We start from the raw sequence: 126,898 nt of genomic DNA, 5'->3' as shown, positions 1-126,898 counted from the left end.
ATTACTATTTCATGAAAGGAAAACTATTTCACTCTTAATGTAATTATTTACAGGTCATATTTCATAGAAAGGTGGAAACACTGGAAAGTTACTTTGTAGTTAATTAAGTTATTTGCATGATGACTCCCTGTAGGACAAAATGGGGTGAATAGATCAGAAAGATGACATCGTTCAATGTAACAGAGTAGCAAGTACATACCTCTAGTAGCCAAACTTTCCCTCCCTGGCGCACTTATTTTAAAATACATAATTATAACTTTATACACCCTTGGCTTCCTCATTAACATGTTATTATCTATTCGAATTGTGTAGCTTCAGGCAAAGGTGTGTCTAGCACAATTTAACCTGAGGAAATGGAAAATCTCATGCATATAATTCAGTGGAGGCTGCTGAGGGAAGGATGGCTCATAATAATGGCTGTAACAGAGTGAATGGAATGGCATCAAAACACATGGAAACCATGTGTTTGATGATGTTGACAGGGAGCCTAAGAAGGAATGAAAATAAATTATTTTGGTTATTTCAAGACTATGGCCATCCAAGAAATACATTGTGAACAGTGGCGATATTAGCATGCAAATATTGGTGGGGCAAACGACCCCCAACATTCTTTTATGCCTACCAGCAAAGCCACTAAACAACACTAAATAATACATTAATTGCATTATAACGGTGACAAAAGGTGCCCACAAACTGTTAATGCCTACATAAAGCTGTCCCAATAGCAGTTTTATTTTCAGCACCATGGAATTAATCCTTACCACTGCTACACCTGGCTATCAGCGGAGCCTTGTCTGGCAGCAAAACAGTTCATTTGTCACGTTCTGACCTTAGATATCTCTGTTTTCTTTATATTTTGGTTAGGTCAGGGTGTAACAAGGGTGGGTATGCTAGTTTTGTATTGTCTAGGGTTTTTGTATGTCTAGGGGTTTGGTAGGTCTAGGTTATATGTATGTCTATGGTGGCCTGATATGGTTCCCAATCAGAGGCAGCTGTTTATCGTTGTCTCTGATTGGGGATCACATTTAGGTTGCCATTTTCCCTTTTGTCTTTGTGGGTTCTTGTTCTATGTTTAGTTGCCTGTCTGCACTACTCATATTAGCTTCACGGTTCGTTTTGTTATTTTGTTTGTTTGTTCAGTGTTCATTCTGACGAAAGTAGTTGTAGTTGTTCAGTGATCATTATGACGAACGTGACATCATTCAGCCTCATTTACTGCCTTTTAAAAAACATGGCTGACTTGCTTAAAATTTCTTATGGCTGCAATCCCGTTAACGGGATTGATATGACAACAGCCAGTGAAAGTGCAGGGCGCCAAATTCAAATCCCATAATTAAAATTCCTCGTTTTAAAGGTAATCTTGTTGTTAAACCCACCACAGTGTCCAATTTCGAATAGGCTTTACAGGGAAAGCACCACAAACGATTATGTTAGGTCACCACCAACTCACAGAAAAACACAGCCATTTTTCCAGCCAAAGACAGGAGTCACAAAAAGCACAAATAGAGATAAAATTAATCCCTAACCTTTGATAATCTTCATCAGATGACACTCATAGGACTTCCTGTTACACAATACATATATGTTTTGTTTGATAAAGTTCATATTTAAATAAAAAAATCTCAGTATACATTGGCACGTTACGTTCACTAGTTCCAAAAACATCCAGTGATATTGTAGAGCCACATCATTTTGCAGAAATACTCATTATAAATGTCGATGAACATTCAAGTGTTAGACATGGAAATATAGATATACAGTGCCTTGCGAAAGTATTCGGCCCCCTTGAACTTTGCGACCTTTTGCCACATTTCAGGCTTCAAACATAAAGATATAAAACTGTATTTTTTTGTGAAGAATCAACAACAAGCGGGACACAATCATGCAGTGGAACGACATTTATTGGATATTTCTAACTTTTTTAACAAATCAAAAACTGAAAAATTGGGCGTGCAAAATTATTCAGCCCTCTTAAGTTAATACTTTGTAGCGCCACCTTTTGCTGCGATTACAGCTGTAAGTCGCTTGGGGTATGTCTCTATCAGTTTTGCACATCGAGAGACTGAATTTTTTTCCCATTACTCCTTGCAAAACAGCTCGAACTCAGTGAGGTTGGATGGAGAGCATTTGTGAACAGCAGTTTTCAGTTCTTTCCACAGATTCTCGATTGGATTCAGGTCTGGACTTTGACTTGGCCAGTCTAACACCTGGATATGTTTATTTTTGAACCATTCCATTGTAGATTTTGCTTTATGTTTTGGATCATTATCTTGTTGGAAGACAAATCTCCGTCCCAGTCTCAGGTCTTTTGCAGACTCCATCAGGTTTTCTTCCAGAATGGTCCTGTATTTGGCTCCATCCATCTTCCCATCAATTTTAACCATCTTCCCTGTCCCTGCTGAAGAAAAGCAGGCCCAAACCATGATGCTGTCACCACCATGTTTGACAGTGGGGATGGTGTGTTCAGCTGTGTTGCTTTTACGCCAAACATAACGTTTTGCATTGTTAACAAAAAGTTCAATTTTGGTTTCATCTGACCAGAGCACCTTCTTCCACATGTTTGGTGTGTCTCCCAGGTGGCTTGTGGCAAACTTTAAACAACACTTTTTATGGATATCTTTAAGAAATGGCTTTCTTCTTGCCACTCTTCCATAAAGGCCAGATTTGTGCAATATACGACTGATTGTTGTCCTATGGACAGAGTCTCCCACCTCAGCTGTAGATCTCTGCAGTTCATCCAGAGTGATCATGGGCCTCTTGGCTGCATCTCTGATCAGTCTTCTCCTTTTATGAGCTGAAAGTTTAGAGGGACGGCCAGGTCTTGGTAGATTTGAAGTGGTCTGATACTCCTTCCATTTCAATATTATCGCTTGCACAGTGCTCCTTGGGATGTTTAAAGCTTGGGAAATCTTTTTGTATCCAAATCCGGCTTTAAACTTCTTCACAACAGTATCTCGGACCTGCCTGGTGTGTTCCTTGTTCTTCATGATGCTCTCTGCGCTTTTAACGGACCTCTGAGACTATCACAGTGCAGGTGCATTTATACGGAGACTTGATTACACACAGGTGGATTGTATTTATCATCATTAGTCATTTAGGTCAACATTGGATCATTCAGAGATCCTCACTGAACTTCTGGAGAGAGTTTGCTGTAAAGGGGCTGAATAATTTTGCACGCCCAATTTTTCAGTTTTTGATTTGTTAAAAAAGTTTGAAATATCCAATAAATCTCGTTCCACTTCATGATTGTGTCCCACTTGTTGTTGATTCTTCACAAACAAATACAGTTTTATATCTTTGTTTGAAGCCTGAAATGTGGCAAAAGGTCGCAAAGTTCAAGGGGGCCGAATACTTTCGCAAGGCACTGTACCTCTCCTTAATGCCACCGGTGTCAGATTTTTAAAAAGAAATACGGAAAAAGCAAACCATGTATAGGGCAGCATTCTCTAATGTGCTAATGATGGCTATTTTACAGTCTGATGGCCTTGAGATAGAAGCTGTTTTTCAGTCTCTCGGTCCCAGCTTTGATGCACCTGTACTGACCTTGCCTTGTGGATGATAGCGGGGTGAACAGGCAGTGGCTTAGGTGGTACTTGATGTTTTTGGCCTTCCTGTGATTTTGGGTGCTCTAGGTGTCCTGGAGGGCAGGTAGTTTACCCCCGATGATGCTTTTGCTCTCAATTGTGCATCTGTAAATGTTTGTGATGGTTTTAGGTGCCAAGCCAAATTTCTTCAGCCTCCTGAGGTTGAAGTGGTGCTATTCGCCGCCTTCACCACACTGTCTGTGTGGGTGGACCATTTCAGTTTGTCAGTGATGTGTACGCCAAGGAACTTGAAGCTTTCTGTAACGATCGTCTGTTGAAGAAGGTGTGGACCAAAGCGCAGCGTGGTAAGTGTCCTCGAGCTGACATAATATTTCAGAGCTGACATAATATTTCAGAGCTGACATAATATTTCAGAGCTGACATAATATTTCAGAGCTGACATAATATTTCAGAGCTGACATAATTTTTCAGAGCTGACATAATATTTCAGAGCTGACATAATATTTCAGAGCTGACATAATATTTCAGAGCTGACATAATATTTCAGAGCTGACATAATATTTCAGAACTGACATAATTTTCCAGAGCTGACATAATATTTCAGAGCTGACATAATATTTCAGAGCTGACATAATATTTCAGAGCTGACATAATATTTCAGAGCTGACATAATTTTTCAGAGCTGACATAATATTTCAGGTGCTCACCGGCGGTGCGTCAAAAGATTTTCCCCTTTCAAACAGGGACCCCGTCCACACTGAATAAAAACATTTTTACGGTAAATTAACAAAGACGTAAACAACTCATTCACTCGTGCTGTACTCAACCTTTTCAGGCCCATGGTGATGCATGTGAATGTTTATCCTTTTAAGCTTGGCAAAAAGACCCTTAAACCCAGACTTGGACCACACCCGCACTCCACTGAGTAGTAGGCTAGAGATTGCTTTGCAACGCTTGTTGTTAGCCACTGATTCCTTCCAAACCACTCATTGTTGAATTTCTGATTTCCAACTTCCAATGTTTATGTCCAATAATTTCTCTTCATATGACAAATGATTGAAAAGGACTTGCCTGTAGATTGTCGACTTGATGATGATGATGACTGCTTGACTAGTCCAATCAAAGCTATGGTAGATCTAACATGATTTGACGTCATTTTATCTGTGGCCAATGACCTCGAGACTTCTTGGATGGGCACTTCTAATATAACTCTATGGCAGCACCCAAGGGACTTGAATTTTGGAGCTTTCTCCGTAGATTTGGTAGTGACGTAGTGTCCCCATTAGTGACAAAACACAGAGCCATTCACGGCACAACTAGAGAACATACCAACCCTACGTTCAGTATTTTCAGCTTGGCTGCCCCACTACCACAGAAAAAACTAAGCTAGGCTGGAACACCTGCATTTTGGAGTTGCCTTACTCAAGAAGCAATAAAGGGAACAAGTTTTTATGTGGCTTTATTAACTCAATGTTAATTTTATTTTATTTTATTGTTTGCAAACTCATGTGACAAATTTATTAATGCCAAAATAACATGCAACAAAAATGTATACAGTACCAGTCAAAAGTTAAATCCTGGAATGAGTAGGTGTGTTTTCTTACTTTTTTACTATTTTCAAAATGTTTGAATAATAGTGAAGACATCAAAACTATGAAATAGCACATATGGAATCATGTAGTACCCAAAAAAGTGTTAAAGAAACCCAAATATATTTTAGATTTTAGACTCTTCAAAGTAGCCACCCTTTGCCTTGATGATAGCTAAGCACGCTCTTGGCATTCTCTCAACCAGCTTCATGAGGTAGTCACCTGGAATGCATTTCAATTAACAGGTGTGCCTTGTTAAAAGTTAATTTGTGGAATTTCTTTCCTTGTTAATGCTTTTGATCCAATCAGTTGTGTTGTGACAAGGTAGGGGTGGTATACAGAAGATAGCCCTATTTGGTAAAAGACAAAGTCCATATTATGGCATGAACAGCTCAAATAAGCAAAGGTGAAATGACAGTCCATCATTACTTAAAGACATGAAGGTCAGTCAATTCCGGAAAATGTCAAGAACTTTGAACGTTTTTTCAAGCGCAGTCGCAAAAACCATCAAGCGCTATGATGAAACTGGCTCTCATGAGGACCACCATAGGAAAGTAAGACCCAGATTTACCTGCAGAGGATAAGCTCAGAGTTAACTGCACCTCAGATTGCAGCCCAAATAAATGCTTCACAGAGTTCAAGTAACAGGCACATCTCAACAGCAACTGTTCAGAGGAGACAGTGGAGCAGGCCTTCATGGTCAAATTGCTGCAAAGAAACCACTACTAAAAGGACACCAATAAGAAGAAGAGACTTGCTTGGACCAAGAAACACAAGCAATGGACATAAGACCGAAATCTGTCCTTGAGATTTGACATTTCTGAAAGCATGGGAGGAGGTGTGATGGTGCTTTGCTGGTGACACTGTCTGTGATTTATTTAGAATTCAAGCCACACTTAACCAGCATGGCTACCACAGCATTCTGCAGCGATACACCATCCCATCTGGTTTGGGCTTAGTGGGACTATCATTTGTTTTTCAACGGGACAATGACCCAACACACCTCCAGGCTATGTAAGCGCTGTTTGACCAAGAAGGAGAGTGATGGAGTGATGCATCAGATGACCTGGCCTCCACAATAACCCAACCTCAACCCTCAGATGTTGGACCACAGAGTGAAAGAAAAGCAGCCAACAAGTGCTCAGCATATATGGGAACTCCTCCAAAACTGTTGGAAAAGCATTCCAGGTGAAGCTGGTGCCAAGCGTGTGCCAAGAGTGTGCAAAGTTGTCATCAAGGCAACAGGTGGCTACTTTGAAGAATCTCAAATAAAATATATATTTTGATTTGTTTAACACTTTTTTGGTTACTACATGATTCCATGTGTGTTATTTCATAGTTTTGATGTCTTCACTATTATTCTACAATGTAGAAAATAGTAAAAAAAAATAAAGAAAAATCCTTGAATGAGTAGGTGTGTCAACTTTTGACTGGTACTGTTTACATAGTACATTGTCAGTGTTGCACAAAAAGAAAGAGAAAACAACAGCAATACTATCACTCAGGGTGGGGAAAAACTTCAATGAATTTGGAGTAACTGTCATCCATTACCAACATCTCTTTTACAGGCAACCATGTGAAGAAAATCTATTTGCATATTTACCAAAGGACCCCAAGGGACTGGTAATTCCCCTATGACACATGACTCACAACATGATTCATGCGTCCGAAAAAAATACATTAAAAAAACACTCCCTGTTAAATCAAAATAAACAAATTAGAATATATCAAATCGAATTCTCTTGATAAGTTGATAATTCTCTTGATAACGAATTCTCTTGATAATAATTCTCTTGATAATAATTGTATCCCATAAGGTAATGGTAAAATACAAATGGAGACGGCTCTGTCCTTCTCGTGGTCCGAAATAAATAAGTTATAAACTTGTTCATTATATGTTTTTACATAGTCCATAAAAAAAACATATCATGTCTTCCTAGTAAGGGTGATCAGGCCTCACCAGGAAGTCAGAACAGAGGTCAGTCAGCCCTATTAAGTGAGTTTGTTTTCCTGCACCTCAGATATTATTTAAAGATATTTCAAACATTTTGTGTATCAGGTTTACATGGGTTTTTCAGTACATTTCTTCCAAACAAGCGAATTGACATGTGTGCAAACTAAACTTTGACAATATAAACTTTAATTTGTGTACACTATCTTTTCTAACCCGTGAAAACCCAATAAAAGCACATTTAAAACGACCCCACACTTCTAAATCAAACAGAGTATTAACCACTAACAAATATTAATTAACAGGTGGGTTGTGTGTGGGTGTATTCAATCTCTCCCTATCCCAGTCTGCTGTCCCAACATGCTTCAAAATGGCCAACATTTTTCCTGTACCCAAGAATGCAAAGGTAACTGAACAAAATGACTATGACTTCTGTCATCATGAAGTGCTTTGAGAGACTAGTCAAGGATCATATCACCTCCACCCTACCTGTCACCCTAGACCCACTTCAATTTGATTACCGCCCGAATAGTTCCACAGACGATGCAATCACCATCACACTGCCCTATCCTATCTGGACAAGAGGAATACCTATATAAGAATGCTGTTCATTGACTATAGCTCAGCAATCAACACCATAGTACCCTCCACGCGCATCATTAAGCTCGAGGCCCTGTGTCTGAACCCTGCCTTGTGCAATTTGGTCCTGGACTTCCTGATAGGCCTCCCACAGGAGGTGAAGGTAGGAAACACCTCCACTTTGCTGATCCTCAACACTGGGGCCCCACAAACATGAATTCTCAGCCCCGTCATGTACTCCCTGTTCACCCATGACTGCTTGGCCAAGCATGCCTCCAACTCAATAATCAAGTTTGCAGACAACACAACAGTAGTAGGCTAACCTACTAAAATAACATCTCACTCATCGTCAACAAAGGAGACTATCGTGGATTTCAGGAAACAGCAGAGGGAGCACCCCCCTATCCACATCGACTGGACAGCAGTGGAGAAGGTGGAATGTTAAGATCCTCGGCATACACGTCACTGACAGACTGAAATGGTCCACCCACACAGACAGTGTAGTGAAGGCAGCGCAATAGCACCACTTCAACCTCAGGAGGCTGAAGAAATTTGGCTTGTCACCTAAAACCCTCAACATTTTACAGACGCACCATTGAGAGCATCCTGTCAGGCTGTGTCACTGCCTGATACGGCACCAGCCACAACCGCAGGGCTCTCCAGAGGGTGGTGTGGTCTGCCCAACAAAACCAGGGGCAAAATACCTGCCCTCCAGTACACCTACAGCGCCCTATGTCACAGGAAGACCAAAAAGATCATCAATGACAACCACCCCCCGAGCCACTGCCTGTTCATCCAGAAGGCGAGGTCAGTACAGGTGCATCAAAGCTGGGACCGAGAGACTGAAAAACAGCTTCTATCTCAAGGCCATCAGACTGTTAAATAGTCAATTAGTATTGTAGCATTGCCTTTAAATTGTTTCTTGGGTCAAACATTTTGGGTAGCCTTCCACAAGCTTCCCACAATAAGTTTGAGTTAATTTTGGCCCATTCCTCCTGACAGAGCTGGTGTAACTGAGTCAGGTTTGTAGGCCTCCTTGCTCGCACACGCTTTTTCAGTTCTGACCACAAATGTTTTATAGGATTGTGGTCAGGGCTTTGTGATGGCCACTCCAATACCTTGACTTTGACATTTTGCCACAACTTTGGAAGTATCCTTGGGGTCATTGTCCATTTGGAAGACCCATTTGCTACCAAGCTTTAACATCCTGACTGATGTCTTGAGATGTTGCTTCAATATCTCCACATAATTGTCCTTCCTCATGATGTCATCTCTTTTGTGAAGTGCACCAGTCGCTCCTGCAGCAAAGTACCCCCACAACATGATGCTGCCACCCCCGTGCTTCACGGTTGGGATGGTGTTCTTCGGCTTGCAAGCCTCCCCCTTTTTCTCCAAACATAACGATGGTCATTATGGCCAAACAGTTCTATTATTTTTCATCAGACCAAAGGACATTTCTCCAAAAAGTACAATCTTTGTCCCCATGTGCAGTTGCAAACCGTAGTCTGGCTTTTCTATGGCGGTCTTGAAGCAGTGGCTTCTTCGTTGCTGAGTGGCCTTTCAGGTTATGTTGATATAGGATTCATTTTACTGTGGACATAGATACTTTTGTACCTGTTTCCTCCAGCATCTTCACAAGGTCCTTTGCTGTTGTTCTTGGATTGATTTGCACTTTTCGCTCTAAGTAAGTTCATCTCTAGGAGACAGAATGCGTCTCCTTCCTGAGCGGTATGACAGTTGCTTGGTCCCATGGTGTTTATACTTGTGTACTATTGTTTGTGCAGATGAACGTGGTACCTTCAGGCATTTGGAAATTGCATGCAAGGTTGAACCAGACTTGTCGAGGTCTACAAAAATGTTTTGAGGTCTTGGCTGATTTCTTTTGATTTTCCCATGATGTTAAGCAAAGAGGCACTGAGGTTGAAGGTAGGCCTTGAAATACATCCACAGGTACACCTCCAATTGACTCAAATTATGTAAATTAGCCTATCAGAAGCTTCTAAAGCCATGACATAATTTTCTGGAATTTTCCAAGCTGTTTAAAAGCACAGTCCACTTAGTGTATGTCAACTTCTGCCCTACTAGAATTATGATACAGTGAATTATAAGTGAAATAATCTGTCTGTAAACAATTGTTGGACACAATGACTTGTGTCATGCACAAAGTAGATGTCCTAACTGACTTGCCAAAACTATAGTTTGTTAACAACAAATTTGTGGAGCGGTTGAAAAACGAATTTTAATGACTCCAACCTAAGGGTATGTAAACTTCCGACTTCAACTGTATATACACAGACTTGAAATCATTGGCCACTTTAACAAATGGAACACTAGTCACTTTAATGTTTACATATCTTGCATTACTCATCTCATATATTCTATACTTAGTCTATGCCGCTCGGACATTGCTCGTCCACATTCCTTTACTTAGATTTGTAACTTTTAGGTGTATGTTGGGAAATTGTTAGATATTACTTGTCAGATAATGCTGCACTGTCGGGAACGAGAAGCACAAGCATTTTGCTACACCTACAATAACATCTGCTAAACACGTGTATGTGACCAAGAAAAAGTGATTTGATTTAGTTGTGTTAGGCTTTGAAACAACATCCACAACGACCATGTTCTGCACTCAGTTTCAACCTGTTGTTGAACTTGTTTCTTCAAATTGATCAATCACAGTGAGGTGAGTTTTAAAAGCACATACTGTTTTTGATGTGCTTTTCAATTGCCTTTGCATTGATGTCAGATTGGTTAGAGGGACAATAGAGCCCTGAGTACCAGGCCATTAGCGACCCGGGTACTACTAACGCATGTCCAGAGTGCATAAGAAAATATTACCCTGACTCAACGGTCACGTAGAATTTTACTGCGGTCATGACTGCCGGTGTGGCAGTAATATGGTCAACACAACGGCCCTAGTGTACACATGTTTGCACTGTCAATGTACATCAAGCATTAGCTTCAAGGCAATACCATAATAAATACTGACATCAACATGAGTGAACAATAACATGGCCTCTCACCTAGAAGGGTGCTGGATGATGTAAGACGTTGCCAGGTATCCACCCAGACTATGTTCCAGTAGGACATTGTTCAAGGCCTACTGATTGCCTCTACAGCTCCTCGGCCAGGGCAGCATCTGTGGGGAAGGGGGGGTGGAGAGCTCCGGCCAAACCCCAGGAGGTCAAACGCATAGACTTTCAGAGAGCAACTCAAAGCATCCAGGTTACAGATCCACAGACCTCCTCCTCCATCTACACACAATACCCTATAATTACAAAGCAAAAACAGGTTTTTAGAAATGTTTGCACATTAATAAAAAATGTAAAAATGTATTCAGATCCTTTACTCAGTACTTTGTTGAAGAACCTTCGGCAGCGATTACAGCATTGAGTCTTCTTGGGTACGCTACAAGCTCGGCACACCTGTATTTGGGAAGTTTCTCCCATTCTTCTCTGAAGATCTTCTTAAGCTCTGTCAGGTTAGATGGGGCGTGTCGCAGCGTAGCTATTTCCAGGTCTCTCCAGAGATGTTATAACAGGTTCGGGCTCTTGCTGGGCCCCTCAAGGACATTCAGAGACTTGTCCGGAAGCCACTCCTGCGTTGTCTTGGCTGTGTGCTTAGGGTCGTTGTCCTGTTGGAAGGTGAACCTTCACCCCAGTCTGAGGTCCTGAGCGCTCTGTACTTTGCTCCGTTCATCTTTCCCCACAGCATGCTTCCCCACAGCATCCCCACAGCATGCTTCCACCCCCACCGTGCTTCACCATAGGGATTGTGCCAGGTTTCCTCCAGAGTTGACGCTTGGCATTCAGGCCAAAGAGTTCAATCTTAGTTTCATCAGACCAGAGTATCTTGTTTCTCAAGGTCTGAGAGTCTTTTAGGTGCCTTTTGACAAACTCCAAGCGGGCTGTCATGTGCCTTTTACTGTGCAGTGGCTTCTGTCTGGCCACTCTACCATAAAGTCCTGAACGGTGGAGTGCTGCAGAGATGGTTGTCCTTCTGGAAGTTTCTCCCATCTCCACAAAGAAACTCTGGAGTTCTGTCAGAGTGAACATCGGGTTTTTGATTACCTCCCTGACCAAGGCCTTCTCCCCCGATTGCTCAGTTTGGCTGGCCGGTCAGCTATAGGAAGAGTCTTGGAGGCCACTGTGTTCTTGGGGACCTTCAATGCTGCAGACATTTTTCGGTACCCTTCCCCAGATCTGTACCTCAACACAATCCTGGTCCAGAGCTTTACGGACAATTCCTTCGACTTCATGGCTTGTTTTTTGCACTGACATGGACTGTCAACTGTGGGACCTTAAATAGACAGGTGTGTGCCTATCCATATTATGTCCAATCAATTGAATTTACCACAGGTGGACTCCAATCAAGTTGTAGAAACATCAAGGATGATCAATGGAAACAGGATGCACCTGAGCTCAATTTCGAGTGTCATAGCAAAGGGTCTGAATACTTATGTAATAAGGTATTTGTTTAAAATATATATATATATACATTTGCAAAAATGTCCATAAACCTGAGTCCAGATCCTGTCCAGGTTGAATGATGTGACAAACCTGGACCACGGGACCACGAGGAGAAACAATATGTCAGTGGAACTACTACTGTATACTGTACATAGGAGTCAATGATTTTGTTCCACTGAAAAGAGACAAATTTAAGATCTAAAGACATTAACATGGTCTTACAGGTGAGGATCTTGGCCTCTGTGCTCTTCAGGAAGGACATGGAGGGCCAGCAGCCCCAACCCAAATTTGGCTTGGGGGGGGAGAGACAGAAGATTATGTTCCTGACAGCCATATTAACACATTAACACTGTATTATGACAAACACGATGATTACTACAAAGCAGAGACAGAATAGGGTAAAGGTCTAAGCAGGCATTGTTACCAGCATACAACTGTTTGCATAAAATAAGGGCTGTGTTTCATGTAGGCTTACCCTGATGTGATGTTTTTGGACAAGGTGACTTATCAATATATACTTGCCTGTATTTACCTGCTATTGGTCCGCTAATAATAATAATAATAATAATAATAATAATAATAATAATAATAATAAAGGCTCAGTGCACTACTTTTGTGAAAAAATATTTTGGGGCTATTTTTTTTTTCAGGGGGTGCTGCAGCACAGCTACGACTCCAAATGCCATGATGACCTGGAAGAGACTGCCAAATCGAGGGCAAAGGTAAGAATCTCTGGATTAGCTATCTAATGTTAGCTAAACGTAGTAAGGAATAAACTGCCCAAAAAATTATTTGAATGAACAATTCTGTTAACTGTCTCGTGCAAGCTTTAAATGTTTACAATACCTGTTAGCAAAGGTGCCAGCTAGAGATTATGTGCATGAGCTTGCAGGGATTTGTAGTTTTGCAAGATGTCAACTTTTATGCTAATTTCTATTTTCGAATAGAATACAGCCGAAAATATTAATAAATGTTACCTTGTCCGAGAGAGATTTACATGGTTATCAAATCATCACGCCAGATATGAAAGATAAGTAACTTGTGTTTTCGAAAACTGTATAGCAAGCAATGACTTGACGTTTGTAATCATCAGTGGCGATTTTAGCACGTAAATCTAGGTAGGGCAAACTCAACAAAAAAAAAATCAATTGTAGATGCAAAAGCCACTACACAAACACTAAACAGTACATTAATTGCATTATAATGGTGACAAACAGTGCCCACAAACTGCTTTCTTTTCTGCACCATGGAGTGAATCCTTACCACTGCTACACCTGGCTAACAGCAGTTCATTCAGCCTCATTTACTGCCTTTTAAAAAACCATAGCTGATATGTCCGACTTGCTTAAATAAATGTGGTTTCTACTAACAATTGAGATGTACAAACTATGGCATAAGGGGACGACGAGCGGATAAGATGCAATCCGTAATTTCGATTAAGACATTAATGAGCGAGCTAGGACAAACGTAGTTAACATAACTATTTGTTCAGCACTTTTGAAATGTACAGCAACATGGGCTGTTCTTATAGTATTCTCCCTGTACACCAAGTCAGATGATTACATTTCTCTAAAATAGGCTATAGGCAACATGTGCACCACCAAGTCAGAACAGTAGGCTAAGTGATGAGGGGGAAAGGGACCAATAGGACTAATAATTTGGGTGAGGCACATTGTTTCAGTATGATATGTTGGATAAAGGACTAAAGACAGACACCAATGTCAAGTTCAATAGCCTTGTTCAAGCATTGTACAAATCCCTACATGCGGAGTCCAGGGAACAGTCCGGCTAGTTGATTACCTATCAACTAGACTCCGTAACATCATCCTTTTCAATAGAAAGTGCAAACATAACGGCATAACATTAAGTTCTTAACAGTCAAGTCATAACAATTGAAAAAGCATGACATTTTCTTTTTACTTCAGTTGTCATCTTCCTTTTTTTATAAACAGAGGACAAGTTAACACAGTTTCTTGCTTACAGAGTAAGCCTGTCCGGTGGCTTGCACAGCCGACCCACCCGTGAGTAAGTATTGGCTCTGACAGGGGTAGGATTAGGGCCACGAGCTGGAGAGCTTGGTAGGGTAGAAGCCTCACCTTCAGTTGGCTCATGTCTCAATTCTGCACCCCTTGCACTTAGGCCTGGACTGTGATCCAGCTCATCTAGGTGAGTGTATGGCGTGTTCTGGTTTGTCTGCTCTGCTACGCGCAGATCCACCCGATTGCGACGATAGAGGGAGCCACCAACATCCACCAGGTAAGAACGTGGTGCAACTCTCTGTAGGCACGTGCCCAGCCTCCAGAGTCATGTGTGGTCTCCCGGCAGTGGTTTCATCCTTATCGTTTCACCCACCTCCAGCTCTGGTAGGCTTCGAGCAGTCCGGTCGTAGAAGCACTTAGCGAGCTGCTTTCTGTGACGCAGGTTGTCCGTTACGCCAACCATGACGCAGGGCTCAAGTAGCTTGTTAGCCACGGGGATGGTAGTCTTCAGACGCCTGGACAGAAGGCATTGTGTTGGGCTGCTGTCCATGTTTTCGGTGGGTGTGTTCCTCCACTGTAAGATCGCTTTCCATGGGTCGTTACTGTCGCGCAAGGCCCTGCTTAACAGGTTTTTTGCAATCTTGACAGCTGATTCTGCCTTGCAATTTGCTTTTTGTCTTGGAGAGGAGGTCACGTGGTCAAACTCCCATTCTGAGGCAAAACGCTTTAACTGTGCAGTGGGCCATTGTCCGTGATTACCTTGTCAGGCTGACCTTGCCTTGCAAACTGCACCTTGCAGCACTTTATGACCGTCTCTGCAGACAAGTCAGGGAGCAGTAGTGACCAACGATGAGGAGATAGTCCTTTTGTCTGTGGCTGAATAAGTCCATGCTGACGATTTGCCAGGCCCTTGTGGGCAGTTCCTGTGACATCATGGTTTCCTTTTGCTGTTCATGAGCGTACCTGTTGCATGTGGTACAGTTGCTGACAAAGTCTTTAATTTCTGCTTGCATGTTTGGCCAGTATAATGTTTCACGAGCCTGGCGGTAGCATGCGTCACCTCCAACGTGACTGGAGTGTATGCGGGTAAGCATCTCTGGACGTAGTGATTTGGCAATAAAGACCTTCTGACCTCTGAACAAGACGCCATTTTGCACGATGATCTCATCTCGAAAGGTCCAGTATTCTCTCACTGTGAAAGGTGTCTCCTCATTCAGGTCTGGCCAACCTGCGAGAGCCATGGACTTCAGTGACTGTAGGTGTTCGTCCTTGTCAGTGTGTTGCCTGATCTGGGCTAGGCGGTGATCTGTGACGTTTAAGTAGTCTGCCTGATTGATCTGTTGAACATCTTGTTGTTCCTGCTGTAGCGAACAGATGGCCTGCCGCTGATAGGCAGTGCCTCTGCCTGTACATTGTGCTGTTGCCCTGCTCAGTGTGTCGCTGATGTACATCTCTGGTCCTGGCTTGTAAATGACCTTCAGGCTGTAGTTTTGCAGAGTCAGAAGCATGCTTTGAAGCCTCTTGGGCACGTTGAGGAGAGGTTCACTGAATATGGCAATACGTGGTTTGTGGTCAGTTTCAGCTGTGACCAGCTCTCGACCATATAAGTAGTGATGGAATCGGCGGCAGGAGAAGACGATGCTGAGGCACTCTTTCTCAATTTGTGTATAGTTTTGTTTGGTGGGGGTGAGCGCTCTCGAGGCAAACGCAACAGGCTGGCCTTCCTGCATAAGGCAGCATCCAAGCAACCGGCGCAGAGGCTCACAGACTGCTGATAGGTGTGACATGAACTTTGCAAGATAGTTTGCAAAACCAATGAGACGCTGTACTCCTTTCGCATCAAACGAGTTTGGCATGTCGAGGATCGCTCGGACCTTGTCTGGGTCCGGCTACAGAGCTTTTGCCGAGAGAATATGGCCATGGAAGTGGACGTCTTTCACCATGAACTGCAGCTTCTTCAGGCCAAGACGAAGCTTAACTGATCAGCAGTGCTCCATCAGTGCCAGGAGCTTCACATCGTGGTCGCGTTCTGCTTCTTCATCTGTGTCACCACAGCCTACGATCAGGCCATCATCGGCGATGGTTGCAATGCCCTTGAGCCTAGCCAGTAACTCGTGCTGCTTGCGTTGGTATACCTCAGGCGCCACTGAGACATAAAACGGGAGCTGCTTTCTTCGTCCAGCTTGCATTGAAGGAATGCATCTCGGGCATCCTTTCCAAATCCTGGCCTTGGGAAGCTTGTAGAGGACATCCTCTAGTGTTGGCATGATGTAGTGGGATCGTTTCAGTGCTTGGTTCAAATGCTTTGGGTCGATGCAGACCCTCAGCTTCTCTGTTTTTTTCACTATGACCATATTGTTGTAGCAGTCAGTTGGTTCAGTCACAGATGTCATGTTGCCATCGGCCTCATACTTGTCCAGCTGGGCCTTCACAGCCACTTTCATTGCAATGGGCACATTGCGAGGAGCAAACTGGACTGGAGTGATGCTCTCATCCACTTCAAAGTGTACCTCCCCAGGCACTGATTCAACTGGCCTGTTGAATACATCGTCATATCTGCTGAGTAGTTGTTCTTTGGACAGGAGTCCATGCTGTACATGATCCACCATGTGCAGGTCATTTGGTACAGTGAACTGCATCAGTCCCAGGAGTTCGCATGTAGAGCCTGAGAGAAAAGGATGTTGACTGGTTTTCACAATCTCAAACTCCAGCTTGTGTTTGCGTCCCTGAATAACATATTCGGTCTCAAAAGGTGCCCATAGAGCTCATTAGCTCTCCTGAGTACAGCTTTAGTCTAGTATCGCTGGGCAATAGATGTGTGTCAGGTGCCAGATTGATTTTGTCTTTGTAGCTCATTACGTTGCATTATGTTGCATGTAGCACCGGAATCCAGTTGACATAGGCCTACATTTTGTATGTCGCAGTAGTAGGACCAATGCAGTGTGTAGCCCACTAAAAGAAGTAGGCAAGCATTCACTCTATAATCATTCACTTGCATTACACAGTTGTTGAGTGATAGGCTAAGTGATGTGAATACTATAAAACGCCACAGCCTAATTTTTCGCCCACTCCGTGTTCTTTTGCTATAGTGTGTGCTCGTGTGTGTAAAACTCTCCCACACAGAAAATATTTCCCATTTGGAGACGTTGTGGTTTACTTACACTCATTGCATTGTGTCACAAATTCGACAGCAATCTAGTTCAAGTTATGAAGCCTGTGAGAATCTTTAATAGTCTAGTGGTGCTCATATTGTTGAGCTGATCTGTGTGTGTTGGTAGGTGCAAATTATGTGTAGGCCTTCTGCAGCTACAGATACACTTGCATGTCCCAGCAGGCACATATCTTTGTGTCACATAAAACGACAGTTGTTGATACACTACCGTTCAAAGGTTTGGGGTCACTTAGAAATGTCCTTGTTTTTGAAAGAAAAGCCATTTTTTTGTCCATTAAAACAACAAATTGATCAGAAATACAGTGGACATTGTTAATGTTGTAAATGACTATTGTAGCCGGAAACGGCTGATTTTTTATGGAATATCTACATAGGCGTACAGAAGCCCATTATCGGAAACCACTCCTGTGGCATGTTGTTATAGCTAATCCAAGTTTATCATTTTAAAAGGCTAATTGATCATTAGAAAACCCTTTTGCAATTATGTTAGCACAGCTGAAAACTGTTGTTCTGATTTAAAGAAGCAATAAACTGGTCTTCTTTAGACTCGTTGAGTATCTGGACCATCAGCATTTGTTGGTTCAATTCCAGGCTCAAAATGGCTAGAAATGAAGTACTCGTCAGTCTATTCTTGTTCTGAGAAATAAAGGCTATTCCAAGCGATAAATTGCCAAGAAACTGTAGATCTCGTACAACGCAATGTACTACTCCCTTCACAGAACAGCGCAAACTGGCCCTAACCAGAATAGAAAGAGGACTGGGAGGCCCCGGGGCACAACTGAGCAAGAGGACAAGTACATTAGAGTGTCTAGTTTGAGAAACAGAAGCCTCACAAATCCTCAACTGTCAGCTTCATTAAATAGTACCCGTGAAAACACCAGTCTCAATGTTAACAGTGAAGAGGTGACTCAGGGAGGCTGGCCTTTTAGGCAGAGTTGGAAAAAAAAGCCATGTCTCAGACTGGCCAATAAAAAGAAAAGATTAAGATGGAGGAACTACTCCCAAGCTTAATTGCACCCACCATAACCCTTCCTCTTACAGACAACTCCTGGTGCAAACCCTGGGCTAAGGCACCTCTCATGTCTCTATTAGAACTCATGATTAATAATACTTAAAGATCGGATATCCAAACCCATCACTGGCATGTCAACTGAGCCAAGATCACAGTCAAATGGATTTAGCTGATTTGGTCACTCATCTGTAGATTTATTTTTGCATTTCCCCTGCATGCTTGCGTTCAGTTCATTCAGTATCCCGAATATTTATGTTAAGTAGGCAAGGATACACATTTTCTTTTCATTACACAGAAATTCAACAAAGTTTTTTTTTTTTTACATCCATTGCGAATGACAACAGTTCCTCTCTCAATTCGAAAACTCTTTCCAACATTGCCCTCAAAAACCACCAAGCTTCGGTGTGAAATAGAATATTGTCATGCTCTGATCTCATTTCTCCACATAGTTTTGCGTGCGCTATGTAGTTCATAATCGAAGTTACCTGCTGCATATCTCCGAGTTCTGCGCTCAACTATTTTGCCGCCAGTTGCTCTCGGTGTATTCATAATAGCTCAGTGGGTGTATCATACAATGCGTTCATATGGCAGAGGGAGACACATTCATAACTAGAGTGCAGAGGCCTGTCTGCCGTCGCATGATAGATGGAGCTCCATCTGTGCAAAAGCCACCATTCAATCGCATGGAATCTGTTTTTCGTCAATATTGCCTCGCAGCACACTGAACATCCCTGAGACAGAAATATATGGCCTTGTGAATAACATCCCCCGACATGTAGCGAGCAAAAGACAATGCATGGGCATCTCGGCCGTAGCAGCGAACATCCGTTTGGAGAGTATATGGTGGGTGGGGTATGTTGAGTCATTCAGTCACCCGAGTTTCCTCCTGATTGCTAGCAATAGCATCAATTCTTAGTTTCACAGTGTTATATGACAAAGGTATTGATGTGAGTTTCTGAGCCTCTGCCTCCCCACACGTTGTTTTCACCACATCAGTGGTGGGCGGTCATATCGAAATCTCTGCAATAGTCTGTGGTTTCATAGCGTAGCGTGCCTAGCCATTCACCGTGGTAATGATTCAAGTGCAACTGTCAAGTGCGGTCTTTTCCCACGATCTAAGAACTCTCTCTGGTTGAATTTTAACTTTAAGATTTTTATCATTCTCATTGAGATTTTTAAGGTTATCCACATTACAGTGATTTTGAGAGACAAAGACGATAAAATATGCAATTTATATATATATATATATATATATATATATAGTGGGGCAAAAAAGTATTTAGTCATCCACCAATTGTGCAAGTTCTCCCACTTAAAAAGATGAGAGAGGAGATAGGTACACTTAAACTATGACAGACAAAATTTGAAAAAAAATCCAGAAAATCGCATTGTAGGATTTTTAATAAATTTATTTGCAAATTATGGTGGAAAATAAGTATTTGGTCAATAACAAAAGTTTATCTCAATACTTTGTTATATACCCTTTGTTGGCAATGACAGAGGTCAAACGTTTTCTGTAAGTCTTCACAAGGTTTTCACACACTGTTGCTGGTATTTTGGCCCATTCCTCCATGCAGATCTCCTCTAGAGCAGTGATGTTTTGGGGCTGCTGCTGGGCAACACGGACTTTCAACTCCCTCCAAAGATTTATGGGGTTGAGATCTGGAGACTGGCTAGGCCACTCCAGGACCTTGAAATGCTTCTTACGAAGCCACTCCTTCGTTGCCCGGGCGGTGTGTTTGGGATCATTGTCATGCTGAAAGACCCAGACACTTTCATCTTCAATGCCCTTGCTGATGGAAGGAGGTTTTCACTCAAAATCTCATGATACATGGCCCCATTCATTCTTTCCTTTACATGGATCAGTCGTCCTGGTCCCTTTGCAGAAAAGCAGCCCCAAAGCATGATGTTTCCACCCCCATGCTTCACAGTAGGTATGGTGTTCTTTGGATGCAACTCAGCATTCTTTGTCCTCCAAACACGACGAGTTGAGTTTTTACCAAAAAGTTATATTTTGGTTTCATCTGACCATATGACATTCTCCCAATCTTCTTCGGGATCATTCAAATGCTCTCTAGCAAACTTCAGACGGGCCTGGGCATGTACTGGCTTAAGCAGGGGGACACGTCTGGCACTGCAGGATTTGAGTCCCTGGCGGCGTAGTGTGTTACTGATGGTAGGCTTTGTTACTTTGGTCCCAGCTCTCTGCAGGTCATTCACTACGTCCCCTGTGTGGTTCTGGGATTTTTGCTCACTGTTCTTGTGATCATTTTGACCCCACGGGGTGAGATCTTGCTTGGAGCCCCAGATCGAGGGAGAATATCAGTGGTCTTGTATGTCTTCCATTTCCTAATAATTGCTCCCACAGTTGATTTCTTCAAACCAAGCTGCTTACCTATTGCAGATTCAGTCTTCCCAGCCTGGTGCAGGTCTACAATTTCATTTCTGGTGTCCTTTGACAGCTCTTTGGTCTTGGCCATAGTGGAGTTTGGAGTGTGACTGTTTGAGGTTGTGGACAGGTGTCTTTTATACTGATAACAAGTTCAAACAGGTGCCATTAATACAGGTAACGAGTGGAGGACAGAGGGGCCTCTTAAAGAAGAAGTTACAGGTCTGTGAGAGCCAGAAATCTTGCTTGTTTGTAGGTGACCAAATACTTATTTTCCACCATAATTTGCAAATAAATTCATAAAAAATCCTAGAATGTGATTTTTGGGATTTTTTTTCCTAATTTTGTCCGTCATAGTTGAAGTGTACCTATGATGAAAATTACAGGCCTCTCTCGTCTTTTTAAGTGGGAGAACTTGCACAATTGGTGGCTGACTAAATACTTTTTTGCCCCACTGTGATATATATATATACTTTTTTTTTTCTTTACTAGGATTTTGGAAATTCTCCGGCAACCACATTTTCATATCAGGGACCCCTCGTTTGAAAACAGCTGCCCTATACACACACGCACAGGAATATTTTTCTGTTGTTAAGATGCAAAAAAATCCTCTGCTGTTATGAATCACTCACACCTGGCCCAGTGTCACACATCTGAACATGGCCACCAGAGAAGTTTTGGGCTGACGAAGTAATAAAGGCCTAGTGCATCAATTTTTGTGAGAAATACTTTTTTCCCCACTTTTCTTTTGTCTGTATTATTTTTTGGGGTGATTTATCAGGGGGTGCTGTAGCCCCCTCAGCACCCCTACTTCCTGTGGCTATGGTCTGAAACATCAGCCAATTTCATTTTCAATGTGAATGTATGTGTGTGGGTAGGGGGGCAGCAATGCCATGATGATAGTAACAGGATGTGACACACACAAATAGCCCCTTACCTGTGTGGGTGGGGGGTATACAGTTCCCATAACAACATCTGGAGAAACAATAAATGTCCACCCCCTCCCCTGCCCAGACACACAGCAGGATGTTTTAAGCTTGACTGGCCAACCGCACCACGGGGATTTATCTGTTTCACTTTCAAGAGCGTAAAGATACACACTCATCTCTCTTTCTCTTTCTCTCTGACACACACACACACACACACACACACACACACACACACACACACCGTAACACCACTCAACGAGAGAACCAAGTAAAGATTAATCATGGTTTTGTTCTACATTTTATTACAAACATGTTAGAAGTTTTAAAAAAAGCATACATACATACATACATACATACCATAACAACAGTGAATGCTGGCAAAGCAAAAAATATTTACAAAACAATCTCAAGACATTAGAAAGAACTGACCAGCAGTCTTACTCTCCTTACTCTCTCTCTCACACTCACACACACACACACTCACACACTCACACACACACACACACACACACACACACACACACTCACACACTCACACACTCACACACTCACACACACACACTATTAGGCTATAGACTAATATCTTTCTTAGCTGGAGTGCAGACTAGATGACTCTGACTCTGTCGTTGTGGACGTCGTGGCGCCTGTTCGTCTACGCGGGAGAATCTTCAGGCTGGACATGCGTGTAAGTGTGAGGGCGCGGCGAGCAGAACTCTTGAAACCCACTCCCAGGAAGGCATAGAGCAGCGGGTTCAAGCAGCAATGGGCGTACGCCATTGGTTCAGACACCGCTAACCACAACCCCAGGCCTGACTCCAACGTACAGCCCCGCGGGATCAGCTCCAAGCGGAGGAGAGCATCCACTGTGATGCCAATGCAGTACGGCAGCCAGCAGAGGAAGAAACAGAGAACCAAAGCCACAGTGGTCCGCACCGCCCTCCTCTTCTGCCTCTGGCCTCCCAGAGGGCCGCGGGTCAGCCTGGACACGATCACACAGTAACACACCAGTAGAACCAGGCCCGGCACCACCAGCCCCACCAGCACCGTCTGAAGGTGAAACAGGGACACCCACAGTGGGGCGTTCTCTGGCGGATAGAGCCTTGCACACACCATCTCCCCTTCCCCTGCCTCCTGGGTCCGAGCGAACACCATGTCTGGGAAAGCGAGGAGACCAGCCGGCAGCCAGGCACCAGCGTACACATACCTGTGAGCTAGCCGCTGCCGGATGTGTGTGGTGCTGGTGTCCGTGGCTTTGACCACGGCCAGGTAGCGGTCCAGACTGATGAAGGCCAGGATCAGCACGCTGCCATACAGGTTCACCGTGTAGATGACGTGCACGCCGACACATGTGACTGCTCCAAAGCGCCAGTCCCCTAGTGCTGCGTCCACAGCCCAGAAGGGCAGCGCCAGCACGAAGAGCAGGTCGGCGGCGCAGAGGTGCAGCCGGTAGCGGTCCGTTAGGCTGAGGCGGGCCTTCCGCTGGCAGCCCAGTACAAACACCACCAGGCCATTCCCGGTGATCCCCAGGGTGAAGATGAAACCGTACACCACCGGGATGAAGACACGCTGCACGCTGGGGCTCAGCAGTTCACGGTCACATGGCTCCTCAAATCCAGCACCGAAATCGCCCAAGCCAGAACCAAAACCGGAAATTGTGTCATTGTAGTCATAATCCGATTCTGGTATCACAAAGTGCTTCAGAGAGAGGGAGAGAGAAGGATAATTGAGTACACTTAAAAAATATGATGTGCACAATTTTAAGAACCAATTCTACAATCTGATTAGTGATTAACATGATAACCAAGACAAATGCCGACAGCCATACAAAGTCCCAGAAAGGTTTTGTTAACAAGGCCTAAATGCTGAAACAATCCATACCTCGTAGTAGGACATGATGGAGACAGCTATATGTTTGTCTCTCCCTCTGTTCTCTCCTGCCACGTCTGTCTTTCTCTTCTCCAAATGGAGTAAAGTTCTGTACCCGGTGAGGTTAAATAGCTGAGCCTACCCTTCTTCCACCCTTGCTCCGCCCCCAACACACACACACACACACACACACACACACACACACACACACACACACACATCTGTGTCCCACTGAAATGCTTTTCCTGTTTTCGAGGTGTCAGGTGCTGAAAGTGTCTCTATCGCAGGATATTTGAGTGTGTGCGTGTATGTGTGTGTGTGTGTGTGTGTGTGTGTGCGCGCCTTTGTTTACAGTTTAGGCCCCTAACGTCAAATCTGTGAGAATAATATTGTTGACAATGGCATGATGATATAATGCTGTTGCTGTCTATTGACAGTCAAACCATAAAGGAGAGGGGAAACATTATAAACACATTCTCACCGCCCAGCTGTAGCGCGTCTGTATGTACGAGGGTACAGCTACTGTGTGTGTGTGAGATAAATTGAGACTGAGGGAGAGCAAGTTTGTGTTTGCACCACTTTGTCCCTTTGACACAGAGCTGAATCAGAACAGTCCTGCATGAGTGGCACCATGAAGAAGTGCACAGGTGTGTGAGAGAATTCTCTGACTTGCGTCATCTGATATGATTATTATTGTGTGTATGTGTGTGTGCTATTATTCTCAGATCAGATAGTGTCTCCTCCCGTTCTCCGTTCTGTTAAATACCATGTTCTCCCACGGGTTCTTTGACAATAAATGAACCGTGTGTGTGTGTGTGTGTGTGTTATAACCGTGTCCATACATACTCCAGGCGCACGGTGCCATTGCGCATTTTGGACTCTCAGTCTACCCACAGCCTGTGAAGGGATCAGGTAGATGTGTGTTTAGGGTTGTGGTATAGACTGGGTGTGATGTTCGTTATAGGTGAGGCATATCCTGTACAGACATAGACTCAGACCCAGACAACACTGACGAAGGTGTCACCCCGCCCTTAACCACTCTCAAACCCTTATACAGTAGGATCTTAATTTGAGCCAGTTTGCTACAGCAGGAAAATACTCCTGCAGCAACAGGAAATGTGAATTGTTATGTGGATGATCATTTATGTTTTGTATGGGTTGATACATTTTGCGTCAGGGCAAATAGACTGACATTTCAAAATGGAAATTACAAACTTCAGAAGCATTTTTAAACCTTGAATAGACGACACGTTTGAATTTCCTCCTTTGCAAGAAAATTGCCATCGACACAGTGGTCGAATTAAGATCCTAAATCTGTACCCTCCCTCCCTCCCTCCCTCCCTCCCTCCCTCCCTCCCTCCCTCCCTCCCTCCCTCCCTCCCTCCCCTCCCATCACCAACACTGTATCTCCCTCTCCTCATAGGCCTAATTAAAGACCTCCTGTACTTAGAACTCCACTTTACTTAGAACTCCCACTCTCATGTAGACTCCAAAAGACTGAAGTGAAAATACCTTTTTTGGGGATTGTTATCAGGCCTTAAGACACGAATATGAACACTACTGCAGCAGAGACTCTTGTAGGCCTACAACGCTTACAGTATATGGGCATGGACTGAATCAGAACACACACACAGGCGAGCAGGTGTTTCTGGTCTAACAGGGTTGCCATGGAGCCTGTTCCAACGACAGCGCTGGTGACCAGCTGGTTTAGCTCCATACCTTCAGCTGTTTAAAAGACCACCCGAGGGACACACACACGCGCGCACGCATGCGCACACACACCAGAACAGAGGAGCAAGAAAATGGTATTTCTGCACATACAGCGAGTGTAAAATAAAAGGTAGTAGAAAGAAACAGTAGGGAACAATAGGTTGGGAACTCACAGTATTGCTGCAGCTGCTGGCCAGCTGAGCCGTTTCAACTTAGAGCCAAGTAGGTTACATGGGAGGGTGGCTTGGTGAGTGACGAGCAGAGTCAGTTTTCCCAGGGCCTCTCAAGCACTTCCCACACACACATGGAAGCAGTAGAAACAGAAGCTGGAAGTTGACTGCCACTCCCAGCATTAGAACGGAGCTTCCTGGAGGAGAGAGGGAGGAAGAGGAGGAGGAAGAGCGAAGAAAACAGAAAGAAGAGAGGAGAAGACAAGTCAACACTCCCTAACAAGTAACCATTCCCGAATCAGTCACCCCACAGCCACATACACGGATGCACGCACGGCCACACACACACACACACACACACACACACGGATGCACAAGGCATACCCCACATCCAAATCGTACCACTTCCCAAACCCCATGCAGCTGCTAATGTGTCAGGGGTTTGGTGACACACACACACACACACACATTATTCTCCTCTAGTCATGGAGTATTCATAACAGGAAGGACTTCCTCCCTCTCTACTTGGGAAAAGCAAACAGCTGGAAAGCTCTCTCACACAGACACTCCTGTACACATGCAGACACGTACACGCACACACACCTGTAAAGATATGTATATCCAGCTTTGAAACAGACACAAATGCCCTCAATTTGAATCCCTCATTCTTCTCATCACTCGTCTCCTCTATTTTCCTCTCTCCTTCTAACCCCCAGCACCACTCTAGTGATGGTCTAAACGCTTGGGGGTGTGGGGGGGGGGGGGGGGGGGGGGGTGTACTGGTCTACTGCCTACAGAATGTTAACTCCTCCGTCAATGCAAGACAGACTTTCCTGTTGGTGAGACTCTGAACAATCCTGGGAAATTCAGACGGAGATGGGCTACATCTTAAAGGGGATAGTACACCATTTTGGTAATGAAGCCCATATTGAACGCAGAGACATAGAAAATAGTATCCACACGTTCATGTCACTCTGGGGGAGTACACTGAATAAAAGAAATATAAAAATGCAACATGCAACTAAGTTACATTTCATATAAGGAAATTAGTCAACTGAAATGAATGCATTAGGCCCTAATCTAGGGATTTCACATGACTGAGATTACAGGTATGCATATGTAGGTCACAGATCACTTTAAGAACAAGGTAGGGGTATAGATCAGAAAAACAGTCAGCATCTGGGTGAGACCATTTGCTTCATGCAGCTTCACACATCTTCTTCGCATACAGTTGATCAGCCTGTTGATTGTGCCCTGTGGAATGTTGTCCCACTCCTCTTCAATGTCTGTGAGAAGTTGTTGGTTATTGGCGGGAACTGGAACACACCGTTGTACATGTTTATCCAGAGCATCCCAAACTTGCTCAATAGGTGACATGTCTGGTGAGTGCTCAGGCCATGGAGGAACTGGGACATTTTCAGATTCCAGGAATTGTGTCCAGATCCTTGCGATATGGGGCCGTGCATTACATGCTGAAACATGGAGGTGATGGCGGCGGATGAATGGCACAACAATGGGCCTCAGGATCTTGTCACTGTATCTCTGTGCATTCAAATAGATAAAATCGATTAAATGCAATTGTGTTCGTTGTCCGTAGCTTATGCCTGTCCATACCATAACTCCACCACCACCATGGGGCACTCTGTTCGCAACATTGACATCAGGAAACCGCTTGCCCAAATGAAGCCATCCATGCTGCCTGCCATCTGCCCGGTACAGTTGAAACCGGGATTCATCCGTGAAGACCACACTTCTCCAGCGTGCCAGTGGCCATCGAAGGTGAGAATTTGCCCACTGAAGTCAGTTACGACGCCGAACTGCAGTCAGGTCAAGACCCTGGTGAGAATGACGAGCACACAGATGAGCTTCCCTTAGATGGTTTCTGACAGTTTGTACAGAATTTTTTTGGTTGTGCAAACCCACCTTTTCATCAGCTGCCTGGCTCGCTGGTCTCAGACGATCCCGCAGAAGAAGAAGCCGACTGTGGAGGTCCTGGGCTGGAAAGGTTACACGTGATCTGCGGTTGTGAGGCCGGTTGGACGTACTGCCAAATTCTCTAAAACGACGTTGGAGGCAGCTTATGGTAGACAAAATGAACATTTCATTCTCTGTCAACCTCTCTGATGGACATTCCTGCAGTCAGCATGCAAATTGCACACTCTTTCAAAACTTGAGAGATTGTGTTGTGTGACAAAACTGCACAGTTTAGTGGCCTTTTATTGTCCCCAGCACAAGGTGCAGCTGTGTAATAATCATGCTGTTTAACCAGCTTCTTGATATGCCATACATGTCAGATGGATAGATTGCCTTATCAAAGGAGAAAGGCTCACTAAGAGGGATGTAAACAAATGTGTACTCCAAGTTTGAGAGAAATAAGCTTTTTGTGAGTATGGGAAATTTCTGGGATCTTTAAATTCAGCTCATAAAACACTTTACATGTGGCTTCTTAACAGCTTCTACACCCAAACCATAAGACTAATGAACAGCTAATCAAATGGCTACCTGGACTATTTGCGCTGCTGCTACTCTCAGTTTATTATTTATGCATAGTCACTTTACCTACATGTACATATTTCTGTGGCCCGCACATTGATTCTGTACCGGTACCCCCTTGCTACTGTTATTTTATTGTTGCTATTTACAGTGCCTTGCGAAAGTATTCGGCCCCCTTGAACTTTGCGACCTTTTGCCACATTTCAGGCTTCAAACATAAAGATATAAAACTGTATTTTTTTGTGAAGAATCAACAACAAGTGGGACACAATCATGAAGTGGAACGACATTTATTGGATATTTCAAACTTTTTTAACAAATCAAAAACTGAAAAATTGGGCGTGCAAAATTATTCAGCCCCTTTACTTTCAGTGCAGCAAACTCTCTCCAGAAGTTCAGTGAGGATCTCTGAATGATCCAATGTTGACCTAAATGACTAATGATGATAAATACAATCCACCTGTGTGTAATCAAGTCTCTGTATAAATGCACCTGCACAGTGATAGTCTCAGAGGTCCGTTAAAAGCGCAGAGAGCATCATGAAGAACAAGGAACACACCAGGCAGGTCCGAGATACTGTTGTGAAGAAGTTTAAAGCCGGATTTGGATACAAAAAGATTTCCCAAGCTTTAAACATCCCAAGGAGCACTGTGCAAGCGATAATATTGAAATGGAAGGAGTATCAGACCACTGCAAATCTACCAAGACCTGGCCGTCCCTCTAAACTTTCAGCTCATACAAGGAGAAGACTGATCAGAGATGCAGCCAAGAGGCCCATGATCACTCTGGATGAACTGCAGAGATCTACAGCTAAGGTGGGAGACTCTGTCCATAGGACAACAATCAGTCGTATATTGCACAAATCTGGCCTTTATGGAAGAGTGGCAAGAAGAAAGCCATTTCTTAAAGATATCCATAAAAAGTGTTGTTTAAAGTTTGCCACAAGCCACCTGGGAGACACACCAAACATGTGGAAGAAGGTGCTCTGGTCAGATGAAACCAAAATTGAACTTTTTGGCAACAATGCAAAACGTTATGTTTGGCGTAAAAGCAACACAGCTGAACACACCATCCCCACTGTCAAACATGGTGGTGGCAGCATCATGGTTTGGGCCTGCTTTTCTTCAGCAGGGACAGAGAAGATGGTTAAAATTGATGGGAAGATGGATGGAGCCAAATACAGGACCATTCTGGAAGAAAACCTGATGGAGTCTGCAAAAGACCTGAGACTGGGATGGAGATTTGTCTTCCAACAAGACAATGATCCAAAACATAAAGCAAAATCTACAATGGAATGGTTCAAAAATAAACATATCCAGGTGTTAGAATGGCCAAGTCAAAGTCCAGACCTGAATCCAATCGAGAATCTGTGGAAAGAACTGAAAACTGCTGTTCACAAATGCTCTCCATCCAACCTCACTGAGCTCGAGCTGTTTTGGAAGGAGGAATGGGAAGAAATTTCTGTCTCTCGATGTGCAAAACTGATAGAGACATACCCCAAGCGACTTACAGCTGTAATCGCAGCAAAAGGTGGCGCTACAAAGTATTAACTTAAGGGGGCTGAATAATTTTGCACGCCCAATTTTTCTGTTTTTGATTTGTTAAAAAAGTTTGAAATATCCAATAAATGTCGTTCCACTTCATGATTGTGTCCCACTTGTTGTTGATTCTTCACAAAAAAATACAGTTTTATATCTTTATGTTTGAAGCCTGAAATGTGGCAAAAGGTCGCAAAGTTCAAGGGGGCCGAATACTTTCGCAAGGCACTGTAATTATTTAATTATTTATTTTTTACTTCAGTTTATTTTAGTAAATACTTTAACACTTATTTTTCTTTAAAGTGCATTGTTGGTTAAAGGCTTGTACGTTACCATTTCACTGTAAGGTTGTAGTCGACGCATGTGACAAATAACATTTTTATTTCATTTGATTTATTTTTGTTCTGTATAGATTACGGGCCTCATTGCCAAAATCCCATACCATCTCTTTAGCGGTATAAACGGGCTTCTTCTTCTTTATCTGCTCTGGTGTGAAAACACTGGCCATGTGAATACAGATATAAAGGACATCACGCTGCTTGTTCAACAAGTACTAATGCTCATGTTTCTTGGCCCAAGAAAGTCTCTTCTTCTTACTGCTGTCCTTTAGTAGTGGTTTCTTTGCAGCAATTCAAGCAGTCTCCTCTGAACAGTTAATGTTGAGATGTGTCTTTTACTTGGAACTCTGTGAAACATTTATTTGGCCTGCAATCTGAGGTGCAGTTAATTGCTGATTTCTGAAGCTGGTAACTCTAATGAACTTATCCTCTGCAGTAGAGGTAACTCTGGGTCTTCCTTTCTTGTGGCGGTCCTCATGAGAGCCAGTTTCATCATAGCACTGTAATTTTTCTTTGCTTATTTGAGCTGTTCTTGCCATAATATGGACTTGGTCTTTAACCAAGTAGGGCTACTGCATCCTGATTCAGCTCACACCAGGCTTGAACCCAGGACCTCTGCCTTGCTTGCACGTGACCTGGAGGATCTTTCCAGTCGACACCACACAATACACTAGCTATCTGCTGGTGCAAGTGGGGACACTTCAGTCTGAAGAGTAGGTTTCACACATCCCCATGTGCTTCACATACAAGCAAACACCTGTTAGGCATCCACCTTATTGCTTATCACCGGTCCTATGTTTCAGATGAGTCTATATAAGGGAGACAAAACAAGAGGTACATCCCAACAGTCCAAAGTGGCTCATTGTCTACTCTCCTTTCCCAGCGCTCAGTGCACCAATGTGAAAAAGCTGGACAGGTGAATGGCAGGCAGAGTATGGGAGTAACGGATTACAAAACAAAAAACGGTAACTGTAATCTGTTACGTTTACCAGCAAAAATATCTTCATCAGATTACAGATACTTTTGAAAAACTATATGATTACTTCGAGGATTACTTTTAAATTCAGAAAGGAGGTTTGCAGATTTTTTTTCGACATGTCTCTGTTTTCTCAATGATATTCAAATCAGCGTTGAAAAAAGGCGCAAATGTAAGTTTGTTCCATCCTGAGCGAGTTTTACCACAAAATCAAAGTCCACTATGACGACACACCAAATGGGTTTGATGGATCGTGGGAAAAGAGCAGGAATAGGCTTTTGTAGGATACAGTCCAAGCTATGTCTTCCAATGGTACAATTGCTGTCGTCATCCAATGATTGTCTAAGTTGAATAAACGCTTGGAGGTAAGGAAAACACAAGTGGTGTTGTCTACGGCGATACGGATATCACTTATTATTGTTATCTACAGTACATAGTGCATTGATGTGAATCACACTTGTGATCTCTAATTTCGCTATTTCGGCACTACGGATTGTGTTTGTTGTGGATGGCTGTTCACAAATCTAAAATGTGTATTTGAACCAAATAATGGTTGAATTGAAGAAGTTTAGGCTGCCTATCAATCATTGTTTTTGAAACTAGTGGACAGCCAGTGAAAAATGTGCTCTTGCAACAGTGGCTTTTATTGCTCAATCTAATTCCATAGGCCTAATGGACACATGTTCAAACTCGCACACATTTGATAGCCTTAAAGGGGCAATCTGTAGTTGCTACATCCATTTTGTTTTTTACTTATATTAAAAATATATATATATATCCATTGATTCTTGATGAATAGAACTTATAAATGCCTCATGAGCTTAGTTCAAGTGTCACACTCCATGAGAACCCAAAATATAAGCTTGTTTTTCTCCAATGTTTGTAAACATTGTAAATGTAAACAAACGCTGTATAGCCTCATAACATGGTTAAAACAATACATGTTGATATCATGGATGTTCAGTCCTTGCATCTACAGTATAGCTCTGTCTATTAATCTGAGTGATTACATTTCTCCAGGCCCATCCCTCAGCTTTTTACCAAAACAGAGGTGGGGCAACCATTTTGTTATTGTTTCATCTTTGGATTTGCCCTTTAAACAGCTGTATATTATCAAGATGTCAAAGACTGACCAACAAAAATAGAAACAACAGGCCGATAGCAAAGGCAGCATATGGCATTCATTCTTCACATGTAAACAGCACTTTTCAGTAGTGCTCAAAACATGCCTTTCCATGAGCGCAGCATTTATTTTTCAACTCGAATCAATGAGCCCAATCTGTCCTCCATGACAACAAAATCATAAACAGCAGAGTAGGGTTGGCTGTTAATCTCTTAGTTTTGGGGTTATGCTCAGGTAAAACAATTTGTCTATTCTATACTTCCATATTTCCAAGTCTTATTCTTGAAGATAAAGAGGTATAACACTGAAATTCTGATAAGACTTTGGTTTTTAATGTAAAAAATATAATTGAATTGTATTATTATATGTAGTAGAAAGAGATGGGTTAGATGAAGCCTACATAACCAACCCATAAAGTAAAATGTAACATCTATATATTGCCAGATATGTAAACTTTGGTTCGATGTGGTTCGATTGGTAACATCGACTTCTAATGCCTCTTAAGGGGAAAGTAATCTAAAAATAACTGAATGTAATCGGATTACATTACTGAGTTTGGGTAATCCAAAAATTGTTACTGATTACAATTTTGGACAGGTAACTAGTAACTTTAACGGATTACATTTAGAAAGTAATCTACCCAACCCTGATGGCAGGTGATAAGCGATCTCCATGTTGCTCTCACCTGTCAGATAAGAGTCTACTACTGTGTACTCTCTGGAGGAGAGATGAGAGAGAAAGGCACTTTGCCAGGGAGAACTGACAAGCTATGGTCCTTGTCCTTCCGCTGTGGAAGACCATGAAACCAGACAGTTTTGTTTGGATGTTACATGACGAGACAGAGGCATTGATTCGAGAAACCAGTCTTTTTCAGTACATTGCAAGACATCCGGGTATCCCAAGCACACTGGTTGCAGTAATTAACATTTACCAACAGATGGCATCACCGTGCCATCTTACACCCATGACAAGTTTTTACAAAACCAACACGCAAATATAATAACGGTGCATTTGAGAACCTGCTCTATCAGTTAAACAGCTCTCTCTAGTGGCGAAACCGCAGAACTGTACCCCACCATCACTGGAAGTAGCTACTGTAAACGCTATGGTTTTACACAATGTTACTCCTACAAGGAGAAAGGGGGTTGTTCATATTTCCATAACACATTTGATTGGCTAGAATATTTCAGGCTTTTACATGGTTTCAAGATACAACGATGGGATTGGTCAACTGTGTCGCCCCAAACGTTACATGGTCCTTGTTTTCGCGCGAAAAGTGCACTTTCTCTTCTCCAGCGTGCATGGTACGGTTCGTCAAGGGAAGACGGAAGAGATTTTAGAAACAATTTTATATTTCAGTGTTAATCCAGTGAAAAGATGGATCTTGCACAGACGACTCAGGAGAATGCGGGACAGATGGTGAAAGACGAGTTAGCAGAGAAATGCCAGAAGCTTTTCCAGGCTTTCTTAGAAGAGTGAGTGACATTATGTTATTGTTCTTCTTGGAACCTAACGTTAGCTGACTGGTAGATTTATAGCTAGCTAGATAATAGCTATTGGATATCTAGCAAAACATTAACATAGAGAGACAACAATGTTATGTTTAGATTAAACATAAATGTATTAGTACCAGTCAAAAGTTTGGACCTACTCATTCAAGGGTTTCTCTTTATATTCCACATTGTAGAATAGTAGTGATGACATCACCACTTTTAAATAACACATATGGACTCATGTAGTAACCAAAAAAGTGTTAAACAAATCAAAATATATTCTCTCATCCAGCTTCATGAGGTAGACACCTGGAATGTTTTTCGAACAGTGTTAAAGGAGTTCCCACATAGTCTGAGCACTTGTTGGCTGTTTTTCCTTCACTCTGGGGTCCAACGGAACCCAATCCATCTCAATTGGGTTGAGGTTGGGTGATTGTGGAGGCCAGGTCATCTGATGCAGCACTCCATCACTCTCCTTGGTGAAATAGCCCTTACACAGCCTGGAGGTGTGTTTTGGGTCATTGTTCTGCTGGAGAGAAAAAAATGATAGTCCCACTAAGCGCAATCCAGATGGGATGGCATATCGCTGCAGAATGCTGTGGTAGCCAAGCTGGTTAAGTGTGCCTTGAATTCTAAATAAATCACAGACAGTGTCACCAGCAAAGCACTCCCACACCATTACACCTCCTCCATGCTTCACGGTGGGAACCACACATGCGGAGATCATCCATTCACCTACTCTGCGTCTTACAAAGACACTACCGTTGGAACCAAAAATCTAACATTTGGACTCATCAGACCAAAGGACAGATTTCCACTGGTCTAATGTCCATTGCTCATGTTTCTTGGCCCAAGAAAGTCTCTTCTTCTTACTGGTGTCCTTGTAGTAGTGGTTTCTTTGCTGCAATTCAAACATAAAGGCCTGATTCATACAGTCTGCTCTGAACAGTTGATGTTGAGATATGTCTGTTACTTGAACACTGTGAAACATTTATTTGGCCTGCAATCTGAGGTGCAGGTAATTGCTGATTTCTGAAGCTGGTAACTAATGAACTTATCCTCTGCAGCAGAGGTAACTCTGGGTCTTTCTGTGGCGGTCCTCATGAGAGCCAGTTTCATCATAGCGCTTGATGGTTTTTGCGACTGCACTTGAAGAAACTTTTCAAAGTTCTTGAAATGTTCTGCATTGACTGACCTTCATGTCTTAAAGTATTGATGTACTGTATTTTCTCTTTTCTTATTTGAGTTGTTCTTGCCATAATATGGACTTTGTCTTTTACCAAGTAGGGCTATCTGTATACCACCCCTACCTTGTCACAATACAACTGATTGTCTCAATCGCATTAAGGAAAGAAATTCCACAAATGTACTTTTAACAAGGCACACCTGTTAATTGAAAAGCATTCCAGGTGACTAACTCGTGAGAAAATGCCAAGAGTGTGCAAAGCTGTCGTCAAGGCAAAAAGGGTGGCTACTTTGAATGAATCTCAAATATAAATATTTAGATTTGTTTAACACTTTTTTGGTTACTACTTGATTCCATATTTGTTATTTCATAGTTTTGATGTCTTCACTATTATTATAGAATGCAGAAAATAGTAAAAAATAAACAAAAACACCAAAAACTGTGTGTGGGGGTGTTTTTTTTAAAGTAACTTAGTCCGGCTTTAAACTTATTCTTAAAAGTTGTAGCAGTAGAAAGTACATGGATTCAATTTCGAAATTCACACAATCATTAAGTCTGCCAATGACACAACAGTGGTAGGCCTGATCACCGACAACGACGAGACAGCCTATAGGGAGGAGGTCAGAGACCTGGCCGTGTGGTGCCAGGACAACAACCTCTCCCTCAACGTGATCACGACAAAGGAGATGATTGTGGACTACAGGAAAAGGATGACCAAACACACCTCCATTCTCATCGACGGGGCTGTAGTGGAGCAGGTTGAGAGCTTCAAGTTCCTTGGCGTCCACATCACCAGCAAACTAACATGGTCCAAGCACACCAAACAGTCCAGAAGAGGGCATGACATAGCCTATTCCCCCTCAGGAGACTGAACAGATTTGGCATGGGTCCCCAGATCCTTAAAAGGTTCTACAGCTGCACCATCGAGAGCATGACTGATTGCATCACTGCCTGACTCCAGCCACCCTAGTCATAGACTGTTCTCTCTGCTACCGCACGGCAAGCTGTACCAGAGCGCCAAGTCTAGGTCCAAGAGGCTTCTTAACAGCTTCTACCCCCAAGCCATAAGACTCCTGAACATCTAAATGACTACCCAGACTATTTGCATTGCCCCTCTCTTTTACACTGCTGCTACTCTCTGTTTATTATCTATGCATAGTCACTTTAATAACTCAACCTACATATTACCTCAATTACCTCGACTAACTGGTACCCCCGCACATTGACTCTGTACCGGTGCTCCCTGTATATAACCTCGCTATTGTTATTTTACTGCTGCTCTTTAATTATTTGTTACTTTTTTTCTTATTTTTCATTACATTTTGTGTTCATTTTTTCTTAACTGCATTGTTGGTTAAGGGCTTGTAAGTAAGCATTTCACTGTAACCTGTTGTATTTGGCGCGTGTGACAAATACAATTGGATTTGAATTGGGTAGTGCATCGTCAGTTCCTCCTGTCATGTTAGTCATTTTATACCTAAGACAGCTATTTATAACTTGTCAGAAATGCCCAAATGAACTAGCCCATGTCAGTTAACGTTTTTTCATTTAGGTTTTTAGCCCATAGATATTGTTGTAATTTATTTTGTCACTCATATCATGAGTACACATTAGACATGGCAAAATGTATAGAATTGCAAGATTAGCTTTAAAACTGCAAAATTCTCTCCACCAACAAGAGGGGTGTGAACAGCTTGTGCCATGAACAGTGCTTATTCCCATAGAAATAGATGTGGGGCTTGGGTGGGGCGCGCGGGATGTTCCCCAGTGCTGGAAGTGCCCCCACCCTGTTAAAACCTAGCAAGCTAGCTCGCTAACAAGCACGTTGAAGTTGGTTAAGATGTGCACACAGTCGGTATAGCCTCATACAGTTCTCTGCTGCCAATGACTGGAGCGAACTACAAAAATCTATGAAACTGGAAACACTTATCTCCCTCACTAGCTTTAAGCACCAGCTGTCAGAGCAGCTCACAGATTACTGCACCTGTACATAGCCCATCTATAATTTAGCCCAAACAACTACCTCTTCCCCTACTGTATTTATTTATTTTGCTCCTTTGCACCCCATTATTTATATTTCTACTTTGCACATTCTTCCATTGCAAATCTACCATTCCAGTGTTTTACTTGCTATAATGTATTTACTTCGCCACCATGGCCTTTTTTTGCCTTTACCTCTTATCTCACCTCATTTGCTCACATTGTATATAGACTTATTTTTCTACTGTATTATTGACTGTATGTTTGTTTTACTCCATGTGTAACTCTGTGTTGTTGTATGTGTCGAACTGCTTTGCTTTATCTTGGCCAGGTCGCAATTGTAAATGAGAACTTGTTCTCAACTTGCCTACCTGGTTAAATAAAGGTGAAATTAAAAAAAATATGAGTCCTCTAATAGCTTTATACATCAGGTATACATGAAAATGGGATGCATACGAGTAATACAACTGTTTGTTTGTGTGTGTGTGTGTGTGTGTGTGTGTGTGTGTGTGTGTGTGTGTGTGTGTGTGTGTGTGTGTGTGTGTGTGTGTGTGTGTGTGTGTGTGTGTAGGTACCAGACATCAGACGGTGAGGTGAAGTATGTCCGTGATGCTGAGGAGCTGATCAGGCCTGAGAGAAACACTCTGTTGGTCTCCTTCACTGATCTGGAAGGATTTAACCAGGAACTGGCGACCACCATCCAGGAGGAGTTCTACAGGTAGTTACAGATCTAGGACCAGAAGAAGAGGCGAGACACTATTTAAAATTAAAATAAAAAAATTGGCATTTATTACAAATCCATTTAAAAACGGTGTGACATTTATGTCACAGGCCTTCATAAGACCTTCCCCAAACTCTGAAGCCCAGTTCAGATGCAACAGCCGAGAGGAGGCGAGACTGGTTTAATGCTGTTTTAGAACAAAGTTTGCTTGATCTGAACGGTCTAGTTTTAGAACGTTTCGTGTCCGCTGCGGAAGTGGCTGGTGTTCAACATGTCAAATCTCGAGACTTGTGACGAGATGGATCCGTTTAGCCAATCGAAAATGTACAGTGCGCTGACGTTCTGTTTTTAACCGAGCAGCTGGCTATATTATCTGACGAGTCACAAAGTAGGCCCTGTTTCTGGTGCCTGCATTGAATCATACTTGTTTGCTACAACGCCTTGCTACAGCAAGTGCCAATTTAGTTTCAAATTTGTATCGCGCCATTGTAAAGAAATACCGTAAACGGTCCCAACCACCCGTCCCTTTTTTCTTCATCTTAATGCCCCCTCTTCAGTCAGCTGTTCTACAACACACAATTCTAAAACGGGCTCGTTTTTATCTCGTCTCGCCTTTCCTTTTGAATCGGGCTTAAACAGAGCACGTAGAACAGCCACGAGAACGTTGAGTGTTATTGATGATCCAGGCTGATGTCCGGCTAACAACAAACTCTCCTTTTGTTCCTCCTTCTACCGCTCCTTCTCTCCAGAGTATATCCCTTCCTCTGTCGTGCGGTGAGGAGCTTTGCCAGGGATCACGGGAATGTCCCTGTCAATAAGGAGTTCTATTTGGCCGTCCAGGACCTGCCCACCAGACACAAGTAAGACGCATACTTGACAGAAGTACCAAGTCACACAAATAGTGTTCCGACAGGTTCTGCTCGGTAAGATGTTTTTGCGTGTGATCTAACAGTCCTTGTTTTTGTTTTTTTGCGTGACAGGATCCGTGAGCTGTCCTCCTTGCGCATTGGTTCTCTGGTGCGCATCAGTGCACAGGTGGTGAGGACACACCCTGTACACCCAGAACTGATAGTTAATGACGGCCGCGGTGCAAATATCGTTCCTGAACAAATCTTGAGCTGTGTGACATCTGTGTCTGATCCTCTTCGTTCGGTCTCCTTCAGGTGAGCGGGACGTTCCTTTGTCTGGACTGCCAGGGGGTGTGTCCGGACGTGCCCCAGCAGTTCAAGTATGCCCCGCCCACCGTCTGCAGGAACCCCGTCTGCAGCAACCGCGCTCGCTTCCACCTCGACACACACCGCTCCAAATTCATTGACTTCCAGAAGGTAGATTGTGTTTGTTGTCTGTGCTGAGGCTTGAGTGTGTGTGTGTGTGTGTGTGTGTGTGTGTGTGTGTGTGTGTGTGTGTGTCTGACACTTCTGTGTGTAGGTGCGTATCCAGGAGACCCAGGCAGAGCTGCCCAGAGGGTCCATCCCCCGCTCCCTAGAGGTGATTCTGAGGGCTGTACACGCACACGATAGACAGACACAATCACACCGCCATGACACGCACACAGTTCACCCTGACATGACCCATTTTCTCCATCTCTCTCTAGGTGTGCGAGCAGAGACGAGTTCCCGTGTAGGAGGGAGACAGGGTTATGAGAACGAGGGCCTTCGCGGTCTTAAAGCCCTGGGAGTCAGAGAGCTGTCCTACAGACTGGCCTTCCTCGCCTGCCATGTGGCTCCTACCAACCCCAGGGTACGACACCCTCACTCAAACCTTCGAGACACACACACACACACCTACACTACCTCAGGCTACTAACTAGTGGACATATCACGCATGCATGTACGACATTTGTTTGAAGGGAGTTGTAATCGTGTGTGTGTGTAGTTCGGAGGGAAGGAGCTGCGTGATGAGGATCAGACGGCAGAGAGCATCAAGAGCCAGATGTCAGTTCAGGAGTGGGAGAAGGTGTTCGAGATGAGCCAAGACAAGAACCTCTACCACAACCTCGGCACCAGCCTCTTCCCCACCATACACGGTCAGCACTACACTCTCACCGCAAACACAGCCTTTGCATGGGGTATTTCCTAGCCACCGTGCTTCTACACCTGCATTGCTTGCTGTTTGGGCTTTGAGGCTGGGTTTCTGTACAGCACTTTGAGATATCAGCTGATGTAAGAAGGCCTATATAAATACATTTGATAGTCTGTGTGTGTGTGTAATAAATGTATAACGTGTGTGTGTGTGTGTGTGTGTAGGTAATGACGAGGTGAAGCGTGGCATCCTGCTGATGTTGTTCGGGGGTGTTCCCAAAACCACCATGGAGGGAACATCTCTCAGAGGAGATGTGAACGTCTGCATCGTAGGAGATCCCTCGACCGCCAAGAGCCAGTTCCTCAAGTAAGACCCTTACACCCTACACACTCCCCTATGTCACAAATCCTTCCACCCTATAGCTTACACAACCGCATACTTGCCCACTACACCCCTATTCATTTGCACAATGCATGTCTAACTCTCACACAAAACCACCTCCACATCTCCCTATACCCACCAGTGGCAATTTTGGCATGTAAATCTCAAAACAAAGCCACTGCACAACACAACGCTAAACAATACCTTAATTGCACTATAACGGTGAGAAGTGGTGCCCACAAATGTGTTAGGGCCGACATAAAGTCTGTCCCCGACAGCTTTCTTTTCAGCACAGACCTTGTCTGGCAGGGAAACGGTTCATTCAGCCTCGTTTGCTGCCTTTTAAAACAACATGGCTGACTATGTCCCTGGCCAATGACATCGTTCATGCAGCAGCATGGCAGACGTTGTAAGACTCCCCTTGTTGTGCGCGGCGGCGGTCCTTCGTTGGCAAATGTTGTCATCAAAAAGATTTACAATTCCCGAGTTGGATGGCTGTTCAAAACAGCGACTTCCCAGTCGCAATGCTTGCGGTTAGCCACTGTCACCGATTCCTTCCAAACCACTCATTGTTGAATTTGCAATTTCCAACTTGTTGTGTAATGTTTGTCCTAATGTTTATGTCCAACGGCCGATGAGCACCAATATGTGTTATATTTTCTCTTCATTACTTCCCTTCATATGACGAGGATTAAAAAGGACTTGCCAGTAGACTTGATTCACGATGATGACTGCTAGCGAAGAAATAAGTGGAAATAGGATGTTGCCACGATCAGTCCAATCAAAGCTACTGTACATTTATGTATTTATATATCGTTTCATTTATTTTTTTGCTAGAAATGTGGGTCCCAAAACCGGTGGGGCTCTGCGCCACCTGCCCTGAATGGCAGGTCGCCACTGATACCCGCTGTATACTTACACACACTGTCCCCCCCTCTCTCAGGCATGTGGAGGAGTTCAGTCCCAGGGCTGTGTATACCAGTGGGAAGGCCAGCAGTGCAGCAGGTCTAACAGCAGCCGTGGTTCGAGACGAGGAGTCACACGAGTTCGTCATCGAGGCCGGAGCTCTCATGCTCGCTGACAACGTGAGTGTGTGTGTGAGCTGAGGATGTTGTGTGTGTGTGTGTGTGTGTGTGTGTGTTTGCATTTCTGTCTGTGTTTTGTGCTTAAAGTGGGATGGGCTTCTCTTTGTCCACAGGGTGTGTGTTGTATCGATGAGTTTGACAAGATGGAGACCAGAGACCAAGTGGCCATCCATGAGGCCATGGAGCAACAGACCATCTCCATCACTAAAGCTGGAGTCAAGGTACACACACACACACACCACCACTAAAGCTGGAGTCAAGGTGCACACACACTCTCTCCCTCTGACCTCCCTCTCCTCCAGGCCACTCTGAATGCCCGTACGTCCATCCTGGCGGCTGCTAACCCGGTCGGTGGTCGCTACGACCGCAGCAAGAGTCTGAAACAGAACGTCAACCTGTCCGCTCCCATCATGAGCCGCTTTGACCTCTTCTTCATCCTGGTGGACGACTGCAATGAGGTGTGTGTGTGTGTGTGTGTGTGTGTGTGTGTGTGACAGACTGGTGTGTGTGTAATTACTAATGGAAATGTGTGTGTGTGTGGGTGACAGACTATGCCATAGCCAGGCGTATCGTGGATCTGCACTCTCGCATTGAGAACTCAGTAGACAGACTCTACTCTCTGGATGAGATCAGAAGATACCTGCTCTTCGCCCGACAGTTCAAACCCAAGGTAAGTGGTGTGTGTGTATTAAGGATTTTCACACTGAGTATATTTACATGCACTCTAATAGTTAGATATTAAGCTGATTTATGGCATTAGTCATGTAAACACTTTACTCTGATTATCATATGATCCATTTTGCATCATCATCATCATCATCATCATCATGATGTGGCCGGTGACCGGTCATAATTGAAGTAGGCATACGGCGATTTAAAAACACCACGATTTTTAAGCAGTCTTTTGAAATATTAGGACATGAATAGGAGATTCAGCGGTGTGTTGGACCTGCGCGTGTGCTAGCACGAGCTTCTCATTCGCGCCAGTGAAGTGGGTTCGCAAAATGTAGCCTGGTTTCAGATGCGTCCATGTAACTGTTTTAATTGAAGTATTATATTAATCTGAGTATTCACAATAAATCGTACTATTAAATGCATGTAAACATATCCCATGTCTGTGTTTCTGTGTTTCTGTGCTGTGATAGGGCTTATGCCCAATTCCAATGGAGTGGGACTGATGCGGCTGAATTTGTGTTGGTGCGTAGATCTCTGGTGAGTCCGAGGAGTTCATCGTGGAGCAGTACAAACGGCTGCGTCAGCGCGACGGCTCTGGGGGCGTGGCCAAGTCGGCCTGGCGAATCACGGTGCGGCAGCTGGAGAGCATGATCCGCCTCTCTGAGGGCATGGCCCGCATGCACTGCTGCGACGAGGTTAGAGGTCACACAACCTATACCCAACGTACCAAGAACTTAGGCGCACAACGCTCTCAAAACGGTCCTGAAGGATTGATCAAGTTTGCTCTGTCAGTTTGTCATAGATTGCGTGCTAAGAAAGTGTGTAGGGTGTTCTGTCGTAAAGTGTGTGTTATTTGTTGTTCCCGGCAGGTCCAGCCTAAGCACGTGAAGGAGGCATTCCGCCTGCTGAATAAGTCCATCGTCAGAGTGGAGACGCCTGACGTCAATCTGGACCAGGACCAGGAGATGGAGGAGGAGGAGGGCGAGAACGGTACACAACCACTAGTACTACTGCCGCTTTACTCCAGATATTTACATGTACTGAAACCTCTCCGTCTCTCTGCAGGCCGTGACGTTCCCAACGGAGCGAATGGCGTAAACGGCCTGGTTAACGAGCACGCTGATAGAATGAACGGCCACTCCGACGGAACTAACCGCGGCGCCAACGGAGTCGAAGGACTCACCGACGTTGTGAGCGGCCACTCCGACGGAACTAACCGCGGCGCCAACGGAGTCGAAGGACTCACCGACGTTGTGAGCGGCCACTCTGACAGCGGCCCCAAGCCGCCGCTGCGTCTGACATTCCCAGAGTACCGCCGCATCTCCAACCTGCTGGTGCTGCATCTCCGCAGGGCCGAGGAGGGTTAGGCACCCGAAACGCACACATTCTACATGTGGACAGTGTGTTACGCAGTGGTTAACTGTTTGCCTGTGTGCGCAGCCGAGGAGGAAGAGGAGTTGAAGAAAAGTGCCCTAATCAACTGGTATCTGAAGGAGATGGAGTCAGAGATCGACTCGGAAGAGGAACTGATCCACAAGAAGAGCCTGATAGAGAAAGTCCTGCACAGACTAGTGCACTACGTGAGAACACACGAACACACCCATTGCAGCGTTGAGTCGGAGTAATAACACCTTTACAAGCCTTAATGTCCAACAGACATCTTTACTATTACTGTTCTTCTTCTCTTCTCTCCATCTCTAGGATCATATCCTGATAGAGCTGTCTCGGGGAGGGCTGAAAGGGTCAGAGGCGGAGGCACAGGAAGAGGTTCTGGTCGTCAACCCCAACTACACTCTGGAGGACTAAACTCATCCCCTCCAACTCCCTCCCTAGCACTTTCCCCCTCCTTCTCAATCGCCTCTTTCTAGAACTTTTACGTTTGGACTCCAATTCAAGACTCTGTGAAGTTGTTTTTTGTTGAATGTTGGTCAGCGTAATTACATTCTCAACATTTGTCATGTTTTAATTGTATTGCTGCTTTATAGAGTTTTTAAAAAACTCTACCCTGTTTTAAGCCTTGTATTTGTATTGGTGTAGCCAGGTGAATAATGTAAATATGTTGCTCTGATTTCTCCAGAGCGTTTACTGGCGTATGGCTGTTTGTGGGTCTCCTCAGTTAACATGATGTTAATCCTGACTAGCATGGTTTTACCTCCCATGTTAAATGTATGTGTGAAAGAACACACACAAATTAAAGTCTACCCTTTTGATGCATATGTTTTGTATAAAACGAAACAAAAAATGAAATAACTGTTGTAGCACGTGGAAATATGCTTCCCAAAAAAACTAAGAAGAATAATCAAATGTTTGATATTGTTTATGGCCTTGTCGCCAGTGATGTTTCGGGGCACACTAACGCAATATACTTCAAAATGACTAAAACCAAAACGAAACTGTAGAAATTATAATGGGCCTACATTCATGCAGTTTCTTGACTGTCCAGCTCACTAATAATCACCGAAATGAAAGCAAGACAGTCGGGGAGAACTGAAAAATCCTAAAAGGATGAATAGAGGACTCTTTAGCAAATTTTTACGGCGAGGAAATATGACACATTTTTAGTATGGCCCTCTGGAGCTCTTTGAAGACAGAATGCGGCCCCAAGTTCCAAATGAATTTGACACCCCTACAGTAAACATTTAGCAAATGTTATTAAGCTGGGTGGAGTGGGATCACATTTATACCTAGTTGGAGTTGATATGATTGTAATGAATGAGTATAGCCAAAGATAATGATTTAACGCATCTTCTGATAAATATACTAATCCAAATGACACTGGCTGGCATATCTATCGGTGAATCGTCCGCTAGGTGGCAGCAGAGTGCCGTAGAACGGATGAATGATGATTTGCGCATGCCCAAGCCGTCTCCACTTTTACATAACAAGATGGCGGCGCCCTGTAGGAAGCTTGCGAGGTCGGTGATGTTTAAAGGTATGTTTACTCTGAACAGCTTAAAACCACCTTTATTTCGACATAACTCATAAACAGAGGGAGTCAGCAGTTTTTAGGGGCAAAGCTGTTCATCTCCTTGTCTGGTGGTTTGAAAACAACACGAAGCTATGAACGATTTGAGAGACAAGGAAAGAAGGGCCTTCTACGCCGTCAAAAAGGAACATTAAATTCGACATCCCAATTAGGATGTGGCAAAAAATACTTCAGTCAGTTATAGAACCGATTGCCCTCTACCTGAGGTCAGGGCATAGAGATCTTATACAATTACTTGAGGGGATATATACCGATTGCCCTCCACCTGAGGTCTGGGCATAGAGAGCCTATACAATTACTAGAGGAGATATCATAAACCTTAACGTTTCCGTAATGGGGCCAAAATGGTAGCTATCTTGGTCAGGGAGAAAATCAAAACCAGTCTTAAATATTGTTATATAATTATAAATACAGTTTACATGGGTTCTATACCAATTGTCTGTATAGCTTTTAAAATGCTGTATATGTGAACAGACCATAAATGTCTCGGATGTGATTTTCTTGGAAAGCTGTGAGTGCTATTTTATGATACAATATCAGTACTTGGTGCATGTACAACTTGTCTAAATCCTATCATCAACTGATTTCAGCCAGTGGATTGACTGCATTGTTTGAATGGAATGTTGGCATATTGGCAGTTAATTAGAAAAAAATATAGAATGGAATCATTCCTCAAACTGTCTGGCTAGCTAGTTAATACACATACAGTGAAGATAACATCTTATCACAGCACTGACAAATTATGGTTGACCAACATGGCTGTCCTTTTGACCATCATAAGAAGGTTAATGTCCTTTCTAAATTGAGACTCTGCATGCAGAATTCTGCAAAAACATCCTCTGTGTGCAATGTAAAACACCAAATAATGCACACGTAGCAGAATTAGAACAATACCCGCTAATGATCAAAATGCAGAAAAGAGTTGTTAAATTCTACAACCACCTAAAAGGAAGTGATTCCCAAACCTTCCATAACAAAGCCATCGCATACAGAGAGATGAACCTAAAGAAGAGTCCCCTCGGCAAGCTGGTCCTGGGGCTCTGTTCACAAACACAAACAGACCCTACAGAGCCCCAGGACAGCAACACCATTAGACCCAACCAAATCATGAGAAAACAAAAAGATAATTACTTGACACATTGGAAAGAGCAAACTAAAAAAACAAAGCCAACTGGAATGCTATTTGGCCCTAAACAGAGAGTACACAGTGGCAGAATACCTGACCACTGTGACTGACCCAAAATGAAGGAAGACTTTGACTATGTACGGACTCAGGAGCTTAGCTTTGCTATTGAGAGTTCACCGTAGGCAGACCGAGAGAGAAGACAGGCATATGTGCCCATCGCGATGAGTTGTTACACAGCCTGGGATCGAGATGAAGCAGATGCAAGGATACAAGACTGTTTTGCTAGTACAGACTGGGATATGTTCCGGGCTCACCCGATAGCATTGAGGAGTTTACTACATCAGTCACAGGCTACATCAATAAGTGCATAGATGACGTCATCCCCACAGTGACTATACGAACGTATCCAAACCGAAAACCATGGATTACAGGCAATATCCCCGCCTGGCTAAAGGCTAGAGCTACCGCTTACAAGGAACAGGACACGGACGCATACAAGAAAGCCCGTTACGACCTCTGACGAGACATCAAACATGCAAAAGGACAATATAGGAAGAAGTTGGAATCCTATTACACCGGCTCCGACACTCGTCGTATGTGGCAGGGCTTGCAGATGACAACGGATTACAAAGGGAAACCTAACCATCAGATGCCCAGTGATGCAGAACTCCCAAATGAGCTAAATACTTGTTATGCTCGCTTTGAGGAATACAACACTGAGTCTTGTGTGAAAGCCCCTGTTGTTCCGGATGACTGTGTGATCTCGCTCTTCGTGACTGATGTGAGTAAAACTATTTAACAGTTTAACACTCGCAAGGCTGCCGGACCTGACAAAATACCAGGGCGCGTTCTCAAAGCAAGTGCAGACCAGCTAGCAAGTGTCTTCACTGACATTTTCAATCTCTCCTTGTTCCAGTCTGTAATCCCATAATGTTTCAAGCTGACCACCATTGTCCCTGTTCCCAAGAACTCCAAGGTAACCTGCCTAAATAACTATCGCCCTGTAGCACTGTAATTAATTAACAATTGCACTTCACACTGCCCTCTCCCACCTGGGTAAGAAGGGAAATAACTATGTGAGAATGCTGTTCATAGACTACAGCTCAGCGTTGACCGCCATACTCCCCTCAAAGCTCATCACCAAGTTGGGGACCATGGGACTGAACACCTCCTTCTGCAACTAGATCCTGGACTTTCTGACGGGCTGGCCCCAGGTGGTGAGTGTAGGCAACAACACCTCCACCACGCTGACCCTCAATATGGGGGCTCCTCTGGGGTTTGTGCTTAGTCCCCTCCTGTACTCTCTGTTCACTCTTTGACTGCGTGGCCACGCACAATTCCAACACCATCATCAAGTTTGCTGACAACACGACAGTGGTAGGCCTGATCACCAACGGAGATGAGGCAGCCTATAGGGAGGTGGTCAGAGACTTAGCATTGTGGTGCCAGGACAAGAACCTCTCCCTCAATGTCAGTAAGACCAGGAAGCTGATTGTAGACTACAGGAAAGAGGGGCGAGCATGCCCCCTATCCACATTGACAGGGCTGTAGTGGAGCGGGTCGAGAGCTTCAAGTTCCTTGGCGTCCACATCACTAAGGACTTAACAGTGCACAACAGTGTCTCTTCCCCCAGCAAGAGGCTGAAAAGATTTGCCATGGGCCCTCAAATCCTGAAAAGGTCCTACAGCTGCACCATTGAGAGCATCTTGACTGGCTCCATCACCTCTTAGTATGGCAAATGCACCGCAAATTGCTACAGAAGGTAGTGCGGACAGCCCTGTACATCACTGGGTCGAGCTCCCTGCCATGCAGGACCACTATATCAGGAGGTGTCAGAGGAAGGCCCTAAGAATTGCCAACGACTCCAGCCACCCTAAACATAGACTGTTCACTCTGCCACCTTTCGTTAAACAGTATAGAAGCATCGTCTCTCGAACCAACAGGTTCCGAGACGGCTTGGGGGAAAAAGCTATAAGACTGCTAAATATTCATAAGACTGCTAAAAATTCATGAATGCTAAGTAGATAATTAAATGGTTACCCAGACTATCTTACACTGACTCTATGCACGCTCACAAGACTCAGTGAGCTCCAAAACTATTTGGACAGTGACAAATGTTGTTTTGTCTCTGTTTCAGCACTTTGACTAGTCATTGCGTGCTATGAATATGGGACCAAATACTAAACTTTTTACTACTTTAATACACATAAATTAATTTGTCCCAATACTTTTGGTCCCCTAAATGGGGGGGCTGGCTATGTACAAAAAGTGCTGTAATTTCTAAACGGTTCACCCAATATAGATGAAAAGACATCGTCTCATTTAAAAAAAAAAAAAAAAGTATCATACTCATCGTCAACATCTCTTAACCCACAGATCCTGAGGCAGCTGACTCCGAAGGCTATAATTATTTGACCTGACCAATACTCTCACTGTTTTAGGTTTGTGTCAGATTCCAGGCCGGTCATTATGGACACAGAGGTGCCCGGTCAAGTTACAGGCTCTGAGGTGCATTCCTCCCCGGTGTCTCACCCGACTCTACCAGCCACTGACCACCACCAGGTCGACACTGATCAGCACCAAAACAGAACAGCCGAGAAGCACCGATCAGCAGAAAACGACTGACACGCAGAAAGAGCAAAAGAAAGAGACTGAGGAGGAAGAGGAGGAGCAGGGACCAGCGTACATCCCCACGAGAAAGGCCAAGAACCCCATGATGAAGATCGGATATGCCTGGTGAGAGACCCTCTGTTCTCTAACGTGGTTTATCATCAGATTTCTGTTGTAGAGAAACAGCTGACAATTTAATATTGTATTCAGGTGAATAACCCCCTTGGTAAGTTCCCATTTTCTCCCCCTCTCTTTCCCCTCTCTATAGGATGATAGGTCTCCCTGCAGGAATAATAGGGTTCATCCTGACCAAGAGAGAGGTGGATAAGAACCGCCTGAAGCAGCTGAGGATTCGCCAGCGGATGAACCGGTCCAATGAAGGAGAATACGAGGGCAGTCGCTACCGCAACCACAGACTGGACTGATCCCAACTCCATTGAGAAGATGTGTGTGTGCGTGCTTGAGTGAATGTGTGTGTGTGCTTGAGTGAATGTGTGTGCGTGTGTGTATGTGTGTGTTCACTGCCTCTTCTGCCGTTGGACTGACGAAGCCTTAAAAAGAGACTGATGTATACGGATTGGAAACAGTTGTTGAGAGACACCCATACTACTTTGCTCGGTGTTCGCACCTACAAGAATGTACATGAATCGACTGTGAACAAGTCCATGATGATCGCACAAGACTGTCTGCGTGGATCAGTATAGGATCCAGAGTTCTTCCTATGTCATGCCCTTTGTCGGGAGAAACGCTGGCCATGTCACTCTGCTACGTTCAACAGGCATTTTCTTTCCTGATTTTTCAAAACATGCATCAGTCAGTACACCCTGCAAACTGTGTTCCCATATGATTTCTCTCAACAGTCAATCGTTTTACATCAATAGTCTAAAACGTCCATTCTTCTCATGTGGTAGAATAGAAGCTTGTCTTTTAATGCTTTGAAGGTGTGAATTTGGGCCTTTTCTCAGTGTTCTGCTGTCATCGAATGTTTTGTTCTGAGGGTTCTAAACACATTTGAGCCTAGAACTGTATGTTCAAGCCAGTACATGAGAATTAGGCTAAACATTTCACAATGCTATAATAGGTACCCTGTATGTGGTATCATGTACATCAGAAACAGACATTGCATTTACGTAAAAATGAATTTACCACTAAGACGAGACCACTACCTAACAGCGTATCAAAATCACGCCAATCAGCCCAGAGCTTTCGCTCATGATTAGTGGATATTATTGCCAATCGGGCTCGTAAACATCCTGATGTTGAGCTGGAATTGTCAATTGGTAAAGCGGAAGCTAAATGGATGAATAAGAACAGTGGTTAAAAGTGGCAATAGTTGTGGAACAGGGAGAGTAAGGGAAGACACCTGTATAAGAGTTGTGGAACAGGGAGAGTAAGGGAAGACACCTGTATAAGAGTTGTGGAACAGGGAGAGTAAGGGAAGACACCTGTATAAGAGTTGTGGAACAGGGAGAGTAAGGAAAGACACCTGTATAAGAGTTGTGGAACAGGGAGAGTAAAGGAAGACACCTGTATAAGATCCAGGTGGGGGCAGGGAGGTCCTCAGGCCGAGAGAGAAGGGAGGAAAGTGTAGTCACATGGCTGAGACTGGGACATACAAGGCTAAATAGTGCATTGAAAGTGGTGGTGAACCATCCGACTGGGAGGTGTGATCATTGTCAGGAAGGAGACGGAGACAGTGCAACACGTTCTATTTCAGTGCCAGAAATATGTGAAAGGGAGCGATTGCCATTAGATTTGAGGAGTAACAGAGGGGTATAAGAGCCTTCATTGTCTCTGGTCCACACTCCAGTCCAGTTGGTGCCGGTAATGCACCTTGAAGTTGGTTGCCGGCCGCCATATAAATTCCACAGAAGAAGAAGTAAAAATAAAAACCTGTCTCTACTTTGACGTTTCCTCTTTATCCGTGTCTCAGAGCATGATTGTTATCAGGGGTGTATAAGACCCCTTTCCCAGTACAAGACACAGATGTGCGTGACTCTTGGCAGCGGTAAGAAAGCAGTTGCCATTTGCGCCCATTTTAAACATAGCCTAGATTTACTTATTATTTATTACTTCTAAACAAACGTTTTTTGGGGTTCTCATACGCTTATAATAAGGTTTTGATTCTTGCTTGAACAGTCGCTGAGATTCTATTTGGTTGTGATCTTTGCCAATTAACTTTTGAATGCAGCAGGTGTTAGCTAGAATGCTAAAGCTCATTGATATAGGCTGTAGCAAAAGCTAGCCAAAGAGCCATTGTAAAATGGCTGGAGGTGGAAGTGTTTAAGTATAGTGCAGTTGATTTGCGATGATGACATAAACATCATATTAAAAGCAGGACATTTATATAAGCCTTAAAATCCAATTGTAATCCAAAAGTAGTTTGAAATGTACTCATAAGCTAAATGTAAATAGAGGCTTTTTTTTTTTTTACACTGCAGGGTTGCCCCTAGCAGACACTTTTTTTTTCGGAAAGTACCTCACTATTCCCAGCTCATTGTTTCCAGGGGAGTCATCTGTGGGCTGCACCGATGAGCTTCAGCAGCCACAGGAATGTCTGGGCTGCATTCCAGACACATCATAAGCCCTCAAATTAAGTGGACACTTCTGATGACGTGTCAGACACGTTTACACTTGCAGGGCGAGGGAGGAAGGTATTATTTTAAAATGGACCTTTCCCGGAAATTCGTCACTCGTTCGTCCCACTACGATTGTGTTTTCGGCCACCGGTAGCTTGTGTTTGAGAATGGGGGCATGCTTGGCCCTCCTTTTCCTGTGGTCATTATATTCACTATAGAGGGCACTTTATTTTGGGGTCATGGGTCACATGTATATAGGTAACCAGGAAGGGTTAGCACAGGTGTAGGTTCTTATCATATCACAGATACAGTTTATTGAATTCTTCTCTCTCTACCCATTGAATAGGAATATGTGTTTAGGAGCTATTTCTATTTTATATGTGCAACATATGGGAACTTTACCTGAAACGAGTAACGTTTGGAAAGCTGATTCTTGACAACGCGTTACGGACGGCTTTCTCTTGTGACAGTGACTTTTTAATGGGAATCGCCATTACAATAGCAGTAATATATAAATAACGACAGTAAAACTGCTATTATAAACGGGGGGGTTCGAGCCCTGAATGCTGATTGGCTGACAGCTGTGGTATGAGACTGTATACCACGGGTATGACAATCAGTACCATCAGTACAAACCTCAACATATCAGACATATATTATACATATTGTATATGTTATAGGAACAAACACATGCTGATACAGTTTAAGTGGTTCTGTTTGTACTACATCTACCTGTGTTTTATCCTCAGTACAATAGTAACGGTAATAGAACAAAAACATGACTCGGCATCAGTGGAGGCTGGTGAGGGAGGACAGCCCATAATAATGGCTGGAATAGAGTCATTGGAATGGTATCAGACACGTGGTGTCTAAAGTGCAAGCTCACATGTGTGAAGGAGAGCACAATGACTGTGATGATGCCTGCCACCATGACAACAACCCCCAGTACACAAAATAGGCTTGTGCATGAGGTGAGGTCCACACACATACACACACACCACAAGAGGTTGGTGGCACCTTAATTGGGGGAGAACGGACTAATGGTAATGACTGGACCGGAATTGGTGGAATAGTATCTAACGCATGGTTTCTAGGTGTTTGATGACATTCCATTTGCGCCGTCCCGGCCGTCCTCTTACCTTGGTCTGGAAGTAGAATACTGTGGTGATGATGCATACGATACGATGACCGCGATGCCCAGAGCCAGAAGCACTGCTTTAGTATCATAGAAACTACACACAGAGCAGAGACGCACACACGGCGACAGACAGACGTGACTACCACACTGTGTGTGTCTGTCTCACCTGGATATGGTCCCTGTCATGTACAGTAGGACATGGCCAGTGTCTGTGCAACAGAAAACACAGATCAATATAAACCATAGCAGGCCAGCACAAACCACTAAAGTCCATCATCGACCAGTAAATACCATTGTAGACTATAGACTAGCCTGGACCAGTACAGAATATTGCTAGTTACTGACAAAGGTGGGCAGCTGGAGGACTTTCCGTGGGAATTTCCTCCTAAAGACAGGCGAGTGGCTACGTTAAGGACAGCACTTTAATACAATAAAACTCTATTGTCAACTCTATTGTAAACTATTATTAATTTTTTGGTCAACTTTGTCATCTTCTAGAGGTGATGTTCTTTAAGAAAGAGACTCACCTGGGTCCTTTACGGCAGACCGGCAGAATGTGAGTGACGATATACACAGTGCTACAAAGGCATAGGTCAACACAGCTGTCAATCAAACAGCACAGCCAAGACATAGGCCAGCACAGCTGTCAATCCAACAACACTGTAAAAACATAGGTCAGTACAAAGGGATAGTACTTACAATGACAACCAGTAGACGGCTGGGTTTCTGATCACAAACCGCTTTACAGAGTCACTGCAGAGAAGGGTAACTCAGTTCAACACACGTGTGCAGTAACACAAAATCACTAATACACAGACATACCACAGTCATAGAAACACAAGCACTGCAACGAGTGTGACAGTGATGAGTAGCTGAGATGCCAGAATCATATACACCTAAGAGAAAGAGAATATTATACTATATTATAAACTGGGTGGTTCGAGCCCTGAATGCTGATTGGCTGACAGCCGTGGTATATCAGGCCGTATACCACAGGTATGACAAAACATTTATTTTTTACTGCTCTAATTACATTTGTAACCAGTTTATAATAGCAATAAGCCACCTCAGGGGCTTGTGGTATATGGTCAATATACCACGGCTGAGGGCTGTATCCAGGCACTCCGCGTTGCATTGCGTCGTGCCTACAGTAAGAACAGCCTTGAGCTGTGGTATATTGGCCATATACAGTACCACACCCCTCGTGCCTTATTGTTTAATTATATCACCTTGTGTTTGTGTGTGCTTGCTTGTTGTGCTGTCTCACTTTTCGTATGAAGGCATGTCGCACTTTCAGACTGTTGAAACGGCCTGCCGCAAACCCCTCCCCATCGCCTGTGACATCAACAGAAACCTCATCAGAACACAAGACTGGTGATCAACTACTAAAGTATAACCTTCAGTATCAAGGATTCATATTAATCTGTGCAAAAGAGCTTATTCGGGAATAAGAGAAAGCTCAGAATAAGCCCCAGCCAGGTGAGAGAGGAGGGTTCAGGCTTACTGCACAGTGCACTGGTTGGCATTGTAGGAGTAGTGATGCGGGGCATGGGTGGTATTGTGGGCTGGGCGTGATACCCTGGTGTTGGACCACCAAGGTGAGGCTGGCCTGGGTAGGTCCCAATGGGGTACCCTGCAGGCTGACCGGGGTATGGAGGACCATGGGGACCAGAGGGGTAGGGGGCAGAAGGCTGGCCTGGTGGGGGACTTCCATAGGCCGGGAAGCCGTATGCAGGAGGAGGGGGGTAGTCACCACCTCGGGGGCCGTAGAGGTGGGTACTAGAGTCATCAAAAACCCGGGGGGAAGTCAGACCGCTGTATACTGTCTGACCCAGGAACACCCTCCTAGGAAAACCGGCAACCCAGGGATCCCCTCCCAGGAAAACCGGTGACCCAGGAACCCCCTCCTAGGAAAACCGGCAACCCAGGGATCCATTCCCAGAAAAACCGGTGACCCAGGGATCCCCCCTCCCAGGAAAACCGGTGACCCAGGGATCCCCCTCCCAGGAAAACCGGCTACCCAGGGATCCCCATCATATGTTAGAAAAACTGTATTTTTCACGTCTTGTCTTATCATCTGGTAAATGATAATGGCAAGGAGAAGTAATCTACATTAGAAAATAATAGATTTGGAAGATTGTTTTTTATGATTTTGACCTCCGCACATAGTTTGACCTCCGCACTTTGAGAAGCTCCACAGCTCATTAGTGGTGGTGAGTTAAGACAATCAGAAATACTATCAGACATCCCCAAATGGGCACATTTATAGGCCTACATTTGTGCGCAGGCCAGGTAGACTAGTCCTACCTATATGTGTCATCAGGGGCACGTCCTTTGACTCTTTAATGCATTAGTTCTTTCATCTCCTGTGTGTCAACTGAACTATTAGTGGTTTGGGCAGTAAGGCTGTTATGAAGGAAATGAGATGGGGACTTTACTAGATTATTGAGACATAAATGAGGAATTAGAGTTCATTTTCAGCTGTGTGTGGTCTCAATTGAAATTTTAATAAAACATGATTTTTTAATGAAGCAAAATGTGCTTTTGTGGTTGTCTTCATTACACTTAATACAGTTGAAGTCGGAAGTTTACATATTTATTTAATTTCACCTTTATTTAACCATGTAGGCCAGTTGAGAACAAGTTCTCATTTACAACTGCGACTTGGCCAAGATAAAGCAAAGCAGTGTGACACAAACAACACCACAGTTATACATGGAATAAACAAACATACAGTCAATAACACAATAGAAATGTCTATATACAGTGTGTGCAAATGGTGTAAGGAGGTAAGGCAATAAGTAGGCCATAGTAGTGAAGTAATTACAATTTAGAAAGTTAACACTGTAGTGATAGATGTGCAGATGATGATGTGCAAGTAGAAATACTGGAAATACTGGTGTTCAAAAGAGCAAAAAAGTTAATAAAACAATATGGGGATGAGGTAGGTAGTTGGATGGGCTATTTACAGATGGGCTGTGTACAGCTGCAGCGATCGGTAAGCTGCTCAGATAGCTGATGCTTAAAGTTGGTGAGGGAGATAAGTCTCCAACTAGAGTGATTTCAAATAAAGACGGGAAAAAAACACATTTACATGGGAGAACAACGTCTACACTGCTACACCAGCTTTGTTTAAAAAAAACATACACCGTAGCCAAATAATTAAACTCAGTTTAACAATTCCTGACATTAAATCAGAGTAAATATTCCCTGTCTTAGGTCAGTTAGGATCACCACTTTATTTTTAAAATGTGAAATATCAGAATAATAGTAGAGAGAATGACTTATTTCAGCTTTTATTTCTTTCAGATTTGATTTCTTTCATCACATTCCCAGTCGGTCAGAAGTTTACATACAACCAATTAGTAATTGGTAGCATTGCCTTTTGTTTAACTTGGGTCAAACGTTTTGGGTAGTCATCCACAAGCTTCCCACAATAAGTTGGGTGAATTTTGGCCCATTCCTCCTGACAGAGCTGGTGTAACTGAGTCAGGTTTGTAGGCCTCCTTGCTCGCACGTTTCAGTTCTGCCCACAGATTTTCTATAGGAATGAGGTCAGGGCTTTGTGATGGCCATTCCAATACCTTGACTTTGTTGTCCTTAAGCCATTTTGCCACAACTTTGGAAGTATCCTTGGGGTCATTGTCCATTTGGAAGACCCATTTGCGGCCAAGCTTTAACTTCCTGACTGAGGTCTTGAGATGTTGCGTCAAAATATCCACAATTTTCCTCCCCCATGCTGACATCTATTTTGTGAAGTGCACCAGTCCGTCCCTCCTGTAGCAAAGCACCCCCACAACATGATGCTGCCATACCTATGCTTCACGGTTGGGATGGTGTCCGTCGGCTTGCAAGCCTCCCCCTTTTTCCTCCAAACATAATGATGGTTATTATGGCCAAACAATTCTATTTTTGTTTCATCAGACCAGAGGACATTTCTCCAATTAGTATGATCTTTGTCCCCATGTGCAGTTGCAAACCATAGTCTGGCTTTCTTGTAGCAGTTTTGGAGCAGTGGCTTCTTCCTTGCTGAGTGGCCTTTCACGTTATGTCAATATAGGACACTTTTTACTGTGGATATAGATACTTTTGTACCTGTTTCCTCCAGCATCTTCACACGGTCCTTTGCTGTTGTTTTGGGATTGATTTTCACTTTTCGCATGAAAGTATCTTCATCTCTAGGAGACAGAACGCGTATCATTCCTAAGCGGTATGACGGCTGTGTGATCCCATTGTGTTTATACTTGCGTACTATTGTTTAAACAGATGAACGTGGTACCTTCAGGCGTTTGGAAATTGCTTCCAAGGATGAACCAGACTTGTGGAGGTTTACAATTTTTTATGAGGTCTTGGCTGATTTCTTTTGATTTTCCCATGATGTCAAGCAAAGAGGCACTGAGTTTGAAGGTAGGCCTTGAAATACATCCACAGGTACACCTCCAGTTGACTTAAATGATGTCAATTAGCCTATCAGAAGCTTCTAAAGCCATGACATAATTTTCTGGAATTTTCCAATCTGTTTCAAGGCACAGTCAAGTTAGTGTATGTCGACCTACTGGAATTGTGATACAGTGAATTTTAAGTGAAATAATCTGTCTGTATACAATTGTTGGAAAAAATTACTTGTGTCATGCACAAAGTAGATGTCCTAACCGACTTGCCAAAACGATAGTTTGTTAACAAGAAATGTATTGGTTGAAAAACAAGTTTTAATGACTCCAGCCTAAGTGTATGTAAACTTCCGACTTCAACTGTACATACTACACCAAAGGCCCTATAATTATCTGTCTCTGTAACCAGAAAAGGGATGACGAGATTTTTGAGCATTTTATTCAATGCGTCATCATGTTACTGTACAACCACGCCCATTGTCATGACCTACTTCCTGACTCAAATGATAAAACCGTGGAGAAGAAGTCGAACCGAAAGAAAACAGGACAGCTCGAAGAGTGCGGTGGCAGTGGTATTAAAAAAACAATTTAAAACAAGAGGTATACATTTTGCGTACAGTGTATGTTACAGTTGAGTGAATTGGCTGTTCTCTTTATTTAGTCGTGTCTTATCTCATTGGCGTCTCATTAACTGACTACGTAGTTTCGTTAGTAGAAGAAGCCGGCGGGAAATACTCGCCCAGCCGACCCAAGGTGAGTTGTGTCTGCCTTTTAAAGTTTATTTTAAGTTCCTATCCATGACAACAGTCAAGTGCTGTATTACTGTTTAATTACAAGTTGATTTTATTTAACATGGTGTAGACATTTTTTGTATAGTATTTGCAATTTCAAAAGTACAGAATAAACTATTCTGCCTGCAGCACAAATGATGACCTCACTTTTTATGCTAATCGGGGAACTTTCTAAATAAAAGCCCACATTTCAACACTGTATTTATTTGTTTTTATTTAACCTTTATTTAGCTAGGCAAGTCACTTAAGAACAAATTCTTATTTACAATGACTGCCTACCAAAAGGCCTCCTGTAGGGACAGTAGCTGATAAAAAAAGATGTAGAATTTTAACCAATGGCCAATGTTCTACCTGTCTCTGCCTAAGTGGGGTGGGAAATTCTCAGTTGGGTCTGTAGAATCTACAGATGGTGTTATTTCATGGGGGACTGTGGTCTAATGCCACGTTCACTTTATGTCAAATTAATGTAAGTTATTTGCGTAAAGCTTCCTATTGTTTGATTCTGATACTTCCCAAGTGGGGAAACTCGAGTTTCTGACATCACGTGAATGTGTCATAATTACCCAGGAGCACTATTTGTTTTTGAAAAAGTTTTATTGTCACATTTCCTTTTTAAAACTGTTCATTTATATATTTACAACCTTTAAACACATAAAAAAAACAGCATTTGAATATTACATTTAAATTGTTAAAAAGTACATGTTGTTAAAACCAGTAGAAACAACCATAAATAAAAGTACTTTTTCATGTAAAACATCCAAATCTGTGAAAGCCATTTAAAATGTGTATAAATTATTTTACAAAAGTAAAACAATTTTTAAGACATGAAAACATAACTTTGTTAAAAAGCGGTCCTTATCAAACTCGCCTGCTCCGACTCGATTTCCGTCCTGTACGTCAGGGCCAGGAGCACTTTATACTCCACCCATTCCATTGGCCACAACTAAGTTGTGGGGTGGCAGCGTAGCCTTGAGTTTAGAGCATTGGACTAGTAACCGAAAGGTTGCAAGATCGAATCCCCTAGCTGACAAGGTCTGTCGTTCTGCCCCTGAACAAGGCAGTTCACCCACTGTTCCTAGGCTGTCATTGAAAATATGAATTTGTTCTTAACTGACTTGCCTAGTTAAATAAAGATAAAATAAAATAAAGTAGGGCCTGTAAAAAAAACACAGCATAACTTTACGTAAGGCAGGGTTCCCAAACTGTCTGCCGAATTTGGCCCACAGGTGGCTTTATTTAGCCCCCAAGTTCTGATCTTTTTTTGTTGTTGAATTTTATCATTGTACATAACTATAAAAACACAAGGAAATTACCTACCAAATGATTTTAATTAGCGAAATCTGTTCTGAAGTATTTCCATGCATAACCGAGAGACACGTGGTCGTATACATTTGTAAACAAGGTTTGAAATTGTTTTAGTTAAATATTATATCTGTTTTGGGCTTCTTGCAGTCCATGAATGATTTGTAATTATGTTCCGAACAGCCCCTCAAGAAGAAAATCATCCCGCTGCTGAATCTAGTTGATGATCCCTGATGTAAGGTCTTTAAATTAATCAAATATTCTGTTTTTCAGGGGGGCTTTGTCAAACGTCTGGTTATTACGCAGTCTGTCTTGTTATAGACACTCATTTAGTTCAGCATGTTACATTCATTTCAAAACAATACAATCATATTCAATACAGCAATAGTAAATCAGCCAGAAAAACAAAACATTGTCAAATAAATGTGCTTAACCTGTTTGCTTCCAGTGTGAAACAAAATGCCATTCCATACTAGACGTTCATGTACTCTTGCCTTGCCCTAATGGATTGGTGATTGGTTGAGAACTGCTTCAAAGACAATGATGGACTGACATGAATCTGTCCTAGATGAATCTAATGGGGATGTGCTGGCTGCTCCTTTACACATTTAAATCAGCCTAAGGGCAGCTTTGACAGGTCAATCGCTTTGGCCTAACAAATAAAAAATTGTCGGTAATCCCAATAAAATCATGTTGCTGTAGGTTCACCCCAGCTATGCATAGCCTCCCAATTATTTTCTTAAACCCAGCTTGGTCACAATAAAAAGGTTTTACTTTTGGACTTTAATGGTTCATATAGCCCATGTACAGCATTGGGGGCAGTGGAAGGGGTATCTGTACTTTTTATATTTTAACCACTTTTACTTCACTACATTCCTAAAGAAAACAATGTACTTTTTACTCCATACATTTTCCCTGACACCCAAAAGAACAGGGACAGCCAACCAGCGCAAAAAATAATATTGCGATATTGTTGAAACGATACATATTGTCAAATATAATATCCAGATATGTAACTGTATAATGCCCCCCCCCCCCCCCCCCCCGATCACTAATATGCATAACACAATCCCCCTCCAAAACTACACATATTTGTTTATTAGAGACCCAACAGAGTATTTCCCACCCCACTTTAGCTGAGAAAGGTCGAATAATTGTGGAGAACAAACTGCTGCAGGACATGTACAACACAGTACCAACTTTACATGTTGACCCTACTAAGGGAGGTGAAGATTATTTGATCTTTTCCCCCCACAAACCAATAAGTATCCCATATACAGTGTATTGCATTGCAGTGGGTGGAGTAAGTTGTCACCAGCACTCTGTATTCAACCCGTTGGCCAACACAAGAGACGGATTTTTAGGACGATTGAGTAATAACAATACCATGTATTTTATTAAGTGTATTTCTGTAAATATAGTCTACACCAGTGGTTCTCAAACGTTTTATAGTCCGCTACTCCTTCAAACATTCAACCTCCAGCTGCGTACCCCCTCTAGCACCAGGGTCAGCGCACTCTCAAATGTTGTTTTTTTGCCATCATTGTAAGCCTGACACACACACACACTATATGAAAGATTTATTAAACATCAGAATGAGTGTGAGTTTTTGTCACAACCTGGCTTATGGGAAGTGACAAAGAGCTCTTATAGGACCAGGGCACAAATAATAATATATTATTAATCAGTAATTTTGCTGTTTATTTAGCCATCTTACATATAAAACGTTTTATTTGTTCATTGAAAGTTGTGAATATCTCACCACAGGTTAATGAGAAGGGTGTGCTTGAAAGGATGCACATGCAATGTTGGGTTGTATTGGAGAGTCTCAGTCTTAAATCATTTTCCACACACAGTCTGTGCCTGTTTTTAGTTTTCATGCTAGTGAGGGCTGAGAATCCACTCTCACATAGGTACATGGTTGCAAAGGGCATCAGTGTCTTTTAACAGCGCGATGTGCCAAGGCTGGATACTCTGAGCGTGCAGCCCAATCCAGAAATCTGGCAGTGGCTTCTGATTTAAATTACATTTTCACAGAACCGCTTGATGCAATTTTGATGAGGCTCTATTGTTCAGATATCTGTAAGTGGACTGGAGGAAGGGCATGAAAGAGAGAACGAATCCAGTTGTTTGTGTCATCTGAAAGTATCTGCGTAATTACGCACCCAACTCACTCCGATGCTTCGCTATATCACATTTGACATTGTCCGTAAGTTTGAGTTCATTTGTTCACTTTGGACAATAGTTTTCAACATACCAGCATTTGTGTGAACTTTCAAAAGAAATGCTGGTAGAAATAATACTTTTATTTGTAATATTTTATGTCAAATAATCCATTATTTTTTTTCAAAGGTGATGGCAATGCTGTGAAAAACAGTTGTACTGCACTAGAGTGCTAAAAATAAATATTCCCGAAGTTGAGCATTACTTTGCATAGGGGAAAAGGGGGAAAATATCTGAATCTTTACTGCTAGCATAATTTCCTGCTGCTAGCTGGAACCTTGCCACTTTGTTGCCACTCCTGTTGAGGCTGAAAGACATATGTACAAATAGTAGTAAGAATGTCTCACCTCATGTTCAAGAATGGCCTTTTTCCCGTTGTACAGATTACAACCACTCACTTTTGGTTATTTGAAAACGAAATAATCTCCAAAATAGAGGCCATAGAAAGTTGGTTGCAATTTCAGTTTAATCAAAAAAACGTTTTCAACAAAATGATAGTCTAGAAACTAAAGCTTTGGTTGTCTTCCTCTCAGGCTTCCATGTCTTCTCTATGGATCTCCTAAATGTCCACCTCTTGAACATCAGACTCTGAGGCCTCATCTTCACTGTCACTTTCCAGCCTGGTTGTGGATGGCTCGTTGTCAGGCTCAAAAAGCCGCAAATTTGCCCGGGTGGCCACCATTTTTCAACTCTTGTATTGGTCAGCCTATTGCGTGCTTTGGTGTGTGTGTTCCCAAACAAGGACCAGTTGCGCTCTGAGGCGGCTGATGTTGGTGGGATTTGGAGGATGACCGACAACGGGAAAGAGCCTCAGATACAGAAAGTACCTTCCACCAGGTGGCTGACGAGATATGTTGGCACGACTGCCATATTACAGCTCCCTCCCAATGCCCTTGCTTGGAAGTGTACTTCACAAGACTGCCAAGAGCCTTGCCCTCATCCAGGCCAAGGTGGCGAGACACGGTAGTGATGACACCATTGTTGATCTCTGTACCAGACAGGATGCTCTTGCCAGCAGACTTGGGGTTCAACATGTACGCTGTGGCGTGGATGGGCTTCAGGCAGAATTCTTTGCTTACATCTGCAACAGAGTCTGAACATCAGACAGGATGGAATTGTCTCCCTCAATCCATGCAATGGCTAATACTACTATAGTTTCAGGAGTTTCAGGCTGCTTACCACGCTCTCCCAAAATACATCACACAGGAGGATCCTCTTGATGGGGCTGTCCATATCGGCAGACTGTGATATGGCCATTTCTTGGAGAGACTCCTTCCCCTCCATGAGACTGTCAAACATGATGACAACACCACCACAACAAGTGTTTGTGATGTGAGGGTAGAACTCCTCCACTTTAGACAGCGTTCATGTTCGCAGCATTGTCTGTCACCAGTGCAAATACCTCCTGTGGTCCAAGGTCATTGATGGCTGCCTTCAGGTCATCTGCAATGTAGACACCAGTGTGTCTGTTGTCCCTTGTGTCTGTGCTCTTGTAGAATACTGGTTGAGGGGTGGGGTTGATGTAGTCAATTATTCCTTTCCTGCAAACATTCAACCTCCCATCAGAGATGATTGCAACACAGTCTGCTTTCTCTATGATTTGCTTGACCTTCACTTGAACTCTGTATCCAGCAAATGAGTAGATACAGCATGTCTGGTTGGAGGGGTGTATGCTGGGCGAAGAACATTCAGAAATCTCTTCTAATACACGTTGCCTGTGAGCATCAGAGGTGAACCAGTTGCATACACAGCTCGAGCAAGAAATTCATCAGCATTTCTCGGACTATGTTCTGCAATTGAGTCAAAAAAACTTCTGATTCCAGGAGGACCATGAGCTGTTACTATCGATAAGGTGTCTGATTCATCATTTTCACCTCGAATAGAAGTAGAGGGACTTTTGTCAGAGGTTGTGAGCGCTGAGGGAACTTTATGCACTTGGCCAGATGATTCTGCATCTTTGTTGCATTCTTCACATGATTTGGCACAGAATTTGCAAATGTACGCTGTTTTTCCTTGTACATTAGCTGCAGTGAAATGTCTCCACACATCAGGTAGTGCCCGTTGCATTTTCCTGTAGATAAGGAAAAAAATTGGTTAAAAAAAAGATATGTACAGATAAAATAGTTAAGCAGTTAGATTAAACAATTCCTTTGTAAGAAACATTTATCATGAAACATGTATGGAAACAGGTGAATTAATACTCCTCAGTTAGCAGGCTCAAGTAAGCTAAAACCCACACGGAAGCAAAAACTAACTAGCAGAAATTGTTAACAAGTTATAAATAATTTAAACACACTATTTACTAGTTAACAAAAAATAATGTATGTCATATAAAATATATTCACCCCACCCAGTATTGTAATCAAAACTGACCAGAAAGTGTGTAGTCCTTGACTCAGACAGTGTAATAGTGTGGGCTCAAAAGCATCTCAATAGTGTGTAAGATCCTGAGAATCGGCTGTACATGGGATGGAAGAGTGCATGGTCTAACATGCTCACCACACCGCATAAATTTACACATACATGTTATTCAATCATTGCACCCACACTGCTCGCGAGTGTCTGCGTAGCTGGGCGCTAAAATAGATCTTGGTTCTATTTGTGATGCTCAACGTGCTGCAAGTCCTGCCTCTCAAATCTCCTCATTGGTTTTTAGGCGCATATAGCCACGTGGGTGATTGAAAGATGGAACTGAGTAGAAGATCTTGTGCATTTCAGGTAAAATAACAATCCAATGTTTATATCCCAGGACAAATTAGCTAGCAACAGCAAGCTCACTAGCTAAATTGTCATAAATGTTTCATACTTTTCGAACTGCCCCCAAATTAATATAATTGGTTCAGACTTTATTTCAACCTGCATGTCCTGATCGCATCTGGTGCACGCAGACACGCGTGATTGGGGACATTGCCCAGTGTAGGATGCCATCTTTCGGATGGGATGTAAATGGGTGTCCTGACTATCTGTGGTAACTAATGATTCGGTGGCACTTATCGTAAGAGTAAAGGTGTTAACACCGGTGTCCTGGCCAAATTTCTAATCTGGCCCTCGTACCATCGTGGCCACCTAATCATCCCCAGCTTCCTATTGGCTCATTCATCTGTTTCTTCCCCCTGTAACTATTCCCCAGGTGGTTGCTGTAAATTACAATCTGTTATCGGTCAACTGGCCTGGTAAAATAAAAATATCTATGACCTGAGAAAAACCTAATGATGGAAAAAAAAAACACATGTTGACATCCTATCTATAAAACAATATGAGCTCACCTCTCTTTCATTCATACATCCTACACTGTTGACTGTGGCCTGTGGGTTTCTCATCCTGTCACCCAGGAGTTTATATAGAGGCTGGTCACTTCTCATAGCCCTTTAGGAAGCCTTCCTCCTGGTCATCTCCTCATACCTGACCCAGCAATAATGGACCAACATGTTGGACTTACAAACCTCCTCTACTCTCCCCCCCCCCCCCCCCCCCTCCGCTCTCTCATAGCCCTGTGCAAGTGGATGTTGCAGTGCGGTCTGGTCAGGGGATCCAGTGTGTGATGGACCTGCGCCTGCTGTCTCGTATCGATGAGGAGCTGGACTCCTCTGAGGTGGCTGCCCTGTGCTTCCTGTGCAGAGATGTGCTCAATAGGAAACGCCTGGAGACGGTGAGGGATAGGGACCACGTACAGAGGGCTAAGATCGAGATGAATGGCCAATCCTAACCTCCTTTGAAGTGATTGGATGATGTATATTAGGATTGTGGTTAGGATAGCGCATCCTAGCGCACTATGGAGTTTATGCCATATTGCTATGCAATAGTGCCAAATGGAAACTGGTGAAACCAATACCATAAATTTGAATTGAATTTGGGTATAAAAAATGTAAAAAACACAATGTACATTGTATCCCCAGAGCATGTTTTAATTAAAGCTTTAATTGTTTTCAAAGTGGTCTATGGCTATAGAGTTTCCTATCATTATATTTCCCATCAGTCCATTCCTTTTATATCAGTGAAAGCAAGTGTAGAGAATTGGAACGCAACACCGTCTAATCCTTTGTGGGCTGGCTTCAGGTGGAGGATGGGCGTGGCCTGTTCCTGAGGCTGCAGGAGAAAAGCCTGCTGGAGGACCACTACTTCCTGTCCCAACTCCTCTCTGTCATTGGTCGACTGGACCTTCACCGCCTCCTGGAGACCGACAGCAGACAGCCGGAGCAAACGGCCCACACCCAGACAGACGCATGCCCTGCCCTCTCACAGTACAGGTGAGCACAGAGGGAGGGAGGGAGGGAGGGAGGGAGGGAGGGAGGGGGGGGGGGACCACATAGCACAGCAACACTGAACAGCTGGACATTCTGGTAAATCACTGGTTTACGTCTTTCTCTTTCTTTCTCTCTCTCTCTCTCTCAGGAGGATGTTGTATAAGGTCTCAGAAGATGTAACTAAGGAGAATCTCACTAAGATGAAGTTTTTGCTGAGTGACAAACTGCCCAGAGGACGACTGGATCCCTGCACTGTGAGAACACCTACATGCACACACTCATTTGCAAATGCACACTAGAAAATTTGAGCCTGGTCTGACCTAGCCCGAGCCCTACCCGAGTCCAACATCACATACATGGAATGAATCCACGATGGCGTAGCAGTCAGACGTCTTTGTCTTGTCCCATGTACATATCTTTTTAAAAATATTTTTCTTTGCATTCTTTTTTATATTATTCCTAAACCTCTACTTCAAAATACTCTCCTGCGACCCGCCTCACCCAATGTGGAATTCCGGAACTGGAATTCCTCAACTGACTCGCTACCAGCTATCAGTCAGCTAACCACTGCTAGCGGTCATCAGATAACCTGTAGCTCGGAAAGCTCTCGCCAGTTCGTACAACGCATTTCAAACCAGAGCATACCGAACCTATTTTTCTCTCCATATCCTCGGGTTTCCTACCGCAAACTCTGAACCTTTTCATCTGGACCATCGCAGCTAGCTAACCGCAACCCGGGTTGACTACTCCTGGCTAAGGTTTCCGTCCCGGAGCAAGCACCAATTAGCCTGGAGCTAGCCCATGCTATGCCCATCTCCTGGCGAGGGCTCCTGGGCTACTCCTGAAGCCCACTCCTCGGCTGCAATATCCGGACCCCTTCTACTGCCGGTACGGGGCACGGAACCCTGCCAATCCTTCACGACTGGAATACTGACATAATCTGCCCGATGATTCCAACAGGCCCCTCAGGCACGACGTCCCCTGAAGGCCCATTCTGCTAACCGCGGCCTGCTAGCTATCTAGAGCATATTGGACTGTTAGCTGATCCATCAGCCAGTTTCTTGGACCACTATACCCATTTTGCCAATTGGACTTGGACCCCTCTGCTACTTGGAACCCGACTAATTCCACGACTGGTCTATCGACGTCACCGCACGAGGAGGTAAAAACATACTTTTCCCCCATTGCGGCATCCCTCTAAGGCCCTTCTGCTAACTTGCTAGCCCCGGCATGCTAACTGTCAATTGCCGTGTCCCCAGCCAGCCCAACCATTCACTGGACCCATCCGATTCACTTGGCTGCGCATGCCTCTCCCTAATATCAATATGCCTTATCCACTTCTGTCCTGGTTAGTGATTACTGTCTTATTTCACTGTAGAGCCTCTAGCCCTGCTCAATATGCCTTAACTAACCATGTTGTTCCACCTCCCACATATGCGATGACATCACCTGGTTTAAACGTCTAGAGACTATCTCTCTCATCATTACTCAATGCCTAGGTTTACCACCAATGTACTCTCTTCCTACCATACCTTTGTCTGTACATTGTGCCTTGAATCTATGCTATAGAGCCCAGAAACCTGCTCCTTTTACTCTCTGTTCCGAACGTGTAGGCGACCAGTTCTTATAGCCTTTAGCCATACCTTTATCGTACTTCTCCTCTGTTCCTCTGGTGATGTAGAGGTTAATCCAGGACCTGCAGTGCCTAGCTCCACTCCTACTCCCCAGGTGCTCTCATTTGTTGACTTCTGTAACTGTAAAAGCCTTGGTTTCATGCATGTTAACATTAGAAGCCTACTCCCTAAGTATGCTTTAGCACATTCTGCCAACCCAGATGTCTTAGCCGTGTCTGAATCCTGGCTTAGGAAAACCACCAAAAACCCTGAAATTTCCATGCCTAACGATAACATTTTCTGCCAAGATAGAACTGCCAAAGGGGGCGGCGTTGCACTCTACTGCAGAGATCTGTCTTACTATCCAGGTCTGTACCAAAACAATTCGAGCTTCTACTTCTAAAAATGCACCTTTCCAGAAACAAGTCTCTCACTGTTGCCGCTTGCTATAGACCACCCTCTGCCCCAGCTGTGCCCTGGACACCATATGTGAATTGATTGACCCCCCCCCCATCTATCTTCTGAGCTCGTGCTGCTAGGTGACCTAAACTGGTACATGATCAACACCCCAGCCATCCTACAATCTAAACTTGATGCCCTCAATCTCACACAAATTTTCAATGAACCTACCAGGTACAACCCCAAATCTGTAAACATGGGCACCCTCATAGATATCATCCTAACTAACTCACCCTCCAAAAAAAACCTTTAAATTTAGCACCAGGAATTGATATAGCCCTTGGTTCACTCCAGACCTGTCTGCCCTTGACCAGCAAAAACATCCTGTGGCGTTCTGCATTGGCATCGAATAGCCCCCGTGATATGCAATTTTTCAGGGAAGTTAGGAACCAATATACACACGCAGTTAGGAAAGCTTAGGCTAGCTTTTTCAAACCGAAATTTGCATCCTGTAGTACAAACTCAAAAAAAGTTCTGGGACACTAAAGTCAATGGAGAATAAGAGCACCTCCTCCCAGCTGCCCACTGCACTGAGGCTAGGAAACACTGTCACTACTGATAAATCCACAATAATTGAGAATTTCAAGAAGCATTTTTCTACGGCTCGCCATGCTGGCTACCTCTACCCCGGTCAACAGCCCTGCGATCCCCACAGCAACTCGCCCTAACCTCCCCCACTTCTCCTTCACCTAAATCCAGATAGATGATGTTCTGAAAGAGCTGCAAAATCTGGACCCCTACAAATCAGCCGGGCTAGACAATCTGGACCCTCTTTCTAAAATAATCTGCTGAAATTGTTGCAACTCCTATTACTAGCCTGTTCAACCTGTTTTGTGTCTTCTGAGATTCCCATAGATTGGAAAGCTGCCGTGGTCATCCCCCTCTTCAAATGGGGAGACACTCTAGACCCAAACTGCTACAGACCTATATCTATTCTACCCTGCCTTTCTAAGGTGTTCGAAAGCCAAGTTAACAAACAGATTACAGACCATTTAGAATCTGACTGTACCTTCTCCGCTATGCAATCTGGTTTCAGAGCTGGTCATGGGTGCACCTCAACCACGCTCAAGGTCCTAAACGTTATCATAACCGCCATCGATAAGAAACATTACTACTCTGGACAGTTCTGACTTAGAATATGTGGACAACTACAAATACCTAGGTGTCTGGTTAGACTAAACTCTCCTTCCAGTCTCATATTAAACATCTCCAATCCAAAATTAAATCTAGAATTGGCTTCTTTCGCAACAAAGCATCCTTCACTCATGCTGCCAAACATACCCTTGTAAATTTGACCATCCTACCGATCCTCGACTTTGGCAATGTCATTTACAAAATAGCCTCCAACAATCTACTCAACAAATTGGATGCAGTCTAGCACAGTGCCATCCGTTTTGTTACCAAAGCCCCATATACTACCCACCATTGCGACCTGTACGCTCTCGTTGGCTGGCCCTCGCTTCATACTCGTCGCCAAACCCACTGGCTCCATGTCATCTACAAGACCCTGCTAGGTAAAGTCCCCCCTTTTCTCAGCTCACTGGTCACCATAGCAGCACCCACCCGTAGCACACGCTCCTGCAGGTATATCTCACTTGTCACCCCCAAAGCCAGTTCTTCCTTTGGCTGCCTCTCCTTCCAGTCCTCTGCTGCCAATGACTGGAACGAACTGCAAAAATCTCTGAAGCTGGAGACTCTTACCTCCGTCACTAGCTTTAAGCACCAGCTGTCAGAGCAGCTCACAGATCACTACACCTGTACATAGCCCATCTAATCTACCTCATCCCCATACTGTATTTTTTTTTTCTCCTTTGCACCCCAGTATCTCTACTTGCACGTTCGTCTTCTGCACAACCTACCATTCTAGTGTTTAATTGCTATATTGTAATTACTTCGCCACCATAGCCTATGTATTGCCTTACCTCTCTTATCCTACCTCATTTGCACATGTTGTCAATAGATTTTTCTACTGTATTATTGATTGTATGTTTGTTTATTCCATGTGTAACTCTGTTGTATGTGTCAACTGCTTTGCTTTATCTGGACCAGGTCGCAGTTACAAATGAGAACTTGTTCTCAACTAGCCTACCTGGTTAAATAAAGGTGAAATAAATAAATACATTTATATTTTTAAACTTGATTTCTAGAAAAAATAACGTTGCCATTTCACCAGTAGGCTATATTGACTGTTGAGAACAATGTGGTTGAGGCGGCAGCAGCATGGGAAGACGAGGAAGCATCTTTTCTCAGAACTCTCCTTTGAATGCATCTTGACTTTATAAAATATCCAAACCTTAAGAAATTAGACAGATCTTGCTGCTGTTGCCCGTTTTTTGAGTGTTTGTTTACTACTGATTACAGTAATCCGATGCGATATCAATTGAGCTCCAAGCAACATGTATAAAGCAATTGCATTTTATGAATGCAACTGTTTTTAAAAGGCTTGATTTCATTAGAAAAGACTCTGGGATTTCTTAATTTCATTAGTGTTTACATTGATCTAAACGGTCAAAAGACACATTTTAAAAATAAAAAAAATCCAACACCCATTTAGCACAGAATAACCATGTGCCTCTTCCTCCTCCTTCTTGGTCTTGTATTTTTCTTCTTGGTCTATTTCTCTTACTAGAATTATTATAATAAGTGTTACTTTTATCAATATTAGGCCTTGTAGGCTAGTAGCCTTGCTTAATCTGTCCACCATCGAGCTTGTCGTGTTATAGCCGTCACTTAGGCCTCAATCAATCATTAATTAATGTCATCACACAGCATGATTCATGCCTTTTTTTTAACGATAAGGCATTTTATTTTGAAAATGAAAAAAGAGCCTAGAATATTTAAACAAACAAACAAACACCGTAAAACTTCAATTAAGCGCAGTCTCAAATAGCCCCCTGTCCCTTTTAATAGCCGGACAACGGCACACATTTCAGAAAATGAACACCTGTTTCAAATAAACGCTGGTCTAACTGAATTTCTTACGAGGTTACCATTAATTGTTTTACGAGATTTGTTTGATTTGTTAAATTTCCATAATTTGAGTCATTGCTGAATTATTTAATCCTCCGTTTTCATTGCCAGTAAGAAACTGCTAGCCGTTGGCTTCTAACAGCTGAGAACTGCTAGCTAACTGGCAAGCACAAACATAGTCAACAACTTCAGGTGTACTGTGACCCCCATAAATCGTCCAATCGCCACCTAGTGGCGAAAGTAAGAACTGACAAATGCACAGTCAAAGAAGATAATTATTCTGTCAAGGAAAATTGTTGATATTAATATACATTTTTTTTTAGGCATACTAAGACAAAAGAAACGTGACCTAGTGTGTACATGATTACACAGTGTAGGAATTGAAGAATTGTTTAAAATGCTGGAAGTGAAATCTGGAATTATACAGTTAACTAAGCAAATGAGCTAAAGCTGTATGCATTAAGGAAATGGACGCCTGGCTCAAATAGAAGTCTGTCTCTAAGTGCATGTTGTGTTCAGTGATTTAAGCAAATAAAACTGGGCTATTAACTGAAGTTTTACTGTAAAGATGTTTTCTACTGAACATCCATCATTTGAATAATTGCTCAAAAGCCCCATGTTGTGGATGCATGTTATTCTGAAATAACTGCATCAAGCCTAGGCCTAATTAGGAAAACATTTGGATCAGTTATGGGTCTCCTTTCAATAGTTTTACAAGGAAGGCCCATTAGCGGTGCAGTCACAGGGTAAATGTATGTTAGGATGTGTCGGCTTCTCCTGATTCTAAGATGCGCAGCTTGTCTAGGTCTCGTGGATCATCATTCTCCTGAATGCGCTCCAGCCTTTTCGCATCACAATTTGAAAACGTTTCAGTCATCAGAAAAATATGTTTAATCATGGCCACATGTCTCATACCCAGCCAATATTGTAATCCTGGTGCCGATAGTGGCTACTGCTGCGACGAGAGCAGTAGTAGTAAAAGGTGTGCAGCAAGCCCGAACCCCGCGCGGACCGAATCAATTCTCAGAAATTCAGACCCAGCCTGTTAAAGGGCCGTCGGGTTCGGGCTGAAAATGGGAATCTCACCGTACCTTCTATGGCTGCGTTTACACAGGCAGCCCAATTCTGATTTATTTTTTTCCACTAATTGGTATTTTGTCCAATCAGATCAGCTTTCGCCCATAAGTGGGCAAAATATCAGAATTGGGCTGCCTTTTTGTAAACGCAGCCTAACACACACACACACAATTACACCCTCTCTCGCTCTCTCTTTCTTCCCCATAGACTGCTCTGGAGGTGCTGTGTGAGATGGAGAGGCAGGACCTGCTGACAGAGGACAGACTGGATGAGCTACAGAGGATACTGGAGGAGTGTGACACACAGCTGGCCCACACAGTACAGCAGCATAGAGAAGGTACATATTGACACACAGCTGGCCCACACAGTACAGCAGCATAGAGAAGGTACATATTGACACACAGCTGGCCCACACAGTACAGCAGCATAGAGAAGGTACATATTGACACACAGCTGGCCCACACAGTACAGCAGCATAGAGAAGGTACATATTGACACACAGCTGGCCCACACAGTACAGCAGCATAGAGAAGGTACATATTGACACACAGCTGGCCCACACAGTACAGCAGCATAGAGAAGGTACATATTGACACACCTGGCTAGCCGGTACAAGTCACTCACTGTTCTCTCTTCTCTCTCACACCACTCTCTTGCGCTGATTTGATAGTTCAGTATATAAAAATATAGTTATTTGTTTCATGTGGCTGCTGTTTTTCAGCAAGGGGCAGTGTGTCACGGCAGGAGTACTCTGTTCAGCCAATCAGCAACCAGGAACAGCAACTCAGCTTCCCTCAGTCACTACAGAGCCTGTCTATATCAGAGACACGGCCCAACTGTAAGTCACACACACACAGACACACACAGACACACACACACAGGTAGTTGAAGTGTGTTCTTGTCCACAGGTGAGCGTGGGCAACGCATAAGGTTGTACTCTGATGCAATGACGGAAACTCAGCCTGGGTCTGGGCCTGACCAGGTGACCACTTCACCGACGCAATCCTGTAAGACCTCTGAGGTTAGAAAGTGGGATACACTTTAGACGCCAATCATAGATTCTAACATTTGGTTGATTTTTTAAAATGTATTTTTATTATTATTATTATTATTATTTATTTATTTATTTATTTATTTTTCCATGGTGGTAACTCCTGTGTGTGTTTGCCCAACAGATGGAGCACTATTCCATGACCTGTAATCCTCGGGGGACGTGCTTAATCATCAATAACTACCACTTCATGGGATTTTCAGGTCTGACAGACAGACCAGGAACTGAGCAGGACGAGAGTAGGCATGCTCACTCATTGGTTGATATTATGAGCCTGATCTCATTCAGTGAATTGGCCAACCTGGATGTTAAATTCTCCCATCTGTCTCTCTGTCTCTGTGTGTAGAGGCTCTGCATAATGTGTTCTCCAGGTTGGGGTTTAAAGTGGAAGTGTGTAGTGACCTGACAGAGAAGACCATGTTGGGTGCGGTAGAGGAGCTTGGAGGGCGGAGTCACATACAGGCAGACGCTCTGGTGAGTAGTGAAGTCATAATTCTCCAGTCTCTTCAGGAGGTACAGTAGCTCTACTCTTGAAGCCCAATTGGACTCCAATTAATTAAAGTAGGTTGAACTACTCTAATCCCTGTGCCTGGTCCTAGGTGGTGTGTGTGCTGTCCCATGGGGAGAAGGGTTGTGTGCTTGGGACAGATGGGGGGGAGGTGCCCATTCGCTCCCTCACACAACCCTTCACCAGCAAGCAGTGCCCTTCTCTGATGGGCAAACCCAAACTGTTCTTCATCCAGGCCTGCCAGGGGAAGGGCTTCCAGCGAGGGGCCCTATTCATCCCCTCCATAAGGCAGAGAGAGGGGCGGTATGAGGCAGACGCCGGCGCCATCGAGTCCATTCCCTGGGATGCAGACTTCCTGATCGGTATGGCAACAGTAGAGGAGTGCAAGTCATTCCGAAACACTAAGGAAGGTTCCATCTACATCCAGGAGCTCTGCAAACAGCTGGAGTGGGGAGCGGACAGGTGAATTAGAAGGGAAGCGGGTTAGGTTTGGCATTAACCATAGAGATTTATTAAGATCAATACATAGAAATAACCCGTTTTTGGGATGTTGCCATTGAGGGATTCCACCATTTTAAAGGCCCAATGCAGCTGTTTTTATATCAATATCAAATAATTTCTGGGTACCAATTAAGTACCTTACTGTAATATTTTTTCATATTTTTTGTTGTGCTTTTTAGAAAACTTTCTCAAGACAGAATTTTGCTCTGATTGTCTGGGAATGGTCTGAGTAGGGAGGGGAAAACTTAAAACTAGCTCTTATTGACAGATTTGGAACTCTTTGTTATTGGTCTATAAACCAATTTACTGCCTTGTGATGTCACCAGGGAAGCCCAAACTTAATTTTGACTACACTTTAAACAGTCAACTGGGTGGGAATTCGTACGGGTTGGGAGCGATCGGCCAATGATCAGACCCTTATTGTCTTCTTCAAATTGGTTTGTTTAGTTTGTAAATGGCTTTAAGCTATATGACCGCCATCTAGTGGTCACAAATTCATTTCACATAAGATTTGGTTCAAGACTCTAGCACTGCAGGTGGCCATACAAGCTTGCCACTTTTTTCAAACATCAAAAGAAGAAATAGTCTCAATGATGCTGCCCATGCAGTCACAGACACCATGATGGCAGATACAAGGTTGTTATCTCTGGGCTCCTGAGTGGCATGGTGGTCTAAGTCATTGCATCTCGGTGCTTGAGGCATCACCACAGAGACGCTGGTTCGAATCCAGGTTGTATCACAACCGGCCATGATTGGGAGTCCCATAGGGTGACGCACAATTGGCCTAGCGTCTTCTGGGTTTGACCATCATTGTAAATAAAAATGTATTCTTAACTGACTTGCCTAGTATGTTTTTAACCTTTATTTAACATCTCTGTAACAGGTGAGAGATGTATCGTGATGTGTATTTCCTGTTTCCTGTGTAGAGGGGAGGATATTCTGTCGGTGCTGACGCGTGTGAATCGTGAGGTCAGCAGAGGAGTGTATAGAGACTCCAAACAGATGCCCGAGCCCAAGTACACCCTCACCAAGAAACTCTTCCTCCCCTACTTCTGAAACACCTCTGGTTGGCTGACTTAAAGCGTCAAATCTTGTCCCTCCTTCTGGATCGAGACACTTCAGAATGGCTGTCATGTCTAAACAGTAAGCTGTCACTCTCAGGAACCCTACCACAGCAGCCTCTACCGTGGCCCATCTCCCATAAGACAGTGTGTTGAACATTGGTTGGCATGTCTGATTTCCTGAAAGATGTTTCAAACTCATGAGATTTTAATACATTTTTCCATTAAATGCTGGAAATTGTGTAACGTTTTCTTTATCTGTAAGAGAAGGAGATGATCAGTAAAATGGGTGTCTATTTTTCTATTAGCCATGTTTCACATTTTTAAAGTTCAACAAGATGTCTCTAATTCTGAGGAGAATGTGATTTAATAAGACTTCAGCAACCAACCTTGGATTAAAATATTTATTTCCAGGTATAAAACATGTTAAGGTGAAAGGCAGGTAAGAACATGATTGTAAAAAAATAACCCAAATTAGGAAATATCAAATCACAACATGCAATAAAGTGAAGCTTAAGCAATGTGTTGATATCGATTTACTTTGTTCTTGCTATGAGAATCCACTTGTTTACAAAGAATGGTGATCCTGAGCTCTTCACATATCAAATACATTCTTAGTTTGGTTAAATCTAGCCTAGTTTACTTGATCGAGATGCAGCAATGCCCCTGGACTTTTGGTATATCTGCTGGAGTTGCGTTCACGTGCTATCGGAAGCTCCTAGTTCCCAGTGGGAAATTTCATTTAACCAGCACTCCAAGTGGCAAACTCAGAAAATCTTGTTGCCAAATTGTGATGTATCACCACTGACTTTTTACCTTTTGAACCAGAAGATGACGACAAATCTGCATTGGACAATTACAACCTTACCAAAATGGAGAATGTAGCCAGTTTGACCATATGTCAATGTTAAGCAAGCTAGCTAACTTTATTATTAGCAATGTTAGCTAGCTCACCACCAGTTTGCAAATTGGAAATTTCAGATTTTCCCATTTCCGACTAGCACGTGAACGCAACATTCCCACGAGCACGAAACCACCCCCCACTATAAAAGGAAAAAAATATTAAAACAAGGCATAACATTTCATTTCAACACCAAGCAGCAGATCAGCTTAGAACATAAACATAAAACACCACAGTGACCACGACAACAGGAAGTGACCTCTGGGTCTTCAGGTTGTTGGGTCATAGCGCATCGTCAAAGATGGTGGATAATGAAGATGTCTAATAAAGGCTGTTTACCATTGAAAAAAATGGTCAAGGTTCCTGTCACTCGTGTGCGCATGCTTTCCCGCGTGAGCCAACAGTTCCTCGGTAATCTCTGGCATGCTCACGTGAGAAAGAACGCCCACTTAAACAGACAGGATTTTTTTCAATGGGAAACTGCCCAATAAGAACTGTCTCTCTGCTCGCCTTACCCTACCATAAAAAAAAATGGCCTGTGAGATGTCTCACTTTCTCTTCTGTCTCTGGCGTCGTCTCATTGGGGCGGCACTGTGAACACCAGCCTCTTCGTCAGCGTGTACTTGGGCTCGGGCATCTGCTTGGCCTGCTTGTATTCCCTGGACTTCTTATCCCGGTATCGGTCATCCATCTGGCTTACGTCTCTATTGACCTGTGTTAGGATGGTCAGGATGTCATCACCTCTAGAGAGAGCAGGAGACACACGCATACCAGACAACGAAGACATTAACACCCAGGAAAGACAACACACACCGTCCATAAAATATACTTCTCGTCGCCAGCAATGCATTCGTTTCTGATTAGTCAGGGGACTTGCTCACTACGAGCTAATAGATTTTATGGTAATATTGTTCTAGCCTTTAGTCCCTGGTTTACACCTGACAGTGTGTAGACTGGAGTTCCGAATAACACTGTTATTCTGTAGAATATGGTCAGTTTTGCATTGTCAGCTCTTTCCTACTAAACATCTGCTTTGTTAGGTCATTACCATGTAAGAATATTTATGCCTCCTCCAGAGCATTGTTTTTCAAATGGTTTGGCCTCAGGACAGAAATTGCAAAAAATACATCAATAAAATACAACCTGGAAAACTATTTAATGCTATATTGATAGTAAATCTAACAATTATAGGGAAAAACATTCCCACCTCTCATTGTCAATAATAACATTTTGCCCATATTCTTTAAGAATGTTAATAAACTCACTAGTTTGAGACCACAAAAATCAACCAAAATAGTGCTGCTAATAGCTTTATATTGAAAATACTGTGATGAAGAAAACATTTTCAGAGATTACAAATACACTATGCAGAAATTGCTCCGCCATTTCCTGGTTGCTAAACCTCATAGTTAGCCTCATTTCAGTTTATGTGACAAGATAAGATAGTAGAGAATCATTGCACCATCTAAACCGCTGAAATATATTTTATATCTATATTATTGTTGTTTCATGTCTTTGAAGATTGTGTACAGAACCGAAAGTAAAAGACCTAACAAAAAAAATGAAGACCGGGAAGCATAGAAATAGCGCACATAGAACAGATCTACTGCTTTATACTTGCTTTAAAGTAGAATGATAGATCTATAACTCACATTTCTATGTGAATTTGGTCAGGTCACCCAAAAAGTGAAGTATTGCCACTTTAAATTATATTTTTTAAAAGTAAGCTCATTATATTTCTACACACTTTTTCACCTGGTTTAAAGTTCAGACTGTAGTATTTTTTTCATAAAAAATGTATAAATAACCTCGAGCCATTCAAAACCTCCCGACGCGACCCACCAGATTTGGTGCTCTAGAGCACATATTAAATCAGGCTTCACCTGGGACAGCCCTGTTTGAGCTGTTTGCACAGAGTCTGGATGAACCAGGACCCACTGGTTGGGACTCTGAACGAGTAGTAGTCTTCGACAGTGGCCATGGCAAACAGGAAATCGGCATCAGCTGGAATGTAGATCTGGTGACCTGGATTTACACCTGGATTTTCGTCTGCCTCCAACTGCACTCTAGCTTGGGTATCTTTCCCCCTACATGCCTGGATGAAGAAGGCCTTGGGCTTGCCAATGAGGGTGGAGCAGTTGGTGCCTTTGAAGGGTGAGATGAGGTCATTGGTGGAGATGGGTTCGCCGTCTGTGCCATAGATAACTCCTTTGCCACCATGACTCAGTACGCAGCAGACAAAGGCGTCGCCATGCGTCTCGTCACCAAACCTCTTCAATTCCTCGCGGGCCTGCAGTGCTGTCTGGTCTAGGAGTACAGTCACCTTAAAACCGAGCCACTGGAACACATCCTTCAGAACCTCTACAGGAAAAGCACACACAAAACAATTTCAAGACAAACACTAAACCAAGCCACATAAATATGTCCCTTTTACAATACCAGGATGTTTTAAGGCAAGAGGAACAAGATCAACGTTCATGCAACAACAATATGGAACAAATATGTTAGAACTGTTTTACACGTTGGTTACATTACCAGCATCTTTGTCTGATCCCCTTCTTTCCCCCATTTGAATAAAGTGCACATTGTTGATGATTAAACAATGACCACGTGGCAGGCTGGTCATTCGGTATTGACAGACCTGGAACACAGAGAAAAGCCATGGGATTTAGCACAAAAATGCATACACACACTGCGCAGTCAGGAGACAAACACTTACTTAACTCAGAGCTGTGTACACAGGTTAAAACTCTGTGTTCCTTGTGTATGTTTTGTAGTGCAAAAAGAAAAATATGTTTTATTCATTGGCTTGACTGGACTTGGTGGTGGTCTGAGGTGCTCAGTTGGGTTGTGAGTAGTATTGTGAATGTTGTGTTTCGAGCAGTTTAGTTTTGTGTAGTTGTGATGATTTGTTAGGTTTTGTTTCTGCTAAGAATGAAAGCATACGGGATTGCTGCAATTACCTCACTGCTCATTCCAAACGCCTGGCCAGTAGTATCTGGAAAAACCCGTTAGCATGTGTTAGTGTCCCTTACTACAGACAATATGAGTAAGCAGATCAACGCTAACTGACAGTACAGGTTAGCAGCATGTTATTGTACAGGAAGGATTGTTCCACAGGGGTGTATTTTTAGGGAGTGATATTGGTTCTTGTAGAATCTTTCATTTTCTCAAAGTTGTTAATGCTTTATCCTTTGAAACGTTTACTTAAAAAAACTGGAAATCAAATAATCCTCCCATCGTTAAGACAGTGGGAGAATCAAATGCATTCTTATTGAGATATTTCAAAAAAGATTGGTAACAGAGAGAAACAAATTAGCACAATTTCAAAATATATGGCATAAAGTATTACAAGCACTAGAAATATCCAAAGGATTAAAAAAAATGTTTTAAAGACTATGAGAACAAACAAGATGGGTATGGATATGGTGGGAACATATAGGTCTGAGCAAGTACGATGTCATTAATGTTTGTTGAAATGTATGTACGTCTGAGTTGGTGTTTTTGTCTTTCTTCTTATTCTTCTTTATGTTGAAGGTTGGGCATTAAGTCCCAGCCAACGTCTAGTTTATTGGAGCCATGTCTGTGAAATGTTAAGTTGTCTTTTGTCTATGACAATTTTCTATTGTCTAACCTAAATAAAATCTTACAAAAAAAATGGAACATGTATATATATGAGTGCATCCTAAGAAAAAAAGGGACATTTTACAACAAATGTAATACCTGAATTCCCACCCAAATCCATAAAAAGTCAAATGTTTGATGTGCTATAATTCAGTTAATATCTGATGGGTTTTTAACAATTCTAAAAGTTTGGAGTATCTTCACTCATTGTCCAACTGTTGCATTTATGATAACTGTTTTTAAAATCTTATAACAATTTTGATGATCGTTGCTAATGTATGTCGATTGATCTGTAAATTGACATGCAGTGTAGAGTCTACTGGTAGATGTGCCAGTGAACAATGAAAGACGTGTGGTGCACAGCTAAGTAGTGTGCAGTACCTGTACTGGAGGTTGTGTATGGGCCTCTGGTTCCTGTGCTGAAGGTGTGGTCACTGGGTGCTGTGAGGTTGTTGCTGAATACTTCCTCCATTCTAGAGTAGGTATCTATGATATTTGGTTGCTGCAGCAGGGTCACAAAGTCGAGGCATTTTTCGTTTCCTTTGTTCATCACTTTGTCCAGAAGATTGATGATGATGGTCTCTGGGGGATGACCAGTGACGTTTAGGTTGTTGTATTCACGCTGGTTCACTATCTTCGCCTGCTGCACATGCTGAAGGATGAACTCAGGTTCCGCAGACAGGATCTCTGTAATCAAAGTCTTATTCTCTCTCAACGTCTGCATGGTGGACCTTAAGAGAGAGAAAGATTGTTCATGATATCAAATATTTTAAACAGGAATAAAACCTACCATGTTCCTAATAAGTTTTTTGAAATTCCAAGAATGGGTCACATTCAAAATGCATTGACTGATACAAGTTATAGCTAGCCTGTGCAGGGGAGAACGACTGCCCCCTCTCGTTGAAGCCATGAAGTTAAAAAAAAAATAAAAAAATGTCTAGCTCTTATCTTTGGCCACTTCCCCGCCACTGTACTTCCTCTTCTTCTGTGGGGTTTTACAGTGGTTAGCATAAAATATTATTGGTGCATTACCGCCACCTACTGTACTGGAGTGTGGGCCAGAGACTGATTAGCAGCCTCAATGGAGCTCGCAAGCTTGTAGTAGTCCTGAGAAAATTAGATACCTCTGGTTCATTCAGCCATTCCTAATAGGAAAATTAAATGGGGAAAGAATAGGGTTTTGGGATAAACGCTGAAAAATAAGGTCTAAGGTTAACACAGGCTTAAGATATCTTATATATGTTTTGTTCTATGAGATAATATCAGTCAGTTTAAATTATGAAGTCTTGGTGCTTTATGTGCTTTTTGTATTACATAAATGCTTCAAATTTCACAAAAAGTGACGTTAGCTGATGAAGATTATCTCACAGACAAAAAAATGTAAGATCTCCTAAACCTGTGTTAATCACAGACCTTATTTTGGGCGTTTATCCAAAAACCCTACAAAAACTACATTAATAGTACGATACTGATAGTGTTCTTTTCCACCAAATCCATGATGTCATCTGCGCTCTCTTTGATTTTTAGCTGTGAGAAAACCCTAAAATTGTTCCTCAGCTAGTAATGTTACACCCTCTCATGCCGCCATCTTGAGTGCCCCCCGAAATAGTCCAATTCACACACTTATCAAGAGAACATCCCTGGTCATCCCTACTGCCTCCAATATGGCGGGCTCACTAAACACATATGCTTCACTTGTAAATTATGTTTTGAGTGTTGAAGTTTGCCCCTGGCTGTCCATAAAAAAATGGTGCCGTCTGGTTTGCTTAATATAAGGAATTTGAAAATATTTATACTTGAACTTGACATTTTGATACATTAAGTATATTTTAGCGATTACATTTACTTTTGATACTTACGCATATTTAAAACCAAATACTTTAACTTTTAATTGTTACTCAAGTACATTACTGGGTGACTTTCACTTTCAATTGAGTCATTTTCTTTTAAGGTATCTTTACTTTTAAGATAATTATCCACCACTGCCCAGTAATACCAAAGATGATTTAGTAGGTTTAGAAACTATTTGATAGCTACGGTAGCTAACGTTAATAGGTTTAGTGTAAAAGTAGCTAATATTACAGTAACGCGCAAGTTAAGCATGAGTAACGTTAGCTGCCTAGCTAGTTACTTTCGTGTCATCTATCAGTGAGCATATTTTGCCGATGTGGTTATCAAGATATATTAACAACGGTTTGATAGCTAATAGTAATAGCTACGACTTACCTGTACGACTAAAGTGATTCGCTCGCCGATTGAAATAATTCAGTGTTCGTTTACGCTGGCTGCACTTCCTCCTCGATGCTGGGGTGGAACCTCCAGGTACTCCTTCAAAGTCATCTGATTGGCAGCATGTTTTTTTGAGTCAGTCTTCACGGATGCCACCAGATCCCAGCACAGGTCTCACCAACAAGCTTTAATGGCCTGGAAAATATGTTTCCTACACAATTTTTCCCCACATAAAGCTCTTTTGTGGAATAATTCAGACATGGACTAGTAACCGGAAGGTTGCAAGTTCAAATCCCCGAGTTGACAAGATACAAATCTGCCGTTCTGCCCCTGAACAGGCAGTTAACCTACTGTTCCTAGGCCAGTCATTGAAAATAAGAATTTGTTCTTAACTGACTTGCCTAGTTAAATAAAGGTAAAATAAATAAATAACTGTAAGGAATAAGTAAGTCACTGTTCTACCCCAGCTGGCATGAGAGGAATATTGACTTTGTCCTTGATGTTTTCGACAACAAGGGTAATATTCTCACATATTAACAATTTTTAAAATTGAAAGTTTCCAATACCTTTCAGAGTTTATTTCTGTGATCAATGCCATTCCCAGTGGTCTAACTACACCGATGAAAAGTCATCTTAGCTTTGGTAATGATCACAAAGTTTATCCAGAACTCAGATTGGAAGGTGTGGGCTTACTTGAGAAATCTTGTTGTAATAAATATATAAGACATATTCTTCATTCACAAAACAAACTTACACCGAGAGGAACGTTTTTCTGGAACATGCTTATTCCTGATGTTGTCTGGAAAAATGCATGGTTAAGGCCTTACAAATATTGTATACCAAACAAAGTGCACTTCAAAATTTGACATAAGATATATCCATGTAATTCTATGATACCCAAATTTGTGGCAATTGATATGCGTTTTATGTGAAAAAGGTGAGAATTTGTCTCACTTATTCTTTGAATGTAAATTTGTTTCAGAATTTTGGGAAAACCTTGCAAATTACTTACAGTGGGGCAAAAAAGTATTTAGTCAGCCACCAATTGTGCAAGTTCTCTCACTTAAAAAGATGAGGCCTGTAATTTTCAACATAGGTACACTTCAACTACGACAGACAAAATTAGAAAAAAATAATCCTGAAAATCACATTGTAGGATTTTCAATGAATTTATTTGCAAATTATGGAAAATAAGTATTTGGTCAATAACAAAATAACATTTTCCTAAATCATTACAAAAATTTTTTTTCAGAGTGATTATAATTGCACTAGAATTGTTTGTTTCAGTATTTTCTCGTTAATACCTGCGTTCTGTTTTGTATGTTGTAAGAATGTAAATTGTTGATCTGCATTTTGAATAAAACATTTTTTTTAAAAAATTTTAACCCAGCACAGGTCTGCTTCCTCTAAAGCCAAGGCTAAACTGCATCTTGTGCTGACCCAACAAGTGTGCCTTGTTGCTGGCAGGGGTGGAAAAGGTACTCAATTGTCTTGAGTAAAACGTAAAGATACCTTAATAGAAAATTACTCAAGTAAAAGTGACCAAGTCACCAAGTCAAATACTACTTGAGTATAAGTAAAAAAGTTTTACATGTACTTAAGTACAGTAGTGTAAAAAGTAACAATTATCATACTTGAGTGAAAGTACAAAGTAAAAGTTACACATTCAATTCCTTATATTAAGCAGTGGTGGATGTATCAAAAGTATGAAACGTAAGAGCCGTAAATCTAAAAAGCAAAACAACCAGACCTTTTATTTAGTTTGAGTTTTTCTGAAAAGTTAAGTCTTAAGGACGCAGTAAGAGCTCAGATAAAAAAAATTAAAAAGTGGATTGTCAAATATAGGCAACACTTCAAAATACATCTCTTACAGACAAAACAGAATTATGCCTTAATAGAAAAGGAATATAGCCAGTACACGTAAGCACTTACAATCAATTACATTGCTTTAGAAAAAACAGCTCATCAAAAGTACACAAAACATCACTGTAGGAATATGAGGACATCACCACTGATGGAACTGTATTAGAAATCAGTGTCTGGTCATAACTTTGTAACAAGGACACCTATAATTTATGTTGAAATTTCACAGTTAACAAAAATGCATAAGGCATCCTTGTCCTTGGCCTTGCAAGCGTTAAGCTGTCATTACTTGAAGTTGAAGAATTTATGGTTAATCTTCAGTGAAAGCTGGTTTTCAAAGTTTCTGGAATACAGCCTTGCTCTCCTGGGGCTGAAAACAAGTCCTGCAATGCTGAACAGCCTTCCACAGGAAGCTGATGCAGGTACGGGTGTGTTTAACCTCAGAGACAGGTTACAGACTGCCGAGAAGGACTTGAGCAACTCCATACGATCAGCTGAACAGGCCAGGAATCTGTCCAGCTGATTGGAGCTTTCCTGTGCTTGAGACGTTTTCAATGCAGAGAAGAAGTCCTCATCTGATGAACTGGTGCCATCACCTAGCTGCTGCAAGGGTTCTTCCAGGTGGTCCTTGATGTCGTCCATTCCTGAAATACAAGGAAGATGACAATAGAAATCATGCCGTTATGAGCCTACGTGAATCCATCCCCATCCATATTTTTATTTAACTAGGCAAGTCAGTTAAGAAAAAAAAATCTTATTTACAATGACGGCCTAGGAACAGTGGATTAACTGCCTTGTTCAGGGGCAGAGCGACAGAGTTTTACCTTGTCAGCTCGGATATTCGATCTAGCAACCTTTCGGTTACTGGTCCAACGCTCTAACCACTAGGCTACCTGCCGTTATATAAACCAAGCAACAGGGCTAAGTAGACTGATCTAGAGGCGACGTTGGTTATTAAAATGATTACATCTGAGCTCCTAGAGTGTGCGGCTCTCCTTTAATTTTTCAAGTGTTCTACCCATCGGACTGAACCACAGAGTCAGGAATGTAGTTTAAATGGGTGATTCTCAAATCTATGAAGTGTCAAATTGTTATGAATTGTATGAATAATGACTAAATTATGTATACATTTAAAGTAGAACTATAACAAACATAATTGTACCATGTCTCTGTATAATGAGGAAGAATGTTTGTCCATAAGAGAAGAGAAACTGTGGCAGACAACTTGTGCCCTCTGTGAAACTGATAACGGGGAAGGAAGTCCCCCCACACAAAGAGGGGAGAAACCGTTGGGCTTGCAGTAAATTGTGCCACATGTTGTAGTATGTGATAAGCAATATATGTGTAGGAGAAAACTTGTAGACTATATTGTCATTGTCTGAGAAGAGGGACATTTATGACGAAATGGGAGATATACACTGCTCAAAAAAATAAAGGGAACACTAAAATAACACATCCTAGATCTGAATGAATGAAATATTCTTATTAAATACTTTTTTCTTTACATAGTTGAATGTGCTGACAACAAAATCACACAAAAATTATCAATGGAAATCAAATTTATCAACCCATGGAGGTCTGGATTTGGAGTCACACTCAAAATTAAAGTGGAAAACCACACTACAGGCTGATCCAACTTTGATGTCCTTAAAACAAGTCACAATGAGGCTCAGTAGATCTGAGGGAGATCTGAGGGATCTCCTCCCAGACCTGGACTAAAGCATCCGCCAACTCCTGGACAGTCTGTGGTGCAACGTGGCGTTGGTGGATGGAGCGAGACATGATGTCCCAGATGTGCTCAATTAGATTCAGGTCTGGGGAACGGACAGGCCAGTCCATAGCATCAATGCCTTCCTCTTGCAGGAACTGCTGACACACTCCAGCCACATGAGGTCTAGCATTGTCTTGCATTAGGGGGAACCCAGGGCCAACCGCACCAGCATATGGTCTCACAAGGGGTCTGAGGATCTCATCTCGGTACCTAATGGCAGTCAGGCTACCACTGGCGAGCACATGGAGGGCTGTGCGGCCCCCCAAAGAAATGCCACCCCACACCATGACTGACCCACCGCCAACCGGTCATGCTGGAGGATGTTGCAGGCAGCAGAACGTTCTCCACGGCGTCTGTCACGTGCTCAGTGTGAACCTGCTTTCATCTGTGAAGAGCACAGGGCGGGCGCCAGTGGCGCCAATCTTGGTGTTCTCTGGCAAATGCCAAACATCCTGCACGGTGTTGGGCTGTAAGCACAACCCCCACCTGTGGATGTTGGGCCCTCATACCACCCTCATGGAGTCTGTTTCTGACCGTTTGAGCAGACACATGCACATTTGTGGCCTGCTGGAGGTCCTTTTGCAGGGCTCTGGCAGTGCTCCTCCTGCTCCTCCTTGCACAAAGGCGGAGGTAGCGGTCCTGCTGCTGGGTTTTTGCACTCCTACGGCCTCCTCCATGTCTCCTGATGTACCGGCCTGTCTGCTGGTAGCGCCTCCATGCTCTGGACACGACGCTGACAGGCACAGCAAACCTTCTTGCCACAGCTCACATTGATGTGCCATCCTGGATGAGCTGCATTACCTGAGCCACGTGTGTGGGTTGTAGACTCCGTCTCATGCTACCACTAGAGTGAAAGCATCGCCAGCATTCAAGTGACCAAAACATCAGCCAGGAAGCATAGGAACTGAGAAGTGGTCTGTGGTCACCACCTGCAGAACCACTCCTTTATTGGGGGTGTCTTGCTAATTGCCTATAATTTCCACCTGTTGTCTTCCATTTGCACAACAGCATGTGAAATGTATTGTCAATCAGTGCTGCTTCCTAAGTGGACAGTTTGATTTCACAGAAGTGTGATTGACTTGGAGTTACATTGTGTTGTTTAAGTGTCCCCTTTATTTTTTGAGCTGTGTATAAACCAATGTACATGATATGATGGGGAGAGCTCCCGTAAATAAACGTTGCTGACTATTGTAGACTGGCCTCTGTCTGTTTCATTTCAACAAGAATTATACAAATTCTTGGTAGCAGACCGAGTAGTTCAGTTTATGAACATTGAGTACATAATTCTCTTAACACAAATGAACACTATACACAGTTGTTTATGAATAATAAAATACTGTTAATTAACCACATGTTGTCTTACCCATTCTGATGGTGGCGTCATGCTTTGTCTACGTTGTTTAGAATTTGGGGAGAAGGATTGCAGCGGCTATCAGCTCAGGGTCGTGAAACATGTGGCTGAAGCGCTTCTTCAGTCTCAGTTGTAGCACATCCACCAGAGGCTTACAGTACTTCATGGACAACTTGATTCAGTCAAGTTTTGTGATCAGCAGGTTGATAGTTGGAAGTAGCCAGCCCATCTGGACATTGGTTTCAGCCTGCAGGATGTTGATGGCCTTTGCGACTGGGCTCATGGTGGCAGCATACACTGTGAGGAAGGCAAGTTCAGCTGGATTGAACCTATGAAATAATTATATATATATATATATATATAGACACACACACACACTGTGTTTCGTAACCCTATACAAAGGTGACCACTAACCATTTCACCCGATTTAACTACAGTAATCAATGGCTGGATGAGTAGTTGACTAAATAGTGTATGGCTACAACATGCTGCAAGTGTGGATATTCAGCATGTGTTCCAAAGTGCTTGCCACTTGCCAAATGTTGAACGGGATACTTTTTTGTAAGCCTCACTGGATGTTGCCTTCAGGGCATCCACTGTAGATACTAAGTTGAGTAGGTGGCAAGCACAACGCTGGTGCTTCGGCAGCTGGTACACAAAATCATCATCTTCATTCAGGATCGTGGCCACATCAACAAACTCCACTTCTTCACTCTCCTCTTGTTCCTCTTCACCATCTTCCTGTCCTGGCTGAGCTGCTTCACCACCCACTGCTTCCACTGTCTCGATGTTTTCATCTTATCCAAAAACTTGGAAAGCTTTCAAGAAGTTAGAGCCGTTGTCTGTTGTTGTTCTAACAATCTTAGCCCGGATTTTAATCTCAGAATGGATGTCATTTAGGGCCCCTGCCAACACAAAGGTGTATGATCCTCTCAACCGTTTACAGGCCAGGGCTGCAGAACATCTGTTGAGACTGTCAGGGTCTATCGAGTGGGCTGTAAACACCAATGAAGCTCTGTCTTCTTGCAGACCAGCAGTCGGTGGCGGCGATGTGGTTAACTCCTCTCGTGGCCTTAGTCACCTTCTCAATTTCCTTGGAGGCTTCATCAACCCTGGAGCGCAGTGTGGGCCTTGATAAGATCTTTGAGTTAACCTCTAGCACTTAGCCATCCCGGATCCGGGATCGTGAATACAGCCTCAAGCTCATTACCATAACACAACGTTAACTATTCATGAAAATCGCAAATGAAATGAAATAAATATGCTAGCTCTCAAGCTTAGCCTTTTGTTAACAACACTGTCATCTCAGATTTTCAAAATATGCTTCTCAACCATAGGAAAACAATCATTTGTGTAACAGTAGCTAGCTAGCGTAGCATTTAGCGTTAGCATTCAGCAGGCAACATTTTCACAAAAACCAGAAAAGCATTCAAATAAAATCATTTACCTTTGAAGAACTTCAGATGTTTTCAATGAGGAGACTGTTAGATAGCAAATGTTCAGTTTTTCCTGAAAGATGATTGGTTTAGGAGAAATCGCTCCGTTTGGCTACCAAAAAAACCCGAAAATCCAGTCATCAAAACGCCAAACTTTTTTCCAAATTAACTCCATAATATCGACTGAAACATGGCAAACGTTGTTTAGAACCAATCCTCAAGGTGTTTTTCACATATATCTTCGATGATATATCGTTCGTGGAAGTGTGCTTTCTCTCCTGAATCCCAGGAGAAAATGCCCGCACCTGAAGATTACGCACCAATTTAGACAAAGGACACCGGGCGGACCCCTGGAAAATGTAGTCTCTTATGGCCAATCTTCCAATGATATGCCTACAAATACGTCACAATGCTGCAGACATCTTGAAGAATTGACAGAAAGGGCAGGCTCGTTCGTGGTGCATTCACAGCCATATAAGAAGACAATGGAAAACAGAGCTTCAGAAATTCTGCTCATTTCCTGTTTGAAGTTTCATCTTGGTTTCGCCTGTAGCATGAGTTCTGTGGCACTCACAGATAATATCTTTGCAGTTTTGGAAACGTCAGACTGTTTTCTTTCCAAAGCTGTCAATTATATGCATAGTCGAGCATCTTTTCGTGACAAAATATTGCGCTTAAAAGGGGCACTTTTTTATCCAATAATGAAATAACGCCCCCATAGACTCAACTGGTTAAGCTGTAGATCCTGGACAAACTCTCTAATCGGTTCTTGTTCTACAACAGCAAATGGTTGGAGCCCTTGGACCACATACTTCATCACAGCTTTGTCGATGGATTTGAGAGACACCGTCTTCAGTAATGTGCTCTGCTTGATGGTGGAGGGAGTCTTAGGGGCATGTTCTCTCTTCAGTATGTTTGCCGTCAGTTCTCCATACTTTTTAAGATGGTGTACATGCTTTCTCTGAAATAAGAAGAAAAGGAAAAGAGAGTTACTTAGCTAGATAACTACCATCACCAAATACTTAAGGTATAGGATCCTAATTTTAAAGCTACAAGCAACATTAGTTAAGTGAGCGTTTGTGACCACCATTTTTTTTGTAGCAGTATTTTTATTGGAATTTCACAATTTTCACCCATATTAAGAGATTCAACAAAGACAAAGCAAAAAAAACAGCACACACACACAGTAAGTTTTGACTTCAGGTTATTGTTTGAAGGGGTGCCAGGTAGGTTGTGACTACCAGAGAAAATATTGATTTCTCCTTTTGGTTTGGGAGGGAAACAGTCCTGTCTGGTCCGTCAAGTCTACACCAATACAAAGGACTCATGTAAAAGTCTGGATTGAAATTTTTCATAAACCATTAAAACATTGGAAATAACTTCAAAACAACTGTATTATTTTGCGTGGGTTGTATAACCAACATAAATGATCACACAGACAATAATATAACAAAATAATGATCCCTGGTTCCTCCAGAAAAGTCCCGTACTTTGGGCCTAAAAAGAGTCCAGCCCGGTAAATGAACTCAAGTGACCTTAGTCATGCAATGTTTGTCCACTTATAAAGTGTAGCGTAAACGCAGTCTCAATCATAGTCAAAATATCAAATCTTTTACCACACAACCATAAATAATATCACATCTCAATAAGTCTTAAATATCACGGTATACATCACTCTAAAACAAATGAAATACCGTATGCAAAATAGTTGTGGTCAGTCAGACAATCCAATCCGCCAACAGATCTCCAGCGGAGAAAGGCCACAAAGAACCAGCGGAAAACAACTGAGATGTGTAGTCCAAAGGTAGCAATGCGTGGATCCGATCCTGGTTAAACTTGCGACTAGGCTACAAAGCACACTTTTAAATACAACAAAACAAACAGAATAAAGACGCTTCGGAACTGAGGTTTGAACACATCCTCATTCGCGTCTCCATCACAACTCCACTTTTGCGCAGCTGATGCTGGATATTTAATTGGGAATTAAAAAGGAAGCAACCTTTTGGAAGGAGAAGCACTGAGACGGTTCAGACAAATTCAGGACCGTCACAACACACCCACACACACACACCAACCATCTTCCCCTCCCCATCATTGCATCTCCCAATACATACATTTTAAACAAACGAACAGAAATTAAACACTAAAGCTCAGTTTAAACCAAGAAGTAAGGTTCAACACATGGAACGTACAGTATAATTCTTAAACAAATAGATCACCACCATTCTAAGAAAATCCTTGCAGCATAATAGCTGATACCTCAGGTTCTAGATCATTTAGATAAGGTTCCCATACTTTGTAGAACTGATCTGTTTTAGAATGCAATGTACATGTCAGATATTCCAGTGGCACCCATTCAAATAGTATCTTATGCCAATCTTTAATAGAAGGAACCTGATCACTAATCCACTGTAAGAAGATGTTTTTCCTCACTGCGAAAGTAAGGATGTTGTAAAGCCTCCTCTTACCCACAGAAGTTACATGTCTGCTAGGGAGACCTAAGAGTAAAGAAACTGGGTCCAATGTTCATTTTTAAGAGGGATATTCTACCCAACCATTAAATAGGAAGCGAGTTCAAGCACTCCAGATCCTGTGTTATTGTATCAAACAAGGAAATAAAATTAGCTTTCTACATTTGCTGGAATTTAGAAGTTACAAATATACCCAGATACGTAAAACCTGAGGGAGGCCATTTAAAAGGAAAGGGGGGAGAAGTATTAGGTACAGAATGAAGGTTACCAAGTGGCATAGCCTCTGATTTAGTTCATCTTGTAGCCTGAGATTTCACTGAATAATAATAATAATAATAATAATAATAATAATTCAATAATATTAAGAAGATGAAGTCTCGGAACTAGAGATGAATGTCAGGACATCATCAGCATACAAGCTTATTTTATGGTGAACCTCACCAATGAGCAGCCCCTGTATAGCAGGCTTTACCCTGACGGCCTCGGTCAGTGGTTCCATAACGAGTGCAAATAAGAGAGGGGACAAAGGACAGCCCTGTCTAGTACCTCTGTGTATAGAGAATCTATTTTACCGTAGCCCATTAGTAAGGACAGCAGCCTGAGAAAACTTTAACCTATTTTATAAAGTTGTCCCCTAAACCAAATTTAGTCAGAGCAAATAATAGGTAAGACCACTCCACACGGTCAAATGCTTTCTCAGCGTCTAGGGAGAGCGCAAGACCAGCCATAGCACTTCGTTGGTAGGCTTGAATAACATTAAGAAGCTGCCTGACATTGTTACATGACTTACGGCCCTTAATGAAGTCTGTTTGGTCTCCTTTCAATATTAGTGGCAGTGAGTCCTCTAATCTTGTGGCTAGAACTTTCGAAAGCTTTAATGCACCTATTATCGGTAATAGGTGCATTAAGGAGAGACCTCTGTTAATTTATCAATTTATTTTCATATAAATGATTGCCATCAGACTCAGTAATAGTAGCAATTCACTGTGAGTCAGCTCTCTTTTTAGCTAGGTAGCCAAGTACTTTCCTGGTTTATCACCATGTTCATATAGCTCTTGCCTGACAAATCTCATCTTCTTTTCAGCGTCCTGTGTTAGGAGTGAGTCCAACGTTGATCTAAGGACTGATATTTCCTTTAATAGGGCAGGAGTTTTAATGTAGTCCTTCTCTTTAGTACCTAATTCACCCTCTAATGTTTTTGCTTTTCCCGCTTCAGTGGCTGTGTATGACATAATCGGACCCCTGGCGTACGCTTTACAGGTTTCCCAAAGAAGCGAGGGGTTCTGTCGAGAGTTAGAGAAAAAATGGTTTAAACTCTGTAATAAAAATATGATGTGAATGTATGGTCTTTAAGAATGGTTGTATTCAACCTCCAAGGTCTAGGATGACCTCCGCACGATCTGATATGACTATGCTTCCTATCCTAGCGGATGAAACAGATTGCAAAGACATCCTGGACATAAAAAAATATATATATTCTAGTCTGACATCCATGAGGTGCAGAGAAAAAAGTGAACTCTCTGTTGGAGGGATGAAAGGTTCTCCAAACATCAGCATACCCCAGATTATCACAAATAGCTTTAAGTGACCTAGTTTGAGGAGAGAGTGAAGCTATACCGCTGGGAAACTTGTCAATAAGGGGGTTCAAAAAACAATTAAAATCTCCTCCAACTACTGCAATGTCTGAGTTGAATTCTGAAATGTCTAGAAATACTTTAGTGAGGAAATCAAGGAGGGTGGGCAGGGGGGGGAAGTAAATATTCATTATGGAAATGTTCTGCCCGTGTAAAGTACCATTAATTATAACAAAACAACCATATGTATCTTTCATACAATTCGACACTAAGTGATAGGTTATTTTTCCCAGGAATTGCTACACCTCTACTTCTGGATGTAAAGCATGAGAAAAACACTTGGCCAAACCTCCCTTGTTGCAATTTCAGATGCTCCTTAATATCCAAATTAATTTCTTGCAACAGAGCAATATCAATATTTTCTTTATTCCAAAGACAGTACCTTCTTCCATCTTCCTTGTTTCAATCCAAGATGCCGTAGCAATCATTAGTCTTTTGTCTTCGTCGTGTCCCGTGTATATATCTTCATATATCTTTTTTCTCCGCATACAATTTAATTTAATTTATTATAAACATATTTTTCTTAACCCCAACTTCAACATACTCTCCTGCAACCCACCTCATCCAATGTGGTATATATCTGCTATTTTATTTACTTTAGAACCGGAACCCCCAACAGAAGCTCGCCAGCTAACTAGCTACTAGTCAGCTAGCCACTGCTAGCGGTCATCAGCTAACCTTTAGTCGGGACAACTCCTGCCAGTCTGCACAGCGCAGATTCAACCCAGAGCTTATCGGACTTATTTTTCTCCATATCCATGGATTCCTACCGCAAGCTGTGAACCTCTTCACCTGAATCATCCCAGCTAGCTAGCTGCTATCCGATTGGCTTCTTCTGGCTAACGTCTCTGTCCCGGAAAAAGCACCAATTAGCCTGGAGCTAGCCTATGCTAGGCCCATCTCCTGGCTAGCTGAAGAGGTCCATCAGCCACTCATTGTGCTACAATACCTATTTTGCCAATTGGCCTGGACCCCTTTTATTGCCAATACGGAGCCCCGCCGATCCATCATGACTGGACTACAGACATAATCCGCCCGAGGTGGGTTTCCAAAAGGCTCCTCCGTCGCGACGTCCCCTGAATGCCCATCTGCTAGCCGCGGCCCGCTATCTGTCAAGAGCATACCAGACTGTTAGCTGAAGAGATCCATCAGCCAATTTTTTGGGCTACTATACCTATTTTGCCAATTGGCTTGGACCCTTTTACTACATGGACCCCTGCTGATCCATCACGACTGGTCTGCCGACGTAACTGCATGAGTGGGCTACAACAGACTTCTTCCGTCGCGACGTCCCCCTAAGGCCCTTCTGCTATCCCCGGCCCGCTAGCTGTCTGAATCGCCGTGTCTCCTGCCCGCCCAGCTACTCACAGGGGACCCTATGATCACTCGGCTACGCATGCCTCTCCCTAATATCAATATGCCTTGTCCATTGCTGTTTTGGTTAGTGATTATTGTCTTTTTTCACTGTAGAGCCTCCAGCCCTGCTCAATATGCCTTAGCTAACCCTCTTGTCCCACCTCCCACACATGCAGTCACCTCACCTGGTTTAATTGATGACTCTAGAAACAATACCTCTCTCATCGTCACTCAATGCCTAGGTTTACCTCCAATGTACTCACATCCTACCATACCTTTGTCTGTACATTATGCATTGAATCTATTCTACCGCGCCCAGAAACCTGCTCCTTTTACTCTCTGTTCCGAACGTACTAGACGATCAGTTCTTATAGCCTTTATCCATACCCTTATCCTACTCCTCCTCTGTTCCTCTGGAGACAGAGGTTAATCCAGGTCCTGCAGTGCCTAGCTCCACTCCCATTCCTCAGGCGCTATCATATGTTGACTTCTGTAACCGTAAAAGCCTCGGTTTCATGCATGTTAACATTAGAAGCCTCCTCCCTAAGTTTGTTTTATTCACTGCTTTAGCACACTTTGCCAACCCAGACGTCCTAGTCGTGTCTGAATCCTGGCTTAGGAAGGCCACCAAAAACCCTGAAAGTTGCTATCTACTGCAGAGAAAGCCTGTAGAGATCCGTCATACTATCCAGGTCTGTGCCCAAACAATTTGAGTTCTACTATTAAAAAAAATCCACCTTTCCAGAAACAATTCTCTCTCCGTTGCCGCTTGCTATTGACCACCTTCTGCCCCCAGCTGTGCCCTGGACACCATATGTGAATTGACTGCCCCCCATCTATCTTCAGAGCTCGTGCTGTTAGGTGACCTAAACTGGGACATGCTTAACACTCCGGCCATCCTACAATCTAAGCTTGATGCTCTCAATCTCACACAAATTATCAATGATCCTACCAGATACAACCCCAAATCCGTAAACACTGGCACCCTCATAAATATCACACTGGCCAATCATCCTGACCAACCTGCCGCCCAAATACACCTCTGTCGTCTTCAACCAGGATCTCAGCGATCACTGCTTCATTGCTTGCGTCCGTAATGGGTCTGCGATCAAACGACCACCCCTCATCACTGTCAAACACTCCCTAAAACACTTCCGCGAGCAGGCCTTTCTAATCAACCTGGCCCGGGTATCCTGGAAGGATATTGGCATCTTCTACTGACGCATTGAGGTCTGGTTATTCTTTAAAAGTGCTTTCCTCACAATCTTACATAAGCATGCCCCATTCAAAAATGTTAGAACCAGGAACAGATATAGCTGTGGTTCACTCCAGACCTGACTGCCCTTGACCAGCACAAAAACATCCTGTGGCGTTCTGCATTAGCATTGAATAGCCACCACGATTTGCAACTTTCAGGGAAGTTAGGAATCAATACACAGGCAGTTAGGAAAGCAAAGGCTAGCTTTTTCAAACAGAAACTTACATCCTGAAGCACAAACTCCAAAAGGTTCTGGGACACTAAACTCCATTGAGAATAAGAGAACCTCCTCCCAGCTGCCCACTGCACTTAGGCTAGGAAACACTGTCACTACCAATAAATCCACAACAATTGAGAATTTCAAGAAGCATTTTTCTATGGCTAGCCATGCTTTCCACCTGGCTACCCCAACCCCGGCCAACAGCCCTGCACTGCTCACAGCAACTTGCCCAAGCCTCCCCCATTTCTCATTCACCCAAATCCAGATAGCTGATGTTCTGAAAGAGCTGCAAAATCTGGACCCTTACGAATCAGCTGGGCTAGAAAATCTGGACCATCTCTTTCTAAAATTATCTGCCACAATTGTTGCAACCTCTATTACTAGCCTGTTCAACCTCTCTTTCGTAACGTCTGAGATCCCCAAAGATTGGAAAGCTGCCGAGGTCATCCCCCTCTTCAAATGGGGAGACACTAGACCCAAACTGCTACAGACCTATATCTATCCTACCCTGCCTTTCTAAGGTCTTCGAAAGCCAAGTTAACAAACAGATCACCGACCATTTCGAATCCCACCGTACCGTCTCCACTATGCAATCTGGTTTCCGAGCTGGTCATGGGTGCACCTCACCCACGCTCAAGTTCCAAAACGATATCATAACCTCCATTGATAAGAGACAATACTGTGCAGCTGTATACATAGACCTGGCCAAAGCTTTCGACTCAGTCAATCACCACATTCTTATCGGTAGACTCAACAGCCTTGGTGTCTCAAATGACTGCCTAGCCTGGATCATCAACTACTTCTCAGACAGAGTTCAGTGTGCCAAATCGGAGGGCCTGTTGTCCGGACCTCTGGCAATCTATGGGGGTGCCATAGGGTTCAATTCTCGGGCCAACTCTTTTCTCTGTATGTCGCTCTTGCTGCTGGTGATTCTCTGATCCACCTCTACGCAGACGATACCATTCTGTATACTTCTGGCCCTTCTTTGGACACTGTGTTAACTAACCTCCAGACGAGCTTCAATGCCATACAACTCTCCTTCCATGGCCTCCAACTGCTCTTAAATGCAAGTAAAACTAAATGCATGCTCTTCAACCGATCGCTACCAGCACCCGCCCGTCCAGCATCACTACTCTGGTTAGTTCTGACTTAGGTATTTGTAGATGTCCACATATTCTAGGTGTCTGGTTAGAATGTAAACTCTCCTTCCAGACTCACATTAAGCATCTCCAATCCAAAATTAAATCTAGAATCGGCCTCCTATTTTGCAAAAAAAGCATCCTTCACTCAAACATACCCTCATAATACTGACTATCCTTCCGATCCTTGACTTCGGCGATGTCATTTACAAAATAGCCTCCAACACTCTACTCAGCAAATTGGATGCAGTCTATCACAGAGCCATCAGTTTTGTAACCAAAGCCCCATATACTACCCACCACTGTGACCTGTATGCTCTCATTGGATGGCCTTCGCTTCAAATTCATTGCCAAACCCACTACCACATCCAACTACCTCAGCCCCATTCTGTTATTTATTTTTGCTACTTTGCACCCCAGTATCTCTACTTGCACATGTATCACTCCAGTGTTTAATTGCTAAATTCTAATTATTTTGCCACTATAGCCTATTTATTTCCTTACCTCACCTCATTTGCACACACTGTATATAGACTTTTTTCTATTGAGTTATTGACTGTATGTTTGTTTATTCCATTTTTGTATTTAACCTTTATTTAACCAGGTAGGCTAGTTGAGAACAGGTTCTCATTTACAACTGTGACCTGGCCAAGATAATGCAAAGCAGTGCGACACAAACAACAACACAGAGTTACACATGGCCTCCAACACTCTACCCAACAAATTGGATGCAGTTTCCCACAGTGCCATCAGTTTTGTCACCAATGCTCTCTTTGGCTAGCCCTTGCTTCATACTCGTCGCCAAACCCACTGGCTCCAGGTCATCTACAAGTCTCTGCTAGGTAAAGCCCCGACTTATCTCAGCTCACTGGTCACCATAGCAGCACCTATCCATAGCACGCGCTCCAGCAGGTATATCTCACTGGTCACCCCCAAAGCCAATTCTTCCTTCGGCCACCTCTCCTTCCAGTTCTCTGCTGCCAATGACTGGAACGAACTGCAAAAATCACTAAAGCTGGAGACTCTTACCTCCCTCACTAGCTTTAAGCACCAGCTGTCAGAGAAGCTCACAGATCACTGCACCTATACATAGCTCGTCTGTAAATAGCCCATCCAATCTACCTCATCCCCATACAGTATTTATTTATCTTGCTCCTTGCTCCAGTATCTCTACTTGCACATTCATCTTCTGCACATTCTACCATTCCAGTGTTTAATTGCTATATTGTAATTACTTCGCCACTATGGCCTATTTATTGCCCAACCTCTCTTATCCTACCTCATTTGCACATGCTGTATATAGACTTTTCTACTGTATTATTGATTGTATGTTTGTTTATTCCATGTGTAACTCTGTTGTATGTGTCGAACTGCTTTGCTTTATCTTGGCCAGGTCGCAGTTGTAAATGAGAACTTGTTCTCAACTATCCTACCTGGTTAAATAAAGGTGGGGGAAAAAAATATGAATGGGGTTATGGCTCCCTCTAATGTTCATTCACACAGTCTTACCTGCTATTGCACTTTGACCAACCAATATCCAGACTGAATCCTACTGTAAAGATGGGATGGTACCTTTTCCCATGTGTTGAACTCGCCTCCATCTCGCCGAGCATAAACAAGCGATATAAATAAATAAATTCAATAAAATAAGATTGAGGCTCTTCCACCTAAAACCAAGACTGGGCACCAACATAGATTCCCACACATCTCAGTCTGAGCTAGGGTTGCTAACTTTCTCACTACCAAATAAGGAACAAAAGGTGGCGTGCCAGTGCACGGTGACACGGCCGTGTGGGTGTAATGGGAATGAATATACTGTGTATATTCTCATTCAATTGGAAAGACAAAAGGCATTATGAGCTATGTGAGCTGGGCAATTAGCTTTCAGAATGCGATTGTTGTCACTGCTCAATAACTAGTAAACGGAGTGGTGTTTTCCAAAGTTGACATTGGCATTACCTGCTGCATAGGCTGTGATGTGTCTAATATCCAGTTCATGCTTTTCCAGACAGTTCCTCAAAGCTTGATGTTTGCCATTTGCAGTTTCATCGCCGTCTTCATAAAAGTCAAGTAACTTGCACTGCACTCCATCAGACATAGAGAAATATCTGACGCACACTGGAAACATTTTTCTATTTTCCTTGTTTGAGGCATCACTGGCAACTGAGAAATACACCGGCTCGCCTTCCGTAGGAGGCAGATAATAATTTTCCGCAGTAGACGTCACGAAGAATGCGCCGATATTGCTAGCACCTTTAGCTAGCGTGGCCTCCTTGTGCAATTCTGTGGATGCATGCCGAGTTTGGTCACTCTCCCCTCCATGGCCAATTGAGAATTCCTAACGACAAAGTACAGAAGGCTTTCACCGAGTCACCACTGACAGCCTTAACCAACGTCTTTTTTTTTGTTGCTTCCCATTGTTTGTTGTAGCTGCCCAGTCTTTTCTTTTTTGCAGGTTTACCCATATTTCCTTGATATGACAAACCGACCGAAAACAACAACAGAAATTACTTTGCCGGAATTGGCGCGTTTACGCTATTACCGTGATTGGATGAAAATACCGGACAAGGGAGATCACCTTCGGGACAAACCAATTTAGCCCAATATAAGGGACATCCCGGCTAATACGGGACAGTTGACAACCCTAGTCAGAGCTATAGTGGCAGTTACTTTAGCAAGAAAAATGATAAAACATAAGAATATTGCTGAACAGGAGCACTTGAGAACTCACATCACTGCTTCATGATCAGATTCAAGTAAAAAAAGTTATCCAATGCTGCGGAGGTGCAGCTGAAAGTTATTTACCTGAGAGAGTCAATAAACGCAGCAACCTCTTCTGGTGTGTAAAGTTTTTTTAGGCGATCCTTTGACCATAATCTTCAATGTGGCCGGGTACATCAGTGCGTAGTCCATATTCATTATCTTGAGTCGAGCCTTCACCTCATCAAACGACACGCGTCTTAGTACAACCGCTGTGGAATAATCATTGAAGAATGAGACCCTTGGACCTTGACTACAGTCAGAACCGATATGCGTCTGGCCGCATCCAGGACGCGCTGCTTGTGGGTGAAGTTGTGGAACTTTCTAACCACTGGCCGTGGGCGCTGGTTGTGACCGTGTATCGGTTCTTGACAGCGATGGGCTCTGTCCAGCTTCACACGACCAGCCTTAGTATCAATTTGTAGGTAGCCAGGGATCCATTCCACGAACATGTATACTGAACGAGTACCTTTCCGGGAGTCCCACAACACGGATATTGCATCTGCGTCCTCGATTATCCAAGTCGTCAATGTGCTCCGCAATTTCGCGCACCTGTTTCTCAAGTGCCTTTATTTATTGATCTAGTTGAAGTTTCCACAGTAGCAATTCTTCCTCCTGCCTCATCCACACGCTTGACAACCCTCTGTAGTTCAGCTGAATGGCCTGCTATTGCTTCCAAAGACCGTTCCTATCTTAACATCGATCTCTTTAGTAATGTTATCCGTCTTCTTTTCAATCACCTTCCTTGTCCTATCGAGATTCTGGAAGGGGTGTAGTTTTCCAACCAGCAATGACCTGAGTGAGGATGTTGAGGACCTCTGGGAAATGGGACCAGTGGTCATCTGGTCTTTGCATGGCTCGGTGGTGGGAGGTGGCTGTTTGAACGTTAAATGACGAGACAGAGGCATTGTTCAACAAGTCATGTTCAGTACATCACAACACATCCGGGTATCTCAAGCACCCCGGTAAAACACAAGAGTTGCAGTAATGAACATTTACCAACAGATGGCATCACTGTGCCATTTTACACCCATAACAGTGGCTGGATGTTGGACTTAATCCTGATAGCCTCCCAGCCCTCAGGGAAGAGCTCCATGTGTTTCTTGAAAGCCATTTCATTAGCAGCATGGTTTTTTAAATCACTACTTGCTGGCTGAGAGGCAGATTATTTCTGCATCGATGCCACCAAATACCCAGCCCAGCACACTTTCAACCACCCACTTGAAGGTCTGCTCCTTATAAAGGCCAAACTGCATCTTATGCTGACCCGGCAAATGTGCTCTGCTTGCTGGGTTGCCACCTCTGAGCAGTACAGCCCTCCTGGCTGAGTCCACCACTTTGTCTGGAGACACAGCCCTGCTCCATGCTCTTTTAGTAGTTTTTTGTCCTGTAACTCCTGGAATCCTTACTGTCCTTTAAGACAATGATTCCATTTGGCAGTTTTCTGAAGCTGAAGCTGGACTCCCTGTCTGCTGTGAAAATCAAGAGGGAAGTTTGTATTTAATAACCATAAATTATATACATTTTAATCACAGTGAGCAGATTAGATTAATAGATGGAACAATACAATTAAGTGTATAAACTCTAGCTACCTATGTTATCTTTAGCTACTTGCTAAAGGACATTTCTACCACAAACAGACACACCAGCATAAGCAAGAGCATAGGATATCGCTCGTGCTTTTTCATTCATAGTTAACATGATGACCCTAGTTTATTTGATATGAATACAATGTTTGGTCTATTTCCGTGGACAAGTGAAGCTTTTTTATTTAACTTTTCTCCTGTAATTGTATAGCTTCCCTGGTGGTCTAGTGGTTAGGATTCGGCGCTCTCACCGCCGCGGCCCGGGTTCGATTCCCGGTCAGGGAACAACATTTTTTACTCACGGAACAATTTCTGGTTGCAAGTCTTTTTCATTGTGTTTCACCTTGTTAACTGTGAATGACAATGAAAAACTTTGCTGGACATGTTAACTGTTTTTCTTCATGTTAACAAAGTCGGTAGAGCAAAGGTGCAGACGCTCGGAAGTACTACAGGGCTACTTTGGACTATTGCCGTAGTGCTGTGAGCTTTCCGGTGCCCTGTTGAAAATGTCAGATACATTAATTTGCTTGACCATGCTGTCGGTCATGTAACTGTTTGTTACATGAAAAATGCTTTGTGGACTTCACCAGACAGATCTTCTTATTGTCTCGGACTTAGGCCTATATATCACGGTGGCTTGGCCTATGAGCTAACAGGTTATAGAGCAAACAACGCAATAATCACAACTCGCTTTTTTTTTATGGATTGGCTTCCCCAGTGAATTTACCCTCACACCGCTACTGCAGAGTGATTTGCTCACCGTGTGCTCCCCTCTTCCCTAGTAAAAGTCAAGTGTGAATACTTTATGTGTACATCGTGTAATATATGTAATGTCACTTGTTGGAGTTAGAAACATAGTTTCCCTGGTGGTCTAGTGGTTAGGATTCGGCGCTCTCACCGCCGCGGCCCGGGTTCGATTCCCGGTCAGGGAATTACCCTTTTGCTTGCGCATTCAATCGAAAGTACCGTTTTTTGACTGCTTGGAAGTATTCAAAAGCCCATAGGCTTCCCCACCTTCAACTTCTGTTTCCAAGGATTTTGCATAGTTCAAAAAATAATAATTATACAGTTAACATGGTGAAAAACAATGAAAAACTTTGATGGTCAGCATGTTAACTGATTTTCATCAGGTTCACTGAGATGACAGAGGCAGATGCTCCGGAGTAGTACAAAGCTGCTTGAGACTATTACCGATGTGCCGTGAGCTTTCCAGTACCCTGTTGAAAATATCAGAAGCATAACTTGCTTGACTATGCTGTAGGTCATGTAACTGTTTGTCAAGTTTAGTCAAGTAGTCAAGTAGTAGGCCTGATTACCAACAATGACGAGACAGCCTACAGTGAGTAGGTGAGGGCCCAGGGAGTGTGGTGCCAGGAAAATAACCTCTCACTCAACGTCAACAAAACAAAGGAGCTGATCGTGGACTTCAGGAAACAGCAGAGGGAGCACCCCCCATCCACATCGACGGGACCGCAGTGGAGAAGGTGGAAAGCTTCAAGTTCCTCTGCGTACACATCACTGACAAACTGAAATGGTCCACCCACACAAACAGTGTGGTGAAGAAGGCACAACAGCGCCTATTCAACCTCAGAAGGCTGAACAAATTAGCTTGGCACCTTAAAACCCTCACAAACTTTTACAGATGCACAATTGAGAGCATCCTGTTGGGCTGTATCACCGCCTGGTACGACAACTGCACCACCCGCAACCGCAGGGCTCTCCAAAGGGAGGTGCGGTCTGCCCAACACATCACCGGGGGCAAACTACCCGCTCTCCAGGAACCGATGTCACAGGAAGGCCAAAAAGATCATCAAGGACAACAACCACCAGAGCCACTGCCTGTTCACCCCGCTATAATCCAGAAGGCAAGGTCAGTACAGGTGCATCAAAGCTGGGACCGAGAGACTGAAAAATAGCTTCAATCTCAAGGCCACCACCATACTGTTAAATACTCATCACTAGCACATTAGAAGCTGCTGCCCTATATACATAGACTTGAAATCACTGGCCACTTTATTAATGGAACACTAGTCACTTTAATAATGTTTACATATTTTGCATTACTCATCTTATATGTGTATATACTGTATTCTATTTTATTCTACTGTATCTTAGTCTATGCCGCTCTGACATTGCTCGTCCAAATATTTATATATTCTTAATTCCATTCCTTGACTTTAGATTTGTGTGTATTGTTGTTAAATTGTTAGATATTACTTGTTAGATACTACTACACTTTTGAAGCTAGAAGGACAAGCATTTCACGACACCCGCAATAACATCTGCTCAACAAATTTGATTTGATTACATGCAAAATGCTTAGTGGACTTCACCAGACATATGTTGCATTGAATTTCCCACTGTGTCTTCTTATTTTTGTTTATATATATATTTTTTTATATATATATATATATTGTGGGGGGGGGGGGGGGGGGCAGATTTAATATTGCATCACACCTGCAGGACAGGTACAGGATGGCATCAGCAACTGACTGAGTTACAACAGGAACGCACAATCCCTCCACCAGTGCTCAGACTGTCCGCAATTGGCTGAGAGAGGCTGGACTGAGGGCTTGTAGGCCTGTTGTAAGGCAGGCCCTCACCAGACATCACCGGCAACAACATCACCTATGGGCACAAACCCACCGTCGCTGGACCAGACAGGACTGGCAAAAAGTGCACTTCACCAGGGGTGATGGTTGAATTTGCATTTATCGTTGAAGGAATGAGCGTTACACTGAGGCCTGTACTCTGGAGCGGGATCGATTTTGGAGGTGGAGGGTCCATCATGGTCTGGGGTAGTGTGTCACAGCATCATCGGATTGTGCTTGTTGTCATTGCAGGCAATCTCAAAGCTGTGCATTACAGGGAAGACATCCTCCTCCCTCATGTGGTACCCTTCCTGCAGGCTCATCCTGACATGACCCTCCAGCATGACAATGCCACCAGCCATACTGCTCATTCTGTGCATGATTTCCTGCAAGACAAGAATGTCAGTGTTCTGGTCATGGCCAGCGAAGAGCCCAGATCTCAATCCCATTGAGCACGTCTGGGACCTGTTGGATCGGAGGGCTAAGTTCCCCTTAGAAATATCCGGGAACATAGAAATATCCGGGAACTTGCAGGTACCTTGGTGGAAGAGTGGGGTAACATCTCACAGCAAGAACTGGCAAATCTGGTGCAGTCCATGAGGAGGAGATGCACTGCAGTACTTAATGCAGCTGGTGGCCACACCAGATACTGATTGTTACTTTTGTTTTTAATATACTTAAGTAACAATAGTATAAATAATTTCAAATTCCTTTTATTAAGCAAACCAGACGCACAATATAAAAATTGACTGATAGCCAGGGGCACACTCTAACACTCAGACATCATTTACAAACAAAGCATTTGTGTTTAACGAGTCCACCAGATCAGAGGCAGTAGGGATGACCAGGGATTTTCTCTTTAATTGAATGTGTGACTTAGACCATTTTCCTGTCCTGCTAAGCATTCAAAATGTAACGAGTACTTTTTTATGTAGTAGAAAACACATTATTTTCTTTAGGAATGTAGTGAAGTAAAAGTTGTCAAAAATATAAATAGTTAAGTACAGATGCCACAAAAAACTACTGAAGTTGTACTTCAAAGTATTTTTACTTAATACACCACTGGATGTAGTTTCCTGTCTATCAACTTTCCAGTAATGAGTAAGGTCACATTTCCCTCCAGAGGCAGTCAGTGTGTGTGCCAACACTCTTTCTGCTGACACTAGACGGCATCAAGACCAGACCAAGGAAGATACTCGGTGAAACACAACGGTATTTTACTTTTATCTTGATATGAGACCATCATTCTAACCTCTCTATGTTATTAACACTTAAGCCTAACATGTCTTGTGCTGTTTTGAGCTTTTGATATGTCCAATGTTAAGGGGGCAATTTAGTGTTTTGTGTTTCTCAACTGTCTAAAACCCATGAGTGTATATCATCAAGTTTCCCTTAGATGCTGTTCCAAGGTCAGTCTGGTTTGTACTGGAAAGGGGAAGGATTTCATGTAGTTAAGCTGGTCTCCAAAATCTAATTTTATTTGTTACATGTGCCCGAATACAACAGTCAATCCTTACAATGAAATGCTTACTTACAAGCCCTTAACCAACAATGCAGTTTTAAAGAAAGAAAATAATTAAAGAGCAGCAGTAAATAACAACAGCGGGGCTATATACAGGGGGCACCGGTGTCTTAGATCTATACCTGAGAGAAGCCTCTACCAGAAGCTATAAAGCCCATGGAATGACATGATTAAAGAAAAACTCCAGGCGACCCTCTTAAACCTGGTAGAAATAAGTCAAGCATGTGTGGCCCTCTGAATGTTGAAGTTCTGATGTGCCTTGAGTTTTTATTTTATTTGATTAGGATCCCCATTAGCTGTTGCAAAAGCAGCAGCTACTCTTCCTGGGGTCCACACAAAACATGAAACATAATACAGAATGACATTATGTCTATTGATGTTCTAATAGACAAGAACTGCTCAAGGACTGTAACTACATACATTTTTAAAAAGGCACACGTAGCCTAGATATCAGTGCATACACACAAACTATCTTGGTAAAATGGGGGAGAGTCGTTGTGCAAACTATCTTGGTAAAATGGGGGAGAGAAGCTGTTGCTTTATCTGTTTTTTGAAACCAGGTTTACTGTTTATTTGAGCAATATGAGATGGATGGATGGAAGGAAGTTCCATGCAATAAGGGCTCTATATAATACTACACGCTTTCTTGAATTTGTTCTGGATTTGGGAACTGTGAAAAGACCCCTGGTGGGATAAGTGTGTCAGAGCTGTGTGTAAGTTGACTTATGCAAACTATTTGGGATTTTCAACACATTGTTTCTTATAAAAAATAAGTGAGGCAGTCAGTCTCTGAGCCAAGAGAGAATGGCATGCGTAGTATTTATATCAGCCCTGTGATTACAATGAAGAGCAAAACGTGCTGCTCTGTTCTGGGCCAGCTGCAGCTTAACTAGGTCTTTCCTTGCAGCACTGAACCACACGACTGGACAATAATCAAGATTACACAAAACTAGAGCCTGCAGATCTTGCTTTTTGGAGTGTGGTGTCAAAAAAGCAGAGCATCTCTTTATTATGGTCAGACCTCTCCCCATCTTTACAACCATTGAATCTATATGTTTTGACCATGACAGTTTACAATCTAAGGTAGCGCCAAGTAATTTAGTCTCAACTTGTTCAACAGTCACACCATTCATTACCAGATTTAGCTGAGGTCTTGAATTTAACGAATCAATTGTACCAAATACAATTTTTTAAATACGTTTTTTATTTCACCATTATTTAACCAGGTAGGCCAGTTGAGAAGAAGTTCTCATTTACAACTGGGACCTGGTCAAGATAAAGCAAAGCAGTGCGACAAAAAGAGTAGGGAGGTAGGCAATACATAGGCCCTAGAGGCGGAAATGATTACAATTTAGCATTAATACTGGAGTGACAGAATGTGCAATTGATGATGTGCAATAATAATATGGGGATGAGGTAGTCGGGTGTGCTATTTACAGATTGGCTGATGCTTAAAGTTAGAGAGGGAGATATAAGACTACAGCTTCAGAGATTTTTGCAATTCGTTCCAGTCATTGGCAGCAGAGAACTGGAAGGAAAGGCGGCCAAGGGAAGTGTTGGCTTTGGGGATGACCAGTGCATTATACCTGCTGGAGCGTGTGCAACAGGTGGGTGTTGCTATGGTGACCAGTGAGCTGAGATAAGGCGGGGCTTTACCTAGCAAAGACTTAGATTTGTTTGTTTGAGTGGGTTTGGCGACAGATATGTAGTGAGGGCCAGCCAACGAGAGCATACAGGTCGCAGTGGTGGGTAGTATATGGGGCTTTGGTGATAAAACGGATGGCACTGTGATAGACTACATCCAGTTTGCTGAGTAGAGTGTTGGGGGCTATTTTGTAAATGACATCGCTGAACAATCATTCAAATAATTGGCAACATCAAATGGTTTTGTGATGAATAAGCCATCTGATTTGATGAAAGATGGGGTTGAATTTGTCTTTTTGCCCATAACTTGAGTACTTTAAATTAAATGTTTCCATTATTCTTTATATCATTGATCTTGTCTTCATAATACAGTTTCTTCTTTTTGAGTTCTCCATTTGCAGTAAGTCAGCCAGTCAGATGTACAGCCAGACTTATTAACCACTCCTGTTGCCCCATCTCTTTCAACCATACAGTTTTTCAATTCCTCATCAATCCATGGAGCCTTAACAGTTCTAACAGTCAGTTTCTTAACAGGTGCATGTTTATCAATAACTGGAAGAAGCTATTTCATAAATTCATCAAGTGGATCAGACCAAAAAATATTAACATCATCCACGTGAATCACAGCAGAATCTTTTGTATGATCTCTTATACACTATTTTAGGCCCAGCTGTTGGAACTGTGGCTTTCCTGGATACAGCCACTATATTGTGATCACTGCATCCAATGGGTACGGATACAGCTTTAGAACAAAGTTCTACAGTATTAGTAAAAATGTGATCGATACATGTGGATTATCTTGTTCCTGTAGTGTTTGTAAACACCCTGGGTAGGTTGATTAATAACCTGAACCAGATTACAGGCACTGGTTACAGTAAGAAGCTTCCTCGGACAGCTTGATGAAAACCCGTCAATATTCAGGTCCCCAAGAAAGTAGCCCTCTCTGTTCACATCACATACACTATCAAGCATTTCAGACATGATTTAGATACTGACTGTTAGCACTTAGTGGCCTATAGCAACACCCTGAAAGAAAAGGCTTTAGATGTGCCAAATGAACCAGCAACCACAACACTTCAATAACATTTGACATACGATCTTAGTAAAGCATTACAGGGATATGGCTCTGAATATATATATATACAGCAACGCCTCCCTCATAAGCATTTCTGTCTCTTCTGTAGATGTTACTTCCTTGTATTGCTACTGCTGTATCATCAAATGAATTATCTAATTAACTCTCATAAATGTCTAATATAAATGTTATCTGATGTTAGCAAATTATTGATTTACATTAACATAATCTCAAAGGCTACATGTATTAATATGGGCTATTTTCATCCCTGCTGAAGTAGATAGGTTTTTATCATGGTGTGATATCTGTGTTTGTCCCCCCCCCCCCCCCCCCCCCAGGTTTGCAATGGGGCTATATCTGGTGGTCCTCTGGGTCTGTGCTGTGGTGCTGCATTCCCTTGGGAGAGCAGAGAAAGGTGTGTGAATGTGTGTGTATCATCCTTACATGCGTTTACCCTGCAGTGTTGGGGAGTAGCGAACTACATTTAAGTCAACTAGTAATTAAACTACATTTTGCAGTAGCATGGTGGAAGTTGAATTCCAATCAATTCAAATCCATATAGTGGAGTAGCTAACTATTGGAACTACACATTTTTATTTATTTTTTTGCAAAAAGAGAAGATGTGTGTGATATAGGCAATAATTTAATTTCCTTTTCAGGTTCAGAACGGCCTATTTCTCACTTGAAACAGCTTTTGTCTTTATTAATAATCGGTCAAATTACACATTTAGTTAAAGATCGAGTGCAGTCAAATGTGATTTTCCTGTGTTTGACATATATTTCCACACCATGAGGATGAAAAAAGACTGTGAAATTGTGAAAATTATGATATCCTTTTCATTTAAGAGCTATTTGAAAAGACCGCCTGAAATTTGTCCCTGTTTTGGTGGGATTGAGTTTTGGCCTGTCTGGTGACATCAACATGCATTCAATTAGTTTGATAGACCAATAAGAAAGAGTTCCAAACCTCTCTCCTAGTTTTCAGTTTTCCCCTCCCCACTCAGACCACTCCCAGACACTCTTAGCAAAATTATTGCTTGAGAAATGGCTCTTCGCTAAGAAGCTATTTTAATTTATTTTTGACTACAGTGATTGCTTTCAATTAAATTGAAGTACTTAATTGTTACCCAGAAATGATTTGATATTGAGCTAAGATAAATGGCAGCATTGAACATTTAACACCTGACCCCAGAGTGATGTGTTTTTGTAATTTGTAGTCTATGACATTTCAGATTTAGATATGATCATTTTTTTCTCCCAAAGTAGCTTGGATGTGTAGTGAACTGCTTTTTCAATGTAGTTTTACTTAATTAAACTACAAAACATTAAGAACACCTTCCTAAAATCCTTCTTTAACCTATCTCATCCCCTTCATCTACACTGATTTGAAGTGGATTTAACAGGTAACAAGCTTTCACCCAGATTCACCTGGTCAGTCTGTCATGTCTATGTTTTGTACAGTCAGTTCCTAAGGGCATCTTTAATGTAGCTTAACTTCTAGTGTGAAGTAATTGTGACTATGAATAACTATGAGTAACTATGATTTCAGAGTAGCTTCCCCAAAACTGTTACCCTATAGTGTGCGACCTTACTGAGCTCTATTTCTGTCTCTGTCTGTTTGACAGTAACTCAAACGACTGAAACAAGTTTCTCTGAGAGCACAGAAGGGTTGACTGCGGGGACAGTTACTACAAGGCTGGATGTGACCCGAAGCCCTGCTAGACACACACACCAGAGCCTAGAACCTGACCAGAAGCAAGAACTGCCTCCCTTATACCCCTGTCAGGATGACGAGACGGAGTACAGTGAAGTGAGATCACTATGATAGTCTGTGGTCTCTAATGGCCCTGTCTCAAACCATTTTAGATTTACAATATCTTTGTCTCTTAAAATAAAAAGTCTCTCTCCGCGCTTTCTTTTTCTGTCCCCGGTGCGCCAGAGAGTGTACCAGAGGGATTCTCATGGTGTTATGCAGCTGGTTCAGAGCGACGACGATGAAGACAGCGAGGACTATGAAGACACTGACATTGACACCAGCATTCACCCCTGCAACCTATCACCCAGTAACACAAAATGCACAAAGACCCAAACACACACTCACACACGCATGCACACTCGCTGAAACCCTGTCTGTAACTCTAGGTGGACTGGCCTGCTGTCTTATCTACCCAACCAATCAACTCAACTGCTCCTGGAAATTCCATGGTCTCCTTAATGACAGCCAATCCTCTGCCTTTGTCTCGTAAGCCCCTCCCACAATATCCAAGATACATAGAAAATGAAAGGCTTAGCAACAATTGTGATAGTAGAACTTGTCAATTTATTGGTTATTACTGTGCAATTACCATTTTACCGTATAATAAAAATGTAATCTAATTTTAGTACATGACACCCACCTTTAATTAAGGTGTCTGTTAAAAGTGCTGGGGTGTGTGTGTGTGTGTGTGTGAATATCAGTGTGTGTAGGAACAATGAGAGTATCTCCAGTGTGGACTGTGTCTCTGAGGTCATGGGAGGCCAGGGATGGCCTGGCGGTGTGGTTCGAGGCGTGTCTGCTGGCTGCCAGGGGAGTGTGGGTGACGGCGTCACCTCTTTGAGTCTGACTTTCAAAGTGTCACGCCCTGGCGTGTGCTGCATCTACACCAATAAAATGGACACCATAGATATTGAAGTACTGCGCCCGCCCCCCAACATCACTGCCTGGGTCAGACAGGAGGGTCTGCTGGTCCAGTGGGATCTTCCGTCCAACACCACACCCAGATGCTTCCACTACCAGCTCCAGATCAATGACCTGGTAATACTATCAAATCAAATTGTATTTGTCACATGGGCCGAATGTGAAAGGTTTAGACCTTACAGTGAAAAGCTGACTTACAAGCCCTTAAAGTTTTAAGAAAAGTGTTAAGTAAAAAAATAAATAGATGAGTATACCAGAGAGTTGTCTTAACTTGTGTTCAGTGGTGGCCCTGTTTTTATTAAGAGGCTATTTGTATGTGTGTCTTGAAAGGTGAGGAGCTTCACAGAGGGACTGACATTCACTGAGACCAACCTGGACCACACACAACGGTACGACGTGAAGATGAGGGTGAGGAAGAATAGTAACTGCAGAGGATCTGAACACTGGAGCAGCTGGAGCAACACCATCCGTGAGTCCGCAGTCATCGATATTATCATGACATCTGGATTAGAGGTTGACCGATTAGGATTTTTCAACGCCGATACCGATTATTGGAGAACCAAAAAAAGCCCAGACCGATTAAATCTGACCATTTTTATATATATTTGTAATAATGACAATTACAACAATACTGAATGAACACTTATTTTAACTTAATATAATACATAAATAAAATCAATTTAGTCTCAAATAAATAATGAAATGTTCAATTTGGTTTAAATAATGCCAAAACAGTTTTGGGGAAGAAAGTAAAAGTGCAATATGTGCCATGTAAAAAAAGCTAACGTTTAAGTTCCTTGCTCAGAACATGAGAACATATGAAAGCTGGTGGTTCCTTTTAACATGAGTCTTCAATATTCCCAGGTAAGAAGTTTTAGGTTGTAGTTATTATAGGAATTATAGGACTATTTCTCTCTATACCATTTGTATTTCATATACCTTTGACTATTGGATGTTCTTAAAGGCACTATAGTATTGCCAGCCTAATCTCGGGAGTTGATAGGCTTGAAGTCATAAACAGCGCTGTGCTTCAAGCATTGCGAAGAGCTGCTGGCAAACGCAGGAAGTGCTGTTTGAATGAATGCTTACGAGCCTGCTGCTGCCTACCACCGCTGAGTCAGACTGCTCTATCAAATCATAGACTTAATTATAATATAATAACACACAGAAGTACGAGCCTTTGGTCATTAATATGGTCAAATCCGGAAACTATCATTTCGAGAAAAAAAAACGTTTATTCTTTCAGTGAAATACGGAACCGTTCCGTATTTTATCTAACGGGTGGCATCCATAAGTCAAAATATTCCTGTTACATTGCACAAACTTCAATGTTATGACATAATTACGTAAAATTCTGGCAAATTAATTACGGTCTCTGTTCGGAAGAAATGGTCTTCACACAGTTCGCAATGAGCCAGGCGGCCAAAACTGTTACATGTACCCCGACTCTGCTTGCCCTGGAACGCAAGAGAAGTGACACAGTTTCCCTAGTTAATATTGCCTGCTAACATGAATTTATTTGAACTAAATATACAGGTTTAAAATATATACTTGTGTATTGATTTTAAACATCCTTTCTTATGGTTAGGTACATTGGTGCAAAGAGTGTGCTTTTTTTCACGAATGCTCTTTTAAATCATCACCCTTTTGGCGAAGTAGGCTGTGATTCGATGATAAACAGGCACCGTATTGATTATGTGCAACGCTGGACAAGCTCGTTAAACTAGTAATATCATCAACTAGTTAACTAGTGATTATGTTAAGATTGATTGTTTTTTTATAAGATAAGTTTAATGCTAGCCAGCAACTTACCCTGGCTCCTTGCTGCAGGCGTGTAACAGGTGGTCACAGCCTGCCACGCAGTCTCCTCGTGGATTGCAATGTAAATTGCCATAATCGGCGTCCAAAAATGCAGATTACCGATTTATTATGAAAACTTGAAATCGGCCCTAATTAATTAATCGGTCGACCTCTAATCTTTTTTTGAATGTATTTCTACATTTGATTTAGCAGTCTTTTCTGTCTGTTTATGTTTACACTGCTGTGTGTGTGTGTGTGCAGCGGTGGCCCCGTCTGAATCACACAATCAGCTGAACACTCCGGCGGTTGTTGGCATCACTCTGGGGATACCCATGATCCTCCTGGCTCTGCTGCTGCTGATCAGACTCCAGAGGTATTTATTCTGTTGGGTTCATGGGGAGGGAGGAGACACTGAGAGCAAAGACACACAGAGTAAAGAGACAAAGAGACACAGAGAGAGAGCCAAGAGACACAGAGAGAGAGAGCAAAGAGACACAGAGAGAGAGCAAAGAGACACAGAGAGAGAGCAAAGAGACACAGAGAGAGAGCAAAGAGACACAGAGGTAGAGCAAAGAGACACAGAGAGAGAGCAAAGAGACACAGAGAGAGAGCAAAGAGACACAGAGAGAGAGCAAAGAGACTCAGAGAGAGAGCAAAGAGACACAGAGAGAGAGCAAAGAGACACAGAGAGAGAGCAAAGAGACTCAGAGAGAGAGCAAAGAGACTCAGAGAGAGAGCAAAGAGACTCAGAGAGAGAGCAAAGAGATTTAGAGAGAGAGCAAAGAGACACAGAGAGAGAGCAAAGAGACACAGAGAGAAAGCAAAGAGACACAGAGAGAGAGCAAAGAGACACAGAGAGAGAGCAAAGAGACTCAGAGAGAGAGCAAAGAGACTCAGAGAGAGAGCAAAGAGACTCAGAGAGAGAGCAAAGAGACTCAGAGAGAGAGCAAAGAGACTCAGAGAGAGAGCAAAGAGACTCAGAGAGAGAGCAAAGAGACTCAGAGAGAGAGCAAAGAGACTCAGGGAGAGAGCCAAGAGACTCAGGGAGAGAGCCAAGAGACTCAGGGAGAGAGCCAAGAGACTCAGGGAGAGAGCCAAGAGACTCAGGGAGAGAGCCAAGAGACTCAGGGAGAGAGCCAAGAGACTCAGGGAGAGAGCCAAGAGACGCGGAGGCAGAAAGAGAGCCAAGAGACGCAGAGACACTGACACTGAGAAAGAGCAGAGACACTGACAATAAGACAACATATTAATAGAGTAAGTGCAGAGGTGTTAGATTTTAGCTTCTGTCTTTCACAGTGACACTGAACTTCCTTCCAACGAGAGAGAGCAGAGCGAGCAACTGAGAAAGAGAGCAACTGAGAAAGAGAGCAACTGAGAAAGAGAGCAACTGAGAAAGAGAGCGACTGAGAAAGAGAGCGACTGAGAAATAGAGCAGAGAGAAGCGGAGCAGCAGCAGACAGCAGCAGACAGCGACAGAGCGACTGAGAAAGAGAGCGACTGAGAAAGAGAGCAGAGAGAAGCGGAGCAGCAGCAGACAGCAGCAGACAGCAACAGAGCGACTGAGAAAGAGAGCGACTGAGAAAGAGAGCGACTGAGAAAGAGAGCAGAGAGAAGCGGAGCAGCAGCAGACAGCGACAGAGAGCGACTGAGAAAGAGAGCAACTGAGAAAGAGAGCGACTGAGAAAGAGAGCAAAGAGAAGCGGAGCAGCAGCAGACAGCGACAGAGAGCGACAGAGCGACTGAGAAAGAGAGCGACTGAGAAAGAGAGCGACTGAGAAAGAGAGCGACTGAGAAAGAGAGCAGAGAGAAGCGGAGCAGCAGCAGACAGCAGCAGACAGCGACAGAGCGACTGAGAAAGAGAGCGACTGAGAAAGAGAGCGACTGAGAAAGAGAGCAAAGAGAAGCGGAGCAGCAGCAGACAGCGACAGAGAGCGACAGAGCGACTGAGAAAGAGAGCGACTGAGAAAGAGAGCGACTGAGAAAGAGAGCGACTGAGAAAGAGAGCAAAGAGAAGCGGAGCAGCAGCAGACAGTGACAGAGAGCGACAGAGCGACTGAGAAAGAGAGCGACTGAGAAAGAGAGCGACTGAGAAAGAGAGCAAAGAGAAGCGGAGCAGCAGCAGACAGCGACAGAGCAGCAGAGAGAAACAGAGAGCGGCTGAGATCGACAGAGCAGCAGAGAGAAACAGAGATCGACAGAGCAGCAGAGAGAAACAGAGATCGACAGAGCAGCAGAGAGAAACAGAGAGCGACAGAGCAGCAGAGAGAAACAAAGAGCGACAGAGCAGCAGAGAGAAACAGAGAGCGACAGAGCAGCAGAGAGAAACAGAGAGCGACAGAGCAGCAGAGAGAAACAGAGAGCGACAGAGCAGCAGAGAGAAACAGAGAGCGACAGAGCAGCAGAGAGAAACAGAGAGCGACTGAGAAAGAGAGAAGGAAACAGAGAGAATGGGAGGGACCAGAGAGAAACGAAACAGTTACAAAAAATCGACACCCAGAGAAAGATAGAGAGAAGACAACAACTTATTAATAGAATAAGGGCAGAGGTGTTAGATTTAAGCATCTGTCTACAGACCGCACACATTTTCACTGTGAAACAGAACTTCCTTCCAACAAGAGGTGAAAAACACCCATTTATTCTTAGAAAAACAACAGAAGGGGGAAGAAAATTGCCTTTGTGATTCAACAGTAACTGGCAAGAACAATATGAAAACAGTATACGGTTTAAATGTAATGATATAACGCTATGGTATTAGTTGTCTGATTCCCTGATTGACTGTGGTGTGTGTGTTCAGGGACCGTCTGGACCGTCTGTTTCCCCCCATCCCTGGTCCCCCACTGAAGATTAAACACCTCTTGGAGAGAGACGACCTACTTCAGGTGAATAAACACACGCACAGAGCAGAAACAGTCATGTTTACTTTTGTAAACTAACATATCCTCTCTCTTTGTGGAGCTAACAAAACTTCTCCTCCTTCTGGTTTCCACCGTTTGTCCCTCAGGCCCTGCCGTCCAAATGTGTTGAGGAGATCACAGTGGTGGAGGAAGCTGAGGAAACACCTGTCAATATAGCCAGTTAGACAAGATGGCCTGTTTTTAAAGTAGCCTCGTAAATACCAGCGTGAAGCTTGCGGGATCAGACGGCTTTGCTAGGCCGTTTTAAAGCCCCGTCAACATTAGCCCCTAGGCTCTCTGGCCGATCTGTAAGAAGGATCCCCTTAGCCTATCAGAGGTCAAGATGCAGTCATTATCATTTGTTAATACAGTCCTTTCCGATCTACAAGTAGGACAAGGAGAGTGTGTAAGGGCAAGTGTGACCTTCCTGGTCCCATCCCTCAAGTCTGTGAGTCAACACAGGAAGGAGTAATGGATGGATAGTTATTTTATTTCCAAAGCTGCAATCATGGGACACACACAGTAGTAGTAGACAGGATATAACAGCATTCCTAAAGAAGATGCATTCTCCAGTTAGCTACCAACTTCAAAGAGGGAACATTAGCTAGCATAAAACCCACATTGGCAAATAACATATCTGACGCCAAACCAACAGCATTAGTTACTAATAACATAAATTGCTAACGTAAAATGTGGATTTTTTTTAATATAATGTCAACTTTATACATTTCCATCCCGGGACCATTCAATTTTCAACTCACCCACAGCAATTCTCCATAAATTTGCTGTGGATTACCCAGAATCCCATACTTTTATCACTGAGTGTATTAGAGAATGTAAACCCACTAATCCACCAGGAAGTGGCATAATACCAATTTTATGCAGGAATTTTACAATTTAATCACACCGTTACACAAGCAGTTTCCTTGGTCAGATATGTTGGATTCTAGCTTGAAATATACTTATTCATATTACCTACTATAAATTATTGATGACTTTACATGTATAATGAATGTATGTGTTTGGGTAAATGGCGGATAAGAACTAGGTGAATAGAAAGTTAATCAGTGGGTCCTATGGAGGGAGGCAAAGGGCAATAGTCTGGTTTCAGTCACTGGTAAGGTAGGACAGCTGTGGATTAGGGAGGAGTGAGAAATTTGGCCTGAAGTGAGAAGGAATAAGACATTTTTGCATTTGTATAAAGAAAAACGATCACATTTACATAAGTATTTAGAACCTTTACTCAGTACCTTTTCCAGCGGTTACAGCCTCAAGTCTTTTGGGGTATGACGCTACAAGGTTGGCACACCTGTATTTGGGGAGTTTCTTGCATTCCTCTCTGCATATCCTCTCAAGCTCTGTCAAGTTGGATGGGGAGCGTTGCTGCACAGCTATTTTCAGGTCTCTCCAGAGATGTTCAATCGAGTTCAAGTCCGGGCTCTGGCTGGGACACAAGGACATTCACAGACTTGTCCCAAAGCCAATCCTGCTTTGTTTTGGCTGTGTGCTTAGGGACGTTGTCCTGTTGGAAGGTAAACCTTTGCCCCAGTCTGAGGTTCTGGGTGCACTGGAGCAGGATTTTATCAAGGATCTCAGCCAGCCATTATGAACGGTAACCCTGGAGCCATAAGGGTTAAGTGCTTTGCTCAAGGGCACATCCATAGATGTTTCACCTTGTCGGCTCGGGGATTCAAACTAGCAACCTCTGTTACTGGCCCAACACTCAAACCGCTAGGCTACCTGCTTAAACCCCACCATCATTAACCCCTAGGCTTGTGGGCCAATCTGTAATGAGGATCCCCTTAACCTATCACAGGGCAAGATGCAGTCGTTACCCTTTAGTTAATACCTATCCAATCCTTTCAGGGAGTGGGATTTGGAAAAAAACCACACAAAAACACATTTCTAAATCTCATGTGAAAGAGGACAAATATTAGTACCCACCAAATTACTACACACACACTTCAAAGCGTTCCTCCATCTGGAACCACAAACGTGCACTTTTGTAAACAACAAAAGCATCTCAAAGGCTCAATTAAATGCATGCATATATATATATATATATATATATATATATATATATATATATACACACACACACACACACACACACACACAAACAAATCGTCCCATCTCTGTAGGAAAAAATAAAATTGTTAACTATATTACAAGCACTGTGTGTGTGTGTGTGTGTGTGGGACGACCTACCACTCCACAGACTCTCGTCTCTCAGCTGTGTTTTGTTCAGGGGGTGTATGGTCGGGGGCATTCTGTCAGCAGGGACTATCTGCAGACGTGGACTTGGTGATTTGGAGGCTGTTATGTTTGCTGTATTGTGTTGCATTATGTATTGTGCTGCTACTTTGTGTACTTGTTGATTGTTAATGAAGTGCAGTTACTTTCACAAATGCACAGCTCATAACACTGACAAAAAAGGCCTTGCACGGACTGCTATAACATGGGAGGTAATGGCGCGTGTGTGTAGGGAGGAGTAAGAGTTTATTTTCCATGTTTTTAAATGAATACTTTTGAAATCCTATTGATTCATGTTCTCAGAATAATACAGAGTGACTCACCTGAAGCCTCCATCCTTCAGATTCATTCTGAAACGGTGGACGTACGGTGTCCTCCTGAACCAGAGAGAGGATGAGTTTACACTCGGTTTCAGTAGGGTCATGTAAATCAAAAAGGTGAGACAAACTGGGTGACATTAAAACACACTCAAATGTTGAAAACACTATCCACTCGTTCTGAAAGTGCTTTTTAGTTCTAATGAGGTATTACTACTCATCTCACTGCAATACTTCTTAAGAGTATTGTAGTGAGATGAGTATAGACCATGCCAAGAGTGTGCAAAGCTGCCACCAAGGCAAAGGTTGGCTACTTTGAAGAATCTCAGCTATAAAATATTTTGATTTGTTTAACACTTTTTGGTTACCACATGATTCCATATGTGTTATTTCATAGTTTTGATGTCTTCACTATTATTCTACAATATAGAAAATAGTACAAATAAATTAAAACCCTTGAATGAATAGGTGTGTCCAAGCTTTTTAGATACTGTGGAGATAACGTGATTTACTTGTTATTTTATCTGTGGCCAATGACCTTGAGCCTTCTTGGATGGGCACTTCTAATGTAATTCTATGGCAGCACCCAAGGGGCTAGAATTTTAGAGCTCTACCCTTAGACTTGGCAGTGACCTAGTGTCCCCATGAGTGACAGAACACTGAGCCAATCACGGTGCAACGCTACGTATTTTCTACTGGCTTGCCTTGCCCAACCATTGCAGAAAGCACTGAGCTAGGCTGAAACACCTGCATCTTGGAGCTGCCTCACTCAAGAAAACAAAAAAGAGACCATGTTTGTATGCAGCTTTATTAACTGCCCTGAATGACGGGTCGCCACTGAACATGGGAGACAATGACCAACAATATGGCTTAGTTTTCTTTATTTACTAGGTTATTTCAAATTATTGTTTGGAAGCTTCTTACATATTAAACCACTTGAGTTTTTCCCGTCATAACAGCATAATTATTCCCTGTATACAAAGACCGACTTCGCGGCGGGTCAGACAGCGGAGCGAGGTGCTCAGTGCGCTATAGGCTTGGGACATAGCAGCGGCTGACCAAAGAGAGACACACAAGTGGTTTTGGAAAGAGAAACAGATCCGACGCATTCAGATGCTATGCGAGAGATGGGCCTACCGCAGCTCAAGCATCTGTTTAGGGGTGGTGGGGGTTGGGGATGTGTCAAATGTATAGGTCTCAAGAGCCTAAAGTGGCTGTCTAGTAGTACACACACCTAGGACCACTACACACATCACAGCCAGGTGAGTATCTATTTATAAAAAAGGGAGAGGAGTTGCCTTTCAGGAATATTTAAGATCCATGTTCTTATTTGACTTAATTCTCTCTCAACCTTGGTATGAGAATATAGCCACGCTACTATGGTCTCCCTACCCATCCACCACCAGACACATAATATATATCCACTTCACTTCATCCCCACACACACACACACCCTTCCCTCTCTCTGTGTGCATCTCATGGGAAACGGACTGTCAGCCTGAACAGGATGTCAACACACCCAGGTCAGAGTGCAGTAGCACCGCCGGCCTGGCGTCAGATGGTATGTGTAATAATATGTTCACAGACAGTCACATTATTAGGTGCTGGTGCAGAAATAACAATAAATAGCAGAACGGTATTCCTGACACCTGACTCCACTGGCCTCCTGTCTAGGAGTGTCTAAATTGGGATGAGGCTAATCAAGCACCAACATACAGGTACCAGAGCTACAGGGAGAGAGCGACCGAAACAACTCTTGCTGCAAAGAGTTGAGTTATTTCTTTCAGGATGTGGTACGGAGAGACTGTCTTGGCCATGCAATGTGTTTGGAAGTGGTTTCTGGCTCTATACCCTCATTCAACGCACACACCAACGTTTCCTGTGGTAGTGTGGTTAAGTGGAGCTCTGGTGCCCACTGGGGGAAGTATTAAATGAAAGCATCGACCATCATGACTTTTAACATTAGTCAAAAAATGATTTAGGCAATGTAAAGTTAAGAGGGAAAGGTAAATGAAGACGAAGTGATGCCATTTAAAAAATATATGTTTATTGACTAGTCGTCAGACTCTTTTCATCAGATGTTGAGACCAACGACATTAGAGTTGTTATATTGGGGCTGAAACTTCAGCATGCTGGTGATAATGTTTCAACCAACCCACTCCAGGATTCCACACAATTCGCCCGACATTACTCACACTCAGCCAACCATACAAAATACTTTGGCCAGTGACAGCGGAACGGTTACACCAGTGTTCCCCATTAACCCCTGTTCACACCAGTAAGACCAGTCATTTCAGAGACAGGTGAGACAGACAAGTACATCATTCAAAGTAGTGGATGGTATTTTTTTATTATCAGAGAGGAGCCTTTTCATTTAGTGTTAAAATACTTCGGTAATTGTTACAAATTAAAATGTAATACATCTGGGTTGCACAAAAGTACATTCATTATGTTACTAGACAGAGTACAAAAATAAAAGAGCTGCTAAATGTTGGATCATTTCATATCAGGACCCTGGTGGTAAAAACAGTGCATACCAAAGAGTGAATTATATATAGTATTAAAGCCATACTATTACAGACAGACACATCTGTCAACAACACCACTAGCCGGATGAAACACAGAGGAAAAGAAAGAGGGAAAACTTGGAAGAGAGAGATCCAGACTGGGAAATAGAGGACATTTTGTCATTTCATGCAGGAGCCACGGGTAAGTAAAACTATGTTTTATGATTGGTCAGTGGGCCCTCAGTTGGTGCTTCCGTCACAAAAGTATTTGACCCGCCTCTGCAGTTCATCGATTAATTTCTTCTTCGCTTTCTCCCGGCTGGCTTGCCACTCTTCAGAAGGACAGAGAAAGCAGCCAATCAGAAAATAGCCTGAGAGCGAGAGTGTGTGTGTCCCCTACAGGGGACCAGTATGAAAATATATGCATTTACTACTGTAAGTCCCTCTGGATAAGAGCATCTGCTAAATCAATGAAACGTAAATGTGTGAGTGTGCCAGAAGCCTACCTTTGTAGGAGCAGATGAGAGGGGCAGAGAAGGTGACTTTTGTCCCAAACTTGTCATTAGTGTACTCAAATACAGGTTTCTCCAGACCTTTCTTCGCAAACCACTCATCTAGAACGTTCCTCACCGAGGCTGTGGAGTCTGTGGAGGGATTCACAATATCAACGTATGTGTGTGTGTGTGTGTGTGTGTGTGTGTGTGTGTGTGAGGTACTGACCCATCTCATCCTCCCCAAGTAGGCCCAGTAAGCGCTGGCTGAGTTGGGCTCTGGTAGCTTTCCTACTGTCCTGTCCTTCAGTCTCCATGCTGTACCTGCCAATCGCGATCACAATCATGCACCACCATCAGGCAGTTACTCCTACTCACTACAAACAAGTCCATTATATAATTGTGTGGTAAAGAGAGAGTTCACTCAAAATACACATTTTCAACATGTAAAAAAACAAAACACTGAGGGACTATTCAAATGTATTGATATTTAGAAAGGAAACTTATATAGATTGTTATCAGTCTTTACCCCGAGAACCTAAGCTGGGCGGAGATTCTGTACTGAGTTTCTGAAAGGGCGGAGTTCACAGATGTAAGGGCTGTCCCCTCCAACAGAGTGCTGAGCCTTTGCTTCGCATCCGCAGTGCTGCTGGGTGGGGCCACAGGACCACAGTAGCCAATGAAAGGAGCAAGACGAGACAGCGCCCTCTGGTAGGCCGACTGACATGCTGCAGCCTCACTGGAACCTGTCAATCAAATCTGCCTTTAGCAATGTGATACAGTTCACTCAGTACATTCATTTACTAGCATTATCCTGCACTACGCTCTCATACAGTGCATTCGGAAAGTATTCAGACCCCTTGATTTTTTCCCCACGTTATTACGTGATGTCCTAAAATGGATTGAATATTTTTTTCCCCTCATCAATCTACCCACAATACCCCATAATGACAAAGCAAAAACAGGTTTACAGAAATATTTAAATATGTATAAAATAAAATGGAAATATGACATTTACATAAGTATTCAGAACCTTTACTCAGTACTTTAAAGCACCTTTTCCAGAGATTACAGCCTTGAGTCTTCTTGGGTATGACGCTACAAGCTTGGCCCACCTGTATTTGGAGAGTTTCTCCCATTCTTCTCCGCAGATCCTCTCAAGCGCTGTCAGGTTGGATGGGGAGCGTCACTGCACAGCTATTTTCACGTTTCTCCAGAGATGTTCGATCGGGTTCAAGTCCGGGCTCTGGCTGGGCCACTTAAGGACATACAGAGACTTGTACAGAAGCCACTCCTGTGTTGTCTTGGCTGTCTGCTTAGGGTCATTGTCCTGTTGGAAGGGGAACCTTCCTGAGCACTCTGGAGAAGGTTTTCAAGGATCTCTCTGTACTTTACTCCGTTTATCTTTCCCTCGATCCTAACTGGTTTCCCAGTCCCTGCCGCTGAAAAACATCCCCACAGCATGATGCTGCCACCTCCATGCTTCACCAAAGGGATGGTGCCAGGTTTCCTCCAGATATGACGCATGGGCATTCAGGACAAAGTCTTCAATCTTGGTTTCATCAGACCAGAGAATCTTGTTTCTCATGGTCTGAGTGTCCTTTAGGTGCCTTTTGGCAAACTCCAAGCGGGCTGCCATGTGCCTTTTACTGAGGAGTGGCTTCCATCTGGCAACTCTACCATAAAGGTCTGATTGGTGGTGCTGCAGAGATGGTTGTCCTTCTGGAAGGTTCTCCCATCTCCACAGAGGAACTCTGGAACACTTTCAGAGTGACCATTGGGTTCTTGGTCACTTCACTGACCAAGGCCCTTCTCCCCCGATTGCTCAGTTTGGCTGGGCGGCCAGCTCAAGGAAGAGTCTTGGTGGTTCCAAACTTCTGCCATTTAAGAATGATGGAGGCCACTGTGTTCTTGGGGACCTTCAATGTAATTTTTTGGTACCCTTCCCCAGATCTGTGCCTCGACACAACACGGTCTCGGAGCTCTAGGGACAATTCCTTCGACCTCATGACCTGGTTTTTGCTCTGACATGCAAAACTGTGGGACCTTATATAGACAGGCGTTCCAAATTATTTCCCATCAATTGAATTTACAACAGGTGGACTACAATCAAGTTGTAGAAACATCTCAAGGATGATCAATGGAAACAGGATGCAACTGAGCTCAATTTCGAGTCTCATAGCAAAGGGTCTGAATACTTATGTAAATAAGGTATTTCTGTTTTTTATTTTTAAATTCAATTAGCAAACATTTCTAAAAGCCTGTTTTAGCTTCGTCATTGTGGGGTATTGTGTGGAGATTGAGGATTTTATTTGATTGAATCCTTTTTAGAATAAGGCTGTAACGTAACAAAATGTTGGAAAAAAGGGAAGGGGTCTGAATACTTTCCGAATGCACGGTATGTGATAAATAAATCCATTCCTACTAATCATGGTCTTTATATACCCTCTCCACGGTAAGTGAAGACACAGGTGATGTCTTTGAGATTGCAGCAGAACCTGCCCTTCTCTGGTTCTGCTACTTCCTCCACAGGCAACGGGAACGACCGCTGCAGGAAAAAAGTCTTCACCACCGCCGTGGACTTACTCTCGTCTACAGAGAGAAGGAGAGAGAGAGAGACGGGAGGAGAGGAAGAGCGAGAGAGAGAGAGAGAGAGAGAGAGAGAAGGGGTGTGAAGACGGGAGAGGAGGAAGATAAGGAGGATGGTGAGATGGGTATTATGTAGTGTAACCATTTCCTGAGGAGTGGTGTTTGAAACATTTTTTTTAAAATAACGATCTGTGGCTCAGCTCTGGCTGATTAATTGATTGAATGACTGATTGACTGCTCACCGGTGCCAGGCTGGAAGATATCCCCTGCTGTACCCAGGCTGTGGCAGGACCAGCGGATAGCCTCTTTCTTAGAGCTGAACAGGGTCTGGTTCTGGAAGGCGTGGCGGTCTAGTCGGACCTCCACCGTCCACTCACACAACTGCTCCACAGACACATCCTCACACACCACACACGGGGGCTGCAGACTCCACAGTGCCAGACACCGCCGGATTTCTGAAACACACACACACACACACGTTAAGTAAAAGGTACTGAGTAAAAGGTTACTGCTAATTGACTGATATTGAGGCTTAGAATGATTCAGAAAGAGGGTAGGTCCAGGGGTAGGGACCTCAATTATTTTCCAATCGTTTCATTTTGAACCACCATTTTCTTTGTTCCGTCCCACTTTTCCGACCAGATAAATACAGTTCTGAACTGGTTCGGACCTCCAAAAAGTACTGGCTAATATCGTTCCTTTCGGTTCCTTTTTAAATCTCTATTTAAAAAACAAACAATTTTTTTACATTTAGCTCGACATTAAATGACTTCACCAATCATGCAGTGCGGATATAGCAGCTTGCTATGGGGCGGGCAAGCTATAGTACAGTGAGTTATTTACGTGTGTGATGGAAAGACAAGTCTAGGGCCGTGAGATGCAATTGACATTTTCCGAGTGGGGAGAGAGCGGGTGAGGGTGGAGGAGGAGGCTTGCCTTGAAGCGCTGGGCATCTTGATATAACATGCATTATCTGAATTAGGCCCGCGGTATTACACCTACGGAGAAGTGGCTTCTATGGAGGAACTTTGAATGTCATTTAACTTCAGAGTTGGCTTAACGTTGGACCGGAGATAGCTAGCTGACATGCTTGTGTGTGCAGACCGTCACCAGAATTTTAAAAAATAAGGTATTTTTGTAGTTAATAAATACAATGTGAAATGTGATAACTATAGTATCCCAAAGAAGTTAATCCATTCTTCTCTAATTCAAAATCTCTCTCTCCATCTGCTCTCTTCATCTCCTTCTGAATCATGCTTGTAACGTCAGTAGGCTACAGCTATTCTTCGGAGGGGGAAGGGCAGGTAGCCCCCACACACACACACACACACACACACACACACACAAATATGTTCAGCTGGCAGGCAGACACTGGAAGAAGTTTCTGAATGACAGAGGGAGTGCTTTGCGTAGGTGCTTTGTTGCTTTCTTTGTGGGACTGAACATTTTTTGGTCTGGAATATAAAAGAACGCTATTAAACGGTTGCTTTTAAAATAACGGTTCTGTTCCGGAACAGTATAGACCAGTTTCGTTCCTGGTTCTGATTCTTTTCCTTGAAAAAGGACATTTTCCAGTTCTTTGAGCAGAGTAACAAAGAGAGGACAGTCACCTTCCATCTCTCCCCCTGCAGATCTCTTAGACGGAGGCGGGCCGGAATCGTCAGGTGTCGTCTCCGTGGTAACTGACAACTTGTCACCCTGTAGAGTAGTGCCAACAGCAGCAGTTTCCCCGGTCATCTGACTTGCAGCTGTGGGGAGAGAGAGCATGAGATAGATAGAAGTCAGGAGAGAGAGAGAGAGCGACAGACATAGACATAGAGAAAGATACAGAGAGAAGATAATGTATTAACAATGGAATAAGTGCTGTGTTAGTTTTTAGAGCCAGCAGCAGCAGTTTCCCATCACCTGACCTGCAGCTATGGGGAGAAAGAAAGAGGTCCAGACTAACCGGCTCCTGTTCTGATCTTGTTAGCCTCAGTATTTTTGTACTCTGGCTTGGCTCCTCCTCCATGCTTGACCAGCAACTCCTGGAGTTTACCCTTGTAGTTTGGACCCGCTCTGCCGATGTCTCCGCCCAAAACCCCACTCAGGACCCCATTCAGACGCCTCAGGGCCTCCTTAGCAGCGCAATGCTCTGCCTGCTGCTTTTTGGGGGCCGCCTCTTAGAGAGACAGAGAGAGAGGTGAGGGGGTTACAGGTGATTGTGAGACATCGATCATTTCATGTCCTGGAAAAACTGCAATTACCCTTTATAACCAATGTTTACCTCTCATCAAATGTGCCATTGTGATGACATTTGTGTATATATACAGTGCCTTGCGAAAGTATTCGGCCCCCTTGAACTTTGCGACCTTTTGCCACATTTCAGGCTTCAAACATAAAGATATAAAACTGTATTTTTTTGTGAAGAATCAACAACAAGTGGGACACAATCATGAAGTGGAACGACATTTATTGGATATTTCAAACTTTTTTAACAAATCAAAAACTGAAAAATTGGGCGTGCAAAATTATTCAGCCCCCTTAAGTTAATACTTTGTAGCGCCACCTTTTGCTGCGATTACAGCTGTAAGTATGTCTCTATCAGTTTTGCACATCGAGAGACTGAATTTTTTCCCATTCCTCCTTGCAAAACAGCTCGAGCTCAGTGAGGTTGGATGGAGAGCATTTGTGAACAGCAGTTTTCAGTTCTTTCCACAGATTCCCGATTGGATTCAGGTCTGGACTTTGACTTGGCCATTCTAACACCTGGATATGTTTATTTTTGAACCATTCCATTGTAGATTTTGCTTTATGTTTGGATCATTGTCTTGTTGGAAGACAAATCTCCGTCCCAGTCTCAGGTCTTTTGTAGACTCCATCAGGTTTTCTTCCAGAATGGTCCTGTATTTGGCTCCATCCATCTTCCCATCAATTTTAACCATCTTCCCTGTCCCTGCTGAAGAAAAGCAGGCCCAAACCATGATGCTGCCACCACCATGTTTGACAGTGGGGATGGTGTGTTCAGCTGTGTTGATTTTACGCCAAACATAACGTTTTGCATTGTTGCCGAAAAGTTCAATTTTGGTTTCATCTGACCAGAGCACCTTCTTCCACATGTTTGGTGTGTCTCCCAGGTGGCTTGTGGCAAACTTTAAACAACACTTTTTATGGATATCTTTAAGAAATGGCTTTCTTCTTGCCACTCTTCCATAAAGGCCAGATTTGTGCAATATATGACTGATTGTTGTCCTATGGACAGAGTCTCCCACCTCAGCTGTAGATCTCTGCAGTTCATCCAGAGTGATCATGGGCCTCTTGGCTGCATCTCTGATCAGTCTTCTCCTTGTATGAGCTGAAAGTTTAGAGGGACGGCCAGGTCTTGGTAGATTTGCAGTGGTCTGATACTCCTTCCATTTCAATATTATCGCTTGCACAGTGCTCCTTGGGATGTTTAAAGCTTGGGAAGTCTTTTTGTATCCAAATCCGGCTTTAAACTTCTTCACAACAGTATATCGGACCTGCCTGGTGTGTTCCTTGTTCTTCATGATGCTCTCTGCGCTTTTAACGGACCTCTGAGACTATCACAGTGCAGGTGCATTTATACGGAGACTTGATTACACACAGGTGGATTGTATTTATCATCATTAGTCATTTAGGTCAACATTGGATCATTCAGAGATCCTCACTGAACTTCTGGAGAGAGTTTGCTGCACTGAAAGTAAAGGGGCTGAATAATTTTGCACGCCCAATTTTTCAGTTTTTGATTTGTTACAAAAGTTTGAAATATCCAATAAATGTCGTTCCACTTCATGATTGTGTCCCACTTGTTGTTGATTCTTCACAAAAAAATACAGTTTTATATCTTTATGTTTGAAGCCTGAAATGTGGCAAAAGGTCGCAAAGTTCAAGGGGGCCGAATACTTTCGCAAGGCACTGTATATTTTTTACCTGTGCTGTGGAAGGTGAGCTCGCCTACGATTCTTAGAGCGCATCTGTGCTTTCCCTCCATAGTTGTTACACAGTCCTCCACTGGGGGGTCACACTTTGTCCGTCTGAAGAACTCCAACACACTCTGCTTCTCACAACCTGCAAGGGCAGCACTGAGTTCAGGCTGAGTCACAACAACACCCACTAACCAATTAAGTAGGATGAAGTTGTCACCCCCGTATCTAAAGTGTGTAGTGTACCTGCTGTAGGCGGCGGACCCAGGGACAGGCCCTGGAGCAGACTGCAGTAGGCTGCCTGTAGCGCCTCCTCTCGAGAGGAGGCCTCGTGTGGGTCGAGGTCCTTCTGCACACGTACCGCCACACACATAACGAACCCCCGGCCATCTGAAAAATGGAGGACAGATAAAAGGACCTCACCTTTTTCATACGTTCTCGTTTTCATTGACTTCAATTTCACACTTCTTTTAAAGTGTGTTCTTTTAACAGTGTTGACTGTTGTCTTATTTTTTGTTCTTGTTTCTTCTAGGTACATTGTTGTCTGTTAATATGAACTGGACAATAAAGCTGTGAGTTTTAATTTCGATTCTGTGTACCTGAAGAGACGCTGCTGTCCTCTGGGAGGGTGGGTGTGGCTTGGTTGGGGTCTGACTCTGAGGCCCCTCCCCCCTGGGTCTCCATGGTAATTGTGGTATTTATGGGGGCTGTGGTATGCATGGCAACCATGGTGACTGTGGTAGCCATGGGGTCCATAGTAACCAAGGTTTCCATTAGTGACACTGGGACCACCTGACTCTCGGGGGGCTGCACGCTATGTATCATGGGAGCTGGTGGGAGGTGAGGGCAGCCCTCACCTTCGCTTGACCCCACTCCTTTCTCCTTCTTGCCGATCCCCCCCCCACTTGTCACCCCTCCACGTTCCTCCACTCCCCCCCCCCTCTCAGTGACCTCCCCCGCTCCCCTTCCTCTGTCTGTGACATCATACGCAGGCTTGTCCAGTTGTGGGGTC

The 126,898-nt window shown here is 43.1% G+C and overlaps 7 protein-coding genes, 2 non-coding genes and 1 pseudogene across 21 annotated transcripts in view; 6 read left to right on the top strand and 4 right to left on the bottom strand.

The window, feature by feature from the left end:
* Positions 1-21,902: 21,902 nt before the first annotated feature.
* Positions 21,903-23,744, bottom strand: LOC110516585 (C-X-C chemokine receptor type 4). Its single transcript, XM_021594980.3, has 2 exons — positions 23,496-23,744; positions 21,903-23,312 (listed from the first exon to the last, which is right to left on the bottom strand). Exons 1-2 carry the CDS (start codon positions 23,508-23,510, stop codon positions 22,206-22,208), a joined length of 1,122 nt encoding a protein of 373 aa, XP_021450655.1. The 5' UTR covers positions 23,511-23,744; the 3' UTR covers positions 21,903-22,205.
* A 9,091-nt stretch (positions 23,745-32,835) lies between these two features.
* LOC110508155 (DNA replication licensing factor MCM6) lies at positions 32,836-43,692 on the top strand. The gene is made up of 17 exons (XM_090225310.1): positions 32,836-33,306; positions 37,062-37,208; positions 37,961-38,071; positions 38,192-38,282; positions 38,375-38,536; positions 38,640-38,951; positions 39,087-39,237; positions 39,458-39,599; positions 40,558-40,699; positions 40,813-40,920; positions 41,002-41,156; positions 41,240-41,369; positions 41,905-42,069; positions 42,244-42,364; positions 42,440-42,736; positions 42,815-42,954; positions 43,076-43,692. The coding sequence occupies exons 1-17, from the start codon at positions 33,209-33,211 to the stop codon at positions 43,178-43,180; spliced, it is 2,577 nt and encodes an 858-aa protein (XP_090081436.1). The 5' UTR covers positions 32,836-33,208; the 3' UTR covers positions 43,181-43,692.
* A 502-nt stretch (positions 43,693-44,194) lies between these two features.
* On the top strand, positions 44,195-49,998 carry si:ch73-71c20.5 (DUF4748 domain-containing protein). Its single transcript, XM_021589001.3, has 3 exons — positions 44,195-44,306; positions 47,928-48,222; positions 48,365-49,998. The coding sequence occupies exons 1-3, from the start codon at positions 44,210-44,212 to the stop codon at positions 48,519-48,521; spliced, it is 549 nt and encodes a 182-aa protein (XP_021444676.2). The 5' UTR covers positions 44,195-44,209; the 3' UTR covers positions 48,522-49,998.
* A 6,747-nt stretch (positions 49,999-56,745) lies between these two features.
* casp8 (caspase 8, apoptosis-related cysteine peptidase) lies at positions 56,746-74,270 on the top strand (the record flags this gene model as incomplete). The annotated part of the gene is given in 11 exon segments (NM_001281322.1): positions 56,746-56,957; positions 64,010-64,169; positions 64,577-64,767; positions 64,913-65,018; positions 71,091-71,220; positions 71,605-71,721; positions 71,792-71,904; positions 72,059-72,173; positions 72,281-72,408; positions 72,534-72,904; positions 73,870-74,270. Coding segments are annotated over 10 exon segments (1,509 nt in total). The 5' UTR covers positions 56,746-56,957; positions 64,010-64,061.
* A 124-nt stretch (positions 74,271-74,394) lies between these two features.
* Positions 74,395-81,092, bottom strand: LOC110508466 (caspase-8). 3 transcript variants are annotated; one of them, XM_090225308.1, is made up of 7 exons: positions 80,756-80,875; positions 79,572-79,674; positions 78,911-79,260; positions 77,869-77,903; positions 77,441-77,546; positions 76,789-77,266; positions 74,395-75,648 (listed from the first exon to the last, which is right to left on the bottom strand). In XM_090225308.1, exons 3-7 carry the CDS (start codon positions 79,251-79,253, stop codon positions 75,483-75,485), a joined length of 1,128 nt encoding a protein of 375 aa, XP_090081434.1. In that variant the 5' UTR covers positions 79,254-79,260; positions 79,572-79,674; positions 80,756-80,875; the 3' UTR covers positions 74,395-75,482. The 3 variants fall into 3 exon arrangements, with proteins under 3 accessions (XP_090081434.1, XP_090081435.1, XP_021444674.2); XM_090225309.1 differs by having other exon boundaries at positions 79,562-79,674; positions 80,756-80,849; XM_021588999.3 differs by lacking the exon at positions 79,572-79,674 and having other exon boundaries at positions 80,756-81,092.
* Positions 81,093-81,911: 819 nt separating this feature from the next.
* LOC118944864 (uncharacterized) lies at positions 81,912-90,149 on the bottom strand (annotated as a pseudogene). The gene is made up of 5 exons (XR_016492713.1): positions 90,123-90,149; positions 87,958-88,140; positions 87,191-87,291; positions 85,756-86,072; positions 81,912-83,265 (listed from the first exon to the last, which is right to left on the bottom strand). The product of XR_016492713.1 is annotated as an uncharacterized LOC118944864 (transcript).
* Positions 90,150-99,816: 9,667 nt separating this feature from the next.
* Positions 99,817-99,888, top strand: trnae-cuc (transfer RNA glutamic acid (anticodon CUC)). Its single transcript has one exon. It is a non-coding gene; the product is annotated as a tRNA-Glu (tRNA).
* A 575-nt stretch (positions 99,889-100,463) lies between these two features.
* trnae-cuc (transfer RNA glutamic acid (anticodon CUC)) lies at positions 100,464-100,535 on the top strand. Its single transcript has one exon. It is a non-coding gene; the product is annotated as a tRNA-Glu (tRNA).
* A 328-nt stretch (positions 100,536-100,863) lies between these two features.
* LOC110508465 (uncharacterized) lies at positions 100,864-116,841 on the top strand. 10 transcript variants are annotated; one of them, XM_090225296.1, is made up of 12 exons: positions 101,127-101,473; positions 103,318-103,406; positions 105,228-105,323; positions 106,774-106,850; positions 108,061-108,245; positions 108,375-108,498; positions 108,578-108,677; positions 108,893-109,229; positions 109,443-109,581; positions 111,174-111,285; positions 113,707-113,791; positions 113,914-116,841. In XM_090225296.1, exons 4-12 carry the CDS (start codon positions 106,781-106,783, stop codon positions 113,989-113,991), a joined length of 1,230 nt encoding a protein of 409 aa, XP_090081422.1. In that variant the 5' UTR covers positions 101,127-101,473; positions 103,318-103,406; positions 105,228-105,323; positions 106,774-106,780; the 3' UTR covers positions 113,992-116,841. The 10 variants fall into 10 exon arrangements, 7 of the variants coding, with proteins under 7 accessions (XP_090081425.1, XP_090081426.1, XP_090081423.1 ...); XR_016492814.1 differs by lacking the exon at positions 105,228-105,323 and having other exon boundaries at positions 101,246-101,473; positions 103,320-103,406; positions 113,914-116,583; positions 116,638-116,841; XR_016492813.1 differs by lacking the exon at positions 105,228-105,323 and having other exon boundaries at positions 101,246-101,473; positions 103,320-103,406; positions 113,914-116,583; positions 116,633-116,841.
* A 1,866-nt stretch (positions 116,842-118,707) lies between these two features.
* Positions 118,708-126,898, bottom strand: part of si:ch211-91p5.3 (uncharacterized) — a 21,277-nt gene continuing 13,086 nt past the window's right edge. The window contains exons 11-21 of the mRNA XM_036966382.2: positions 126,486-126,898; positions 126,133-126,276; positions 125,894-126,031; positions 123,912-124,124; positions 123,574-123,711; positions 122,206-122,418; positions 121,820-121,966; positions 119,904-120,120; positions 119,604-119,698; positions 119,390-119,527; positions 118,708-119,215 (exon numbers count right to left, since the gene is read on the bottom strand). The exon at positions 126,486-126,898 is cut by the window's right edge and continues 136 nt beyond it. Coding sequence (XP_036822277.2) covers positions 119,124-119,215; positions 119,390-119,527; positions 119,604-119,698; positions 119,904-120,120; positions 121,820-121,966; positions 122,206-122,418; positions 123,574-123,711; positions 123,912-124,124; positions 125,894-126,031; positions 126,133-126,276; positions 126,486-126,898 — 1,948 coding nt within the window. The 3' untranslated portion in view covers positions 118,708-119,123. The remainder of the gene's footprint in view (positions 119,216-119,389; positions 119,528-119,603; positions 119,699-119,903; positions 120,121-121,819; positions 121,967-122,205; positions 122,419-123,573; positions 123,712-123,911; positions 124,125-125,893; positions 126,032-126,132; positions 126,277-126,485) is intronic.

Source organism: Oncorhynchus mykiss, chromosome 28 (genome assembly GCF_057628025.1).
Source record: "Oncorhynchus mykiss isolate SJ-2025 chromosome 28, ASM5762802v1, whole genome shotgun sequence".
Taxonomy (NCBI): domain Eukaryota; kingdom Metazoa; phylum Chordata; class Actinopteri; order Salmoniformes; family Salmonidae; genus Oncorhynchus; species Oncorhynchus mykiss.
This window is presented reverse-complemented; position numbering and strand designations above follow the sequence as displayed.

Excerpts from the sequence above, each read along its gene's own strand:
- LOC110508155 (XM_090225310.1), top strand. The coding sequence starts at position 33,209 with ATGGATCTTGCACAGACGACTCAGGAGAATGCGGGACAGATGGTGAAA. Across the intron at positions 33,307-37,061 it reads TTCCAGGCTTTCTTAGAAGA|GTACCAGACATCAGACGGTG; the intron begins GTGAGTGACATT and ends GTGTGTGTGTAG. Across the intron at positions 42,955-43,075 it reads TGCACAGACTAGTGCACTAC|GATCATATCCTGATAGAGCT; the intron begins GTGAGAACACAC and ends CTCCATCTCTAG.
- si:ch73-71c20.5 (XM_021589001.3), top strand. The coding sequence starts at position 44,210 with ATGAATGATGATTTGCGCATGCCCAAGCCGTCTCCACTTTTACATAAC. Across the intron at positions 44,307-47,927 it reads GAGGTCGGTGATGTTTAAAG|GTTTGTGTCAGATTCCAGGC; the intron begins GTATGTTTACTC and ends TCACTGTTTTAG. Across the intron at positions 48,223-48,364 it reads ATGAAGATCGGATATGCCTG|GATGATAGGTCTCCCTGCAG; the intron begins GTGAGAGACCCT and ends CCCTCTCTATAG.
- LOC110508466 (XM_021588999.3), bottom strand. The coding sequence starts at position 79,253 with ATGCAGACGTTGAGAGAGAATAAGACTTTGATTACAGAGATCCTGTCT. Across the intron at positions 77,267-77,440 it reads GGGATCAGACAAAGATGCTG|AGGTTCTGAAGGATGTGTTC; the intron begins GTAATGTAACCA and ends CTTTTCCTGTAG. Across the intron at positions 75,649-76,788 it reads CTCAAACAGGGCTGTCCCAG|AGGTGATGACATCCTGACCA; the intron begins GTGAAGCCTGAT and ends TGCTCTCTCTAG.
- LOC110508465 (XM_090225297.1), top strand. The coding sequence starts at position 101,388 with ATGTCACAGGAAGGCCAAAAAGATCATCAAGGACAACAACCACCAGAG. Across the intron at positions 101,474-103,319 it reads GCTATAATCCAGAAGGCAAG|GCAGTCAGTGTGTGTGCCAA; the intron begins GTCAGTACAGGT and ends TTCCCTCCAGAG. Across the intron at positions 108,499-108,577 it reads CCCCTGCAACCTATCACCCA|GTGGACTGGCCTGCTGTCTT; the intron begins GTAACACAAAAT and ends CTGTAACTCTAG.